At 39.4% G+C, this 144,179-nt stretch overlaps 1 protein-coding gene across 3 annotated transcripts; it reads right to left on the minus strand.

Annotated features, from left to right (window-relative positions):
* Positions 1-15,908: 15,908 nt before the first annotated feature.
* Positions 15,909-84,451, minus strand: pcdh17 (protocadherin 17). 3 transcript variants are annotated; one of them, XM_044030091.1, is made up of 5 exons: positions 83,693-84,451; positions 80,439-83,037; positions 59,175-59,233; positions 58,382-58,554; positions 15,909-17,127 (listed from the first exon to the last, which is right to left on the minus strand). In XM_044030091.1, exons 2-5 carry the CDS (start codon positions 82,722-82,724, stop codon positions 16,430-16,432), a joined length of 3,216 nt encoding a protein of 1,071 aa, XP_043886026.1. In that variant the 5' UTR covers positions 82,725-83,037; positions 83,693-84,451; the 3' UTR covers positions 15,909-16,429. The 3 variants fall into 3 exon arrangements, with proteins under 3 accessions (XP_043886026.1, XP_043886025.1, XP_043886024.1); XM_044030090.1 differs by having other exon boundaries at positions 58,382-58,551; positions 80,229-83,037; XM_044030089.1 differs by having other exon boundaries at positions 80,229-83,037.
* Between the last annotated feature and the right edge of the window lie 59,728 nt (positions 84,452-144,179).

Consider the following 144,179-nt stretch of genomic DNA (forward strand, 5'->3'; position numbering starts at 1 on the left):
TACACAAATGCAGGGTTTTAAAATGTAAAATTGAGCCAAAATGGACAGATTATCTGTTTCTTTCTTCTTCTTTTTTTCTTTTGCATATTTTGTAATTATGAAGAACCTCTTAACTCTCTGGGCTGTTCTTCATATGACCCTGCCACTCATCATCGGGCGTCAGCTTGTGCCCTAGTGAGCATGGACGATGCCATCAGGAATGGACGTGGTCTAGATACCACACAGGCCTCACTGTGCCATGCCAGATGCAGCTTTCCCACCCATGGCACCATCTCAACCTTTTGAATTTTAACGGTTCATGTGCTTTAGGTCAGAGCTGAACCATCTGGCCTCGCAAAGAGGTTTTTGCATGTTAAAAGGCGACAACCAGACAAGAGCAAACATGTATTATTGTTTCTTTGTGCCTGTTTTTTTTTTTTTTCATTTTCTTGCACCATATATTTCTTTCTCTAGTTGCATGTCACATGATCCTTTATGTACCATTTACAGTTTTAAGATATGAGTTTCTGTTACAAACTGTCACCAGTAGACTGTACTGTATTGGAGGTTATTTATATACAGTCTACTCCAGTGACATTTATCCCTTTTGTTAATGGTGAAAACCCCTGTTTGGGTCATATATGTTTCTTGAGGGGCCACTGGCTGCAACTGCAGACTCAACTGTCTGCAAGCAGAAGTCTGTGAAAGTGACTCATGATTTCGCACTTCTATAAAATGCTTTTTGGTGTTGCTATGGTATATGCAAATATGCTCTCTTCTGTTTTCAGTATGACACTAAATTGCAAATGTTCAAGATTAAAAAATGACACTTCACAAACCAAAGCAAATGGTCTATATATAGCACTTTTCTAGTCTTGGTGACCACTCAAAGCTGCTTTACACTACAGTTTTGTCATTCACCCATTCACTCCCACTTTCATATAGAGCATCTATCTTCTATCACTCATCTTTCATACCCATTCACACGCTGCCGACACAAGCCGTCAGGAGCAACGTGGGGTTAAGTGTCTTGCCCAAGGACTACCGTCGCCCTGTGTGTGGCATCATAGTAAGTTACGCCACTTGCACTGGATTGATCTCAGAGCTACCTTGTCACATTTAAGGTGCTGTTGCTCCATAAGCCTTATGCTAATCATATAATTTTACATAAGTATTTCTTTTTAAAACTTAAGCAAATCAGCTAAACAGCAAATTAGGTTTGGAATGTCAGTGCCTTAGCCACTTGCACTTCCATATTAAATAAAAAAATGAATATTTGCATTAGTTCAATTCCCTTCTGCTCTGCCATGGGCTGCCCTCATTCCAACTTGTTGCAATAAATGGTTTAATTATGAGAACAGTGTTCCTGGCTGAACAATTAGTATGACAAACGTTCGTAAACCACACATTGATTCATCCAAACCATGTAACCAATTTTTCTCCCCAAGATCTTTATAAAATGCCTAACTTCTCCCTTTCAGCTCTCAGGGGAAAAAAAAAAAAGAGCTTATTTTCGACAAATGCACAATGCTACTGTTTGTCTGCTCTCACTTTTTGAATGAACATACTGTATATCATAAAATACAGACATGTCTCATTAGTCTCTGTGCAGCTAGCAGCTTGGGAGAAAATTAAATCAATTGCTTTAATCTGTTGATGGGTCACTTGATCAATATATATTGATATATTGATCAGAAAACATCTACAAATGATTTTTCAGAAAAAAAAAAGAGTTGTTCAACCTGAGGGCATATGCTTTGATGCACAGTCTGACACCTTATTATAAACTGGTGTCAGACACAATGCGACAACAGATCTGAGACGTCAATGTCACTGTCCTGCTGACACTCAACTGACACTTAAAAAGAGCGTGTTCACTGGACTGTGATCTGAGCTGTGCTGCCAGCCCCGCCGCCACACAACAAACCCACAGTTACACATGCACTCACACACGCACTCAGTCACGTCACTCTCAGTGATAGTCTGGGTGGTCTGTAGGAAGAGAGACAAAAGGAGGCTGAAGTGCAGTGTATCGGGGGGGAGGGGGGGGGCATTAGAAGGGCATCTCTTGTGTTTTCCATTAAGGTATCGGAGATGAGATGGCAGGTATGTTGGAGCAGATAAGAAAAGAAAGAGACATAAATGGAAATAGAACACTGTTTTTTTTTTTTCTTTTTTCGCGGTAACCTCAGGCTAGCATGATTTCACCGAGAAACCAAATGCTCATCTTGTAGCGGTGGATCAGCGTCACACTGGTTGACAAATAGAATGTTATGTGCTCCATTCTCACTTAATGTTGATTACAGATTTGTCCCAGAAAGACCTCCTCCCCTCTAAAGCCATTGTTGAGCCAATTGAGAGTCCTTAAAGATCCCTTCTTTTTTTTCTTGCAGCTGCTTAAGTAAATGTCAGATAGCATTCAAACAAATCACACAGCCAAACTAGGGAGCCTTTGTGTTATGTGGCACACATCTCTGGGGACGGCCTGTTATTTACACCCTCTCATCCTGTCGAGGTTGGCGCTGTGTGGATGCATCACATTCTCACTTTGTTGCGGATCAGCTTCAAACTGCTTTAACTGTCAGCCATGGCCCTTTAATTCCCCAAAGGCCCATTCTATTTGCACTAGCCATTACCCGAGGAAAGGGCCTCTGTCTGACGCCCAGCTTGTTTAGCAACTCTTTGTTTGTTTTCCCTTTGCTGATTCCCATTCCATTCCTCACTCTTCATTGATGTGGACTGCTTTTTCATTGTGATTTTTTTGATTTTTTTTTCTTCCTGGTGTTTCCATTTGGGGAATAGTCATGGGTGGGTGTGGGGGTTCTAAAGGATGGTCTAATCATATGCAGGCATGCTGTCAGAGTCTCTTAATTGCCTTTGTCAGCCGTGTCTCTGAGTTCAGAGAGGGGCCGTTGATACCCGTGGCTGCGTTCATGGTGGAGATGCATAAACTTTGAAAACAAAGGGAGGGAGACAGTGGCGCACGCACGGCTTTGATCCAAGTGAAAGTTGCCAGCTTCCATTGTTGTGCACAATATATCATGCAAAAGCCTCTAGTTCTTTGAAAAGGTGCCAGCAGACAAATATGTCACAGATTTTCATGGTGGCCTGATGATTGAAGGTCAATGTCTTCGGTCTTTTAAGTGAGGTATTATCCCGGGATAACCTTTTTTCTAAAAGTGCAAACTGTTGAGCAGGTACAACTTGATGGAAACGACAATAGAAAAGGTGTTTGATTTAATGTCCTTGGATAAAATTAGTGCATTTAAAGTTTTGAGTTAAACACAAAGTTTCTCCCCTGTTTATTTTTTTATTTATTTTTTTTTATTTTGTTGCTACTTTAATAGGTTTTAAAAGATTAATGTGGCATAAGGAGTGGTTCAGCTGTATATTTCTTGTAAGGTTGCACATGTATTTTCTTACAACCTTCAGCCACACTGATAATAAATACCAATCACACAGAACTCCTGGCACTGAATCACATACTTGCTCGGAAAAGTCATTTATGTTCTTACTTTTACAAAATAAAGGAAGAAAAAAAAGTCAATACAGCAGATAAAGAGCACAAGCTATTAAGGTAAATTTAATTATCTCGCCCAGTGAAAGGGGGGTGGCGGGGGCAGTGTATATTTTCCACATTTCTGCATTCTACTTTAACTTAAAGAAGAGATTAACGGTCCAATTTGAAACTTTTGGGAGGAATTATGGACAGACATGGAATATACTACCCATATGTGTGTTTGTATCAGTGAATAATTGCTTTAAATACATTTCGTATGAGGGTCACATGGTGTTGTAGTGGTTAGCACTCTTGCCTTGCAGTGAGAAGTTGGAACAAGGGCCTTTCTGCATGGAGTTTGCATGTTCTCCCCGTGTGTGCGTGAGTTTTCTCCAGGTTCTCCGGCTTCCTCCCACAGTCCAAAAACATGCAATGTGGGATTAGGTAAATTGGACACCCTAAATTGACCATAGGTGTGAGAGTTAATGGTTGTTTGTCTCTATGTGTGTGGCCCTGCGAAGGACTGGCAAACTGTCCAGGGTGTACCCCGCCTATCGCCCGATGTAGCTGAGATTGGCACGGTGACCCTCTGGTGGAGGATAAAGCGGTAGATGATGACATTTCGTGTGGTTATAGAGTAAGCATTTTTTTATGTACTTTTATAAACGCTGTCATCTTTCGCCACCTTGTTTCTACAGCTGCCCCACTAATGGTGTTTTGTAGCAGAAGGAAAACAACATATTTCCTGGTATTCAAAGGCCACTGTTGTTCCCAGACGTGCTTGATTAATGCTGGAGTGAGAGGAGTCATCCATTTGTTAAAATCTGCAATTCTTCGGGCTTCTCCTTCTCCAGGGGTCACCACATTTCATTTGGCAGAGATTTTTTACGTCAATACCCTTGGAACCAGCAATGATGGAATCATGTGGCTGGGGAAAATTTAGAGTGCCCAATTAACCAAATTAATGAGAAGCAATGGGGATTGGGTGTCTTGCTGAGAGGTAACCTAGCTCTCCCAGTTACAAGTTTTCCTTATAGCTGATATATATATGTAATTAAGCTAATTTATTAAGAATCAGAGATTTGGATAAACTTGAATGATCAGTGTTAAAATGACATTGTAGTGACGCTCAATTAATGATGGCACAGCTAATTGATATCAGGGCGATCAATTGCACAGCTCTGTCAAAGGAGAGGAGCTCAGTGTTAAGACATTTGTCCCTAAGGTCATATTCTGTTACTGTAATATTGACCTTCCTGTTCAATCCTGACACTCTGGCCCAAATCACCTCCTGTTGTTATCACACGGCCATTTTGGTATCTTGTCTTGTCGTTCAGCTGCTAACGGAAAAGTTAGCAGCAGTCTGGCAGCAGTATAATGCAAAGTAATAAGTAGATTAAAAGTATTGACAAAGTACATGAACTAAGCAATTTATACTGAGCAAACACATTAAAGAGTGTAAGTCAATTTACAAATGAGAAACACTATTATTTTGTGCTTGCTTTATCATATAATCAGCATTTGCAAAGTATGCAAAGTATGAAAATATCAAACAAATGCAACGTTCGGGCATTTCTAATTAAGGAACCTTTGCATTGAGTAATGGACCAGCTAATGCATGTGTAATTAAAAACACATGGTTAATACTCTGCAACATCTAAGACAGTAGCCTTAATGAAGCACTACTTTTGCAAAACAGACTCTGTTTCCAGTTTGTGGAGAAAAACCCCAAGTGTTTTGTTTTGTTTTTGTTTACCAATAACAGCAACATAAAAAAAAGAACAATAAAATAGTCCCTGTAACATTTTGCGAATGGTCCTCTTAGCTCTTGAGTGTCCTACACACCAGACACTGGATATTTATGAATTGATTCAGCAGTGTCAGTCAGACGGCCACACACTTTGCCAGGAGCACTAATCCACGTGATGGAATTCATATGTCTACTTCATATTAAGTTTCCCATGCTGCTTATTGACCTTTTCATCTAGCATTTTCCCCGCACTGGTGTGTGTGCTGGCCCTTTCACAGAGGCTGTCTGGAGCCATTACTATGCTGGTTTCTATTCTGCTTCGGGGTGAGAACACTTAACACAGCGCTTCTCTGGGAGGTGACGGAGAAGCAGGGTTTGGATTTAAAAAAAAAAAACAACAACACCGGCAGTCTGAGGTTTTGCTTGCATAGATTCATACTTTTTTAATGGCTGAATGTAACACAATGTTAAGTTGTGTTAATGTTAAGTAATGTACAGTTTTATTGTCATTCGTGTTTTTTTTTGGAAACAAACAAATAAACGTAAAAGCCAGAATTCTGGGGTGAAAAAAAGTCAGAATTATTATCACAGAATAATAGCTGTGATGTCATAATTTTGACTTTAATCGCATACAGAGAATTCAGGCTGTTTTGTTACTTGTGGCCCTAATCGTTTTCCATAAGTTTATCTTGCAGGCGCATGTACATGCTCTGAATTAAACCATATTGCCAATGATTGGTGGAAAATGCCCATTGTGGACATTCCCAGCACTCGGTCTTATAGCAATGTAGCATTACATCGTGTTTTGTATCATATACCTATTGTGAGTATAGTATCAGCAGCTGACAGTGTGCTCCATTTTGTCTTCAAGTCTTCAAAAAGAAAGAATTTAAATGGTTGCACATTTACACTGAGTATCACAAACCTCTCTGATTGCAGAACATCCACTGTATCATTAGGCATGTGATGTTGTTTGATGTCCTTGCATGAGCCGTTATTTCTTTCTCTTTGTAGGGATTAAAGGAGATTCTCTTTAACGCCTACTCAGGTACCGTGGCCATAGATACCCTTCTGTGTCTTTGCTGTGTTTTTGTTTTGGCAGTGGCATTGAATCAAAGTCGTCATGCATGTGACTTGTATGTGAAGAAATGTTCTGTTGCCGGCACATTGTCGTGTTGTGAGTGTTTTTGCATCATTCACTCCATTTGCAAGAGTCTAGAAATGTCACATTTTAAACAGGTGACATAAATATCTAGGAGTCATAAGAGACACCACCCTATCATGGACACCTCACTTTATTTCTTTATTTCTACACAGTGTGTCACCTTCCTTCGAAGACTAAAATCTTTGAATATCAACTTCCCCCCTCAAACAGATGATTCAGAATCGCTACATTTAAACACAATAATCGGAACAATGTGTTTATCCAACAATCTATCCTGCTCCTGAACCAGAATGAGTGAACGGTTAAATGCCATCAAGTCCATGGACTATGACTATGCTGTATTTGTCTTTGTGTACTGTATGTTTAACTTGTATACTGTTGTTTATTTTGTAATGGAGCATCCTATGAACTGCAAAACAAACTTCAGTATTAACTGACAATATAGTTGTATTATATCAAATGGGAAAACTAGAGTAAAGCTGCTTTGAGTGGTCATCAAGACGAGAAAAGTGCTTTAGACAATAGAAATACAAACCATTCCCCCATATTGTCAGCCTGAATACAACCTTTATGGGGCCCACATTGACATGCTGGCTGGGTACTGTCCCAAAATATCTGTTGGTTTATATTTTATTTTTGGTCCTCACATACTGTGTACATATATATATATATACATTAGATACAATACAATAGACAATAGTCCAGTGAAAATCTGTGCTTTGGTCTGGTGAGTCCAAATTTGCGATCTTTGGTTCCACCCACCGTGTCTTTGTGCGACGCAGATAAGGTGAGCGGATGGTCTCTACATGCGTGGATCTCACCGTGAAGCATGGAGAAGAGGTGTGATGAGTGGTTTGCTGGTGACACAAAATTGAAGGCACACTGAACCAACATGGCTACCACAGCATCCTGCAGCATCATGCCATCCCATCTGGTTTGCGTTTAGCTGGACCATCATTTGTTTTTCAAAAGGAGAATAAAAGAAAAACCATTGAATGAGAAGGTGATAGTTGGTGGTGATAGGTGGTAGTGTGTGTGTCTATATATATATATATATATATGTATATATATATATATATATATATATATATATATATATATATATATATATATATATATATATATATATATATATATATATATATAATATATATATAATATATATATATATATGTAAGACACACACACACTGTGAATATTACATTGACTTACATTAATTTCCTGGAGACTCACTATTACTACTGGCCTAACCCTAACCTTAACCATAACAATTTAATGCCTAGCACTATTGCATCCACAAACACACACCCACCTACACACACGCACACAAAACAACCGTACACAAACATTTCAATTTACGTTTCCTTCTCGAGCACAGCCTGAAACGAGGACCCTTGTCCTTTAACAATGGAATATGATGAAAATCTTCTCTCCTCCTCCTCCTCCTCGCTGAAGAGAACTCTCCATTTGCCTTTTGTAGCCAGCTCAATACAGAACACTACTTGATTAAATCCCATTAGCACAGTTATTTGGATCAAGGACCTTGATTACAATGCAGAAATATGATTTTCCTATCCAGTGCCACCCTGAAATCATTTCTCACAGTTGTGTGATTTCTGTGCATGTGATGGATGTGGTCAAATGCTAATACAGTATGTCATTTCAGGTTGCCTGTTCTGGTTGTATGTCAGGTCAAACCCACCACATGCTTAATGACTATGTTTGAGACTGATTGACGTGTACAAGAACACTGAGCTGTTGTTGGCTTGAAGAAAACAGTATGTTGTAGAATAAAAAAAAAAGCTCTGGGGTCAAATGAGACAGCGCTGCAGGTATCCGCTGCTGTCCTAGAAACTGGGTTTTTAAGAGAGTACCTCTGCCATGTTTTTAATTAATATCTGCCTTGAGGCGATTAGTTAGAAAAAGGAAAAAAAAAGGCTTTGGTGCATACCAATGCCCTGCATATCCAGCATAGGTTAACACACTCCCTCTGCGGTCAAAATGAAATTTAATTTGATCTATTCGTCTGAAAAATAATGAATAATTCCACAAATAATGTATCTTCATGTATTTGAATTTATTTAAACACATAAAACTCTAATATTACTACCGCAGTTCATTTGAAAAATACAGACATGGATTCTTGAGACAGCCACGAAATGCGAAATGACTTTTGTTTTATGATTCTCGTATTTAATCTCTTTAGCAGGGAGAAGAGTGAGTTATTGGAGCAGTTAGGATGATCGTCCTGAAGTGGCATTCACAAAGACTGCATTCTGGAAAAATGAATTCCTTAGTGAGACAGCAGGCTCGCTGATGCATGTAGTCACAAGCGCCTGCTGCCATATGTACTTTTACAATTAACCGTGATGATGGAATAGTTTCCAGAGATAAATGTAATGTTGTGTCATTAGTTTCCACAGTCGGTCTTTTTGTATTGGAAAACACTGTAAAGGGGCGTTAAAAACCCATTCCAATGCACTAATACGTTTATCACCAGACGGCTTTTAAAAGTTTGTTTACTATTCTTGTTGAGGAAACAAACCAATACAGGGAGGTCAACAGTGGATGGTATATTCCGCTCTGTGGGGCATTTAAGAGATGTATTGTATTAGGTCATAAAATTACCGTGATGTGTCAGAGGTTATGGAAGAATGTTGTGAACTACTGGCTTCACTGATAATATATAGTGCTGGTATATTTAGAATAGTGATAAACAATAAGGGAAGCAATCTACTAATATCTAAAGAGTGTATTTATCTCAATTTAACAATATGAACTGTTCCAAGCTGTATGAGTTACATTTATAATTTGTAACAGAATTGTGAACTCTGACCAGCACTATGCTCCCTGCTGCTACACAGTCACATTATCATGCCTTTTTTACTGTGCAAATGATGTGCTCCTTTTTATTGTTATTTTTGAATATTATATGCTTTTTTGTTTGTTTGTTTTTTTTAACCTGCACAAATTCTGAGTCAATGAAATGTAATTGTGTTCTGTTGCACACTGTTTGGTGACAATAAAGACCTAGTCTAATTTGTGTCGAAGATAAAACAGTCATAAATTGAGGAATTCAATTGTGGCCAATTTAATTCAATTTTGATTTGAAAATGATTCAATTTGTTCAGCCCCAATTCAGAGATTAAAGTTTCATTTACACTCTGTTCCTGTTTTAGTTTGGTCTGTTGTGTGAGTTTCTGAAACACAGAGAGCCGCTGGTATGCGTCGGAAATGGTGAACGTTACTGAACCAAAAAAGCCTCACTATCCCACTGAAAAGAGAAATGAGGGTCTGCAATGGCTATATGTATATATATACATATGTATATATATATGTATATATATATACATATATATATACTGTATATATGACTGAACAAGGAGAGGAGGCTGAGGACAGAAGTTTAAATTTGGTTTAGTCCTAGTTATAGTCTTAGAGTCTTAAATGCAGAGTGGACTAAAATCCAATGGGTTTGTATTATTGAAATGTTTCTCTACCCTATCTATCTATTTATTATTAAGATTATAAGATATATTGATATGAAGCAATTTTTTTGTCTTAGCAATCAAATCCAATATTTTGTTTTGTTGTTGTTTTAATTTAAAGACAGTTTAAACATTACACCTGAACTTGTTGCCTTCACCAGGTCAATTGACATTTTTATTTACAATCCAAAATCATCAGCATTGGTGGCTTGTTTCAGTTTACATTTTAAATATAGCAACAGCTGAGCTGATAAAATAGCGTTAGTGTGAGTCTGTACTGAATGTTTGCATGGATTTCTGGATGACTCGCCTCCAAATGTGGCTTCAGGTCTGTTGTGTTTTTTTTTTCCTTTGAGCTCGGCTCCGCATGGCTCACAAAGGGTTTCGTCTCCCGTAGCATTGTACATGACGCTCGACCATGTGTCATCGCTTCTCTTTCTTCCTAACGCCGTCATTTCTGCTCTTTTTCTCTGTCTCTCATTCATACTGTACGTGTTGTTGGGGGATTTAAAATGTATATAATGTTTTTACAGTCTGCCATTGTCATCCTTTCTCATCATGTTATAAATCTACTCTGCCAATGGGTGACTTTTGACAATGCCAAGAAGTGGGCTGAGAGGGCGGGAGAGTTGCAGCTGTGTGAAGTGCTTGGAGAGACGACTTTCATTATGGCTCACACCGTGCTTCAAGCAGTGGAGAGAGAAACACAATGAAGTCTGGGACAACAGCCGCGCACTAATTAGACAAGAAGGTGATAAGAGTGTGAACTAGTGACATTAGCATGGACTAAAAAAAGCCAATGGCAAACATTTGAATGCAGTAGCTGGTGTTTGACCAGAGAGAGGCAGTAGATACGTTGATTTTTTTATAGTACAATTTCAATACTTTACTCTAAACTGTGAAGATGTGCACCTGGATCAACCAATAACATTACTAGATACACGTGTATACACTGGTTTACACCTGAAACAAAGGGATTTAGGGCCATGATTCTCAAACTGTGGTATTTGTATGTACGCAAGCTTTCTTTGGGTGTACTTCAACATCAGAAATACTGTTCTACTGTATATACCAGGGTATGTTGCGTGGAGCTGATGAGTTTTATATAAAATACAATAATTAGATTCACCTTGTATCTCCCTCCATCTTAATCTACTTTCACTATACCAGTGTCTGAAATATACGTGAGGAACAGGAGGATTTGCTTGGCCTATTTACACCACTGTATTTTAAATGGCGATAATCGTGTTACTTCAACATCTCAACATTTTTCTCAGTTTCTGACGTGAAAACTAACCAAATAGGTATGATGTTTATAAAATAAAACAGATAGTTATGCATTTGTATGTATGTATACATGACACACAGTGTAGCACTGGGGATAACTCCTTGATTCCAGCTAAAGGGCAGAGCACAATCTATCTGTGGAAATATATAGAATTTTAGGTGCCAATTTGCCTCAGAGAAAAACTGAAAAAAAACAACAACTAAATAAATAAATAAAAACAGCATGATGAGTAATCTTTTGTTTAGCCAAAATGTGAATTAATGCACTGACGAACCCTTTGCCTGAAGCAACATTTTCAGCCAGTGTGTGTGTGTGTGTGTGCTTAAGTGTGAGATGAGATGCTTGCATACATGCATGTGAAACCGAGTGAAAAAAGCTTATCTCCATTTTTTTTTTTCTTTTAAGCTGGAGCTGTAAAAGTAAACAATGCAATCCTACTCGACAAGGCAAAACTGGCCATTCGGATACCTGAGAGTAAAAAAAAAAAAAAAGATTAGATGTGGGAGGTTTTCTCTCAGGAAATGAGAAATTAAATCAAGTCCATGACTAGCTTATTTCTCGGCTAATTCACACAAAGACAAGAGCAAACGTTATTAGTAATTGCTTTTTTATTTGATCTTTTTTTGTCTTTTCTTTTTTTTTTCTTCAGATAGATCACAATGAACACAGCCTTTAGACAATATAGCAGTTGAAATAATTCATACAAATGAATGTCCCTGGTCATTTTCACCAGATGCCTGTTGTAGCGTGGAGCCCTAAAAGTGATCAGCAGTGTGGGCTTGAGGGGTGGGGGGTTGGGACACAGACAAAACATCAGGTGCTTGTTTTAACTAACCAGAATGGCATGTTATCCGAGTGTGTGCACCTGCATCAGTGTGAGTCAGTGAGTCAGAGAGACCAGAGGCGGTTAGCCACATTCAATGAAGCCCCCGTCTTTAATCACTCGCTAAAAAAAACAACCAACAGTCTCAAGTGGGCAAAAAAATAACCCGCTCCAGATCTGCGTATATAACGCACTGCAACAACAGTGTGTATGATGACGACGGTGGCGGCGTTTAATTAGACGATAATGAGAGGCCTCACGTTGTGTTTCAATCTCCAACTGTAATGTTGACTTCAGCTGCAGCCTCTGCTCTATTAAACAGCAAATAGCCTGAGACAGGGGTGTGGGGTGGGACCATGGCTTTAAAGAACATCTTCCTCCCATCCATCCTTCCTTCCTTCCACTGGAGCCGGCCCATTTCACTGCCTCCATTTGTGAGATGGTGGCCGGGCCAGCAGAAACACCATTAGAGGGGACAGCACTTCCAAATGATGTGCCTTTAGCGGTGACATGTGACCGTCTGAATCTGCATAAATGACTTGACCCAGGGTTGAACTCTTTGCGTGTTGGCAAAATAAAAGAGTTGGAATCAAGGCAACATCCATACTACTACATTTTCATTTGAAAACAATCTGCGTCCAGACATGTGATCTGTGTACATCCTCTTAAAAAACTGTGTATCACATGACCATTCAGGTACGTTGGCCGTTGTGCGCTAAACTGGGAGTTGCTCTTGCACTTGTTTGAGAATCAACAATGGTTATTATTATTGTGCCAACTAGTACATATGTTTAAATATAATATTCTTAAATGAACATTGCCTTCTGTCTCCATCTGTAAAAAGTTGATTTTGGTGAAATGATTTTCATTTGACAGAAGTTGAAGGTTAAATAATTATACTTATTATTATTATTATTTTTTAAATCAGTGTACAATCACTTGATTATATAAACTCTTGTTGGTGTTTTTTTTTTTTCATTACCCCAATATAAGGCTTTTAGGGGCTGGGGCTGCTGCCATTTTGGACCACCATATTTGTACTTTTAAGTATAGTTATAGTATAGCATATTAGTATAATTCTAAGACTAACAATAGCTAATAGCTAGATTTTACACAGTATACCTTTAGACGAAAGTGGAGTAGTATGGATATCACCTAAATCTGCAGTATACAGGCATCAGAAATGAAATAGGAAAAACAGGGGGGGTGTTTGGTGAAATAACAATGGCATGGAAGTTAATTTAAGCACACAAACACTTGATCCAGCATGAAGACTGAGCACAATGGGATAAAAATAAATAATAAAGCATGAGCAAAAGTCCTGGTAGTCCTCTATACCCTCTCTTTCACCCTTCACTTTACCTTTAAGAGGCAATAAGTGTAAATAAAAGGCAGTGTGTTGGTGAAATGCCAGGGTCTGCATCTGTGTTATAGCATTTTTGTTTGGATCACACACCGAATGGCAAATTCTAAGTGTTTTGTACAACATGAATGTCAAGCTTTCTTGATGCATCCAGATCACAAAACAATCTAATTTTAAAATAGCGTGAACAAAAAAAAATTCCCTCCTCCGTCAAATCCTCCAAGATCGTCTCTAAAAACAGCCTCTGCCATCTCCCAGGATAAAAAAGAAAGGGTAAACTGAAACCAATTTTTTTTCCAGACGAAAGAGCAGAGGAGAGGCAGTTACTTTGCTCCTCAGAGATGAGTGTGCAAACAGCTGAAGAGCAAAAGGAAAAAGCAAAGGAATAATGATGTAGAAGGGGAAAAAAACGTGTGTAGAATAAAAACAAAAAACAGCAGAATTACAGGGGAATGTACCTTAGTTAAGAACAGAAATAGCAGAAATAGTCAGATGTGACATGTCTGTGGGAGATAATGTTATATCAGTGTCAAAATCAACTTTTTACAGTAAATACACCAGGTCACTATTCACTGAGTCACTGTCCCCCCTCATGGCTGAATCTTACATAGATTTTAATGATTGTGTGGTCACATTTTCCAAAAAACACTTCTAACCTAACAACCTACGGTTCTGTGTATTTTACTGTCAGGGAATATTAGAAAAAAGCACTTCCCATTATAACTTCAGAGAGTGGCTTAAATGTGCCAATATTTTCAAAAAAATAAATGTCTATCATTTATTTGTTTTTTCCTTTAAGAAAGCCTGAATGTGAAGACACCTGGTTATATAAACCGTCCAAACAGCTAGAGCACATCAAATCCAAAGGATAGAGTTTTCAGAGAAGCTTCTCCGCAAATTATATGAGAATTCGGACACATATTGAGTAGGAGTTTACATACATGAACTACGCGGACTGCTGAAAAAAGAACCTCTTCCGGTCCTTTATAGAAAATGCACATTCTGGTGGACCAGGGCTTCAGAAGCAGTCACAAGCTCCACAGATACAACAAGCTCTCCGCAGAGACAGTAAGGCAGTTTTTATGATCACCAAGGAAACCGTTCGACTTTCTGTATATGGCAGGTATTTTTTTTTTTTTTTCTTTTTTGGACAGAAAGTAAAAAGAAATTGAACACAAAATACACATACTTGTTATTGTTAAAGAAAATAGCTGCCCTGTAAAGATCTGCTCGGTAAAAATATTCAAACTGTTTGTCGTGTGGTTGTTGCTCTTTGTAGTTGGTTTGAATTATATTATTGATCAGCTGGCTCATTAAGCGTTCAACAGTTATTGTATTGGATCCAGCTGCTGGACCTCGGGGTAAAAAGAGGCGACATCTCAAAAGCACTGAAGCTATAGAACTGCAAAGGTGCAGCGTAAAGAGGAAAGGGGAGAAAAAAAAAAAAGACCAACGAAAACCCAAACTAAAGCAAACTCACAGAGTTCGACAGCTACTAAGGCAACTTTTGCCAAATACAATATAAGCCCATGTATATTGCAACACAACTATATATTAATTTAATAAAATACACAATATAGCTTTTGTACACATAACAATTTGGCTCAAATGCACAGAAATTGCAGTAAAATAATAAAAATATGTCAATTTTTTTCCCGATGTAAACACATCTAAACTGGATACATTTACACATATAATGATAGTATGTATAGCGTTAATGTGAAGGGACATTTCTTTATATTTTTGGATACTTTGTCGTCAAAATGATTGGCAGTGTCCTTTTCCAGTACGTCGAGTTTATACCCCACAATTTGACCATAACTCTAGGACACTTTTTTTGCTGAGATTCCTCATTTCTTTTTTTATTCTTTTTCTTAAAAAATGTATAAATATTTAGTTAATTTTTGGACACTATACATGAGTTCGTACATATAGTCATCTATATAATCATATAGATATCTTTTTTCACAGTAGAGGAAAAAATGTCCCTTTTTTATACAACTTGTGATTGCCTTAAGGCGGAGTCACACACGTGATAATTCACTGTACACAAGGGACTAAAAGCTGATGATGTACATGTAATAAGACATTTACACAGATGGCCAGTCGTGTGTGTGTAAGCAATAACGTATATATGTAAGTGTGTGTTTGCGTGTGTGTAAGGGCATCGGCGCATGTGAATAAGTGTATGTGTTAAAGTGTGGTGCACATGTATAAAATTGGTGCGCGCAAGTACACCAGTCAGCAACATGGACGTTTAAATATCGGCGTGAAAGAGACACAACTTACACATGTGGCTACAGATGACGAGTGAAACATGGTTACACTGTTTTTATAATTCTCCTTCAGCAGACCATCAAAGCCCGTTCAACCCCAAGTCCATGACCAACCCTTGTGAACGAACCCCTGATTTACCAATCTCTTCACGTTCAGATACAGGATTCATCACACATTAAACACCTACTGTATATTAATGTCAGAAAAAAGATAAGGTTGCTTTGTGTATTTTGGTCTTTCAATGTCCCAAATAGATTAGAACTCGTTTTTTTTTTCTGTTTCGGTGTCGATTGTCACGTCTGACCATGAGTAGTCCTTTTTTTTTTCAGTCAGTTTCTATGGCCATCACACAAAACAGAAAATCCATCTATGCACACTGAGAAATGTTGGGTTTCACGAGAGACCATGAACAACACACTTATGAGCTGGTGGGCACTTAGATAAGAGCTTGCGAGGTGCCAGAGGCAGAGGCCTCTGCAATTTGCTTAAGAATCCAAAACAACAAAAAAAGAGTTTATAAATTCAGCAGAATTCACGTTTGTAACCAAGTTCTTTTTTTTTTTTGTTGATAGGGATCTCAGCACCAAAACTGGTGACTGACATAATAAATGTTCCAATCATGGGACCAGAGTGGGTACTTTTCAACAACAAATACAGAGGAAAGAGCTCCTGTGGTAAGAGTCATTCAACTTTTTGATTCGTTTTGGTGACAGTTTTGTATGAGAGTTTGTTGGAATAGCCTCCTATTCCTGTCTCTACCTCTCCATTTTGTTCTTTTTTTTTTGCAGTCCTCTGTGTCACTTCCTGAGCGTGCCCGTGGCCTCGCTTCCTCTGCAGTCCTGCAATAGTTTGTCGATGTCTCTCACTACCTGGTCAGCATCCATTCCGTCACGGTTTGCGTCGGGCTCCATCTGCTCCAGTGGACACTCTATTTCGCCCGTCGCCTCTTGGCTGATCCGGGAGCGTGCCTCTGCGAGCACCTTGGCCACTGGGTCTGAGGGAGGCAAGGGCGGGTAGACCCCCTGCTCTCTGCTTTGTTTGGTTGGTGACAGGAACTGACCATCAGGAGGACCATAGTGCCCAGAGCAGGTGGCGGGAGGAGGTTTGCCTTCAGCCCCATCAGCTGGGCTTTTGACTGATGAGCAAGGAGATGTGGTGGAACAACCCTTGGTAGGACTGCTTGAGGCTGACGGTACCTCTTGGAGAAGTGGGCTGAGCGCCCGTTTTGCCTTTAAGTAGGGCTTGACATTGGCGACAAGAATAGTGTGGTCACGTCTCTCTTTTCCAAACGTACAGAATGTCTTCTTGCCATTGGGGTTTACAGTCTCGTAGGTCTCCGTCTCGGGAACAGTTTCCATCCCTGCTGGCACAAACATATTGTTGCGGTAGTCAATGCCCTCTGCCTGGTTTCCTCCAGCGGGGAACTGGGGCATCCAGCAGCGGTCAGAATGACCCAGTACACGGCACTCCTCAGTGCAATTCACACAATCCTCATCTGTGGATGAAAAGAAAGGCAGGGGGGAGATGAAAAAAAAAAAAAGACGTTAGATTTGTGTCAGGGTGCACAGAATATAGTAAAACATCACAGTGAGAAAGAAACATCCTAGCACTACTACAACCTCTTGTTTACACTGAAATTAGTCAGCATGTGTGAGATTTTTAAACAATAAAATCATCATGTTTTTGTCCCACTCCTGTGTCACCCATGCTTGAAATGTGATGTCACAAACACGATGAGCACAAATCGGGTCAGAGGAAAAAGAAAACAACAACGAGATCACTCAGAGAGCGCAGACCTTTGCCGAGTCTCCTTGACGTTTTTACATTTTGATTGATTCTCTGATCAACAGAAGTATCTGTGTAGACATTTACATCTTGAATAAGCAGGAAAGGATCTGTTCAAATCTGATGAGTTTTGACAGAGATAAGATTTTTTACAGTTTACAGTGATATCAGATTGGGATGTGGCGTCATCCGTGGGTAGATTCTTACCTAAATTGAATGGGAACATACTTGGATGACGATCCGTCACAAATAATAATAATGATGATGATGAAAGTGTATCCTGTTAATGTGAGAAAAATTCCCACCACCAGTTAATATAATCTTATTGTGGAGGGGCTGGATGTTGTTGCAAAACAGCAACGGTATTTTTTCATCCAGTGAGTCGTGACTATGTTTGCATCTTTTTTACTCCAGTCACTCATTTCAGCTCAACTGTGATTTTAAGATGCTACTAAAATGAAGCAAGATTAAATAAAAATAGGAATTTATACATCCCAAGTTGTAAAAAGTAAGGTTCTCCAAACACATTCATTGCACCAAAAATGTAGGCAATTAGTGCTGCATCTTGTGTTCCCACTAATACAAACAACATGGACTGCAGTCATTTGACCTGGGAGTGAATGGCGTTTAAACATTGCCACTAGTCAAAAAACAGTCTAAACCTGGAATTAAACAGGTCTTTTGATCAGTGGTAATGGGGTATATTAAATGGTACAGTACAAAGAGTAGGAGCTTAAAGTTTGGGACATACAGCCAAATTAAATGATGTAAAGAAGAAAGAGCCAACTATGGATGTCCCAATCCAAACAAACAAACACCTTTCCAGGGGGATTCGAGGACACCTGCTAGCACTTTCCAAGGCTCTGATCAAGGGGATGGCAGAGCATACAGAATGGATGGAGAGGGAGTGAGAGGAAAAAAACAACAACAGTTGAAAGTTTGGCAAAGGCATAGTGCCGTTATCATACATTCATGTCAGTGGGCTTTGAAGGCCTCCCTCGACAGGCCGAGTGTGCCAAATGGTTTGTGTTTCTCCCCGGTGTGTTTGTGTTGTGGGCTCCTTCTTGTTGTGAGTGCACGTAAGAGTGTGTGTGTGTGTGCAAGTTCCCCTCTTTCATCTCTATTCAGTAGGATGCACACTGGCTGATTACGGCAGTGCTCATGTCTATGTCAAATGGATGCAGAACTTGGGGAAAAAGAAAAAACTAATAAAATAAAAAAAGGGAGCACATTTTCTTCTCCTCTTGGGTGTGAAGAGAAAAACTGGGTAAAAAAAAAAAACTGGAGCATCTGCTTTGCCACAAATGGATTTTTTTTTCTCCATTGGCTGGGTGGGATGAAAGCGAGACAAGCCAAGCAATATCCCAACAGTACATATTGCGCAAACAAAAATGGTACAAATAATTCATTGTTTCTTGTTTTCACTGCCATTATTGACACTGTCGTATGCTGTAAATGGTCAGAACAAAAATAATGACTTAAAAACCCAGATTGTATCAAATCTGAAATTCTGAATGGTCCAGAAAGTGACATTTTTAGCATTAATAAAATGAAAAACCCATACGTATGATACATTTCATAATAACAACAATACATTTTACAATTCCATAGCTTAAGAATAAGTATTTTATATGTACTTTAAGCAAGAGAGGTGAAGAAGAACAGCTCTGCTTCACAAAAACTGAATTAATAAACTAACGAAGAAGAAGGAACCTGAGGAAGAGCTGTGTGAAAAGTGTGTTTACATGCTTTCTGGTACGTAAAAGCCACTGTAGTTCCTTGATGTCACTAATTCTTACACACTGGGCCTTTAAATTAGGCTATGCAGTGTTGGCAGTAGGGCTAAATGAGTATTTATTTTCAAATCTCTCGCTTTATTGGACAGTAACCAGAAATAATGTGAGCTTTGTTTGAACACTGCTGTTTCCAGAAAGCCGCGTGACTGGTTGCGTATTGCAGGAGCATTCACACACAAGCTGCATTTTCCTTAGCATCTGTGAGGCTGAGACGACGCACCGCTGCACACGGACATTAAGAGAAAGAGCCTCACATGCCCAACTGCACACATCGGCATCATGCAATCACAAGCTGACGTACAGGTGTTTTACCCACTTGACCCGTAAATGGGACTCAGTCCACACATGAATGAATTGAGCACCCAAACTGGTCACACCCACTGTCATTCACACGGACAGAAACAACATTTAACGCTTTAAAAGTCTCTATACAGGTCTATACAGTGTTATTAGCTCAGTTCAATGCATATTAATGAAGTGCAGACAGATGTTGGTTACTTTACAGTTGCTCAGGCTGACACAAGGACAAACATCTGAGCCCTCCAGTGTTAGAGAAACAATCGTAAGAGGACCTCTGTAAGTTATTAAGTTTTAATGTGCTTAAAGTGGTGTTGTTATTGAAAAAGCATCACTACGACACTGTCACATCACATTATATAATCTAATATTATTTGACAATTTATACATTGAGGAAAAGCAGAATTCAGACTGAGAAAAAAAAAAATGCAGATGAACTTGAGTTTTTTCAATTACATAAAGTACCAAGCTGTTATCACCACAATTGTGCTGATGCATTTGTTACATAGCCATGAGCAGCCATTGCAAAAACATAATGTTCACTGAGGAACACATATATTCAGCTCAGATGTGCCTTTCAAAGCATTTTTGTTCTTTTTCCGATATCAGATCCGGTGATGGGTAACCATCATATAAACTCATTCTGAAATATTTTTATAATTATTTTGCAAATTCTGGGAGATGCTGTGCCCTGCGTATGCTGTGTGTTTGACTGACATACAGTTATCACTAAGAAAGCATTAACTTTCATGGCACAAAGTTGGTTTTAACGTAAAGCATCTGAGGTAGTAGCCACTTTTGTCATGTTTTTGTTACTAAGCTTGCAACAAGCCAGGGTGGAGGCTACTGTGTAGTAAGGCTTTATCTATTGTTCAGTAGCTGGGAGCTTCCATAGTGAGCTTATCACTGGCCTCACGATACAAAACAGTGTGTTGCCTTCACAAAAGTTATAGATTAAGTTGCAATTTTTGGCAAATTCAGTGAAGACTTTCTTCTTCTTTGGTTTGCCACCCCCGATATATAATGTTGCATTACTTCCTCCTTCATTTTTCCTTTCCTCTCTCTTTTCGCTTCTGGCCTGTTTCCGTCAATACTTCCTCAATGTCTAGCAAACTTTGTTCCTGTGTGTACTTCGTCAGGTGTAACTGTAAATGGAAAACACAGCACTCTGTAGAGTAGAATGAAATAAACAACAGGAGGAAGCTATTAGTTACTGCAGTAGTGTTAGTAGAGCAGGGGTGCCCAAACTTTATTTAATTTATTATTTCCTTTTTTTTTACCCCATTTTTAACAGTAACATTTACATATAAATGCACTGTTTTATAAAAAGAAAAATATTTTCATTTTCACAATTATCATTTTCAAATGCAAATGTAGTCAAATCGAAGACGCACAGGAGTGAATAAAATAAAATAAAATTCTCTTGTCCACGTCCGTTCCTGGCCATAAATAATACATTATACAACCGAAGCTACAGGCCGTACAACATCTCACCGAGGGCCGTGATTGGCCGGACTTTGGCCAATCTGCAGTGAAAAATGGCAAGAAAACGATTATTTCCTTCTTATTTCGTATTTAGAGATGAAGGTGTTTTTTGTTGCATCTCGAAGATGTTGTCACTGTTGTTTGTGCTGACGATGTTATGATATGGTAGGAAACCTTATGTATATATATATGTATATATATATATATATATACATACATATACATATACATATACATATACACATATAGTCACTTGGCAACAATGGGCATTCAAGTAAAGGACAAAGGAAGGAGATGAGGTGACATGGGAGAATGGCTGCAGTGGGAGCAAAAAATCTGGCATGTCCTAATGGATAGTGCTAATTTAAGGACTACCAGGGGAAAGAGATAAAGCAGGCTCCCCTTTGGTTGCTGCCATACTCTTTGGAGTTTTCAACTGGATTAATTTGGACTGCAGAAGAACAATGGGTGGCATGGTTAAGTCCATGGAAAAAGGAAAAAAAAAAAGCACCAGTGTGGAGGACGCCTGCAGGCCTGGTGAAAACTGAATAAATGTGATCACTTAAAGGTCCACCAAGATTTCTCCCTTTGCCCCCAATGGCCGGTCATACTATGGTAGAGACCTCAGAGCACTGAACGGAATTGAGGTGGATGTCACATTTATAAGGAACTACGGAAGGAACTTTTGCTACGTTTTCAGAAGCAGTTGCTTAGTTTGTCTGCTGCCTCTGTGTGTTTTTGAAAATGCACACACAGTGCATGAAAAACATATAATATATATGTATTAAAATTGTCAGAATACAGGGGTGCATTTGCGTTACATGCAGTTTAAGTGTATGGGTTTGACACATAAAAGTAGTTTGTCATGCTATTACTCTCGCATAAAACACTATAAACCGCATTTTGATTATGAATTTTATTGTGTTTGTAATCTAATGTTGTCCAGTAGTATATGTATTTTTTTCTTACTTTCTTTGCTTGTTTCAAATGGTTGTAAAGTGTTAAAAGTGCTATATAAATATATTATTATTATTATTATTATTGTATCTTCTGCCTTTGTGATATTGCCTGTGCGATGCATGAGCATGAATTGGGAAGGGCAACGAGTCTGAAGAAGCACTGAAGGGAGGAAGTGTGTTTATTTTGCTATTGGGTTTAAATATCAACAGTCTTTCACCAAAATTGCTTTTCCTCCAATTTTGATGAAATTTTAAAAGTTCACAGGTTAGACAAACCCGAAAAAGCAATAACACGCAGCAGCCTTTAACAGCAGTCAAATCCAAAGGGTTTTTCATAGACTCCAAAGCAAATGTTGCAGCTTTGGTTCATTTACATATTAGTTTTAAATACCGTGAAGCATCTCTGCTGGTTTGAGGAGCCAAATGATGCAAACCAACACCACACTGCTAATTTCCACTGCAGACACTTGCTTGTTTGCTGTGGTGCAACAGAACTGGGGCAGCTTTATTTATTAAGGGGGTATTAGACAAGTCTATTCATATGAGCTTAAGTTCTGTATTAGTGATGTTTGCATATGCCAAAGCTAGCACCATTAGCACAAGTGGCATTTAGCAATATTTGACTTAGAGCCATGTCTTTTGCGGTTAACCTTCACTTCTGAATATCAATGGTTTAAACTTCCTCAAGAAGACCCTTCATCCTCAGAGATCGCATAAGGAACAAACTTTTTTTAGGACTGCCACAATTTGCGATGGTTTTTAATCATCGAAACAAATGAGAATATTCCTTGCTCCATATAAGAGAGTTGGATGTTGGATGTAATTCCTTCTTGTGAAATTTTCAATGGATATTAACCACTAATTTTAACAAATGTGTGACAAACTGTTCAACCCTCTGTTGCATCTGTTGTTACTGAACAACCAAAACCTGGGAGCTGCTGAGATGACTTCAGTCGCTACACCCTCACTGAATGAATCAGTGTACTCTCTACATTTGAATAAGTTTAGGTATATTTTCATCTCAGCACTATCTAGACGCACCCAGAAAAAAAACATGTCACACAGCAGATGTGCATCCAACTGGCACAACTCATGCACATTTCCATTTCAAATACATTTGAATGGCCCCTTAGGCTTTTTTTTCTTCCTTTTTTTTATTTAAAGCCAACTACTATTGTTTGAATGAGGTCTCTTTTGAAGCATTTCCACAATCATTCCCAACCAAATATGTAAAGACAACATTACTGAGCTGTAAAGCCACCAAATGGATTACATTGTGTGATGCATGGACCTTTACAGCAGAGGCGAGAGTGCTGCTTTAAAGACCACAAACTTTGGGCTAATACAATCTTTCATTGATGTGAACAGGCAGGCAGAGTGGACATGTTTGAGTGCACTTGGCCGGGCTGTCTGTGCTGTGTTGTGGGTCTGCAACCTAGATTTCTGCGAGAGTGCCCTCCTAAGCTGCAGAGATGAGCTTAGCCACTTCACAAATGTTTGAAGAAGCCAAATGAGCTCAGGCAAAGACAGTCTGACATTTCCTGTGTTGAGGCAGTTATCTGAAGAGGAGATAAGGTGAACTGGAAAAGAGGCAGCCACAGTCCAGTTCGAAATGGACTACAATTAACGTGGAGTGGGAGTGAGGCAAATGCACTGGACACAAAGCAACTAAAACAACACGGCAACGCTCTGAGATCAATGATTTGGATGAAAGTGTGTAAATAAATAACACAAACCTGACTGCGCTTTCAGAAACAGAATAAACTATTACTATAATCCATCACCGAGCCACAAGATATGAAGCCTACAAGACTACTGGTTCTCACCGCAGTCTGCTTGCATGCAGTGCATTCCAGACACACACAATTAACTTGGACCCTACGATGTCTTCATGCTCTCAGAGGTGATTGTCCATTCACTGTGTGCATATTAAGGCATAAATAATCCATGCAGACACATCTCCCTCTATTTAGTCGGAGGACACCTGCAATAGATTATTCATGTCTCAGCTGCACGTTCAACCTTGAGGCGTTCTCCTCATATCTATGGCTAACAATATGACATACGAGAGCGGGGGTGACATTCATCTCGCTTTCTCCCTCTGCTCTTCATACCTCCCCCCTCTCTTTTTTTCTTCTGCATGGTTCCACCAGCTGACTGGGATGGGCAACAGAAGCCTCCACCAAGGACAAATTTGACTGCAATGATTTGGCTAGCAGGGGTGTGTTCAATCTCCAGTTTCTCTCGCTGCATGGTTCCAGATATATTACACTCTATAGACCAGCAATGACTGCAATGAAAGCAGTGTTTACTCTCAGTCAATGATACCATATGGTATGATGGCGACGCACTAATAATATGCATTATTCATTTTTTTGTTGAATACATTGCTAAATGAACATTGAGTATGGTAAACCATCAAGAGCAAGAACCACAATATACAATATTTGGTGCTAGAATGACTCAAGTGGATTTGATTACATTGATCTGATGCAATACAAATCTTTGTTTAGTGTAGACATTAATGTTCAATTAAAAATTAGAAGAAGGAAAATCCATTACCGCGTACCTCCAAATGGATGTTGGACTGAAGACCGCAGAATTTCTTTTTTCAATTTATGACAAAGATAATGCACCATAGGTTTACAGTAAAGAACATGAGTCAGTTCAGTACTACAACCGGTTATTGTGACCTAATCTATGGAGAAACATTTTGTGAACTTGGTTATATAAAGTAAAAATCTGTCTGATGCAGCCATGCCCATCCATTTGCTCACTCTGTAGTGTCTTAATGTGCTTCAGCCAAAGAATGTCATCTTAAAAAGGAAGTTAAAATCATTACAGTAATAGAAACAGTGTATGAGAAATTCACAGGGATGGGGGCTTATGACTGCGTGATACAGTAAGGAACTAACAGTGTAGTAGCATCATAACATGAGAAGATGGGACAACAATCGGTTCACATATTGATATATTTGTATCTATAACTTAAGCTTCATGCGTGTTATTCCTGCAAAAATTTGGCCACTCCCATGGTTGCCGTGGCAAACCTGGAGACACTGATCAAATGAAGGGGTTGGAGTCTGTCTGGGTGGAGGCCTGCTGCATGGCTAGTGGGATGACAAAATGTGAAAAAACGTGTTTTTTTACCATAATTCCTGCAAAATTCATCGGATCACAATAAAACTCTGTCTGATCATAACCAGTCAGTGCTTGAGCCCTAAGAGATATAAACGACATTGGATTAAGTAGTGATATGCTACAATTACCCAGCATAAAGCATGACTGAAGTCTCTTAGACATCCAAAGAAAGTGAAGAGGGCAAATTTGGTCCGGTCAGGTTGTTTGAATCTTTGCAGCTGTTGTAGATACTTGACTGGAATCAGCTATTTAATACATAGTTAATTAATTCTATATAACCTTAAGAACTTGTTGAGGCTTCTTTATTTAAAACAGAGCTAGTAGGACTATCGTACTACCTTTGACAGGGTTAATTGCTTCGCTTTTGGGCACAATAGGCAGACAATGAGCGGGATGAACGAGCTCCATAGCTGCGAGTACTCTTAACTGCTTAGAGCACATGAAACAGATATATAATAACAATAATTGCAAAGCTGCTTGAAAGGAAATCCTTTGAGTAAAAGCAAAAAGGACACAGTGTCAAAGATGCATTTACCAACTCGGCAACATATCAAAAACAAGAAGTAGAAAGTGATGCGGTTTCACTGTGGTATTTGTCATCATACACTGTTGTGCCTCCAAAAAGCAGAGTGACAGGAAAGGTTAATAAAAGATCTGTTGATGATTTCCTGAACCAATGACGTACCTTATCTAAAATGTGGGAAAAATAATAAATAAATATATGTAAATAAATAGATGCCTCCATCTAAGTGACTACACAGGGCTTTTTTAGAGGAGGTTAATTCAGAATAAATTATGAATAAATTGAATATATAATTTCAAGGATCAAATTATATTCAGAAGCAGAGTAAGAGCATCTTAAATGTAGTGTGCGCTGACTGATGTGTCTGATGTCATTACAGGACAAGATAAATCCATTGTTCGTTGTCAAGTCTATTATATGTGCAAATGTTAATTTATACCAACTACGTCAAAAAAACAACTCATGGGAAAAAGAAAAGAAGCAAATGATGTGTTCCACACATAAAACGTGTTAGTCTGACTGAAATTTTCCTAAACATACTATGATCATGCAGTTGGGAGTTGAGTTTATATTGCAGTTAAGTTTTGATGATTTCCCAAAAATTATTCACATTTACGAAGCCGAAAAATCAGGGAGCTTGTTTTAATTACTAGCAAAGACGCAAAAAAACCCAACAATTTATCGATTATCAAAAATTAATTTAATATATTATATTTTATAAATATATAATATAATTTTTATTATATTACATATTAATAATTTATTAAATTTGTAATTATTTCTGCTCTAATTCCATATATACATTCAACTGGATCCAAAGGTGCACTATGACCTTGAAATGACATTGACAAATCATACTGCTGCAGTTTCTGACTAATGAGGAGAATGAATTTATGCTCTGGCAGCTTAAAGAATTCAATATTTAAATTGAATAGACGGTACCGTAGAAAGACACAGACTGTCGCTCAACGCGCTAACAAGCTATAGTTGTTTTGGTTGGTGATCTAACGGAACAGCTGGTAAACAACTGACACTAACAAGCTGGAAAAAGGTTCCATAACAAACAGTATAGCCCACTAATTAACACTTTTTCAAATTCTTTGACATTGACAACAGATGTATGTTTTGTAAAAAGTAAACCCAAGTCTTTATTCCACTTAATTTACAGATGCATTTTTCCTGTCGATTGCCAGACTTGGTTGGAAATTTGCAGCAAAGTGAAGGGTGACTGTGGATCAGTGGTAGAGCTGTTGTCTTTCAACTGGGAGATTGTGGGTCCAATTCCCGGCTGTGTTGTCTATATTTAGGAGTAACTTTAAATGTCTTGCTCAAGGACATATTGGCACACAGAGTATCGTAGCTGAGAATTGAACCCACAACCTTCCAGTTGAAAAACAGCTTGTTCTACCACTGATCCATTCCTAGAGGTAGAGATGGTAACTATGGAGTGACAGACTGTGAGTTTCATCTGTGCCACATAGACCCACTAAAATGAGGACAAACAATTGTGTTTACATTGAGAGTAATGTTTCTTTTTTTTACTTTATTAATCTGTTTGAAAATAAAAGTTGGAATTGCAGTGACATCCTCCTGTGACTCTACTTTTGTCATGCACTCCAATCTCGAGGAGGCAGAGTGTCGGGTCTTTATTGTGTAGTTATGTTGGATTTACAAGAACAGAAAACTATTATTGGTATCTCATTTTTCACGCTACCCTTTTTCTAATACTCCTTGAGGAGCATCCTGCGAGTGCAGATGCAACAGAAAAATACACGGCAAAGAGAATTGAAGGGTGGTGATACATACCCATTGGGACACATACACCCGCGCACATAATATCCACCATAGCAACTTTGGTTGATATGATTCACAACCCAGTGTCCACTGTAAAATGTCAAGATGGAATGAGGTTGATATTAAAAAACTCCAATAACACAGAGGTCAAAAGTAAGGAGAAATAGAAGATGGAAAAAATAAATAAATGTATTGATATATGTCTATATATATATGTGTCTATATGTGTCACTGCAACTGTGACAGTGCCTCTACTACAGTCATTGCCAGAGATTAAGGGTAAATTCAGCATTCACAAACTGTGAATTAATGTTCATAACAGTTAATACTATTATCCAGGTTAATTAAGGTATTAATTCAAACAGTATTTACTTGTTTATAAAGCTAATGGTAAAGTCAGTTAACACAGTAATAAATCAATTGTTTACCCGAGAGCTGAATAAGCATTAGTTAACTATAATTAAGCATTTACTCACCATCGTTAACACTCATTAATTGTCCTTATTATAAAGTGGGTCATTTATCGCTTCAAGAAAATTTCACAAATTCATAAGAAGGCTAACTTAGCCTGAATTTTACTTGCGAGTGATTTTGTGAATTGGGTCCATTTTTTAAAAGTGTGTACACTTCCATCTCTTTTGTTCATCTTGTTTGTCTGTTTTCTTTCCTTTCACTTAATTTCCACTTAATTAATCTGGACCACGGTGAGTCATAGATTCAATTAAGAACAGGACGATGCAGGGCTCCTTCAACACAGACTAACAGACAGAAAACAAACCATCCCTGGAATCCCGACTTGTTTTTGCTCCTCTGCACAATTTGATTTCTCAAACTTTCTGTGAGGAGGCTTCCAATATAGTGCATGAAGGATGTGTACCTAAATCTCTGAGTGTAAGAAAAAAAAAAAAAGTGTGCCTGTGTATCGGTGTGTGTCATAAAGCATGCTGTGATTTCCCTAAACACCCTTTTCTCTCTCCAGACGCCTGCCCCTCCTGGCCCTACATGCCCATCCCTTCTCGCTTTATTACCCAGCCCTGTGATTAATGTCCCTCTGTCACACACTGGGCTTCCTGGGGAGGAAGAGAGGGAGAAACTGAGACAGCACTGTGTACACACACAGTTCTGTGCAGTTATTCTTCTTAGGACAGTGCACTGACTTTCATTAATTTGGACAACCGAAACTAACCTTAACCATAACTAGTAACCAGTTAATGTCTAACCCTAACCTTAACTTGATCACAATTCAAATTTTAGTCCGAAACCAGTTCCTTCGAAATTAGCTCATTATGGACTAGGTTTTGGTCTCCGTGAAGACCTGACAAGGTCAGTGTTTATGCCACAAAAGGTCCCAAAGAGGTAACAAATACAAGAACACATACACACACAGTCTGGTTTGCATAATTCAAAGGACATTACATTGACTTAAATACATTGTTTTGTTTGTCCTCACCATAAAATGTAATAATGTACATGATGGGGACTTGATTTTGTCCACATAAGGAAGACAATTGTGTAGCATATTTAGGTCCCTACAACATGAGTAATATGTGGACCACACACACTCTAATGGTGTATTTTGTTGTGTGTTGAAGTTGTGTTGTGCCACCCCAACAAAACAGGAAGAGGACAGGAGGAACGGCAGCTGACAAATAGTCCAGAGCATCTGTGGTGGACCATGACTGCACCTGTTCACCAGGGGGAGCTTGCAGTGTGTGTGTGTGTGTGTGTGTGTGTGTGACACTTTGCTTTTAATCTCCTCACCCACCGTTAGCTAGCCCAGCTGATCCATGCAAGCAACCTCCCCCTCCCCACACACACACACAAACACAGATCCCTCAACACTCACTCCCAGCCAATCAAGGTGACTAAATATTTGAAGTGTGCGGTGTCTCCACTCTGACTGAGGCTAGTGTTTAGTAAATATAAAACAAAATTTCTTCAGCCGCCAGCTTTCCAAACAACATACACTATATAGGTACTGTATATGCTGCTTCCTGCCCACACAAATCAGACACAATCAATATCAAAATCAAATTTGGTCTGTGGCTCCCAATATTTAATAACAAAGTATTTCTGTTTATCTTTCAAATTTTGAATTTCCCCACTTATTACAAATAATGCAATCACACAAAACTACATCTGTAATGTATTTTTTTGTTGTTGTTGTTGTTGCCGTGAATTACGTTCTATCATCATTTCACGTATGGATTGATTCTGCTCATATCCCTTTTCTCCTCCTCATGCGGCAGCGCAGCGCCGGTGAAAATGGGAAACATTACTCAGGTGAATTACTTCATCTGATATTGTTATGATTCTAAACCAGAGTGGTGCTGGGGCAGCAGGTTGCTCTCTCTCTCTCTCTCTCTCTCTCTCTCTCCAGTCTGTTTTGTCAACAGTACTCCAGGAGACTGCAAGGCTACGGTGTTTTCCATGAAACGGCTGTTTTGGTTGTGTAGTCATCACAGTTTGCTGAGGGACGGGCATTTTAAACTGGCTCTGCGGGAAACCAGTCCATGATGTCATTTTAAAAACAGTTAACTGCAGTTTTAAATACACTTATCTGTTGTTTAGAGTACAATTATGAATTCACAGTTCAGTCACAAGTGTGTGTGTGTGTGTGTGCATTGAGGGAATGGTTCTGAATTGCTTTGCGTTGGTGTTTAAGCACAAGGAGAAGGATACTTCTTCCCCAGTGGAATAGCTTTTATCACAGTGGGAGGCAAGGGGATGTGGACACATAGCAGGAAATGCTTGGCAGCATCAGTGGGGGTGCCCGGTGGCTGGTGATTGCAGACACCAAATCAAGGACGTATATCTCAGGATCAAACGCATCCTCTCTTCAGGCATTCCCTACCCCAACTGCAGGCCTCTCCGTCAGCTAATACCTCACTAAGTTGTTCAAAGAGCACCCCAAGGAGAGAGTAGTTATGCATGGAAGAGTGAGAGATAGATGAAAACCCATGAAAAGAAGGAGGAAGATGAGCATAAGCTCATATTCAAACAGGCAAAAAAAAACACAGACCGCACACGCACAAAAGCCTAATCAATGATGAACAAGCAGGACTGTGTGCTGTGGGTGGTGAGAGAGGTCTGTGGGTTGTGGAGATGAGGGCCATGTGGAAAAGCCAGTGTGATGTTTTTCAAAAAGCACTTTCCTTTTTTACATGGAGGAACAATGAGGGCTCTTATGAATACAAAAAAAAAATTGTGTGCAAGTGACCGACCTGGTTACATAAAAGCTGTCACATGTATGTGCATGTTTTGGCACGAGTGCGTACGTGCTTGTCAGTGCACAGTGGAAATGCTCCTGAGTCTACAACTTGAGCTTATTGTTTATTGTTAACTGTCTTCAGTGTTCCTTTAACCCTCCCTCATTCCGCTGTTAATGGTGTAAAGGCCCATTTATACTCCATTACAGTAAACACTGACAGTTCTTCCTTCATGGGAGCTGTCACTGCATTACTCCCGTCCTGCCTTTGGCTGTTCACGAACGCGCCGAGCAATCGTTCACATAGCCGAGAGGCATTATGGGAGTAGCTCTACTGCGTACAACCTGGAAGTCAGACACCTTTTTTCAGATAGCAGGATAGCAGCAGGTTTGTGAAGGTTCTCAGTCAAGTCCACTTGCCTCCAGCTAACTACTGAAGAAAGCATGCGGGTATGTGACAGTGCATGGACAAGAATGTTTTTCCTTCCGTTAAGTGGTGATAAGCAATTGAATTTGCTCAGATGGCTAGTGCGGAGGATGTAAAACACAGGGGTGTTAACATGTGTTGAATATTGTGATAAAGTGTGTGTCATTTCTGCATTATATATATATATATATATATATATACATATATAAATATATCAAAATGAGTGTACTTGCATTAGCCAAAATGTTTCTCACACCCTTTAAATCCACAGACATTTTAATTCAAGGTAACAGACATTTTCCTTTTGGTTGCCTTTCAATCCACTCTACTGTCTCTGCTACAACTTTCAGGGCAAAATGAAATGTCAGGGTCAGCTGTGATGTCTTTTGTTTTATTGACCAATGGATCGTCACTACTCATTGCCGTTTCCAGGACATTCTACTGCCATACCTCTCCCCATGAAGTGCAAACACGGAAAGGGAAAGCAAACAAGACAAGAGTTCCCGCGATCCCACACTGCTTCCCAACATCGTCAAACTAGGTATTTTGTTAAGGTTCAGATTGATTGGACAACTAGCATGATGATGATGATGTTTAATTAAACACATTTAAAAGATACTCCATTTAAGCATCAGCATTTTTGCATTTTTTTTTCTGAGTTTCTGCAACATGCATTTTGACTTGTTCACACTTCGTCCACCGCTATTCACAGTTCCTGCAAGCTATAGCCTGTTGGTGAAGGTCAGCCCTGAGACAACCATATGGAAACACGGACAGGGGGAGGTGGATCTTTCTGTTTCTGTTATCTGTGATGATCGGACTAGACGGGGGAAGAAAAAAAAAACAACTAACTCAACAAACAGGTTGAACAGTAATGAACTCCCATGGGAACCAAGGCCAAACAAGGCAAAACCACAACTGTGACTTGTAATGAATATTCCAAACTGCATGGTTTTTGCAACTCGCCGTAAGTGTTTCTCACTGTCATAACTCGAGACAGAGGAACAGATAATTAACTATTTTCGTATTCTGTATTTAAGGGGGGTGCACTGTTCTCAGACGCACACAAGAAACACTGAAAGATCAGTTAGGGATGATCCTACCAACAGCCACTCAAACAAAACCTTATCATCCATCCCAACCTGTGACTTAAGACCTTGTATAATTCACATTTCCTCTAGCTATAGTTCTCTCTACTCCTCCTTGTTCTCCCACTCCATGAGTGTTTTAACGGTGGGGAAATTGTAGCAGAGCAGCCAAAGGCAAGCTATTAGATATAAATGTCTGAGAAGAACAAGCCATAACATCATCCCTCCTCTGTCGTCAAGCTATTTATACCCATCCACCAATTAACACGGAAAAGCTAGAACCTGGAAGGAAAGGCATATAAATAGTGTATCAGAACACTGACATGCTGGAAAACTGTGTGGTATTATTGTCGTGATACCAACATGCACAATATACAAAATTGCAAGAGATAAGCTAATAAAACTGTTACAGAAATAGTTCCTTGTGCTAGTTTTGTTTGGCCAGTAAAAATTGACCGAGAATGGAGCCAGCAGGTTGATTTTTTCCAGGTGCCCATATGGCCATGTTCACAAGAGTAGGTGGTTGATTGTTTTTTTGCCCTTTGTGTTTTTATTCAAGACTTAGGCCCTGTCTACCCGTAAATGGAACAAAGGTTAATCTTTTTCTTGGTCACTTTGAAAAAAGCCTTTTTCCGTAAACACAGCATCATTTCAGGAAATGTCTTCATCTACACAGAGCTTCCAAAGTGACTCTTTATTACATATGCGGGGACTGTCCATGGTGCTGTAGTAGTGCTACACCAAAAGCAGGGAAGACAATATTGAGCACACACATACGGCATATATGCACTGTGTACATAAAGCGTAGTTCAAATAAAATACAGAATGAAGAAAGCCGCAGTTAGAATGAAGTGAACGGACCAAATAAACAACAAACACAAGAAGATAAGTGGCAAAAAATGCAAATGCAGGAGAGAGGCGGGAATAAAGAAAAACTCGGCAATGCAAGGGTGCTATTTTGAGATTTTCCAACTCAAGGTCCCACTTTCAAAAAAAATGTTTCACGTCTGGATTAAACAGAGATACGATAAAAAATGTTTTTAAAAAAAACTTAAGCGGAACTCTTTTCCATGTGGACAGCCCCTTATGATGGCTTTAAAATCCAAAACACAATACAGTAAACAAACACATACGCACATGGAACAAAACAGCGAGAAATACAGTGTATTATTAATCTTTGTTGTTCTATGAACCTGTGCTGTTTAACATAAAAGTAGGTGTGCATTGTAACTAAAAGAGAACAAAAAAATACCTAGAGACAAATAAAACATTGTAAGAAGTCCCTACATCAGCAATTAAACTGGTTCCCTTAACTTGTATGTAAATCAAGTTATATCTCCATAAATAAAACATGCATTCACAGATGAATAGCTGGACTCCAGAGGGTATATTTAGCTCAAGATAACCGGCAAAGAAAAGGGGAAAAGGCATCTTTAAGAGGCAGTTATAAACAAAACCTCTATGTCGTAAACAAAGGGTGGACACTTGTGACTGTGATCCTGTGTTTTCACTGCTGCAAACGCAGGACAAATATTGGAACATGAAATGATGACACTAACAAAGCAAGTGCAGCTCAGCCAGAGTTTTGTCCCTTTTCTTTTTTTTTTTTTTTTTTTTTTTACAGTGGGATTAGGTGTTGTTGTCTGAGGCAGACACAGCCACGAGGAACAAAGCGAGGCAGGAAGCCACAGGTCAATAGTGTTTTGCTTTACTTTTTACCTGCAGAGAGACACGGAGGGCGGCACAAAGGGTGGCAAGGAGACAAGAGGGGACTTATTAGAAGATGAGGCGAGAAGCGTGGTGAATCAGTGGCTAATCCTCCGTTTCCTCTAAGCCTGTGTAATTAGGACATGGGGGATTGCACCGTGACAGGGGATGCTTTTGGACCGCTTTTTTTTTTTTTTCTCCTCTCTTTTGTTTATTTCTTTCCTCCTTAGCCTGGGTTTAGAGCAGTTTGTGATCTAAATATAGTATGCTCGTGTGTGTGTGTCTTTATTGTTGTGTGTAGCACAGCACGTTCACTCATAAGCAACATAAACAGACACAGCATGTCTACGCTAACTCTACTTCCAACTACTCAGTGTTTGCAGATTTGAGTGAGAGTGTTTTTTTTTTTCTCTTTCTTTGCTGCCTGTGGTCGCTACATGAAACCCTTAGATTGTGTTTGCGAAGAGAATCAAATGGGGCTCTTTCAGTCAAACAACACTTCTTTCCAGACACACCGAATAAAGAATCATATCATGTTTGAAGGCCACTTCAAACATGCCACTTAGGCAGCATCCACACTATGTTTACATTACTCTGCCAAACGCTTCAGAGGATATGTTTTTGCTTAAAAACTGCTGTGTTTAATCTCACATGATATACATTTTCAAATGTGGATGCAGATTATTAGTGGTCATTTTTATCGGAAAACACCACGTTTAAATGAACATAGTGTTGTTGTAGACTTAGGATGGAGCATCGCTTGGACTAGACCAGGAAGTCTGATCAACATCCTTCTGCCTTAATCTACTTCCTCTCCCCAGATGTCAGCGAGGTAACTTGCCTTGGCCTATTTAGAGAGATGGTGAGCGCATGAAATAAAGACAGACAGAGCAAGATGGGGGAGGGGCAGGGAATTCAAAAGAAAAAAAAGGAAATGAAGAAAAAATAAGTACAGTATCTATGAGCCACCAGCTCATTACAGAAATCCAGTTTCAATCCTGAGGAGAAAACTGTTTTAAAACACCCCATTAAAGAAAGAATGAAGGGAAACCTTTTGTTGCTAAATCAAAGAGGGTTGTCTTTTGAAGTTCTTCCCAACACTCTTCTTCAACTGATTTAGTCGCGAAGTAGACCAACTAATCGACTAATTATTGTGAAATAAGTTCACAGGAAGTGATTTGCTTTATATCAAGTGAGACAGGTTGGAATATGATTGAAAGCAAGTGCCCATGAAAAGCTTCAGAAGTGAATAGTATTGCTCAAACAGCAGTTTGACGGAATTAAAGCTTCTAATCCCTGTTCCCTCTTGCTCTGGTGCTGTATACACACTAACACTCCCTCAGTCAGGTCAATGAAGGAAATTGCATCAAAATAATAATATATAATGCACTGCAGCTTCAATTACTCTGCCAATTATTAAACATTTTCATTCTCATGAAGTTAAATTACTGAAACAATTGTTGACCTGTTTCATGGATTTAATATTTTGTTTTTCGCATTATTCCCATGCAAAACATAAAGGTGAACTGTAGTGTGGACACAAAATACTAGATTGGAGATTTTTATTATGAAAGTGTAATATTTTACCAAATAGAAAAAAAAAAATCGGAATCGCCCTGATATCGTAAGACTTTAGAAAGACCCACATTGTCGCAGACATGATGCACTGCGGCACAGTCCTGATAAAACCAACAAGGATAAACACATTAAGACTCGTCGAGGATTCATTCGCGGAATCCACACAACAAGATCCAGCAGACAATCCTGTCGCATTTGCTGAATCAAATCACTTTGTTATAGCCTCTCTCTCGTCCGCCTCTGTATGTGTCTCCTTTTTAAACAAAGGGATTTCAGCATCTCAGGGTGTCATGGCTTTGTGCAAGGAATCATTCCCATGTGTACTGCTTTAGCAGGATTAGAGACAGTGCTCTGTCTCAGCACAGCCATCACTGGAGTACGACAAGACATAATATGACTACTGTACAGCAGCAAAGCCTCTGCTAAGACATCGACAGGACTGTGGTATCAAATGACCGAGATTACTAGTAGCATTGAGCCCTTGTGTGAGGTTAGAAATAAGATACACTGAGTGGGAAGGTGTTATGGCGAGGTAATTCATGGAAATCATGCAAACATGAGGAGAAGGACATTGCACTAAGCCTGCTGCTTATTTGACAGCTATCTGCCTGTAGCAACACCTTCCATAATTCAAACCTAATTCAGTCCAAGACGTGTCCATAACTTGGATGACTTTGCTATGCATTGTGGTGACTCAGGCTTATGAGAAACTTCCATCACTTGAAAAGTGATGGAAATGATGCCAAATGCATTTATTCATGTTAAAATAATGATTTGAAAGTCAAAAAAAAAAAAAACATTCATTGAAAATTCTTGTTTCAGTGAGTGGTAGTTTGAGCCTGGTTTGAAGGATGAAAGAGAAACGTCAATGATGCACACTAATATTCATTTATTTTTGACAGTGCCGCTCAGGAAAACACTATAAGGATCTGATGTGCGTTCCTTCTCTCATTAATTCAGCTAAAAAAAAAACATGATGATTGACCTGATATGGCCCTAGACTGTTAAGAGATATAAACATTTATACAAACAAAGGAATAAAATTTTACATAAAGTGTAAAAAAATATAATATATATATATATATATATATACATATGTATATATATATATATATATATACATGTATATGCTAAAAGAGGACTGGAAATGTGAAGACGCACCATCTGTAGATCTACTCCACATCGCAGCACACCACCTCTTTATCTGTCCTCGAGCACATGTTGCTCATGAACTCTGTGAAAAGTGTACACTTTAGCATGTAGGCATTTGATCAATTGCGCCAATGAACAGCAGTGCGCCTCCCCTAAGGATATTGGCGGCTGTTGAGCGGAGACTAAGTGGAAAGGTGGAGAGAGAGAGGTAGGCTGAGTCGATGGTGTTGGCTTTCTCAGCCCCGGGGCCTAACACACTTAGAGAGCTAACTGACACACTTTGGATGTATTAACCACAGTGAGCTCTGCCAACCTCTGCTACTGAACCTCCTCCTCCTCCTCCTATCGCCGTCTGTCTGTCACCACTATCTCCTCTCCATAGGAAGACTCACGGACTGGCCTTGTGTTTCAGCAACATCACTTTAGCATCGATGTTCCTTTGCGCGTCAGCCAAATTGGTGTTTGCAGTCTAGACACCGGTTGCTTGTGTCTCCGAGTGGATAAACATATGCACGCTCCTCACGCGTCTGTTTAGAAGTATGATCACATTAAAAAGGAAGTGACGGAAATGCAATAACGGTCTATTCGTCTCCCCGTCAGGAGGGATAATCATTTCAAATAGAAATGTGTTTTCCATCTCACTATCTAATTTATACTTTCTTTGCCTCGCCATCTGTTTCACTCCTGAGACTGGTGGGTTATGAGTGCAAGACTTCAAAATAGTCTGGGTTCAAACCCAGGCCACTGCAATGAAAACACAAATAAATAGAAAAAAAAAACAAAAAACATATATAGCCATAAATAAGCCTCAGAGTTGGCACATGAAAAAGAAATATCCAGAAGCTGAAGGGCCCAGCGTTCTCCGTCAAATGTATGCATAAAATGTGAAGGTGAGAGAAGAGAAAAAACAACTCAATCCATGCCGCCTCATTCTATGTGCTGCTTTAAGATTAGGGTCAAAGATTAGAGGGGCTTACATGAGATAAGAATGGGATTAAAAGAGCTCAGAGATGTAAAATTACAGATCAGAGAACTGTTGAAAACACACCTGAGTGGTAAACAAACTCATGACACGGCAGCCACCTGTCATGCTGGACAATCCTGGCAACACGGGGGGGGGGGCAAAAACAATGCAGTGATGACAGAGAGGGAGGTGAATATTATGGAAGCTGCATTCAATATTCCAGAGAGGCATTCGGCACACATCAAAGGCCGCCTCTGCAGTAAGTCTGTTAGATTTGGGATTAATGGACTCCAGAGGGGCCTGGACACACAGACCCACACACACATGCAGGCGTACACACAAACACACACTCGCAAACAGTTATTCACACAAATCCACTTCCACAATTTCGCCTGATAAAATTCATAGCCCTGGCCTAGCAAAGCACTGCAGTGCAGAGTGGTGGACTCTCTATACTGCAGTATGTGCTGCAACATATTGTCAAGCTGTTAGTGATTTCTTAATATTTTAAATGATTTACAACACATGCTTCTAATTCAAATTTCACTTTAACACAGTGCAGGCAATTTCCAGAAAATAAAAAAAAAACGTGTGTCATAGCCATTTAAATCTGAAAAACCATAAAAAATAAATTATTCATGTCATAAAAAATGCCAAAAATAGCATTTGAGATTAGAATTAGGCCTCTGCATATCTGTACAGTAATTTGAAGTTCCCTAAATTAAAAAAATATTGGGGAAACTGATTGTGATGAAAAAGTAACTAAACGTAACTAAGAGTCTTGAGTTTTGTGGACCTTTTGAGATTGAATTTAGCTAATTCTATTTATTTACCGGTTACAAATGGTGATGTTAATAATTTTTTTCTAAGATTGGTTTTCAAATTATCATCAAAATTATCAAAATCCATCTACATGAATGTGACAAAGAAACTAATAAAAAAAATGTTTAGTTAGTGACAAAACAATACATTGATCTCTACCAGAAACAACTCAGTGTAGTATATGTCAAATATTATAGTCAACTATTAGATCAACCATTCCAAAAACTTAAACATGCCACAGTCCATTTTAAATTCCGAAAAGCCTTAAATTAAATGATATATTATATTATTCCATAAATAGGCCAAAAAATAACATTTGGCATTTGAATCAGGCCTCTGCACATAAATGTAACTTATAGTCTTGTGTATATGTTATAGCTACTTGTTGAAATGTACTCAGTAGTGTTCGCAAAGATGTTTACATTTTACAAACAACAAAATAAAAAGGACTATTTCTAAGATTGGGCTACAAAATATCTACTTTTTGATACTCACACTTAGAAACCATTGTTTTAGATAGTTTGGAAGTTCTCTACCGTGCTTGTGAAATTACACAGGGCATGCCTGGACACACACACACACACACACACACACGAGAGCAGGCATGCATACAAACGTGCACCAGGACTGCAACTTGCCTCCGAGCTCCACTGAGTTCATGCAAATTACATTAATGCAAATTCAGGTGGCAGGCTGTGAGCTGTCCTCTGTAGCATTCAGAGAGAAAACACAACACAACAAGGATGGCAACTCACAAGGAATCTATTTTTGTTTTTATCTTGACGGAGAGAAAAGACGCACTAATCCCTAAACCCTGACTGGTTTTCCACCCCAGTAACCAGGCTGCCCCCTCCTTACATCCCCTTGCCCCCTGGGCTAAAAACCACAGGTGCAGGCAAATGCAAAACCACTGGGTGGAAAATGCTCTTTGACAGCATTCTGGTGCGTTTTTGCCATTGGTCAGTGAACAATGAGGGAGTTTCCTGAACCACTTGTCATGCCGATGGAACAGCTGGACTCTAACGCCGCACATGGGTCAGGTTGGGAAGAGACCATGTAGAATGTCACTGTAGAACAGTGGTCGGGAACTGGCAGCCTGTGGGCCAAAACTGGCCCAACAGCATTAATATCCGGCCCGGCAGATGAATTAAATCTGCCATTTTGTACAATATGGACTAGTTTAGATTAGAAGGAAAACAAATCTGGCTTGGTCTGATGACGATATGATATGATGTTGTGGCCGAGTATTCAAATGCTTAGAAAAATATTGGCACAAATGTACTTGCCGACCCCTGTTATAGAATGAGACTCAGCAAAGCTTGAGCTCACTGTAATTTCACAAAAATCACAAAGAGCAAAGATAAAACTCACACACTCAGATGCATTTTCTTCATTTATATGATTTGATTATCGTCCTTCATTCCGTCTAACCATGGTGTTTTAATATCTTACCACTTTGTGTTGTACATTCATTCATTTATGAGTGGAGGTCTTAATTTAGAAGCTAAAGAAAAACAAAGGAACATGGTGGCAATCACCTGTTGTTCGATGTGTCTTGAATTCTCATCTGGTTGCCTGGATACAACAACAGCATGAGTGTTGTCTCCAGTACTGGGTCACTCAGCTGTTGTCAGCCACATGTTTTTTTGTTTTTTTTTTTGCGCAGCAACACAGTGCAGACATGAGTACTGCATGTGCACATGCAAACCCACAACCAGATGAGCTCAAGCAACCCAGACCTGCTCTCATCCACATGATCATCCTGAGCAGCATTATCACAATCTAGGGAACTGGATTATCCCCCGCAGGCTCAAAACTTCATCCTCTTTGATCCCCACTTGGGAGAGGATGAGAAGCAGCATGGGAGACAATCTCCCACAATATCCCACTTGTTAATCAAGACTGATTGTGATCACCTTCAGGGACAGATGGACAACTGTTTTTTTTGTTTGTTTGTTTGTTTTTTTAAACACCATCACAGAATCGACAATATGCTGTCGAGGATACTTCGGGATTTCTTCAACAACAGCGCCGCAACTATGTCAAAATGACAATGACAAATGTCAACAATATATATATAATTTACATACAAGCTACAACAACTTATCAATGAATGCCTATTAATTGATTACTAAATGAATTGGCAACTATTTTGTGTGTTCATTTGAATAATTAGAACAGGTTTTTTTTTCCATTTTTACAGTCTGTGCTTTGTGATGCTATATCATATACATTCAATTTTCTGATATCCGATCCACAGATTTTGATTCTGATTATCATACTGGCTCATCCCTAGTTCCAAACTTGTTACGGCAAAATAATGCACTGGTGGGAAATTTGATGGCGTTTGGACCAGTATACCATCCAGCACTAGTTTATTATGCATTTTTATTTTATGAAGCTTCATTACATAGAGCTGCCAGCAATTTAATCAATATGATAAGTCATGCGGTGGTTCAGAAATATGGGAATCAGTGCTATAACTAGCAGGAGTAACATGTGTAGGTAAATCATCTGAAGGGTTGTCTTCTGCCTTTACAAACACACCTGGGTCCTCCTGTGGTCTGAATTCTTAATGAAGTCGCCGTGTGTAAACCTGAAGATTAGTTGAACCGCATGAATATCCATCACGTTAAACTGTTGACTCCACCAGCCTGCTAAATCTCCCTGATAGATCATTGCTGTGGTTTGAGGTGGGATTGTGAGGTCAGCTGTTAATTGGCTGCTGGTAATTACAGATGCATCTTAAGCCTGCTGACATTGTCCATGGGACTTCGGAGACGTTTGCGTTTTTTCCCACTAACGCGCCACAGAGATTAGCGCAATGTACAGGAAATTACACAACGTGGATTCATGCTCCTCATCATTAGCCTAACCTTTTCCTCTCCTTGTCATAGAGTTTCACATTTGATGTATATAATGTGATTAATAGCTTAAATTACTTCTTGTTTTGTTGTTTTTTTTGCCCTATCTTCATTTGAATGTCGAAACTCAACATTCCTTCCACTCTGCCAGTGGCCAAGAGGGTACTTTCCCCCTATGTTCACCCCCCTGAGAAGGAAGGCAGCACAGGGACAATAACAGCCAACCAATTAAAGCTGTGTTGGCCTCGCAATTCCTCAAGGTATTGCCATGTGACAGTTTAATTAACCAAGCCCCTTATCTTAATTTAGCAGGATCAAAAAGTAACAAACTGAGGTTATCAGGAGAAAAACACTCCCAGTCACCATCGTCACTTACCCACCAAGACACATACTCCTTCTCAATCTCTGTCTGAATATAGCTACAGTCCCATGACACGAGAGTAACATACACATTTGATAGAATTCATAGAGGGTGCGTGTATTAAAATTGGCACTGATATTAGAAAGCACCATTGTGGTGCTAATGTGACTGGGTCACAGGGGAATTTTGTTGGGATGCCAAATATGTTTGCTGGGTTTTATTCAATAATTAAAGAATAACACAATATTGAAGTTGGGATTCAATGCTGTTGGAATGTTGGAATTGACAGGTTTACCTATTCAAAAATAATATTAGGTGCTACAAAAATGGCAGCAAAGCAGTCAGAAATAGCGATGAGACAATATGATATTACTGTGCATAGGTTTTGGGATAATCGTACAGGGAAAACAAATAGATTTTACAGAAGTGACTTGGAAATTCTGTCCAGTTTGCGAATAAACAGTCTTAGTGACTTTAAAATGTTCACACCAAAAATATGACAAGGTTTTGTATAATGTTGTATTATTCTGGTAACACAAGTAATGATTTTGTCACCGTTTATTTAGTGTTGTGTGTGTTTGTAAATCTGAATTTTTTGTGATAGAAGGTGATCGCCCAATTAAACTACCCATTACATGTTGGTAAGAATCAACCCATTAATGATGTCACAAGAAAAGATCAACATTTCAAGAATTCCCATAATAGGCAAAACTGTACAAAATCATACTTCAAAAATCTAATTTGATTGTAAATTGGTATGTGTAAGCAGGACTAGAGTTGTTCCAATCCCAATACAGGTATCGGAAATGCCTCCGATACTGCCGAAAATGTGGGCATCGGTATCTGGAGTACTGGAGTCCATGCACCGATCCGATACCACATAATTTATTAGAGCTCCATTAGCTCTGACACGGTTCTTCTTCGCCGCTCTTGAAACAGTTGCGCTGTGCTGTTTTAGAGGTGTGAAGAATAACTTATCACCCGACACCTGTAGACAAGGAGCTAACGTTAGCTCATCATGTCGGTGGTTTGGCAGTATTTACCAGTTAGCTCCGTTAGCGTTGTTAGCTGCGCTAGCTCCGTTAGCGCGCCTCCAGTCAAACTGGAGCGGCCCGTTTATTAAACGAAAAGAACAGTGCTACAACTAACCAGCGTACCTGTGTCCTGAGTATGTATGCCTCTGTTTTTAAAGTCTAGCGTTACATCAGAGACTCATTTTAACAATCTGGAGTCATGTAAAAATTATGTCACGCGCGTCCTTTCTCGGTCAGTCGTCATGGAAACATGACATGTTGTTTGGACCAGAGTCAAAACAAACGTACAAGCTGAAAATGAAAAAACATATCACTGGTAAAAATAAATGGTGTCCATTTGCTGTATTTGTTCATGTTTTACAGAGGGTTTAACCTGAGTCAAACCTAACCAACAATGATAATCATATCACAGTCATGCAGGCATAGTATGATATATATTTTTTTATAACACACTGGTATCGGTATCGGTACTCTGTATCGGCCGATACCCACAGCACAAGTTTTGGAATCGGTATCAGGAGGGAAAAAATGGTATCGGAACATCTCTAAGCAGGACACGCTACCATTAGACTTTGGCAAATGAAGTCCCATTTAATTGAAGTTCATATGTGTAAATATTGTCATGCATATGGCAATAACTATAAGCAGGTACAGATCCAGTGGATCAAAATGTAAAAAAAAATATCAGGCAACAAAGTGAGCCTTGGCAGAGGCCTGTGCTCTCTGAGTGCTTGTTACATATACTGTATGTTTCAGCTGCAGAGGTCTGGCTATAATGACAATATGTTGATATCCCCATACATGTGACTGGCCTAAGACAGTGTTTACATTGACAGCTTCTTCCTTAGAATTTGAAGTGGTGTCTCAGTAACGGCAGGGAGTCCGGCAAAATGCCACATGTGCCAATCTCCCATGGAGCGAGCCTGCTGTCCCATCCATCTATTCATCCACGCAGCTCTCACTCAGCTGATCACCTCCCAACTGTCAGTTTTTTTAATACCTTTATTCTTTCAATCCAACAAGTCGAGATGAAATGTATTTAATTCTGTCAAGCACTAATGCTTTCGCTCCGCTGCTGTCCTATTTTTCTGACATTTCTGATCACCCCATCCACCGCCTCCACATAACCCACATTCTCTCTCTTTGTTTTAGTGTGTCCTCTTCTTCAAATACTCCATTATCTATAGCACTGCAGGCACTGGATGAAAGGACATTACTAGTTATGGTTGAACAGAGAGGAAGTCCTGATGCCGTGGACAGGCCGGGCCCATTTATCTCTCTGGTTCCTGATGCAGTCTAACATGGGGAAACAATGCCCCAGGGCACAGCAAATATTCATTCACATCAGCCAAGGAAACAAAAAAGAAAAACAGACTGGACAAAGGAACGCTTCACTTCACTTCAGTGATTCTGTGGCCATCGTGCTGATTTTATTGTCTAAGGAGTTTGTTTTCACCATACATTTCATTTTCACAAAGCTGAACAATTGTCAGTTTGTTCCAGCCCGCGTCGAATTGATCAAACAATCTGTCACTTGGTGTTTTCGTAATTAATAATGCTGCTGCATTCAGTGTAGTCTAACTGAGAGCAATAGAAGTCAACACAACAGCATATAGTCTTATTCAAATGTCTGAAAGAAATACAAAGACATAAGAGTGTGACCTAGAAACCATACAGTTGTCACTGTCACGTCACTGTGTCTGAACTCTTTAAGTTTGAATATGTTATTAGCCACATTCCACCCAAATATTTGTGCATAAATAATAGCGTGCAGTAAAGCAACACAAATCTGTCAACCCACTTACACCACTGCGATATTAACAATGCATCAAAGTGAAGTTTACTTTTCAACTTAGTCTCCACTGTGGTTTACATACTTCTTATGTGGTATTTGGATGCTCTTGGTATAGAAGCTCTCACCCCGATAGTCCTCAACGGCAGATATTTCCACTGCATGGACTGCATGACCCGACGCTTATCCTGGGTCAGGAAACAATCAAGAAAACCAGCTGGATCTGCTTCAAAGCGTGCCAAGTTCTCCCTGCGACATGACCAGCCTGATGTGGCACCCACCAAGCACAAACCTTCAACATGCCAAGTCTGTTGTGGAGAATGTTCTCTACTCTTTCATGGGAGATGCTGACAAGATGCTAATTAACGACCAATGCTTTCTTGGGTGGTGGCTGTGGCAGGGAGCTTGGGTCATCATCAAGGCTCTCCTTAACCCTCTTCGATTCACCTCCCCACTATTGCACAGTTGATAAAGTGTCATCCCCTAATGTAGCAAACATGTCCTTTGGTTCAAACCATTTTCTTTTAAGCAAAGTCCTCACTTCAGGTCTGAAGAAGCATTTTTTTCCCCCAGGCATGTACAATGCAAATGACCATTAACTCAGACAGATGTAACATAAAAAACACTCCAGCCAACATCATTTATAAATCAATCAATCAATCTGTCAGACTTCATTTATACAGCACTTTTCATACCAACATAAATTGCAGCACTTTAAGTGTCCCCCCACCCCCTCATAGACAAACACACACACACACACACACGTTCAGACACACACAAAAAAAGCTGTGATCAGCCGAGAGAGCAAAAACAAGTCACTGAAAGCATTGTGTTTCTTACAACAGCACATGCCCTTAAAGTGAGAATACGTGTACAAACGTGTGCGACAGCCTGAGTGCACAGTTATTCATTAATATGAGACGTGTGCCAGCCAGATTGCTCCAGACAATGACTCCAGTTGTGAATGTCTGCGGTGAGATGTAGAAGTACATGGCACAGAGCCGTATGACATATGGAAACCTGTGTGAAATGTGTATGGAACGAGAAAGTCATAACAAGGACACCTGAGCCAGCTGTGTCTTCATTTCCCTCAATATTGTAACTAACAGCACAGAACCTGCAATCAGATCCCAAACCAGAAACCTTGTAAGAGGTTTTTTTTTTCTTTATTGCTTGAATTAAATTGGAAACCAGTGGTGTTTTTGTGGGCACATAAATCACTGCTGGGAGGGATGAGGATGACGGAGTTCATGAATGAAAACTGATAGGGGGGAAGTAAAAAAAAGGGGGCTATCAAAGGGTATGTGAAAGAGTGTGGTTTACGTCTAGAATTGCATTCCAAACACACACACACACACACACGTGCACAAGTGTTCTGCTGTCGATGGACAGAGGACAGATGGCCACAGAGTGGCTCTGGTCCAGGCAGTGACGCTGTTCTGTATCATTATAATCTGCTCTGTAGTATCCTCCCTACTGCTGTGCTGGACAACATGTTTCACCCACTGAGAGAAGACACTCAAACAGCTCCTCTGCTGCTCTGCCACTCTTAAGAGAGGCACAGTGATTATAAAAGCACTTGTTTTAGGAGCACTCCTTTATTAAAAACCCCTTTAAAACCCAGTTCACAAATCGTTCGTTTACAAATCAGTCTTGGAAGGCTCGCAGGAGTTATTTCCATCCGTCAGTCTGTGTATCTCCATCACACACACACACACAGGACACAAACACGAGGGAGCACAGCACGCATTCTCAACATTCAACCTGTTTGTTCTTCTCATAAGCTGAGAAATTGCAGCAGCATCACCTCCACTAGATTAGTACTGCACTAGAACTTCTGTCTCCAAATATAGCAGCATCAAACGGCACGATAACAACCAAAGTGTGTGTATTTTAATCACAAATCTAAATAAACTGTTCAATAGGAGGTTAATACCTTGAGAAAAAAAAAGTAAACATAAGCTGCTTCACCATGGGGCTCAGCTACAGTATGTTAATTAATTTCATTTATAGCACAGACGCCATTTCGACAAGGTTGTTGATCATGTGATTACAAAAAGTACAACTGGGAGCAGAAAACGTGTCTGTCGTGATGATGGAGCTGATAAATATACTTGCGCTCCTCCCTTACGGCTGCTCTAAGGGAATATGAGTCTTACGTGAGGCAGAACAAGTTTGGGTGTGTTTTTTTTTTCTCAGTTAACTTTACACTGGTGTGAAAACATACACTCTGGCTGATAATGTAGGTTACCCAGTGTGTTTACAGCAAGCAAGCCAGTCTGTGTGCATGTAGTAAGTGTAAACATTAATATGCAAACTAATCAAACCACGTCGACTGGGTTTCTGAGCTGTATTACACACAAAAGAGACACTGAAACAAAACCAATCCAAATCCATCGACTGGTGACAAAAGCATCTCTAGCCAATTTTCCATTTTGGCGTTAAAAAAGGGTGTTTAAAGAGATAAGGTTATTTTAGCCCAATGAAATCTTTTTTTTACCCTAAAATAGTAATTTTTTCCCAGTTAAATGTTTCTGAACTATGTTTTCTTAACATTTCACACTTGTTTTACCAGCAAAACAAGTCTTAAAATGGGACTGAATAAAATACCAACAATCTGATAAGTCATTTTTTTTGTTTTATCATGTGAAATACATAACTTCAGACAAAAAATTTTGCATTACTATGGAGTCAGTATGGTGTTCTTCAACACAGTGTTTCGATATTTGTTTTCCCAAACTTTCAGTTAGGATTTAAGTGTGTCTATTGTAAATAAAAAGCATAAAATGAAGTTGTCATCACCTATACGATCTATAAATTTGGCTTTGGATGCTCTATTGTACCTTATACACCCCCACTTAAAAAAAAAAAATCCAACCTATCCCTTTAATGCTTTGAGTATAAAATATTTTTTAGCAGAGAGCTGCGGTGGCACAGATGAACAAAAGAAAATGAACAATAACAATATAAAAGCCATATCACTGAGGTTTTACTGGACCTGGCAGTGGATAAAACTCCAACAATATGGTTGAAAAATGATTAACTTTTAAATCTCCGTGACTCTGGTCTAATCCTTGTATTCAGCGTGCCTACATTTTTTAATGGCCCTTAAGTAACACTCCCACCACATTTAATGTCTCAGTGTGTTTTCAGTGTCTGATCCGGGTGAGCACACTCTTGAATTAATACCCTGTTAAGTTCAAGTTTACAATGGGAAGAAAATTGTAAGAGCAAGTGCACTCATAGTTCCCTTTTCTCTGAGATGAGTCCTCCACCCTTGGAATGATTATAAAATAGAATGCACATTGGGAAATAAGACATATTATACTTGTTGCTTCAATCAACAGGCCATGACTATTCAAACGGAGATACACTCATCAATGTCCTCCAATGCTGTGGTGTGATAGTGTTTGATAGTGTTAGCCTGGCTGAATGAGGATTGGGGGGAGGGGGGTGAGCTGCTGGTTTTAGTGGAAGAAGTTAGACCCTCACGCACACAAAGCACAAGGGGAAGGACATGAGAGTGAACCTCAACCTCCGTCGTGAGCCTCAATCACAACAATGGATTTTAATAAAACTTTGTGTATGAAAGAAAAAAAAAAAGGACTAATCCCTTCAAATCTTCCATAATGAGGGAGAAGAAATCCAAAGACTGTGATCCCCCCTCCCTTAACCCTACACGATTTTAGGCTTTCCATGGGATTCCACTAGCTTAGCCGCTAAATCACTGCTGTGCGATACTGCCATATCCTCTAAGAACAGGGTGAACACATGATCCACATGGACACACACACAAGCAAATCTTATTTGACTTCGAGTGATGCATCCTGGAGAATTCCAGATTGCTCTCGGTTCTCACTTTACCCCCACCACTAGTAAAGGAGCAGGTGATGTGGTCATGAATCAGGCTGAATTAGCCCAGCCGGGGACACGCCACTGGAGAGCCAAGAAGATGAGGAGCAGGGAAAAGATAAAAAGGCTCAAAGACAAATCCTCTCTGCCCAATGTCTCACACAAACAACACAAAGACACATGAGCATCTGGCTGCTGTTTTCAGTTTTTTTTTTATGTCCTTCCTTGTTTTTTTGTTTTTTTTTTTCCATCTCACCTCAAGGCCATACAACAAACAGAGATCATTTAAGGTGGTTCAAGATAAGTTCATGGCAGAAAATGTATCAAGACAAATTAGGACCTGGGTCATACATTGCACATTCTGAGTCTGCATGTACATGGCAACAGTTCCATTTATAGTAAAGTGAGAGTCTGCGTCAGTGTAGCGTTATGTGCATGTGTAATCTATCACACATTCCATTTCAGCGGCGAGATCTCGAGCAATGCTAGCCCGGCGTGTGGCCCTCGTCGTTGTTGACTTTGACACAAAACAGAAGGACGCCACCAACTGAAATGGAAAGTGTTGTGCCAAAGGGAGCATACAGTCCACCTCAGAAATGAGCAGATGACCAAATTTGCACCACGTGGACTTCCGCACATGCAGAAATTATGACCCAGGCCTACAAATGACTTAAAATGAATGAAAATTGATGAATAAAGTGCCAAAAAAAGTGGTGTTCAGCAAACAGTGCATCTCCACTGAAACACTGTTGGCCTGAATGAATCATGTATGCGTCAAATGAAGCCTCCATAGACAAATGAGTCCTCCATATGCTACCTGTTTACAGTAATGTTTGTAAACCAGCTAATTATAATCAAGCTTCTCAGTCTTGGCAGATGTTTGTCCATTAACCTGCAAAGCGATTACTCGTAACACTGTGTGAAAAGAAAAAAAAACAGACATTAACAATGCCTTCACTGCTCTACAGAGTAAGCCCCGATGGAGACTTTGAGGAAGTTTATAGCCTGTACCTAATAAGAGATGTTTAGAAAATGATAAATGTGCTTTGAGCCTTGAAAAACTACACGTTCTTTGCTGCATCGAGAGCCAAAAGGTATCAGGATCAAAATGTTAATGTAAAACAGTTTTTGTGTCAAAATCACAATGAACTTATTACATATTACTTATGTGTGTATATATGTATATATTATACTGTACTTGTCAAATTATGTATTTGTATGTTACATGTTTTTATTTGTATTATTAGTGTATTATTATAGTCATAAATAAATAATATTTATCTAAATCAGAGGTGTCAAACTCAAATGACCTTGGGGCCAATGAGCATCTAGTCTGGTCAAGCGGGGGCCGACATAAAGGAAAAAAAGTTGAAAAAACTAATACTTATGGGCAAAATAAGATATTCATTAAGATATTAGACAGAATTGCAAAGTAAAAGTGTTTGCTTGGATATAAAATGATTCACAATAAAAACATATTTATGATGCACACAAGCAAATAATCACGAGGATAATTGTGATTAAAACAGCTTAAATATACGTCATTTCATGTTGAGTGTATTACATTTAATAAAGCAATGATTACAACCGAATGTCTTATTACTATTATAAAAATACTGCCGGCAAATACATTTAGTCTTATATTCTGTCTCTATTCCATCACCTCGCACAGTAGTGGGCTGGCCACATGTAATCGATCGGAGGGCCTCATGTGGCCCCCGGGCCACCAGTTTGACACATGTGATCTAAATTATTTAATGCAATTAAATGTGTTATAGGTCAAAGTGTCATCTAAATTCTGGGCTTTCTTTGCAATACTATTGACACAAAATTATATTACATTACTTACTGTAGCAACACTGGTGGAATAATGGATATATTTAGTGTACATCATTGACAAATACTAATAGATCTGGTATATAGTGTAGTATATACATAGTAATAGTAACCTTTGTTTTGATACTGATATCAAGATAGTTATTTTTACGCACTCATGCAATAAAGCCCTTTTGATCACATGGCAAAAGGAGTGGTACTGTGTGATGAACATTATATTTTGATACCACAGATTGTATACACAGTTCATAGCTAAGAGGGATCTATTAATGGAAATGAAAAATGGAAACAGTGGCTTTTCTACTGTCACAGCGGCAGCATTTCCAGACTCTCATAGCAACAGTTGCCTTTTTTTTACATTCTATTTAGAGCTTAAGTACTGGTGCTTGTCAATAAAACTCTCAATGGCTCGGGACCAAAATACATCTCCGACTGTCTTATCCCATATGAGCAACTTTAGCCTCTCAGGTCATCACAGAGTGGATAACTGTTCCCCGAGTACAAACTAAACACAGACACACAGACGGTACTTACTGTGCACCAAAGAGCTGGAACAAGCTTCCAAAAGCATGTTAGACTTGGATTAATGTTGAACTCCAGGTTAAAAAAAACATTTTATCATTTTTAGGCAGCCTGTGGCCAAGGGGAAAGGGAACTTGACTTGTAACCGGAGGGTCGCCGGTTCAAATCCCCACCCGGTCAAAAAAAAAAGGGCTGGGGTACCCCTGAGCAAGGTACCCAACCCCCAATGCTCCCCGGGCGCCACTCAGTGTGGCAGCCCACTGCTCCTAATTCTAGGATGGGTCAAAATGCAGAGGAATACTTTCCCTAAGGGGATTAATAAAAATTAACTAACTATTTCTACACTACTTTTGACTTTACCTTAAATATCTGTCTCAAGCAATATTTTGCGGATCCTGTGTTCATACTGCTTTCATTTGATACCACTGCTGAGCAGATTATGTTTTTGGTCGTGTTTCTCTGTTTACCTGTTTCAGATACATGAGTCAAAAAGTGCGAATTGGGATGAAAGTGAGAGTGTGGGTTATGGCCCAAGGACGAAATTAATATATTTTAAGTGGTGGATACAGATCCAGGATGTTTTTTTGAAAATAAATGGGAAACAGACCTAAAGGAATCTATCCCACAATTCATTGTGTACCACTGTTACCGCCACATGTTGGGCTGGGCGGATTGGAGCCAATCCCAGCTGATATGAAAAACTACCTGAGATTAAGACAGATCTGATCTTTTTGACTGGTCCAAAACTATATAGATTTTGGACATGTATTTGTGAAAGAATATGTGGAAAAAATACACATGAATACTCCATTCATTTTGGTGTGGCTTCAGCAGACTCTTCTCTTAGTGGTTGAAATAAAGATATAATTCCCTTCTTTGCTCTAATGCCCAGAGGGCATAATGGTTCTCTCCTTCCAACATACGGTCATTATAGCTCAGACGTTATCCATATTCACCTTGAAAAAAACTCTGATAACGGATTGCTATGCTACCTGGTTCCCCTAATCAACTTAACGGCATAACCGTGTGCGACTTTGTGGAACTGCTGAGGTGGACAATGAAGCATCTCATTGTAATTTGATTTATGGATGTTTGGCTAGAGTTTCAAGTTATGAGTTTGTGTTTATGTTGGCTGTATTGTTTTTTTTAACTGGAAAATAATAATAATAAAAAAGGCTAATTAAAATGACATTATCGTGTAAGGAATTGTACCTCATGTGACTATGTCATTGTACATTTAGGACAAAATCCATCCATTTTCATTCACATATATTGGCATAGTGGGAAATGATGTCACTATTATCACACACGACACTTACTACGAAGCAAGCAACTATCAGCCAATCAGCAGGTAGCTTTCTTAGGCCCATGGACAGAAACGCAAAAAATCTGGGAGTGCAAACGCATAAAATAAAATACAATCGTTTTTGTTTTAGCGTTTAATACATGATGTAAAACTATTAGATCTGCTCTTGTGTATATGTGTTATAAATATCTATATTTACATAAAGTATTGTCTCATAGCCTGTCTATACTGTCCACAACATGCGACTGATGTTACGCCTGTGCCGTCACTTCAGATGGACTGCCCAGTGGCACAGATTCAGAGAAAAGGGCTTCTTTGTCTTTCAAACATTCAGATCTTGCGTTGCTTTGTTCACTTGCTTCTGGGATTCGATTATGCTGCGCCTGAGCTCATTCTTTCTTTGATAACTTGACATTATTTAAAAGAAAAACCTCCAAAAGAGAGCTTACGTAAGTCATGGTTTTGAGACAGAGAAAGTTGCAGAATCATCTGTCAAACCGTGATGGAATAATTGAATGGAATATACAATAAAATGTAAAAGATTACAATATAAATCATTCTTTTTAAACTTGTATTGGTGCATATGTGTTTTGCCTATAAAGGTGCATTTGGTCAGCTATAATATACAGTAAGCTGACAGAAGATAGAAGAAATTGCTGCAAAATACACATGTATTTATTAATTGCAAGGATATCTAACGGTACATACATACTGTATGTCAATGATGAATTCTCAACAGGCTCGTTACGCTGCATTTTGAATACAAATTCAGAAGGACACAAATCACAGTTGTAATATGCATCTGCCTAACCCAATAAAAAAAGGTGCATTTATCTGTCATGAAAAATGAATGATGTTGAATGGAATGCCCTTTCCCAACAGCCAGATAAAGGTTTATTGAAGGCCAGAGACGGCGCAGAGGTTGCCATGGCGACACATGTGAAAGGGCATCTGATCTGCCTTTTGACCAGTCAATTAATTCTGTTAATTTTTTTTTCATCATCAAAGGTTTATGTTCTATTTCAAAATCGACTGCTTGCAAAATGAGATGAAGATATTGTGTGGATAAGTGCAGCAATGCTAGAGTCTTAAGATTAAAGCTGTCACGAGGGCAGAAGAGTGAATATTTAATATAGATTCAGTCTGAAGTAGTTAGTTTGCTTGATCTCCGTGCAGATTGGTGGGATATTAAATCAACAAAAACAATACATGAATTCTTAGTATCCTCATGTTTTCACAGAGTAATAATATAAAGTAACAACCTCTTTGACAAGCCAACCTGCTTTGGCTTGTCTCAATAACACTATGAGGACTTGGCACACCCATTACAAGAAATGGCTTCTTTTTTTGTTTATTGCGCTTATTGTTTTAGTCTACTGTATTTAACTGAAAAAAAACACTAATGATAAGGTTAATAATAGTGATGTTCAATGGCTTGATAGGAACAAATGGATGAGCTTATGAGCTGTAATTGTTCCCACGAGACTAATTTAAGTACAAATGCACTTACTGTAAGACATCCTGTGATGTCATTATGCCAACAGGACTTTTTATATTTCACATGATAAGTCCTTGTGGTATAAAAGATGTCCATAATGTACTAATGTCTGAAATGTCAACTTCATTAGGCTGCAGAGAAAAAAAAATTCCAGTGAGGGGATTAACTAAAAGACTCAAAAGCTCTGACATGGCTGCAAAATCCAACTACACACAAGTTATTTAAATGGACAATAACACTTTCTTTAGGTGTCTTCAAATAAATAATTCACAGACGTCTACTATGCTGTCTCTCTTCACTATATCCAAGCCATCAGATGCCGGTCATCAACATTAGACAGAAGGTAGTTTGATGATCAGTTACTGTAATTAGGACAGGTCAGCAAGTACAGTCTCACCACACTCCTCCTCCTCGTCCATCACCCCTCTCTCTCCATTCCCTCAGACAGTCCCTATCAGTAGTTTGCCATCTCCCCACACCACTGCCGCCTGTCTATTTATGATAGCAGATATGGCACTTGTCTCCGCAGAGGTGCGTGACGCGCTGCCAGCTACTCCGAAAAAAGGGCCAGACAAGCCGGTTATCACTGTGTCTACTGTCTACTGCAGGCCTGTTAAAGCATCAATTAATCTCACTTTAAAAAACAAAAAAAAGCATTTGATACACTCGAGCTTCATTAATACATTGCAACCAATTTCGCAGGCCTAATGAATCAATCTGCCGACTGGTCCCGGGTGCGTAGATTCCCAGATTATGTCGTCTGGAAGGAAACTGTACGGGAGATCAGAGACGAAGATGAATTACACGCATGGAAATAGGGACATGTATGTTTGTGGTGTAATAGAGGAGGGGGTCTCTCAGGGATACTGCATTGGAATTCTGGCAAAGCCTTTGTAAAATTCCTGTTGTGCAACTATAATAGAGGACTATATGAACTTTTTTACCCCTCTTTAGGGGTTGCCACAGCAGATCACATGTTTTTTTCCAGTGATCCACATATTTGATGTGGCAGAGTTTTTATGACAAATGCCCTTTCTGACACAAACCACCCATTTATCCGGGCTTGGAACTGTGTCTAGAACACTGGATGTTGCCCCCAGCTGCTGAGTATCCAACTAATCCAATCAATGGGGAGCGACAAGGATTGCTCAGAGGTACCCCAGCCCTTGACCTGTCAGGATTTGTCGGTTCCCTATCCAAGGGGGCCAAAAAGGACGGCAAATTCAGGTAGAATCACACACTTGAGTCTATAAAGGCAAATGTCTTGGGACGACCTGATTCTGGTCAAAATCACAGGATCAGATAACGGAAAAAGAAAAACCTAAAATACAGTATGATCCAAAAAGCCCCAACCAACATCAGGTGACACAAATGTCTACTATAATGCATTAATCATATAAGCTATGTGGACTTATTAAATGAAAGCAAATCACAAATTAGTATAATTCTGTCAAAAGCGAGTGTGGGACTAATATTGTTATCGGTAGATACTGTGAAGGCTGTGAAATCAGAATCAAATGGTAAAGAGCCATCCCCACTAAGAACTGAAACAGATTTAGTGTTACGGTTTAGGATTAATACATAATAAAAAATAAAAAAATCAGGCCTAATTAATCAATCTGTGAATTTTGGTTTAGTGGACACAAATAAGACACGTTGGAAACATCACAATTTGGAGGTTTTAGTGGATCTACACTTCATGATTTTCTGATATTATATGGATCAAACAAAGAATTGAGAAAATAATCGTCAGATGAATTGATTATGAAAATAACCGTGAATTGTGAGCCTAATAATTGAACTACCCACTTTGTTCACTTGTTGATACAGAGCCAGTGAATCAGGCCGCAGTGTCCTGGCAGGGCGAGCACAGAGAGCTACGCAGAGTAATTGGGAAAGGTTATGCTTGGAGCGGAACACAGGGCTTGAATGTGATGAAGAAGGGATTTGAATTTTTCAAAGACGTGGAAGGACGGACGAGAGCGAGACCTAAGAAGTAGATGTTAAGTGCTGAAAAGAGAGGAAAGTAAACATGCAGGAAAAATTACCCCAGGGACGGTGACCAATGAGACTCTCTCTCTCTTTTTTGAATTTGACAATGAACACACTGTACTTGTGTACTCTTGTGTGCAGAACATGTGTGTACATGCATGAAGATTCCGATAGCAATATCTGATGGCCACGCTAGTAAACCATATCTCTTAATAGCTCATGTTTCAATGTTTCTTCACACCCCCACCGTTTCACACTAAGTCTTATTAATTAGGCATGAAATTGCTTTAATATACTGCCTGTGCAGCATATCCGCTTCAGACACAGGAGCAGATCTCTTTCAAGAGTTTACCAGGTACATGGTGACCAATCATCAGCACAAATGTGCTGCTTTTAAGCACCCACTTGTTAAAAACTGTAATGCATTCACTTAAAAAAAATTAACTCAGTTAATTATTTATTTCAAAAAATGATTTTCTGTTCTGTTTTTTTCTGAATTAATAAGACACTTAGAAGCTTTCATCTGCTCCTTGAGAGCTCGGTGTAATTAAGCAAACATGTCAGACTTGTTTGGTTTAACACTGTTTAACTTTGCTTTTGGTTCGTGACACTGGACCTGAAAATATATTAAAAATAAACACAAATTCAATGTTCCGCGATCAATAATTTGCGTGAGAATATGGTAGTCAAGCCATAAAAGAAGCCGGGAGGGAGCAGGACATGTTTGTTTCCATTAAAATCAAGCTCTCAGTGAAGGAATGAAAGCCTTAAATATGTTGTTAATTTAGGGAAACAGAAAAGTGCATTCATAAATGCAGAGAAATCACTCTGAAATTTAGATAAAAAAGAGCTTTTTAGTTTTTTGTGAATGCCTGTACACTTGGGATCTTTGCAATTTAATAAAGATAACCTGCCAGAGACATTGAGCACGCCTCGCTCCTCATCGCTGCTCTTACAACACCACATGCCTTGGCCTCCTGCCCCTGCCCTCCTCAACCGTTTAGCCTAACCCGCATGTTATGGGCTAAACACAGCCAGCTGCAGGCAGTTAACTGTCTAATCTCACATCAATCGATTCCCCAAACAAGGATAGGTGGAACGGAAGTCATGTAGCAGGGGGGAGGGGTTGACAGCGCAGCATAGGGTGAGAACAAAAGGGAAGGGCAGGAATGAGTGGGAATCAGACACAGAGATATCACAGCTTTTTTTTTTTTCCTCCACCACCACTGGATTGGTGAGTGCGTGACAATCTCTTGTGAAAGCAACATCGATCACAGCACACATCCAAAAAGTCCTCAGTGACTGCTACATCCTAACCTACCCCATTAGCTCCCTTTCTCCTGTGCATTTGGTGTATTAATGTGACTCCTTCCGTCCCCTCATGGACAATTAAATGAGGACGTTTTCAAAAATGAGAAACATATGGAGCTCTTTAATTGGCCAATTCTTCTTGACAACATGTGTGGCTTTTCCCTCATTGCGTAAAACGATGGGAGTCGGGGCGGGTATTTTGCGATCTAGTCAGACATGCATAATGGAGCACAGAGTGTTGAACAAACTGTCATTGTCCTTCCGCAAAAGAGTAAAACAGCCCTTCTGTTCCCTGGATTAATAGCATCATTACAGAGAATCCATGTTCAGTACACAACACCATACTTTGGATGCAGTCAGTGGGTTACGTACATCGCAGTGCAGGCTCTTTTGTTTTTGGAGAATATCTGTGTGGTAATGAGCCCATACGAGGGCTACATCCATACTAATTCCTTTTTGTTTACAAATGCATACATTACGCTCTGGATACACGTCGTCTGGGAGAAGTTTAGAAAAGATTATTGTTTTGTTTTGTTTAAATGTCTTTACTGTACATATTGACTCGCATACATACTTACACATAACTTCAATAAAAGTTTCTCATCGCTGTATAGTTGTGCTCCTCCGCTGTGTCAAATGTGATGACGTCGTCGAACAACTTGCTGACTCGACTTTTGACGGATAAGTCGCTCTGAAAAAGTCAACGCCACGACTGGATTATCAGCTGCAAACATGCAGCGTAAAAAGCACCGAATGCATGCTACTGCTGACTTAGTTTCAGTCTCACCTTGTTTTTGGGTCGAAAAAAGAAATCCCACCTCTCCCTTTACACAGTTGTTGTTTCTCATTAAGCATGATCAGTGAGCCTTAATAGTCACGTGATGTATGTTTTTTTGGTGTGTTAGTATGGATGCTGGTTACTTTAGAGTTAAAACGTTCACATAGATGCTTATCAGTTTCATTTCTTAAATGAAAACATGGCAGTGTGGATATAGCCTGAGGTGCATGGCTGATATAATCTGAATACCTACTGTATATACAGTATAATCCTAGTTTTACTGCATTCCATGACCTTACAGTAACCGTGTGAGGTGGTGAGGGTAAGGAGGACACCAACAACTCACATCCAGGGAGTTATTGTTTAACACATGTCATGTGTAATCTGCCCGACCCACAGTGCTTAGAAAAATTATTCATATTTAATCACCACGCTACGAAGCTACACATCGCCTGCCGCTCACTAAGTCATTTTCCATGTTCCATTATCAAAGTTTCAGAGACGGGTGCTCTGGGAAGGGGGACTAAATGGAGAGGCTGAAGTAGTTGGGCTTATAAAAACATAATGGGCTTGTCTGCTTTGATAAACTGAGGACGTGTATAGAATGCACCCTCCCTCACACCCTCAAACACACACACACACACACATACCCCGCACACATTAAGAGAGGAAAGTGCAGAGAACAAAGTAAGGAAGAATAAAGTAGCCAAGTGTAAGTTGGGATTGTGATTCAGGCATGTCAAGAGCTCGGTCGTTAATGCAAATAACTGCAGCTCGGAAAACAGACTCATGGTCTTTTCATTTCTTTTCAAGTGTGTCAGGCTTTTCCAACATATTTCATTTCCCATGCAGTCAAGTTTTACCAATGAGGGCTCACCTTGTTCCAGAGGCGGCGGTTTCACTCCAGTAGCTTTTAACTTGAGGGCCTCCTTTGCAGACATGTCGCAGCAGGAGCCTTTGTTGGTGTCCTGGTCGCTGTCAGCCTGGTCGCTGTCACCATGACCGCTGTCTCTGAGGCTTGCTCGCTCGGGGTCTTTGAACGTTGAACTACTGAACAAATCACCACAACAAAATAATAGTATAAGTACACAGTGTAGGGTGTTTATCAGACCTGTTATTAACATCCTTTCTCAGTGATCAGATCCCATGTGGAAAGAACTAAGTACAACAGTTCACATCTGGGAATAAAACGCATCCTGGATGTGTTTCTCATGACGACATGACATTGACTCCAGCTTCCTCTGCCCTGTATTCAAATAAACACAAACACATTCTGGAGCATTCGGACCTGGACTTAGAGCAATCTGCACGACGTATCACTCAGAACGGATGTTAATACCAAGTATAAGCATGGTTGTACAGTATTACGACATCACAGACCTTTCCTGAATGCTCAGATACAGTTTATTTACAATGTGATGAAATACTTCTTTTTTTTTTAAAGTGGCCAAAGGGTTTTGTGTGTGACTATATTCTAAGTAATATGGCAAACAAGTCCAGTGCCCACTTTTCAACCCTAATTAAATGCACATGCCCTTCCTCTCTGTGTCACAACTTGGTGTAATTATTTGTCGGCGTAGTTAATGTTGGTAATGTATTGCGTTGGTTCTATTGGAGAAAAGAAAACAAAGGTCTGAGATGTGGTGACGGTTATGGATCCAAACACTTACCTTTGAACAAACTGTTGTCTGCTACCCATATAATTAGGCTCAGTGGGGAAATTGTCCGTCTGTGGAGAGGAGAGAGAGAAAACAAAATTTGTTGTTGGCTCTACAGAAATGAATCCTGCAGTGAAACAAGATCTGGTGAGATATGATTAATTGGAGGTTGGAGGGTGTCGGGGTATCAGAGAGAGGTAGAGGCAAGCAGAACACTCGGAGGACGCAGTTTCTATATTGTGTAGGTTTGGATTTCATTAAGAAGCAGGCTAATTACCCATTCAAATGGAACATGGAGCGCTGCACATCAAAACTGTCAGACATCCTGTAATCAATAACCACGAGAGTCAAGTAAACATCTAGTAACCACACCACTGCAAGAGATGCACTACATGTAATATAAAATTTACTATTTACTCCCTGGTGCTCAATGATTTTTTCTTGTTTTTTTTTTTAAAATTCAAGTGAAAATGAGGCTTCTTCTGTTTGTGTCAAACTATGGCGCGCTATTTGTTACGGTGTAACTCGATCTTACACTGGAGGCTTCATGGTATGTGGTTGAGTGAAAAAAAGAGACACACACAAATGTCACATTCTCACAGGTCAAAGGACCAATTTCATCTTCTTTTAAAGCAGTTGTTTTGATAAATAGGAACGTGTTTAATCAGCATTCAATCCCATGTCAAATGGTCACGTGGCTTTTTTACCGACTTCTGCTGGAACGCAAGACCCAGGTGAATGTGCCCATTTCTTTTCCGTCTGCTTCATTTTTGGCAGCAATGCTAATTCCTGCATCAAGTTCTGTGGAACATTAGGTAACATTCCTCTTCCGGCTGTTAGCCTAGGAGCTAGCAAGGAATGATTTTAGTGAGCCGTAGTTTTAACAACCCTGGAAATTGCTCAATATTTGTTTTTTTTATTTATTTATCTAACTTAATTGCATTGGCACCTTAAAACCGTTCCGAGTTTGAACGATGATGCAGAAGTGAAAAAATAAATAAACGAAAACAGGGCAGAACAACCCCTGGCAATAAGAATTGAATTAGCAGGTTCACTGAGGTTCAAGAATCCCAGTTATACCCACTTACTTTAGCGTGAGAGGGTCTAAAGGAAAATCTTGCATATTCACACACAGGATGACAAAATACACTAGTATAATAAATCACTTCTACAAATCCTATACTTCATGAACTGTATAATCACTCTGCGATCCTCAGCAAATGCATGCAGCAGTGTATTACAGACCGGATCAATCACATTGGCACGACGAGAAGTGTCTCTCTCCAGGACCGTTTCCCTCCTATTAATTATATCCAACAATAGTGAAGGATTTTTTTCAAACATGGGGATTGATATTAAAAGGTCATGAAGATTCAAACAGGCTCTCTAGCGCTTACAGAAATACATGTTAAGTTCAGCATCGATGAAAAAAAGTCATAACAAAGGGCAATTACATGTATGGACTACACAGTAAGAACACAGGCAGAATGTCAAGAGGTGGGCTGAGAGCTGAGTGTGGGAGAGGAGGTGGGAGGGGGAGAATGGAGCAGTCAGGGGGCGTGGTCTGATAGTGAAATCTGACACCGATGAGGGACAACAAGCCTCGTTCTGATCAGACAAGCGTGACAAAAAGAGTGTACCAAAACATGCCAATCCCAAAAATCTAATATAGGAGAGATAGAAACGAGAAATAACTTACATACTGCGTTAGTAGTCTTCAACATATTCATCATAGTACACAATTCATTTCCCTATGTAGCACACAACTGTCTGCCTTCAACTGTGAGCAGTGAAATGTCATGTTTAGTGGGTAATGCTTCCTCATGCTCAGGCTTTTCACATGCACAGCTTGACTCATAGTCAATATAGTACTTCAATGTCATCTGTGCCCTGTGGTGGCTCGGGTGTGTGAAGGTCAGACAAGCCACCGCAGTACTTTGACGTTCAATGCTTTTGCCAGCACCTTTATCTCCACCTAAACATTCAACTCCCCATTCAGCCTTCACCAAGATTAAAAGGAACCACCCACAGAATACTGTATATCAAAGACTGTATTCTGACCACAGAGTACGAAAAGAATGAATTTTTTAAATCGTTTGGCATTGAGATGGTAACAGCTTGAGTTTTTCAAAGAGGAAAAAAAAGATATGAGAGGAAGGGGTGGGAGTCTTGATATTGATGTACCCCTTGAATGCTTTTATGACCAGGGACTCATCCTTGGACACATCTTTCAATCAACTCGGCTGTGTTAGCATTGAATCTAATCTGGATGAAAGGAGAGTAGCATATCCACACAGCATACACTTTTTTAATGTGCCACAATAGGGAGATGCATCTTTTGTCATGACTTGTCATGATCATTGTCTTCATCGTCTTTTTTGACAAAAACAAGCGTATGCCACTAACCGGAGTGGAAAGTGTTGTGCTACTGGGAGCATGTGTGGTCTAAATGCAAGGTCTTCACTGTCTCATGAAGTGGAAGTGCTCTTGCTCATCTGTAAATGCACCACTGCACATGGGTGCATGACAACATTTAACCTATGCAAGAACCATAACTCCTTTTTGTAGCCTCAAGATTTGCAATGTCACCGGCTCCATGTTGAGGTTTTGCAAATGTAAATTCAAATAAGTCACCTGCAAAGAGGCTCCTACTGGACAATAGCTGTCAAACACACTGGTGTCCAATTGATGTGCTGAACATATAAAAAAAATATTATTATTATTGTTATGAATCAAGAAAAAAAGTGTTGCCATAGACCTTCCTTCAAAAGAAATCTGCAACCAGGAGCCACCCCTGGTGGCTTATCAATATATTTTTATTTTTTATATGCAGTCTATTGGACGCAGGCCTTTATTGAATATAACCACTGAATCGATAAAGCTGCATTTGTAGCTTTTTATCTTTTTTTATAACCAAAATGAGAGTAAAAAAAATGTCATACTTAAATGTCCTATTTACTATATATCTCTCTCCAAGCCAATAAAAAGCACATTATCCTACTTCATAGCAACCTCTTTCCTGCCAATTAGAATCAAGGCTGGTCTTTAGCCTTCATCTCTTCCTGTCTGTCTATGCCGCCCAGCCCTCTCACTACAATGGGCCACTTTCCAATGAATGGATCAATAATGGGCCAATATGAGCTGCTTTGTACTTAGCCAGTCGGAGCCCACAATGAATACAGGCTAATTTGAGACAGAGTGATAAGTACTGGCTCAATGTCCACTATATTTATTATAATTATTACTAGACGCTGTATTCTATGGTACATTCATTCATTCATTTAGCAGCAAAACAAGATTTTCGGATCAGAGACTTTTGCTTCTTCCTTTATAATTTTCCCTTGTGGAGCTTTTTCAAATCAACTGAACCAAACTGCAGCATCTGTATATCTGGCATTGTATTTTTTTTTTTTTTTTTTCATTGAAAGAGCGACTTGCTTTTTTGTGCTAAAAAATGAGGTGTTGACTTAAAAGTTCCGGAGCATCATTGAAGCTATTGAACACAAGATGAATCCAGGGGGGTCGGGGTCAAGTTTTGTGTAGATTTTTGCAGGGGCCAGTTTGGTTGTGAATGAGAATTGCAAAGGCATGTTTTTGAACCGTGTTGAAGGATGTCTTGAATCTAGTCCACCCAGCATGGCCACAAAGGTCAGAGCGATACCGGAGTAAAGTGAGGCTGAGTGAGTGCCAAAAGTTGCATTCTATTCTGTATTCCCATTGAGGCCCCGGTACTGACCGCGGAGACAGCAGGCCGATTGAGACAAATGGGAAGAGCATATTGGAGCTCTATTCTGCTCTCAGGTCTTGTTGGTGCATTTTGGGATTTTTACAGGGTGTGTGTGTGTGTGTGTGTATCTACATGTGTGTTTGAGATTTTAGATGGGGTTGGCGAACAAGGACAAATTGCAGCTTCTCTTTCACACCTGGTTGGACGGATCGCTTTTATTCACAGAAACACAGAGTACACGCCCTCCCTCTACCTGACTAGGTATGATACATGCGTTTGTCCTTTACTGTCTTCCAAAAACACACACACAGCACTCAGCATTGGGGATATATGCCTGCAAGTGTGTGAATGTGTGTGTTTCATCATGTCAGAGGGTGTGAGCTGCTCCAAAATCCGCCGTAACCTTGTCAGTACAAGCCAAAAAGATCACAACTGCAATTTTTAATTTGAAAAACCTCGCTTCTGTAGTGTATCTATGTGTGTGTGTGTGTGTGTGTGTGTGTGTGTGTGTGTGTGTGTGTGATGTTACCGCCAAGGGAGCTCAGGTTTATTATTCTTGGAAAACTGTCAAAGTTGCTCATGGAACAGCCAAATATGAAGAGAAATTTAGGTTAGATGAAAGACAAAATGTGGGGGGTGCAGCAAAAGCTGGAATTTAATATAAAACTGAAAAAACTGAGCGGATGATAAAATAAGTGAGGCAGAGAAATGCAACAATAATTAGACTGCATTGATTAGCCAGTGGCTGACAAGCAATTGTAAGTGATCAAATCTAATTAGCCGCTGCTATACGTCTTCCTGGAGATAACATACCAATCAATCAATGGGCTTAAGTGAACTTAAAGCCATCACTGTCCACTGCCTTCTCAGTATCTTCCAAATAATTTAGAAGAGGTCGAGTCCAAATGAAATTTAGACAAGTAAGAAAGTGCTGCTGATGCAGGTAAATGGAGATGAAACCAGGTCTCGTCCACACACGGACAGCTCGCTAATGATTCTGGAGTGTACTTAAGGAGACTTTAAAAGAAGTCATCTCAGACGTTTGTTTGAAAGACGACGTTAGATTTCCAGCTGACACAGCTCTTTTCTTTTGCACAGACTGTAGGTAGGTTATGCAGTTATCATATGCAGTCAGACTATTTGCAGTACAGAGAATTACCAGTGAGGGAACATTCACACCTGGTCTGCTGGATTATTCATCTGAACTGCACAGCTTCTGCTATGCTCCTTCAGCTCTGCCAGTGTCAGTGGGAGATCTTACAGTCTGTGCGTTTCCTTTTTGCTTTCTTTCACAAAGTGACAACAGGATATATGGCACTGCAAGCCTGTTCTTCCAAATAAATTCAATAAAAAAATGCTGGCTTTTATTCCTCCAGCTCCAAACACATGCTAAACCCCGACCTTAAACCATGATGCAAAAAGTATTCATCAACATTTATTCGTGAATTAAATTGTAAATAAAATTGTATTGCAAAAAAAAGGGGCGATAGAAATACATTTGTTTCCCTGCTCCTGTTAGTATTGAGTTCACATGCAGTACTGACCGATTTCATGTGCTATTTGCAGGGCAGACCATAACAGATAAAGCCTTGCAGGAGAGATTTGTGCTACAGGATTTGCTATAGTGAATCACCTGGATGAGCTCTGTCGATTTTCCTCAACAGCACAATGTTTGTCCCAGGATGATATGAGTCACACTGAGCTGACACTGCATGTGACTTATATTTAAAGTTCGAGGTTTGTTTGATATAACATGGTGAAAACCTTACACAAACAGATTTGATGTATGCACAACTAAACGGTCGTTCACATGCAGCGTCTGCAAGCAAAGCAGTTTCACTGAATGAATTAACACGATTAAGAAGAAGAACTAAGATTCAAATAAAAGCCAAGACAATGGATTAGCAGCACCGCATTTTACCCTCGCAACAGCTTTGCAGCTCGATGAGTTGTGTGGAAAAAAAAGTCAGTGCATCCTCTCCTTCACCAACTGATTCAGGAGCTTCATCGATTTATAGATGCAAGAAATGTTAATTGCATAACTGTCCAGCGGTTCGCTTGACAGCCTTCAAACTTGGCAGGTGACTTACTCAGGGTGCAGCGCTGATATTAACGGTGTTTGGATAAGAAAATGCAAGGAACGTCTGTATGTCAGTGACCATTCAAACACACAAAAACATGCATGTATTGAACAGGCACTGCACTAGTTTGAATGAGGGAACATTCATGGCTTATTTCAGAGTGAACAAAGGCCACTTTGACCTTCTTTGGTCCAAGTATGAAAAGATGTTTAAAGTGCTTTGAAAAAGCTTTTTTTTTTTTCCTATTATGACACGAACACACCTAGACCAACATTGTGTCGCAATGCCATCACTCATTTATGCACATGTCTTAAGTTATAGTAACGTGCTTGCCCTTAAAGCATATCTAAACCCCATCTTCCAAGGCTAAGTCAGTAAGTAAGTGGGCTGAGAGCTGAGTGAGAAGAGGAGGACGGAGGGAGAGTGGGGAGCAGTGCAGGGGGCGGTATCTGCTAGTGAAAACTGACAGTGGTTAGACAAGCCTCTCAATTACTCACCCAGACTTCCAGCTGCATTTATAAAAGGGGGAGGAGTCTGGGACAACAAGCCTCACGCTGATGAGAGAAGAAGGTGACAACAGCTTCAGTTCCAGTGACGTTAGCAAGGACTAAGGAAGGACACGTCCCCATCAATATTTGGAGAAAGCTAGATTGTCCCTTCTAATATTAGAGACAGGACAAGTGTATTATGTGTGCGCAATGCTGTGAGAGGAGACGAGAGGGAAAGTGAACATCAGTGAACGCATTACAGCGGAGCAGGTGAGGTGCTGGTCTGACAACATAGTGGGGACTTTTTAGGGCAGTCAGTCCTAAAAAGACCTTAAGCACACAGGTATATCTTTTTGACTTATGTAAATCACCATAAAAAACGAACAAACTACGTAATCGGCCAACATGATCACAAGCCCGGCCCTTCAGGGCCCGAGGAAGGTGGCGGAAAATCCAGTTTCAGGCTCAGACAGAGATTCTAAACTACAGCCAAGGGATTTTTTTTTAAAATGTCTGCAGGCTAATACCTTAACAGGGTAATACCTTAATTCTATACCTATAACATGTGCTTTGAAATAGTTTGTACTGTTTGGGTCCCCCAAATCAAATTTAGCTAAGGGTCCCATAAAGTCTTGGGCCGGTGCTGACTGTAGTTATTAATCGTTTGTCCCAGCCTGAAATGTCACTAATTTGAAATAGAGATTACAATATTTTATTCCATTTTTTTTTTCTTTTTCTTGGCTGATTTTTCCCATCCAACAGATTAGTAATAACAAATGATCAGCAAAATTAAAACATGTACAATCTAATCGTATTTAAATAAACTTCAATACTGCAAATCTAATACGAGCCCAGCTGAATACAGTCGCCCACATCTACGTGTGTTAGTGTCACCACTGCCTTGAAATAGAGGGGTTTTTTTTGTTTGTTTTTGATTCATAAAATAAATAGTTTATCACAAAGCGGGTGAGTCAGACAGCTCTAACCCAACTCAATGGTTTCATCTTGTTAATCATGGCCTGGAATAATTTAAAATTCATTAGAACTGCATTCTTTTTTTAAAATTTTTTTGTACTCATGTCCATTTGATGGGAACAGGGGGCTTTTTTGTCCCTCATTACACAGCGCTGAGTAGCACTTTGAAGGCTTTTATGTGCAGTTGTATAATCCACATGGCCTTTTCCTTGCACATTCACTAAACCAGCAAAGACACAATATTCATAATTAATATGCAGCCACTCATAATTATTGCCTATTATCTTTGGTTGACCATTCACTGTCATTACTGATGTCTGTTAGGTCAGGCTTCATCACCACAGACGAGACAACAACACTACTTCAAAGTCAGGCTGCAACAATACATTTCTTTGCTCCATATAACAAATAAATCATTTAAAGTGAATCATTTTGGTTTGTTGACCAAACAAGACATTTGAGAACATCGTGATCTTGACGTTTGGGAAACACTGATCAATATTTTCTGACATACTTTGGACCAAACAAGGGAAAATAAGCGCCAGATGAATTGATTATAAAACTAATCTTTAGTTGCAGTCCTCACTTGGATGAAAACATTATAGAGAGTTTGTTGTATGTAGGACTGCAACGAATAATCAGTTGCTAAATTAATCACCAATTATTTTGATACTTGATGAATCAGTTTGAGTGTTGTTGTTGTTGTCTGCTCCATATAACAAAGAGATAATTAAAAGTGAGTCATTTTGCTTTGTGGACAAAACAAGACATTTGAGAACATCATAATTTTGAGGCTTTGGGAAACAGCAATCGATCATTTCTGAGATTCTGTGGACCAAACAATTACTGGATTAATTCAGAAGTAATCGATTGGTGAATCAAGTCTAAAAATAATCATTATGCAGAGAGTTTGTTCTATGAAAGCAACAAATGTTCGACTATTAATCGATTGATAAATTGTCAACTGTTTTAATAGTAGATGAATCAGTTTGAGTGTTATTTTAATAATCATTAAGTTATCAGAGTTTTTCAGCTTGTTTATTTGCTCCATATCACAAAGAAATCAAGTGATCAGTATTTTCTGACATTTTAAGTACTTGATTAATCAGGAAATGAATCGTTAGTTGCAGTCCTACTTCAAAACAGACTTTCCTTCAACCAGCATGGTTTCTATCACTTCATTATTTTTTTCTGTCTGTCTGGAAATACTGCTTTAATGAGTTTAATAAGTGTTCTCAAACACAAGGAGCATGGATATTGCTGCATTTGACTTGAGTAACAGAGTAACAGTGAGGATTTTTCAATATCTCCAAGTGGTTCTTTTTGTGTCGCGCACGTTCATCCTCTGTAATAATGTTTGTCATTTAATCTTGGAGACTCAATGATGTTAAAAGACCATGAAAAGAAAACTCTGAGGGGGAGAGAGAGAGAGCGAGAGAGAAAAATCAACTGCAAGTTTGAGGGATGGTCAACAAAGCGTTGTTAGACTCTGTTCTTATGCCTGTCATTATCATCTAGAGGCTCAATTCAGGTAGAAAATGAATAAATAAAAACTCTCCTGAGAGGGTGCACATCATTGAACTTGAACACAAGCACAAACAGATCTTACAGTATGTCCTTTTTTATGGAGCATAAAAATGAAATGATGGGCAAAATCAAATCCTGCATTTACAAAATGACTCCCGATAATAAACACAAAGTAATACAGAATAATCTGTTTACCACAAATTTTACATAATACATTTAATAACCTGTTTTTTCGTTGTTGTTTTTGGATGTGTGCAGTTGATTTGTTAATGGGATGATTAATCTGTTATTCTATGAATCACCCTGTATATGATGTTGACCAACATTCCCTTGAGTAAACATTACAAAGAGCCGACAACACTGGAAACACAACTGAGGCAAGTCAGCACGTATTTTGTTTTTGCTAAATACAGTCGAGGTAAATCAAACCAATTTGACTGTGACCCATTTTATGATGCAATTGTTGCCTGAAATCACATTAGGTAAATTAAACGAGTTTTACATTTGTCAGTTTTTCATTTTCAACGAGAGAACAGTGGTTACATGGAAACAAGACTTACTACTAAATGTGTGTTTTGGATTTGCATGCAATCATTGGGGATGGCACTTTATTATCCCATGTTAGGAGTGGGATATATGTATATATATAGAGAGAGATATCATATCATGATATAGGTATCTGAGATGTATTTTCCTGGTTTAAAAGGCTGTTGAGTTATATAAATATATTGATTAAAAAATACATGGACTCAGCAAAATGATATTTAAAAAAAAAAAAAAGTTGTTTTCATTTTAAGCCAAATTATTTGTGTTGTAGCAGAGATTGACCATATTTATAGTCAATTTAATTGTTTATTAACACGTGTAAAAATCCTTCATTTAACATTCGAAAGACAAAGAAATAAAGCAGGTATTATCTGAAATGAGTTAATAAATGGCAAACATTTTATTTTAGAGTGTATCTACAGTGTATTGTCACTCTACTTTGAGAAGCACAAACAAAATAAAACTTGTGCAGCTTTATATCCCTATACATTTTGTATATTATATTATATTATATATTATTGATAGGCTATATTGCCCAGACTTACACAAATATTGCAGTATAATGAGGCAGTGGCACTGGCCTTCACTTCACCAAAAATATCATTAAACAGGACATTTTTAAATCAATGGAAAAAGAACATCTGGCCAGAACAGAGTGTGACTGCACCTTACTTTGGAAAAAGCATCTGAAAAGGTCAAAAAGCACTCCTTTCTCAAAAATTCAGCCTTTGTGTTATGAAATTGTTATCTTCAATATTACTTTTTTTTGTATTTAGGATTCACACAACACTCATTCACATACAGTACATTCAGGCTACACTGACAAAAAAAAAGTAATTCAGTATCAGGGGCTGTCACAAAATCGGTCTCCAGAGTGAGAAAATCTCAAAACGCTACACTTTGTGTTTTCGTGTACACAATCCATATGCTACTTTGGGAAAACAATGATGTCATAATCCCACCATGCCTGTGCTTCAATTTGTTGTCACTCACCTTCACCGTCGCCTTCCTGCTTCTTGTGTTTGGAGATTATTTCGTCTGTTGCCTTTATAATAACTATTATTTTCTTTCCTTAGTCACCCTGACCTGATTCTTCATTCTGTCTCACTCTCTGTGATTGTATTCACTGTATGAAGAGATTTTTCTGAAATGATGCTGTGTTTACAGAAAACTTTTTCAAATGACAAAGAAAAACACTGTTTGTTGCATTTCCTTGTGGATAGGGCCTCAGTTGCCATCAGAGAATAATGCTTTGAAAAGGAAGGGGGGAGCATGGGGCGACACAAGAATGTGCAATCGGCCTGCTATGAACACAGTCCACATCTGTGGCAGTTTAGCCCCTAGGGTAAATGGAGCTAGTGGCATATGTATATGTATATATATATATATATATATATATATATATATATCCAACACCCAAAAGCCCCTAACACAGCAGTTTGCCATATCTCCTAAAATAGCAGTGTTGTTTTCCCCTCCCTACTTGAGACACTTTGTGATGACACCTTCACCCAGCTGGTCTAGGTAGGTGTATGTACAGCGGGGAGCAGTCTGATTATTGAAAAAAAATAAAAATAAATACTTAGATGTCACAGACAGGATTAAATTGGAATTTACTTGATGTTAAATTATACATACACATTTGAGACCATGGGGAAATGAGTAAAAAACAAAAGAGGGCGTGGTAAAACCTGCGTTGTAACACATTGCTCGATCAACTGAATACTGAAAGTACAGATACCCAACATAATGTGCCACTGGGTCATTCCGTTCCATACGCCTAAACCAATAAACTGGTTGAACATCACATCACAAAATCAAAAAAAGGATTTTGATTTCTGTTTCTCTCCTTGGGTTCCAGTGAAATATTTTGTATTACTAAATGCTAATTGAAGTAAATATTTTATTTTATTTTTTTTTTAATAATGCATTAAGGTGCCATTATATGAACGTAATCAAATAAAAAAATGAAGTACGTAAAGATTCCCACCCCTTTATGTGATCCTGGAGTGTAAGCCTCTACTCATTCAGCACTTTTTCATCAGCAGCGACAACAGGTTTGACACTGAAGTCTCGCGTCAGCGCTGACCTCCTCTCACCCTCATTAGTCCAAAGACAACTCGGCCCAGAATCAAAAGCTACAGTACAGACGTAACAGAGGTGAAGTCAGGCACAAACACAGCCACACATAACAAGCACCCAGTTGTGCTATTCTTATAAAGCGAGAAGCCTGCAAACGAGACTTTTACAACAATACTTCAGACAACATGGTTACATCAGCCAACGGGTTGGTTCAGTCTGGATTTTTCCTCCATGACATTGTTTTAAAACTGGGAAGAACCATTAAAAACTGACGCTGCATCATGATTTTACTGTATATTAAAAATGTGGGAAGGACTTTACATGACATTACAACAATAATATGTGGTGATGATTATGCGACGCAGAGGAAATACAGTCTCTATGATCAAGTAACAGATTGGTAATAGCAATGGAATAATGTATAATAGAGTATCTGAGACTTCCTCAGGGCACCAGTGTGTGCAGTTTTTTGACATTTGTTTTTGATAAGAAATACCAGAAATATTTGGTTCAATAGCAAATTAATCATTTAGCAACTAAACAGGCACATATAGAACAGGTACGGCACTAATAATGAAGATTTTGAAATGCTGATGGGTGGATTTTGTTACATTTAGACAAAAGCAACTGTTCCCGGTTGTTATTTAAAGCTAAGCTATGAAAAAAACTGTTCAGATTAGTGGAGAGAGGCATCAATCAAGAAAGCAAATAGGGGTAATTTCCATGTCAAGTTTCATAAATAAACATTTCCCTCTGTTTGAGCTACAATGTCTTTATGAATCGAAGGGATTTACGAAAAAAAAACAATTACCTCAGGATGGAACAAAAACAATCAAATAAACTGCAATACAAAAATGCATTCATAAAATAAGCAGAGCCAAAGTCTGTATCCTTCAGAGTGTGGAGTCGTATCTAAATAAGTATGCTCATCATTTACCGAGCCAGCATTTCACTTAGGTGCTTGAAGCATTCAATGATACAAATGAAATGCAGGCAATTAGTTTCCAGGCAGCTAAAAGCACAAATGTTTACTGTGGTTTAAATGATATTATTAAACCCTCTCATCTAGTACAAGAATCGGATTTGACTAAGGAAACTGGGATTTAAGTGAATACTTGCTGAAACAAAGAAACCACAAAATGTTTTTTTTTTAAAAAAAACAGACTCCAAGAGCTTGTGGATAAAATGCCAGGACAGAATGATTCCATTTCAGTTAATGAAGGACGAGCTGATGTGCAGATGAGAGGATTTTAAATACTTCTCCAGAAGCTCAGAGCAAAAGCCAACAGACACAGACATACACACATCTGATACCAATACATGCATACAATGCACATATGGGGTTCTGCCTCTCTACAGCTCCACACACACAGCAGATGGACTATGTATAGTTTCACTCCAAGGTGACCTATCCACGGTATATGTATCAGGTCAGTGGTGGTGATGAGGTAAATGCATGAAGGAGGGGCTGGGGAAAAGGAGGAATGGAAGACAGGGAGGATACCGTCCATTGAGAAAAGGCTTTAGGCTAATGCTCTGTTGTCAAAGTGTTGGAGGCCAGTTCTTCACAGTCTCTTTTAAGTGCATCTTTGGTGCATTAAGAATCTGTCAGAGCAGCTTTAGCATGAATCAGCTGGCCCGCGGATGAAACAATCGCACATAATCTCGCGCTCCAAACCCTGCTGACCTTCTTCTCTTCAAATGCAGAGATAAACCTCAGTCGGTTAAAGACACAGACACACACACACACACGCAAGTGCCTGGATCAGGTAATTATAATTTAGCTGACCCCACCCCCCACTGTAGTATATCTCAGCAGTCCCTCCCACAGCAACACCCATGTCCCTCAACACCTGGGACTACAACGACAGCATGTCAACATGACCTCAAAGAGGACACATTTCAGACAGTGTGTGTGTGTGTGTTCCAATCTGGAAATAACGGTGAGAAGAGAGGAGAGGAAAACGGAGAAGAGAGGAGGGCAGAATACACACGTTCTATTCATCATCTCAGCAGCGTTGAGAGTGTATAAATAGCGAGATCGGCTCCGAGTTATCATTGAGCCAGCGCTTCCATCGCGGCGCTTCATTTATTAAGACTGTGCACAGATCAATACAGCAGACATATACACTCGGTACTGTTGAAAAGATAATCTCATCATTATGAATTTGGCTTGGGTCGTCAGTAACATGAGCAATTGCAATGCTTATCTGAGATGACAAGAGCGGCGAGAAAGACAGGGAATCTGAAAAGGGGAAGACAGTCAGAGCAAGAATTGGGGAAGTGTGGCAAAAGAGAGAAGGAAAGAGAGAAGTAACACTAGACAACGCTCAGGGAGTGATACATAACAAAATACAGTGCTTCAGCACCAAACACCGCATAAATCAATAAGATACGAAGCAAACCAGCAATTGATCTGAATGTTACAGGGGCCCAGAATTATTTCACTCTAAGACAGAAACCCAGTGAGGGTCCAATTGAGTACATCTGTAGGAAAAAAAAAAAGGAAAAAGATGAGACTGGCCAAATACACCATTTTCAATATGCCATTAGTACACAGCGTTGCTCCAGCTACCCTGAAGAGCAGACACGGTGAAAAACGTTTGACGACAAATCTTGTGTGCCCGCCATTTAGTGGGCCTTTTGTTTAGGCAATAACGTCCCAGAGTGCCGACTCATTTCTCCTCTGTTGCCACAAACATACAACGGCCAAGGCAAAAACACGGTGGATGTCGATTCCCTTCAGACACACACAGGGCTTTAGATGAGGGTGTCGGACTTCAAATACAGTGGAAGTGAGAGCAGAGGAGGCAGTGGGATGTCTGCTGGCAGAGACCTGGACCTTCTCGGGCTTCATCCACACAACTACTTTTTTCATTTCATAATATAGGATTTTTTTTTTAGACGAACAACGTCAAACTGAATCTGAAAGTAAATGTTTAAAAGGAGCTTTTTGTTAACCGCCGATCGGTAAGTTGCAGCAGATAAGAACCAATAAGTCCTACATCATTCCCAAAGTGTATCTGCTGTCACATCTGTACATATACTACAGAGACCCTCACAGATTTCCAACAAAAGTAAATAAGATATGTAACCAAAATCAAAATTGCAAAGCAAAGATCCAACTACGGAACAACAACTGTGGTTGAAGAATACGTGTGAAGACAACCATTTTGCAGCAGCTTGATTTGACATGTAGTTGGGTGAAATTAGAGAAAATGCCATGGCATTCAGGTGGTATGTACCTCCGATCAATTAATCGCATTACTGATGAAGCTGAAGAGGTGCTGAACTGTGGCAGGCAAGGACGAGGGGAGAGAAAGAGAGAGAGAGATATTCAGGGAGCAGGGGATAAATCACTCCTCTTATACTAATGAGATAGAAGGTGAGAGCAGATTCACATAACTCACTGTTGGTACTACAGCACATGTCTGGGGGCAGTGGAGGAAGATGTGGCGGGAAATAAAAGCTCTTTAGGTTGGGTCGGTGCCAAAACACAACAGAGTGAGTTCCACTTTGTTTGACTTTGAAAGTGTTTGATTTACAGCGAAGAGACCCAGCTGCTGCCAGCTGAAAGAATGCATCAGTGAGGCTGTCTACGGGCCTTATATATGCAGCCTACTGTTGGTGTGCAGCTCAGTGTGCATTACTGTGAGGTCACTCTTATCTGTATCTATCTATTGCTGCAGCTCGAGCCCCCCGCTGATCTAAATGTTAAGTCTAAAGACCCCAGGAGGGATCTGAGGATACTCAAGGGGCGAGCAGCCCCCTCAGGGAAGCCCAATTCAATCTAAGGGAACCAGCAAGACCGGCGCTTCAGAGCACAGCTGGGTGGTAGCCCAGGTGCATGCGTGCCCGTGCATGTACACACACAGGCACAGTGGCTGAATCATAGATTCCTCCACTGAGAAGGCTATGTTTTGTTCTCTTGTTTTTGTGACCTCTGTTGATTCTACATTGGCCCCATGTGCGTGAGTTGTTTGAGCGCAATGTCAGCAGCTCACAGAAGTGAATATAATATCAGAATCTACTGAGAGCATGCACAGATTTTGGTTTGTTTGTTTTGCCACAATATATCTTTTCCTTTATGAAAGAGCGTGCACTGACGTAGCTGATATTAAAAAAGGGAAGATAAATTATATTGTCAGGAAGAACACATTGGCATTCATTTGTGTGCTTGCAATGTGACAGAAATACGTGCAACCCACAGCATCAACAAGGTCAGAAAAACAAGACATGCTGTCACACAAGAAAGCCGCCGCTATAAACAAACAAACAAAAAGCAATAGCATTCATACTGTGGGTGCCTCATGCTAAATTTTGAAGTCTGACAGGAATGGATCTGAAACCCCTGAAAATGCAAGTCTGTCTTTGAAAGGTAAAACAATCACAATGACAAAAAAGATGGGAAAATACAATATTCTAAAGCTCTAGTGTCAGAAAATTAGGCAGAGGAGATGTTAAAGTCCACTTTTCGCTTGTGGCCAAGATCATATTTACTGCGTCCATGTGGCCACAGACATCCATGTGACGTAACTTTCACACCCATTTCTTCAGTTTTAATTGATTTATTTGTTAAATGGCGCAAAGAAAACCAAAGAATATGCACATTGATGAAGATGAAACACTCAAACCGATTAATCGATAACAAAATAGTTGACAATTAATTCAGTAATTGATTAATCGCTGGTTGAAACCCAAACATGTGCATGACTTTGCATGGTTAGAACATTAAACTGATCCAAACCCTTGTTTTAGAAGGAATGGAACTGCAGCCACATGTAAATGTATGGAAATTTGAAGCAACTCTCCAAATGTGAAAAGAATGACCCAAGTCTGTCTCTGTCTTACTCTCTCGCTCTTATACATTCACTATCACACAATGAGACAAGAGTGGATGTCCACAGTCTTATTATCACATCCCTGTCATCTCTAATAGTCTGCTTCCTATTGAACAGAGCAAATTGGTTTAATGTGTCCGGCTTATCTGGCCATCACTGAGGTTAACTTGTGTTCTCATATCCTGTCTCTTTCTCCACACTCACAAAACACAAATTCCTTTGTTGCCATGCCACAGTTACAGCCTGTGTTCGTACGCATGCACAGCAGCTGGCTGAAAGGATTTCGAGTGGCTAACACAAGAACAGTACTGACTTTAGTCTTCTATCCATCCATCTACTTACGTTTACAATTGGGCAATATGTTGCAGTTATAAATTAGAGCGGGGAATTGTCTGAGCCTTGTCATATTCAATTATTTAGATTTTTTTCAGAATGGACAATAAATAAATCATGTACTTTCACAGTTGTATCTATTCTAATCCAATTTTCAGCACATGTACTGAATGTCAAGGACAATTCTATAAGGATATTGGAAGTATGTGGAGTATAGTTGACTCACTGTCTTTCTCTCTAACACGTCTCAAACAGTGTTGGCTGTTGAGAAAAATAGACTTTATGAGACACTACACTACTTTTTCCCCGACATGATCACAAATTTAGTGTTAATTAGCTTATTTTCAGAAAACAAGCAATTCCTGTTTCCCACTTCCCCACCTGCCTTCTCGTGTTCACAAACCTCTGATTGTGACATACTCCGTTTTCCACTGATTTGTTAAATGTTATGATTTATTAATGGAGGAAGATGCAAATATCACTGCCATTTGGTGCAGTGCAACAGCCTCGAAACAGACCAACACATCAGATTTTGAAACAACGCCCCAGCCCCCCGAAACACAACCACAGCGATATTAGTAATAGCAGCTAATAAAAGAAACATTTAATGACAAAACTGCTATGTTTTTCATTATAAAGTGTTCAAATAAATTACAGTCGCTCCCTTGAGCAACTTTCCATGGTCTGACTTCACCTCCTCTCCGTTCTATCATATGAGCTTTGGGGAGAAGAAGGAAAAATAAAACTGCCTATTAATAATTCAGAATTTCGGTGTGTAATATTATGTACAGTAGCAGCAGGTTTATTTGAGGAAATATGAAGATGCACCCTAAGGCAAGCTGACTGTTGTTTTTTATGTACTGGCAAGCTCAAATAAAACAAATCTGGTCTAGTGGACCATAAGAACTCAACCGAGGGACAAAAGTACATATATTACACATGGCTTCTTGAACTGTGTCTCATATAAACAACTGTTTGTGCACCGTTTTAGCCACTGAGCTGCTCAATCCCATCTGTGAGCGGGCTTCAATGCATGCAGGTTTACCAAACTCATTTCACAGAAAGCTCCAGAGGAAAGTTATCTAAAGATGAAGGGAGAGAAATGAAATAAAGAGTGCTTTTCTATTCATTGCCTCAGTGACCAGTGAAGTGTGGGAGCAATTTCAATACAATATAACAGCACAGATTTGATACGACTTTGATAAGACTCATTTTGTGGAGTAGGAGCCTTAAAAGCAGCCCCAGCACAGCTACATATGCATCTATGGGTTTGTGTGCACGAGAGCACCCGTCTGTTCATTGGAGGAAGGGTGTTTCAAGGTTCGGACAAATGCAAGATTGTCACGCTCATAAAAAACAGGGGCTCTGTCACAGAGCCTGCCAGCTAAAGGCTTAAATCACATGCCTAGAATACTCAATGACGCTACACCCACACGCACGCACACACAGATACATACAATCTCCTTAAATTATGCAGCGTAAGACCATTCCTGGAAGCATCCACTTACAACATCTGCTTCAGCTACATTGTTCGCATGCATATATGCTCAACCTAAAAAAAATCTTCTGTGTTGTAAATATCACAGTCACATCTCTTAACTGCTTTTTTTTCCCCCCTCTCGCAGCATTTCAATACATTTGATAAACCATTCAAACACCTTAGGAAATCCACCAAGGGCAAATTTTAAATACCATGGATTTAGTGCTTCCTTGGTCAGTTCACTTATTGTTATTCAAAACAACAGTGGTGGGATGTTGTCAGGCAGGCACTCACAGAAAAATATTCCATATTTCACTGGTTGGGTGTTAATGTCCAACACTTACATATTAAAACAGTATAATTCAAGTGACAAGCGACTATGTGAAATCAGCAGAGACAGACCACCGTGTCCCTTTTCTCCTTGACACCATCATCTCAGTGCCACACTAGAAAAGGCAGAATGCTGCCACCTAAAGGCAGCCTTAATAGCCTTTCAGATTCCCCTCTGTACCACCTGCACCTTATTAACATGGATGATGTCTCACGGAGACAGGGTTTATTTTAATTGGGGTTTTAACAGCGATTCAAATTAAAACACACAAAAAACACATCAAAACAAAGCAATATGATGCACTGCTGGCCTTTTAAAAGTAATGATACTGGAGTCTTTCAGTGTTAAGTAACAATGTTGACTCAAACAGGTAGAAAAAAAAAGCAGCAGAGAACGTATGCACTACCGCGTAGGTTGTTTTGTACAGCACCACAGCTGCTGAATCCAAACATAATGTGGGACAAAATCCTAGAATGTATTCAAGGCAGAGTGGGCGCAGGCTCAATCTTTTGAGCGAATTACTGAAATCCCTTCTTCCTGGGCATTGAGGAATTGTGCAGCAGATTGGTTTTAACCTTGATTCCACACTAAGTAATTCCCTTCAACGCCTTAAGCGGAATTAGGCATCATTACGTTTCATCCATCTCTTTATCCCGGGAATTCTCTTTACAAATGAAATGAAACTCTCCACTGGGCTGTATGCTTGCAAGGTGGTGACAATGATAAGGCCAGCAGAGCACGACTGATATGCTTGTATTATTCTCCCCTATACCAGCAACAGACCAAGCCCAGTCTGTCTGCCGGTGCACCACTATAAAACATCATTAGAAGCCAGTAGCAGTGTGGAAAAAGACTGGGAGTTGCAGGCAGCAACAGTAGCGCCACTCTGTGCAGATGAAGACAGCAGCACAGAGGTTCCCCCTTCTGAAAGTAAATGAGCAAGAACCATGCTTCCCCTACTTTATCCATTGCTTTACTTATTTTTCCCATTCAACCTGTCTCTCCCAGTGGGAACAGTAGTGACAGATGGGCTCACAGGCCTTGGGATCGATGGAGGGGGAATTCTGTCTTTGTTTCCTGACATTTTTCCCATAGCCACTCTCCTCTGACTCAGATTACTTACTGTCCACACGAGTGCAGAGAGGGGAGGCAGAGATGAGGGAGGAAACTGATATGCTTCTGTACAGCTTCTGAAGAAACTTAATGCCTCAGGCCATCTCCCCCTACACAGGTTTCTGTTGAATAATACAATAGAGCACCCTGCACGCCTGATGCGTCGAGGGGACCCTTCTGTAAACAAGACACTAAGGAATGCTGTTGCTGCTTGTTTTCCTTTTGACTGTCGGAAGTGCGAGAGAGAGGAGCACAGGACAGATGTGCAACAACCTCACAGAGTCTAATTCATCATCTCTACATTAGCAGAGAAACAGTCTGCATAATGGATCTGCAATTATTCCATCCCTCTGATTAGGAAGCCTTAACGGTCTTTGTGCTGACCCTTGCCCTATGCAGCTGGCTCATAATAGAAATGGGGCAGAGACCGAGGGTGGGAACAACAGGCAGTGGCCTTCCTTTCCTGGTGGGAACACATCACTTCTGATCACAGTCATTGTCACATCCACAGCCAGTGCAAATAGTAGGATAGGAAAGAAAGCAGGGAGCCTAATAGTTATGCTCCAACCACATGCAAATGACAAGATCCTGCAATTGTACCAAACAGTATTAGGCCATTTGCAAAAAGTAATAATAATGAATCTTATCAAGGGCTCTATTGTTTCTACAAAACCACGGAAGGAATGCAAAACAGTTTGTTAACAATAGATTTGGTTCAGTTGTTGCTACTACGTTGCTTCAACTACCCATTATCCCGGGGACTACTATACCACTATCTTAAGCAGGTCTTAATCTTCATCTGACACGACAGACTTTTAAGGCCAAATACACAGAGAAGTTATCATGTTAGAAGCTTATATACTCAAGTACTCCATATTAAGTAGACACAAAATAAGTTGAGTCTGCTTATCTCTAGGTATTAGAATCCATAGAATTAACCACAAAGTGCTACAGATTAGGATGACCACTGTGATATTAATAACCGTGGCTTCTAACAGGCAAAAAAGCTCCGGTCATTGGAGTAATTTTACTGTTATTATATTTGCTACTATGTACAGGTACATTAATATATAAATCAGGTATCTGTTGTATATCTGCCTAGATAATCTAGTTAGAATTACATTCTGCAGATGTCTGTGAGATAATTGGATCGTTTTAAAAAGGAGCTGCCTAAAATCCAGCCACAGGCTAAAATAATTCTTCCACAGCAATTAAACGACATTGATTGAGTGATTTATGAAAAACCTTCTACAGGGAAAGTGATTTCAAAAGCTTGTCGTGACATATTTCAAACATCAATGATTTGTGTCACTGGCAGTGTTCAATGAGAACACCAAAATGACTGTTTAATCCTTCTAATGCTCACCCCCTCCCTTTCTTCTTTTCTCTGTGTGCTCCTGGGCCTCTCTGTCTCTGCCTGTCCTTGTCTTCTTTTTGTCTTTCATTTTTGAATGAACGGGGCAGATGTCGATATAGGGAATGGGAGTTATCTGAAGATAGTGACGTGAAAACGGTGAAGGTGAGGACAGCAAGTTCTCTTACCTGTATGATGGACATGCGGTTAGTAGGTGTGTCTGTAGTGCTGGTGACTGGGCCTGTGAAGCTGGTGTGGCATCCCACGTGGCCTTGGGGCACGCTGAGGTTATTGGCAGTGGGCTTGAGGTACATGACCTCTGACCGTGGTGAGCTGAGTGGCAGGCGTGTCTGGTAGTCAAAGTACATGGGAGAGGTGGCCAAGGAAGGGCTGCTTACCACATTCATCACATTCATGGCATCCCGCTCCTCCACCTCGCTCTGCACCAGCATGATGTCGTTCTTGTTAATCTTCTTCTTCTTGCCTTTTCCCAGCTGAGGGTGCGAGTACTCTGCAATGCGACAGTTATAGGTTCGGATCTCCTTGTTTTCCCGCTTGCACTTGATCGCTATGGTCACCATGGCAGCCAGAAGCATGATGGATATGATGCTTAGAGTAACAATAAGAGGCAGGGACATGTCCCAGTTCTGATTGTCCTTTGTGTGAGGCAGTCCATCAGGTGGACGTCCATTGGAAGCCTTGACAATGAGTCTGGCGGCGGCGGTGAGAGTTGGCTTGCCGTGGTCTGATACACGGATGATCAGCTCCACCATGGGGTTCACATCATCCCAAAACGGGTGTGCTGTTCGCACCTCCCCAGTCACTGGATCGATCTCAAAGAGGTGGTCCTCATTGCCATCTGAGATCTCATAAGTGAGCCTCCCACTCTCACCGTAGTCATTATCCACAGCCCTCACTGTGGTGACAATGTAGCCAACACCGACATTACGCGGCACATGGATTTCAGCAGTGTCATTTAGGAGTAAGGGCAGAACTATAACAGGGATGTTGTCATTGACGTCCAGAACGCTGATGCGCACTGTCGCGTTGCTCTCCAGGTGTGGAGATCCCGCATCTTTTGCAAGAACCTTAAAGTCGAAATACTTGATTTGTTCATAGTTAAAAGATCTCACGGCATAGATGGCTCCATTAGCCGCATTCACATTAACATAGGTGTTGACGTCTCCTCCACTCACATTGGAGTTCACTATGCTGTAGTACACCGTCCCATTCTGGCCAAGATCTGGGTCGTGTGCCAGAACTGAACCAAGGTACTCGCCGGGTATGTTATTTTCAGGTATCTGAAGAAGATAAACTGCCTTTGTGAAGTGAGGAACATTATCATTCTCATCTAGAATTTTTACAGTAAAGGATTTGGTAGAGTTTAGAGGAGGAATGCCATTATCCTTGGCCACAATTGTGACATTGTACTCATCCTGAACCTCTCTATCCAAGGGCCTGTCCGTCACCACTGTATAGAAGTTATCATAGTTCTCCTCAAGTTTAAAGGGAACATTACCCAGCACTCTGCATTGAAGCTGCCCATTCCTGCCTGAGTCCTTGTCTGTGACACGCACCAGAGCAATGACAGTGCCTGGAGGTGCTGCCTCACTGATGGCTCCCTGTCTCACAGACACAAAGCCTATAGATGGCCAGTTATCATTCCTGTCAAGCACTTTAACTGTGACTTTACAATGGCCCGGGATTGGATTGGGACCTAGATCCTTTGCCTGCACGTCAATCTCAATAACTGGGCTCTCTTCGTAGTCAATTTCACCCTGAATCTTTATGACCCCTGTTCTCGAATCTATGGAGAAGAGCTCACGGATTCTCTCTGGGGCATAGCCACTAAAAGAATAGACTACTTGTCCATTGTTTCCCTCATCAGGATCTGTAGCATTTAAATCGATAAGGACTTTCCCAGGTGGCGAATTTTCAGGTATTTCCACAACATATGAGGGCTGATCAAACACAGGGCTGTTATCATTGGAATCAATAACTTTAACATTTATCTGCATGGTACCTGATCGAGGATATTCCCCTCCATCAGTGGCTGACAAAATTAAAGTGTGATGGCTTCGCTCTTCTCTGTCCAATGGTCGTTGAATAACTAATTCAGGGAATTTTGTCCCATCCCCACGGGACTTTACCTCCAAGGAAAAGAGGTTGTAGTCATCACGGGTTATTTGATAGGTTTTCAGGCTATTTTCTCCTACATCTGGGTCATGTGCACTGGTCAAGGGAAAGCGTGTCCCTGGCACAGCATTTTCTGAAATGTCAATATCAATCTGATCAGAGGGGAAAATGGGCGAGTTGTCATTAATGTCCTGAATATCTATTTTGATCATGCAGATCTCTTTGTCATTGGCGAACACCTCCATGGAGAGCTGGCACTTGGGGTTTCTCTTACACAATGTTTCCCTGTCAATGCGCTGCTTTGTGTACAGCAGTCCACTTTGGGGATCCACGTCAATGAGATGTGGGGCTGAGTTCTCCAGCACCCTGAAGTTGGCTTTCTTACCCTGTCCTCCCTGCCCAGTCTGTTCAAGTCCAAGTCTGGCATCTTTGGCAATGTTTCCAATCACTGTCCCCGGACCCTGTTCTTCTGGGACAGAGTAATTCAAGTTTTTCAACGTCAGGGCTTGAGCCCATAAAAGGAGGAAAAAGAAAATAGAAAGATACATCCCTACTCTGTAAAAACTGCTGTGGGCTAAGATTGCGTTGCGTTTATGCTTCCTTTGACCTGTTGATATGATGTTCAAATTTGGTATTTCTATTAGTCAGGACCAAAAAAAGAGTTCTGTTCATCATGAGAGACCTTGGCATTTGTCTTTGAAGATTGTCTTTGCTGTGTGTCGCTCTTCCTCTGCCTGCTCGAGCAATCTGTGGTGCTGAGGACCCTAATTTATATTCAGCGGAGTGCCCAGACTCATCTGAGCAGTAATCGCGATCCAGTCTCCAAACAGAATAGTCATTGTAAGCATTCGCTCATACCACCTAAGAAAGGAAACAGAAAAAGAATAGATATATTTGTTATATATCCGCCTGTCACCTGGTCACATGAATAAAAACTGAGCCACATTGGTGAGTCTGCTGGGGAGAAATCAGATCCACCGCTGAGCCAAAAAAGAAACTGGGCTCATGTGTAATTCATCTCCACAATTATGGGGGAAGCTTGTCAATTAGTTAACCTTGGGAAGACACTGGATGCAGCCCTGGTGCAGTACATGGGGAAATAATGACTGCCCTTGTAGCTTATTTACTACGTGTATTATTACAGACACAAACATGCATTTTTTTCATCTATCTCTAATGTGCAATTCACGAGCCGGCCCTGACCTGATAATGGCTCCCTTTCACACACATTATGAGAATGCTGACTGTGAAGTGTAAAGCAACTTTAATAGTATGGCAACATCATAGGAGGGCGTTTAACCGATGGCTATATTGCGATGACTATTTGAATAAGTGTGAATAAAATTAGTTTTAGCATAATCTGGATATTGAAATAACAAAAATAAACTAGAGACATGAGCTGCCAACATCTCGGCACAGCCGTCTCCCTGCAACATTTCTGGAAGAAGCTGTTGCACTCGAATTAACAGGTGATGGATTGTGAAAATACAGAAAAACAGAAATCACATAAACTTACCCGGATAAACTGTTGCAATAGTCCAAGAATTAAATAAAGCAGTGATGAATAAAAAAAAAAGAAGAGAAAACAGTCAGTTCCAGCAGGGTTCAAGGAGAGTTTCATTCCCTATACAGGTTCCACCCGTATCCTCCTTCCACTCTGCGCGCAGGAGCAGGAAAAATCCACAGGCTTTCGCTTGCTTGATGCACACACAGGCTACAGTGCAGCGCAGTCAAAATTGAAAAAAAAGTGTTCGAGAAAAGTATGACTGTAATGTCAATGAGCTGGAGTCAGAGCTCTCCGCTGTGTGATTAGGATGCAGCGGCTCGCCTTCAGCCTGCCTGCCTGCAGTGACTCACCGTTCTTCAGCGAGGAAAAACTGTAGGAGCAAAAAAAAAAAAAAACACTATATAAAGAGGGAGAAAATCAAAAGAATGAAAATAAAGGGAAAAAATCCATACATGTGAACAACGGTTAATCCAGACTGTGTGTCTTTAGGAAAAAAACATGCCAATCAGTGCCAAACATCGCTGAGTGACTGTTTCCAGTAGAATGTCCTTGTCCGCTGTCCCCGTCAAAGTCCACATACACACATTTACACACACACACAGACACAATGCTCAGCAACAACAACGTTGCATTCTGGCACAAGTGTCTCTGTAGCTGTCAGATGTAAATACATTCAGAAAAATAGAAAATATTTGTTGATCACGCACTGTCAGTTGCTCCTCAGTATTTACCGCACGTCTCACACCGCGCGCGCCCCGAGCTCATTGAGCGCTTCCTCTCACTGACTGAACTCCGGACACCGCATGGTGCATTAAACATAGTCGCTGCTCCTCTGGCAGCCAATCAATTTGAAGAGGCGGGGAGAGAAGGAGGGGATTCAAAAGCCGCTCTCCGGACGCAGGCTTGGAGATGATTGGTGGCTCGTGCGCAGTTCGAATAACCCCCCACACACACACACACACACACACACACCTCACCACCAACCGCTGGAGCATGGGTGCTTTTTTTCAAATATCACACTCCATGGTTGTTTACCTCCAAAAAAACGGAAAACGAGCGTTGAATGTGGGCACAAGATGCGCAGGGTTCAGGAAGGGTTCAAAAAAAAATCGGTTAGGTCATTTATCAAAGGCCAGACAAACGAATTATATATATGTATATGTATATGTATATATATATATATATATATATATATATATATATATATATATATATATATATATATATATATATATATATGGATAGATATATATTTGATATATACACATATAGATATATATGTTATAAATGTGTGTCTTTAATATGGGCGGAGGTTGAGGAAGGGTTTTGATGGGTCTCACATGTTTTTGTTTTTTTTATCACATTATTTGTATTGCTATAGTTTATGTAAATAGGTGTATTTTTTTTTCTTTTTTGAATGGGGTTTGTACAATTTTATATGAGAAGCGTATACAACACAAGAAAAAAAATAATTGACTCCCCTTATCCATATAAGGTGTGTGTATATATATATATATATATATATATATATATATATATATATATATATATATATATATAGACACTAGAAACAAACACAAGACACTTGCGAGGACTTGGACCAGCGCAACCCTCTGATTATAAGCCCAGTTTCTTTACACTCGTCCACGGGCTGTCCTCTCAGTAATGATACAATGATAATAACAATGACAACAGTATTTAGCTTTAATCTTGATTCATAATTAGTCTTGCTTATTTACATGATAAACATGATACAATTAACAAAATGAAATGCATAGAAAGCAAAAATAACAATATATAAATAATGGCAAAATAATGTCTGGAAGGGGGTAAGATGAAGGAACTAGAAGCACAGCTTCAGCACACAGTACTGGACAGGATTATTTCACAAAGTACACCATAGATGACTGAAAACCTATCGATCTATTTACAAAAAAAGATATGTATTGAAGTGATTTAAATGACAAAAAAAAGAACAAATAGTGCTGTGTGAACTTTGAGGAAAGGATCTGTTTTGTCTTATGTGATTGAAAATATAAAATACCATAGTACTTTCTATGTTCTTTTTATTTTAAACAAGAAGGCAAAGAAATCATTCTTATGCACATTTTTTTTTTTATTATATAGCTTTTATCACTATGATATGACTTATTCCATAGCTATATAAAAACACACACACTTCATGAATCTTTTTACTTTGTCATTAAGTGAGTTTCCATCACATATTCAGTTTGGGCATAAAACAATCCCAAAAAGTTTGCATGATGGAGGAAGGTGGAAAAGTTGGCAAATTGATAAAAGGTATATGTAGATTCAGCAAATAAAGAATTGCGTTTAGAAATCACGTGCATTGGAAAGTCAGCTTCTGCAATTTGCTGCACCGAGAGAATGAGGACTGATGAACAAACATTACTTGACTTGGTCAAAGTCCACATTAATTGAAAAAATGTTTGTGTCCACTTTGTACATACATTCATCATATGCATTTTTAGCCAAACTGTGGCTGAACACAAACCCAAAATCAACATAAATCAAATTTCCAGGTTCTCCCACAGTTCAAAACCATGCAGAGGTTCATTGGACGGTGTCTCTCTAGCTGTCACATATAAATAAATTCAAAAATAAAAATGTCTGCTGCACTAAACTGACCACATGTGTGAATGTGAGAGTGAATAGTTTTTTGTCTGTGTGTTGGCCATGGTGATGCAGTGCTGTTGCAGAAATATTATGCCAAGCATCAATAAAATAATGCTTTATTCGCATAATCATACATTATCATACAATCACAGAAACAAACTGACCAAACATTCTCCAACCACAAGAAGAAGAAGACCATGAAGATAAATGACAGTGAATGTAAGTGCAAGAGAAGAGGTGGGACTATAACATCATTGTTTTCCCATAGTACTATATTGCTGGGTGGCATTTTGAGAATTTTCCACTCTGGGATCCGTTTTCAAAATTGCATTTCAGTGCTCCCAAAACCCCAGTTCAGTGTGGATGAAAATCCGATAAGGTCAAAAAGCTTTAGCGGATTCACATGTACTCTGTTTTTGTCTTTTTCCAGAGAAATGTGAATGCTCTTACTGGTGAGACATGTACATTACATTACATTACATTACATTACATGTCATTTAGCAGACGCTTTTATCCAAAGCGACTTACAAAAGTGCATTTAAACATTTGGGTACAAATAAGAGCTAGAAGTAAGTAAGAGCTTCAAGTAGAACAAACTATGAAGTGCTAGTCATAAGTGCAATACAATTTTTTTTTTTTTGTCGTCTTAGTCGAGGTAGAGTCGGAAGAAATGTGTTTTTAGTCGGCGTCGGAAGATGTGGAGGCTTTCAGCTGTCCGGATGTCGATGGGGAGATCGTTCCACCATTTGGGAGCGAGGACAGTGAACAGTCTCGAGTTCTGCGAGTGCCTCTGTGATCCTCTCAGTGAGGGAGCAGCAAGCCGGTTTGTCGATGCAGAGCGGAGTGGGCGGGCTGGGGTGTAGGTTTTGATCATGTCCTGGATGTAGGCTGGACCGGATCCGTTTGTAGCATGGAACGCAAGCACTAGAGTCTTGAAGCGGATGCGAGCAGCTACAGGAAGCCAGTGAAGGGAGCGGAGGAGCGGTGTAGTGTGGGGAGCGGAGGAGCGGTGTAGTGTTACATAATGTAATCCACACTACACATTATGTGTACATTAATGTACATAATGTACACATAATGTACACCATTATGTGTTCATTCTTAGTATTTGTAGCCTAATTGATCGACTCCTTGAACAAAGAAACAGGGACTTGAAGAAGCAAATATTCCTACACTAATAAATAGGATGCAGCCACTAAACATGATGTCCATTGTGACAGTGACATCATCAAGTTATACCTTCTTATCCTCCTTCTGAATTTTTGCACCCCCTAATAACTAACCCACTGAACTGAATCACTGAACAGCAGTAGACAGAAACACACAAATAAGCACAGGTTTCCTTTTTCTTTTTCAGTTTATATTTTGTGATACATTCTAATGGAAACCGACTGAATGGAGCGGCAGTTTTGTCAGCGTGTTTGCCCTTCATTTGGTATTGCTTTTTCAATGTGTCAGCTCTGTTCAGTTTAATCTTGTAGTCCATCCATGTATAAACATTGGCCTCAACCTGTTTGACTTTGACACTGACCTTTCTCTGACAAGAGGGAATGACAAGAGTGTCAGAATCCCGCGTTAGTCAGGTGGCGACTGAGGCTCATTATTAAACGGCAGGTTTGATGTACTAATATCAAGATGCTGATAACTGATGAAGGTAAATGTCACATCCCTGTGTGCATCTGCATACTGTGTGTGTGTGTGTGTGTGTTCTTGTATTTGTTACCTCTATGGGACCTTTTCTGAAATAAAAGGTCAAATCGAAAGACTCCTCGGTTGCCTCCATGTTGGATGTATACAAAAGCCGGTCCAAGTCGCTTCTCTGCTGTCATTGCTGTAAGCCCACCTCTAGTCCATTAAAGGGGTTTGTGTTTGGTTGCCTTTTTTTTTAGGAAATTGACCAAAAAGACTTCCTGGACGGACGTTTTTGCAGAGCAAACTCAAATCGCTGGCAGACTTGGCAGAGTTCACCCAGGTGACACTGGAACCATAGTTCAACCCTCAGTGCGCTTTGTCAGCGGTTTACCCATTCACTTGTGAGTAACTGCACCTGCTCCTAACGCTCCTAAAACATACAGAAAGTCTCTGCCACTTAAGTTAAAATTCATAAAGATGAGGAAATTGTAAAACTTCAAACAAAATTGTGAAAACTAAAGCTTGTAGACCAGTATATTGGCACTTTTCCATTAGAAAGTTTGAGCAAAACTCGACTAGTCTCTACTCCATTTGGTGTCAGTGACGTCTTTTTCCATGAAGTCATAGTATCTCCTCAACATGAGAGCATTTTGCTGAATTTTACTTGATTTGAACCACATTTGGAAACACTTGGTGACTTTTTTTGATCATTCTTATTTGGTCTTATTTGTTTGCTGGTTAGTAACACATTTTTCTATGGGGTGAGTAAATCAGATGATACATTTTTAAATGCTTTACAGGGACGTTAAAAGGATAGCGGTGCAACACTGTGTGTTTAAATGTGCTTATTTTATGTGGGTATTTCCAGAATTACAAGACACATTGCTGAGTACCAATAAACCAGATCTGTTTTTGATTTTTGATTTTCCAAATGTGGTTAGCAGCATGTCTGGAAAATAATTACAAGATAATTCCCTCTGTTTTGTCGAATGATCCAGTTAATCCATTCTTTTCCCCCAACAACAATGTTGCCACCACAGATTTTTTTTTTAATTATTTACCCAAATAACACATTTGTTTGTTTGTTTGTTTCACTCTCCAACTATGAAATGTGACACACTGAGCTTAAACAATGCCTGCAAAATCACCTGCCTTCATGAAATGTCACCAGTGCTGCCAGAGATAAACCCAGCCATTAGCAGCTTTCTTCATTAGCCCAATTAAATGGCCCTCAGGAAATGCACTGACAGAAAGCGTATTTGGAATGGGCTGCTGGTGAACAACAGCTGCATTAAAACACTATTTCGTAAATTAAATTTCAATCTAATGGCAATGGCCTTTCTTCAGGTGGTAATAAGAAAGAGGAGGCCTCTTCGTGCCTATACTATTTAACCCATTTTTCCCTCCCTTTCTTCCTCTTGTTGATTTCACGACTTCTTCCCTTGAGTAATAAAAGATGTTAGACGCTTCCATCTAAACAAAATATAAGGCGAGACGACGTGTGGAGGACGTGAGAGGTTTTTGATCTACAATTTCTGTCAAACTAAAGCAGAGCTGATTTCAACATTTGGAGTGCCTCTCAAGATGTAAATGTCATCTCTTTTTCCCAACTTGCCCCTTTGTCGCTTACATACTTTTTTCATGTTTTCATCTGAATCTTTGTCTCTTATTTTTTTCCCAATACATGCATATATATATATACATATATATATATATATATATATATATATATATATATTCATCTATATGTATCATATATAGATATATATGATACATATAGATGTATATATATATAATATTTTATCTGTTTGTACACAACAGACAATAAATCATATACTTAAGTAACAAAAACAACCTCCGTCCCAGAAAACACAGAGACACATACAAACAAATAATAATAATCTTAGATATAAATCATCTATTGAGGTACGTCTGGACAATATCAATAAATCCAAATATCTTGACATTCAGACCTTTGATAAACATTTGTGACCTTTGTGGATACAAATATTAATCAGGTGCACGCAAACATTTGAACAGCCAAAATATTATTAAATTATGACAACGCAGTATTCAATTAAGAAAAGGATAAAAAACATTTGTGCCTTAACACAAAAAAATGTAAAATCAAAATGATGTTATTGTGTTATATAATATAACACTAATGCTTAATAATATATACAAAGACAATACAGGAAGCTGTCTCTTCTCTGTTATAAAGTAAGACTAAGAAGCCAACCTTCCATAGATGGTCCTTTATCACTTATCAAGTTCCTGGCAGCCAATATAAGAATATTATATCATCTTTTAGTAGTTGTTAACTGATATTTGTACTTCTATTACGTAAAATCAAAAACACTGGATTCATTTTTTTTTTCCATTCGATCATTCATATTTATACACTCATCCATACATACAGCAAACACTATGTGCATCGCATTTTCTATCACACCTATCCATACCCATGCACATGCTGCCGGCACAGCCGTCAGGAGCAATGTGGGGTTAAGTGTCTTGCCCAAGGACACATTGGCATGTAGACTAGAGGAATCGAACAGCCAAACATCCAGTTGATAGATGACACGCTCTATCACTGAAACTAACATTCAAGACATATAGGAGAATGTGAGGTGTTGAAAGAATGTCTGTGATATACATCCTATGTATAATTGTATATTGCATTGAGTGGATATGGTTGTTTGTCTCTGGCCCCGTGATGGACTGGCGACCTGGTGTATCCTGCCTTTCGCCTTATCTCAGCTGAGATTGCCACAACAACCCTCTTGTAGATGTTTTTACAAATATCGTTCCATGTCTCTATTCATCTATGGTCAGTGACAGTTCTTTTCTTTTCTCCCCCACTCCCCGAATCCATAGAAGATGTACCAATCATCACCTACTATGGTAAACTAAGATTTTTTCTGGTTGTTGAAACTTTATTTTCCCAATAGTAGAACTTGCACGCTGATCTATAAGAGTGGTATTTTTAGCAATGTTTTGTCATATCTGTAGAATACAGACTCTGTTGGAAGGAGAAAGGCCATGTTGCATGCCACTGTTGTCTTTAATTGCTGTAATTCGGTAGCACAGAAAATCTGGTTGCTAACACACTGTCTTTACCTTTGACAGATTGAGAGAGGAACACATGATATTTCAACACCTATACCTCCTTTATTCTTGAAAGACCTTTACATCAGTTCCATCACACATATGTATGATGCAGCCTGGGTGTAGTATAAGCTACTGTATTATCATCTCTGTCGAACTGTATATGACACTCTTCAGTTAGTTCAACCCTCTATATAACCCCATATACCCAAAGTTCAGGGTGTTACAGCAACAGCGCCTAGAATCTAAAGCCAAACCACAAAACGGAAACACACCGAGATAAAATTAACTTTCAGTTTTACAATGCTTTGTGTTTTCACACACTTTGTTGCTTGCTTATTGGATTATTTTCTCTTGCCGTCTGTTTTAATGCCACAATTTCCCAGTTGTACATAAAGTTTTCTTTGTGCTTCAGATGAATTTCTTTGAATCAAGTGTTGGGGAAAAAAAGAAATCTGCACATCAGATAATTTTGGATAACTGTGCAACACTTTGAATCAGCCGCTCTTCAAATACCAATGTTCTTACCAATGGAAGTAGTTAGTGCGAAAACCAGCACAAGCATTTACTCTGATTCACAGATCTTAAAAGTGTAGTGTGTTACTTTTAAATATAGACAAATGAAAGTGATTTTGTTTTAGGTCAGCTGCAACACTGTGCTAAGTGAGGTGTCTTCAAACAGGTTGGAGTATGACTGAAAACAGCCTCAGCAAATCCAAGAACAATGCCAAACTGTAGTTCACATCAAAAACAAACATTCCTGCAAATGTGTGATAATCTACAAGATTTAGTAATTTAACGATCGTGAACCGAATTACAACCCGAGTCGTAGCAGGTCAGTGACACGGAGTCTGCGCTGTAGTCATGCAGGAAGTACTGAAAGGTCCGGTGAACAAATGATTCAGTACACTGAAAACAGTGCAAAAAAAAGTGTTCTTCTTTTGCCTTGCAGCAAGAAGACCTGGGTTCGAGCCCCAGTTGGACCTTTCTGCATGGAGTTTGTATGTTCTCCCCGTGTGTGCGTGGGTTTTCTCCGGGTTCTCCGGCTTCCTCCCACAGTCCAAAAACATGCAATGTGGGGATTAGGTAAATTAGACACTCTAAATTGACCATAGGTGTGAGAGGGAATGGTTGTTTGTCTCTATGTGTGTGTGGCCCTGTGATGAACTGGCGAACCGTCCAGGGCAGGGGTGTCAAACTCATTTTTGTTCAGGGGCCACATACAGCACAATTTTATCTCAAGTGGGCCGGACCAGTAAAAATAGTAAAATAATAGCATAATAACCTATGAACAACAACAACTCTTTTTTTCTCCTTTGTTTTACATTTAATGAAGGATATTCTTACAAAAACATGACATTTCTTGAGAAATATAAGTGCAATTTCAACAATATTGTGCCTAAATGTACTATTTACACATCACACTGGATCTAAAATGGCACAGACATTTAGTCACAGGTATCTGGAAGAGAAAAATATTATATTTGATATTACGTTTAGATAGTGTGAAATTTTAACAAATTCATCCTGTGGGCCGGATTGGACCCTCCGGCGGGCCGGATCTGGCCCCCGGGCCGTATGTTTGATACCCCTGGTCCAGGGTGTACCCCGCCTATTGGCCGATTGTAGTTGAGATTGGCACAGCACCCCCCGCGAGCCTCTGGGGGAGGATAAAGTGGTAGATGATGACTGACTGACTGACATTCTGAGTGGATACATTTCGAAGCTAGTTTTATGTATTCTAGCCAAGAAAAAATGTTATGAAAATACTAGTCAGGCGGTTTATTTTGTGTAACTTTTATTTTCTTTTTATATACACACTGCAAAAAATGATTTTCATGAAAGTGAAGACTCATTTTAAGAAAACGTTTTTTTTACATCACAGCATTTCTTTCCTTGGGATAGGTACAATTTTCTTAAATGTTGGCCAGTTTTCATAGGTGATGCATTAGCTCCCTGTCTGTGGTCAAGTAGCATCAGAGAAGTTGTTTATCCCGGGTCAAAGATGTAGCTACTTTGGGATAAGACTCTTACTTTTACTGGCAGATGATGAATACATGGGCACTTGACTGGATCTTGAGAGTCTTGGGATTAATTTCTTCCCACTGGCACAGAACATTAGACATTAGTGCCTTAGTCTCTGCTAATGTTAACTTAGCGTGGCTGCCGGCGTCTCATGCAGCACACATTCAACTGCACCCTCTCTGTCGCTCAACCACTTATTCAGTGTACACCTACACACACACACAAATTGCAATATTCTTTTGTTCTCTGTGTTACATAAGCTTTGCAAAGTTAATACATTGCAACGTGAGCTTAGAAGAGCTTAGGGCTCTCTCTTTTGTTTTTTTGTGTTTCCCTCATCTGCCACAGTGAGGCACCTGGGCATGAGAGTGGCATGATACCAATAACGATATCGCAAAAATTGAGTATCTACTGATACAACACATTTGTGCTATCCATTTCATGTTATTTCAAAGACATAATTCTCCAACTGTGTAACAAATATTCTTCTCCCATAAAGAAGAAATAAACAGCCCACAACATGACTCAGCTAAAATGTTGTTTTTTATTATTTTTTTATGCTTTTCAGTCTGTGCATAGTAAAGCATGCAATATCTAGGATATTTGGATTTAATCGGATATTACGGATTGGATATTTTTATCTGTCGGATATCCAATCCATAATATTTACAAATGTCATTAGGCCTGTGTTATAAAATGTAAAAAAAAAACAAAAAAACAACAGGATTCTGGGCTTTTATTGAAGGTAAACAGTGTTTATTTTATAGATTTTGCTTATTCAGATTGTTTTATTGAAAATGAGTGCCTACTTGAAACAAAGAATTGTATCGCATCATATCTAATTGCATCGAAAATAACCGAATACAATCTAACTGAATCGTTCTGTACATACTAAATCATGCTCTAAAAGTTGCATAACCTATGTATTTGTGTATTTTTAAATCTTAATTATTTCAGCGCTGTGTGCACTTTGCTGCCTGACTGAAGCATATAATCTCAGCGGGCCTACATATTGGCTAACATCATAATCATAGCTTTGCTGTGCTCTCTGTAGCATACCGAATGTATAAGAATAAGATGTAACCACTGTGTTTTGGTTGAACTGCACTGTTGAGGAAAAAGCATGTTTGTGCATGATTCAATTTGATGGGGGCGATTTTGCCATCAAGGTTTTGGAAAACAGTGAAGAAGGCGCTGACACCTGGTTAGTTCATTTTGAGTTATTTATTTGGATTAACTTAAAGCCAAGAAGAACAGTGGCAGCATCAAGCATTGATGCTACCTTAAGCTCTGAAGGTCAGTCCTCAAAGACGACACCTATATTCACCTATCTAATGACCTTTAACCTACATTTCATCAGGAGGACATGAAAGCTATCTGGAATAATATATTCTCTGTTCAGTTCAATCATTATGTTTAGATTTACTTCAGGCTCTGATTGGCTTTTTGGCAAGAATTGACCATAATCATTTTCTCTTTGACCTTGGAATGGCTTAGTCTGTATAATGACAACTTCTCCTAAAACAAGACTTCAGCAGGGGCTTTATGTTTATAATAAATAATGTTTAATAACACAAACCACTGACCTAGGGTTATGGTTTTCCCTCACACATGACCATGCATCAGACATCTGATGACTCTCTGTGGCTCTTCCTCAGGGTCCACTCAGGGTTTTGTGCTTTTGTGTAGTTTTTCCTCACTTGATGTGAGAGTCTAAGGACAGAGGGTGTCACTTGCTGTACAGACTGTTAAACCCCTTCAAGGCAAACTATGTTTGTGATGTTTGTGATGTGACTTGACAGTCAAATTGTAAAAAGTACACTCTTAGTCACGTTAGCCGGAAACAATGTGCTGTGAGTCACTTCAGTCTGGTAGTGATTTGCTGTTCAGGACTTCACAATGCCACTTTGTCTTTGCATAAAAAATGCTTCCTACAAGTCTTTTAATTTAAGTCAGACGATGGTCCAAGTCAGTTAACAAACGTTCCTGTTTAGATAGCGTGACAATGCATGTTGAACACGCCTCACTGTCAGTCTGAGAGACATTTAATAGGGATAAATAGTTTGAGCAGTGGGGATCTATATTTTCACAATGCAGCCTCTCTCTTTGTCTTTTGTCTTTCAGCTATTATTGCTTTCTTGAATGTGCCACCGTGTTGATTTCTCACTGCAGGTAATATATGTTTCCCTCATAGAGTTTATTCAACAGGCTGATGTGTTTCATGATCAAGCAAAACCCGCCTCTGTTTGGAAGCCTCTTTCTGTTTATTAGCTTGTATGTTTGTGTTGGCGCCTTCCAATCAATGCTCACTGTGTAGCTGATTCCGCATCAGCACAGTCTTCACTGCTGGACTCTGAGCCTTAAGTGATTTGAGCAGGTGGAGAGCATGAACTGGATTACCTGAGTGAACATATTCATTTTTAATTTTATTTTATTAGAGTTAATTTGCTTGAAGAATTTTTTTTTTTTTTTTTTTTTTGTTAGGCACATTTTTCCTTTCTGACAAGTAAATTGCCTGTTCTTCTGGTTGCCTTGAATAGGTGTCAGTGAGTCAGAGTGCTCTTAGTGTAACATTGTTCTCTGATAGGACATGAGCGAGAGATGAATTGCAATCATCTCCTATAGATTCTTAGCATCACCTAGTGCTCATAAAGAGCCACATCACATTTAGCCCACTGTGACTGGACACAGGAGACTGATGAGAGGCATGAACAGACCTACAGTATTGTGTGTTTTTCACCTTGAAGGACGAATAATCACCTCTCCTCACAAAGAAATGTCCATAGCACTTTTGGGCCATGTAGCTTACATCTAGTGGAAAGCAGTTTGGCATTTTAAAGTTTAATTAAGCTTAAGTGTTAAAAATGTACAATATATTAAGATTAAGACACCTTTTAACTGATTAGTACATCATGCACTATTCTTTTTATACATTTTCTTAAATAAACAAGTGCACGCACCACATTTTGTAATATATGCAACATGTAAAAAAGGTCAAATTGTATTATGTATTGTGATCAGGCGTTTTACTATCACTATCACTATCACTGTACACAAATAACACATTTAAATTCTAATTGTAATACAATGGCTGAATTGCACAGTGTGACACAAGCGATTGCTTGTTTCGGAACGACCTATAGTTGTCATGGTAAAATGAGGCACATCAGATTATATAATCACATCTGACTATTTTACTGCCATTTCTGTAACACCTAATATTATCTTGAAAGTGTGAACCAGATATTCCCAAGGCATATGTTTGATAAATTAATCACAGTTTCATTTTATGCAACAAACTGGATATAAAAGGCTGGAAAAAATAGTTCAAATGTCTACATGAGTGCACAACGCTTGTGAACGAATGACTTCTGCAGAAGAAAAGAACAATTTCCACCTTCGCCCATCATTTGAATATTAATATATGAGAGATTAATTAAAAGGCAACAAAGAGAAGTGTTTATTAGGAGGCAACATGCTTAATGAAGTGACAGAGGAGGCTCACTCAGGCAACACAGCACACACAACAGCTTGTTATCAACATTTCTTTTTTTTCTTTGCCTATTAAGTTTGAAATGACAAAAATACTGTTATCTGCTATTTGTTTTCAAACTAAATTAATTGCACACTGTATGGTCAGGGTATTGTTTTCAACATTGTTAAGCCCATGGCAAAATAATTACATAACATCTGACATAACAATGAAGATTTTAAGCGATATTTCCACTTTAAAAATGAACAATGCAACAGGTATAGGGAAGAGTTTATGCCAAATGGTGGCTACATTACTACTCAAATCCGCAACTTTACAGTCATGCCGGCAAATGGCATTATGTCTTCAGGGGCAACTGTAGCTCAGCGGTAGAACAAGTTGTCTTTCAACTTGAAGGTTGTCGGCAGTGTGTGAATGGGTATGAAAGAGAAGTGATAGAAAGCCTGCTGCACATGCTGAATGAATGGGTGAATAACAAAAACTGTAGTGTAAAGCAACTTTGAGTGGTCATCAAGACTAGAAAAGTGGGAATGTTCATCCCAAAAATGAATGAAGGGCTTCACCCTAGTATCTCAGACTGACCAATAGTATTTTTCTGTACTCTGCGAGCATACTATGTGCAAAACCTCTCCACAGTTCCATCTAATTAATCCAATTATACGTTAAAATACAGAAATAATAAGAGCATGGACTACTTTACATCAAAATAGGTCAAGTGATTTCCTACAGAGGAGATAGAATCATATGGGTCACCGCATTATTTCTGGAGAATCAGAAAGAACAAGTGTTGTAAGAATGTTGAAACTTACCCCACTGATTTTATATAGGTGACCCAGTAGAGCGTCTATATTTGACTTACATTGCTTTTACTGTATGTGAAGGGAGTGGATTTCTATCTCCTACTTCCATCATTTTACGTCTTATCTCACTTTATCTGGACTTTCTCTGGAAATAGTTTTTGCTGCCAGCTTTGTGTCTGTGTTAGCTACTAATGTCTGCAAACCAGATCAAAGGCAGATGAGCAGGAAACCAGAACATCCATTTTAGGTCCTATACCCTTTTTAATCTTTACATACTGCCTCTTGGTGATGTCATCAGGAGACAGGGCATTGATTTCCACAGCTACCCTGATGACACACAGGTTTACATTGCCTTCTTCAGCTCACCCACAAAATGGAAGTCTTAATATTGGTACTGGAGCCCACTATATTTTGATGCAGATATCAAATTTGACACACATCAGAACTATTACTTATCACCTTCAGAACATTACCATGCAACAATGCGAACAATGTATATTTCCCAGAGAAAATATTATTTTTCTAAATATTTCCAACATGTGGTCAACTCAGCAATGGTCTTCCAAATATTGAGAAATCACAACGCTGCCCATTGCAAATAATAATAATTTGTGGCAGGCTGTAAACTGAGAGGCACAACGCTGCCCTCCACAGCTCTTTTTTTAATTACCACCATTGTTCTAAAGGATGTCTTTCATGTTGTATAGGAATGCATAATATCCGTATCAGCCAATATTGGTATTACATAATAATAATGGTGATGATATATGTATGATGATAATAGCCTCAAAACTGGATCTGGATCCTTCAACCTGCAAGATGAGGGCACAGAGAGAGAGAAAGAGGAAAGGAAAGGAAGGAAAGACACAAACTAGGGAAAGAAAGAACAAGGTTAATGACATATAATAAAGTCATATTCATACCCTGAGTGTGAGAGAGTGAGTGTGTATGCACCACAGGAAATTCCCCCAGCAGTATAGGTCTATAGCAGCACAACTCAGAGATGGCTAGAGATTCTCCCTCTATCAGCGTTACCCTGTTCCTGACGCAACCCTCCCATTTATCCACTGGGAGTACACTGAATGTGGCCCCCCACATGGATGACATGAATTTAGAGTGTCCAATTAACAATGAGCAATGGTGATGGGGTACCTTGCTCAGTGGTACCCAAGCCCTTGACCTAGTGGGGACTCAAACCAGCAGCAACCCTTTGGTTACAACCCAAGTTGCCTTTCTGCTCGGCCAAAGACTGCCCATGAAAACCCTCACAATTAATTGTACCAATTCAGTACAAGCATGAGTTAAATTTTCATTTTGAAAACTGTATGGGAAATGTCCTTATTTGGTCTTTGGCTTGACTTGGACTCAACTAGGCCAGCGCAGTTTGTCTTGTCTGAGGCGATTTTTCCTCTGGGGAAGGTTATATTCTCAGCTGAGTGTCTCTGTCTCTTCCACTTTATCTCTCCTCCCCCCCCCACTCCTCAGCTGCAATCTCCTTTCTCTCTGTGCCACACCACACCAGCCACACCTCCTTCCATCTTGCATGTCTCCTTCCCTCTGCATGCCCTCTGTCTCCGTTGCCCTGTTGTGAACAGGTGTATCTGTCTCTCTCCTGATGAGTTTATTACTCTGAAGTGTCTCGGTGCTCCCCGCGGACCCCCTGCCTCCTAATACGCTTAGCCCTTGCAGCTTATGTCAGTCAGAGTGGGTGGTCTGATAACGCTCCACTTGATCAAGCCATCAACATCAAGGTCCATCTGGTCCGCAGTCACTTTGGTCAGCCTGTCACGGAGTAGACAGACAGACACACAAAAGACCCACACAGAGTAACCTTCTCCCACCCATTAACAGTGATGGCAGTGACGGCTGCAGGATGACCACTGTGACCAACTTCCAGACCTGGGATACTTTTTCTTTCTCTCAGCAAACATGGATGGAGATTAATTCAGAGTGACTCAGCCTGGGTCCTTCAAGTCGCTGTGTTCTCAAGAGGAATCAAGAAGTCCATTAAATATACTTTGGTCCACGTTCTGCAGCTATTCACAATGTGTCACCAGGCGTAAAGCTTTAATACGCATTAACTCATGGACGACTCTCATGTCCGTGGAGGAAACGAGACACTTCTCATTCACTTTGAATGGAGCGGTGTCAAGTGTTGCTGAACTCCCTTGTTTTTCTTGCTTTGCCTGCATCAAGTTGAGACGTGTTCAACTTTCCAAGTGCAGACACTGGCTAATCAAATCATGTTATACAAATTACCAACTGGTGCTAGCCAATCAAATCAAATTTGACCTCAAATTCAAACCATCCTTTTTACTTTATCTTTGGCTGGGGATCAATGGGGGGTTGGGTGTCTTGCTCAGGGAAACCTCAGTCTTTGCCCCATTCCAGGATTTTGAACCAGCAACCAACCCAATTCCTTTCCTCTTGGCCCTTCCCATACATTGGCCTAAAGAGAGCTCTCAGATGTGGATGTTCTCCCCATTGCTGATTGAAACTTTATGGCCAACAAAGCAACTCTTGCTTCACAGTAAGCCAAGGCAGACACTGTTATGCTAACCTCCAATAGCTGCCTCTAAGGCCTGGTTCACACTGGATGCATTGTGGCTGTGTTTATATTTCAGCAGTCATGTCAACAAACGAGAGTGTTCACACTGCACGTGTGAGACCCACAGTGTTCTCGTCTATTTTTCCACGTGTGCTCATGTTTCTCAGCAGAAATAATATGAGAATGTCAATGATGTTGACTTTGTAGCAGCAATATGACATAAAACTGCTCCTTTAAAGTAACTTTAGTGACTAGGCTAAACAGAAAACAATTTATTTGATACCAGACAGAACAACTTTAGCCAGCACTGCCAAGCAGAAACGCAATGTGTATGTGAATTTGCATGCAGTCAAAGCTGTAAAAAATGAATATAGTACAAAAGGTAACATTTTGCAATAGTCTAATTTAGAGAAAAGATTGTGTCCAACTGTGGTTTTAAAGATGGAAAGGAAATAAAAAAAAATTAAGTTAGTTTTTATTAATCCCCTTAGGGAAAGTATTCCTCTGCATTTTGACCCATCCTTGAATTAGGATGGGTCAAAATCCTAAATCATTAGGATTTTTTTTGGCCGGGTGGGGATTTGAACCGGAGACCTTCTGGCTACAAGTCAAGTTCCCTTTCCACTTGGCAACGGGCTGCCCAATAATTGATAACTAATAACAAGCAATAATTGAACAACTTGGGTACAAGAGACAGACTGAGGATTTATTCAACTTGTGAGGGTTCTGGCAGTGGAACGCTGAGGGCAAAGAGGCAGTGAAAGTGTGCAGTGGGAGACAAAGAAAGCTGTGTGAGTGAGAAGAGCTGGCAATGATCATGGCATGCAAGCAGCCAGGTAAATTATTACTATTAAGCGATCAACCTGACTCCCATTTTTGATACCTTTTGCATAATGTGTTCCAATGTTTCCTTTACATTTTACATGAGGACCCACCTTTTAAAGAAGGCAAAACAAACTGTCCAAGCCAAATTCAAAATATACAGTAAATCATGATGAACTTTGAAACATGCAATAACATTTGTTATTTTAATAGTGATTGCTGCTCTGTGTTCTACTGTTGTGAATTGAATGGGGAATGGATTACTTCAGACTTACACCCTGGGACGGATTAGAAGCCAGTGGGCCCCTTGGCACAGGCAATTTTTTTCCAGCCTTTTACTTAGGATATATTATATCCTAAGTAAAAGGCTGGAAGAAATCTGCAAATGTAAATGTAGTGAAAACTCTTTGGAAATACCTGGCATAGTCCATGGCATGTTGGCCTTTAAAAGCATCAATACAGTAGTTTCTGTGAGATTAAAGCAAGACATTAATTGCTATAATCCAGGCACCAGGATCCTTCTCAGCCTCCACTGTTTATGTGCAGAACAGTGTATAAATAACAGCAAGCTAACACATGTAGTGAGTAATCCACTGAGACTTCACGCTCAGGCGAATCGGAGTGGGAGGGTGTGGGGGGTAAAGTTTCTTGCTTCCTATCAACCTCCCACCCTCTACCTCCATCCGGTCTCCTGTGCCGTCTTCCTCACTCTTACCTCTCTCCAGCTGCCACGTGCAATCACAACTCGCCCCGTCCCCCACACATGCACGCACACCTTCCCACCAGGAGATATCAAAGACAGTTGAATGCAAAACAAAGACTCCAACCCAACCCCACCGAGCGGGGCAGTAAACCCATGCTTAGATGTGCATCACACACCTGATTCCCTCAGAGCTGATGCAAGTGTTTGTAGACTCAGAAAGCCTTGAAGTTTTTTTTTTCTTCTTTTGCATATGGGTTGTGTTCATCATGAGTACATGTACAAAGCAGCAGGAGGCATGCGGCCCCAGATCCCCGCCCCCTGACTCTGGAGTGCCTACAGGTGTTGCTCACAATGAGGGTGAACATGCAAAGAACGCAGACTGAGGCGCCGACATTTATAACGTTTCCCACAAACATCATAGTTATTTAAGGGGTATTATTTGTCATAGCCAAGGCTGCTTTTACACTTCTGTAAGATGAATGGACTGGGGACTATACTACCTCATTTATTGTGATGTTTTGTAATTTAATTTACACCGTTTACATTATCCATTTTCATTGTTTTTGTATACAGTATATGTCTGGTTGTGAATTATAACAATGCAGAGGATAAACAGTAGTGAATTTGTCTTTTTGAATGAACATGCTTGATACGTACTGTATGTTAAACTCCAAAGGGTTTTAAAGCATTATGAACATACACCCATGTGCCAGTCTGGCTGTAGGAATACGGAGGGAAACACATTACCACCATCTAGTGGTCTGATGAACCTTTCTGTTCCACAACAGGATAACACAAGTTTTTTTTTGTTTTTTTTCTTTTTTTTTTCTCTGTCTGTCTGTCTGTACATTATAACACACATTTGTCTTGGTTTAATTGGAACTATAGCTGTGATTAAAAACTAGTGATTAGAAAGTGTTTTGAATGATGGATCCATATTTATAATGAACTCCCAACGTTTTTTTTCTTTACCTGGCTGACAACATCAGTGCTACATGTTGTGGAAGATAATCAGCCAATTTAGGAACACGCACCTCCAAACCATCTAAATCAAAGGTGTCAAACTCAGGGCCTGCGGGTCACATTCAACCCCTCCTATCGATTACATGCAGCACCTCCACTTAATATCATGTAATGAAAACATGGGGGACTTCCTGTTCCTTAGTGTGGCGAGGGCACAACTGACAGTGAGGAGATAGAATATATACATTTTAGACATTTTAGAATATTACACTAAATATGTTTGTTGGTAATAGTTTATTATTATTATTAATAATGTTATGTGCGGCGGCTTGCAGCTTCTCTCTGTCCTCTCCCTCTCTACCTCTCCCTCCCCTCTAAACTCACCTGTGTTTAATTTCAGTGGTTGCAATCCCTGTTCTGTGAGTGGAGAGGGAGAAAGTGCCATCGAGGGGAGGGGAGTTGAGAAGGAGGACTAAAGAGAGAACGGGCCGGAGAATGTGCAGCCAGCTGGGGGACTTCTTGTTTTTCCCGTCCTCCCTCCATAGATGATTTTGCAACCGCAGAAATCATCTACGATTAAATTTTTCTCCTCAGTTGTCTTTTCACATTTCAGTATCCTATTATTAGGTTAATTTATTTCATTTAAATTCAATTTTCTTTTTCATTTTGGGGACACGCTGGGTCCTACGGTCCATTGCTGGGCTGGCCCAGACACTACCAACCTTCTAATTATTTTTGCTCCAACCCTTTGCTTTCATTGTCCCTTTAATTTAAAGGGGAACAATATTTTTAAATATCACCAGATATGTTTGTGTCCAATGATAAGTGGATTTGAAGTGCATGAGTTGCAGTCTACAACTGAAACTCATGCAGTCTACAACTGCAACTTGGTAAGTTTAATATCACTTTTTAACATGTTTAAATTTGCATTAACTTAAAATAATAATAATAAAAAAAATCATGTCTATGAGCATGTAAAGAAGTATATTTGATCATTTTAACACTTATTTTGGCATTATTTGTATTTTCAAACTGTGTTGTTTTGTTTGTTGCCTCAGGGCAACGCTGCACAGTTAGGGCACTTTTGTTCAGGCAATTTCATTATACAGTGCGGATATGTTCTTAGTTGCAAAATAATAACAATCATGTTTTTAACGTTACCATCTGTTAACAATTACAGGAGATGGATGCAACAATGTTTTATGGGTGGAAGGAGATAACCCTAACCCTAAGGAGAATGATCTGGGAGTTAGGGCCATTCCCTCAGACAGTGAGCTTGAGAGTGACATTGACAGTGGAGAGAGTGAGGAAGAGTGGATCCCTACATCAGGTTTGAGACACTGTTAGTTAGTTGCAGGGTCAGTCAAGGGTCAGCACAGCGATTTTGTCTGTGAACGTGTGTGTGTGCGTGTCAGTGGATTAAGAGTGTTATAGGACACATTTGAATTTTTTTTTGTAAAAAAAATATTTTTTATATACATTTTATATACATATACAGTACATATACACATGTGTATATATAAACTTGTAAAGTGTTTTACAGTTGTCCTCATGTTATCATAAATATGGTTTTAGAAGTACAGTATATAATAATACATCATTGCGATAGATTTCAGTTTGACTCCCCTGAAATAAAATACATTTTTTTATATACATTCTGATATTGTGATTTGAAGGGGTTGTGTCTCTCATTTAGTAGCATCCATGTTTGTACTTGGACAATGCTTATATGAGGATAATGTCAAATAAATGTCTACACTGTGAGGATATTGCATCTAAGCAGGATGTTTATTAAAAATACAAAAAAATACTAGCATTTTCATGTTAATCAAGTTTCAAGTTAATCATTTACACTTTTTAACCCTGTATTTAAATTCAGTCATCCAAAAAATTAAGCTGACAAGTTGCATATACAGTATAACTATGACCAGCTTGGTATAATACTGATAAATTGACCGGATTCACATTTTTATAATGTTAGTAGTTAGTACTTTTGATGAGGCCACTGACTGTTAAGTAATAAGTGGCAATACAATTTTAACAGGCCACTCAAGTGGTTCCCAAACGCTGGGTCGGAGACCCATGGATGGGTCTTGGGAGATCTATTTTGGGTCCCCATATTTTTGCTGCATATTTACACATTTTGTACAGTATATGATTAAAAGAGCATGCATGCAATACATTTTTAATTAATTTACCAAACAAAACATTATTCTTTGTTAATTCACAGTGTGGAGTAAAGAATTGTGGAGAAACACTGAAAACATGTTATTCACGATTTGTTTAAGGTCTGTCTAAAAATATTGCTTGATGATGCACAGGAGCCATCTTTAGTATAACACCCTCTCAAATGGTGTAATGATATAAAAACTGTTAGTGCACTTTATTAGCAGTTTACCATTCACTGTGATTGACCGCCTGATTCCTTTGGTTTGCTAGCTAGCTGAGTTGTCTTTGTCTTGAAAATGTGTCTTACCTTCCTGTCACTATTCCCTACTGAATTTTTATATAAGGTCTGCTTTTTTTGTCAATGCATTAACTTTTCACATGTCATAAATATGCATACTCAATAAAAGAAGTCTTAGTCAACACCAGAAAAAAACAATGGGCAGTCTCAAAATGATCACTATATTTGTTTTGATATTTTTCTATTACATTAAAATAATTAAATTTTTTGAGTTGAATTGAGTTTCTGTTCCCTAGTTGTTGTCATGACTGAACTCAATCATTGGTTCAAATCAATAGGTTGTTAATTGATATTGCAGCAACTGAAAAGAAATGGAAATTCAATGGGAGGGGAATGTGGCAAAGTTGAATGGAAATTATCTAATTTGTGGGTAATTTCTAGAACTGGAAATCATTTAAAACTTTTTTTTTTATTGATCACCTGCTGCATTGGTTTATTAAGGTTTTATTTTTTAAACATTTTAAGATGTTTGCGCTTTTTCCAATTGCTCAGGATTTCACAAGTTCATAAATTCAAATCAATAAGTTGTAAATTGATATTGCAGCAGCTGTACTGACAAAGAATGTAAATTCAATGGGAGGAAATTGTTGCAAGGTTTATTGAAAATGATCTTATCTGTGGGTTATTACGTGACCTACATGTCGGTAGATTTTTGTCAATACATATTTTTTTTTTACATGCTGCAATTGGTTTTACACCATTTACACAATGTTTATGTCCATTTTGATTTTGCAGTTTTTTGTTCAGAAAGTCAAAATTGTATTAAAACAAACAAGAAAATATCATCAATCATATTTAAAATACATCTTCACTCCTTTGTCACACTTTACCAAACGTTCAAATGCGATCCTTTTCTCTGCTTCTGTCTGTTCCCATGGTCTGCCAGACAGTTCCTTAGCAACTGAAAACACATTATCCCTCAACAGCATCATTCCCTCATACTCCCTCCGCAACCACAACATCTCCCGTTTTCCCAGGTCTCCTGCAAAAGTGGCAAGAAAATAAGTCTCCTTGATGTTGAGTGGTGTTGCAGGCAGCACCGTGACTGCCTTGCCGTTACAGAACAAAGCACAAGGAAGTGAGCATGTGTTCCTCCTATTAACACTACCACCTACAATCACTAGTACTTCTCATTAAGAGGCTATTCCCATTAGTGTGAGTCAGTGAGTCTCTAACCTCACTACTTAGTCTGAAACAATCATTTTGCCTTCACTCCTTTCCACTTTTCGAATTGATATTCATGAAATCAGACTAAGAAGTCCTAAACAAAGAAATAAAACATGGTCTTGTTTAAAAAAAAAACAAAACCCATACACATGAAAAAAAAACATTTGGTTCGACCCAGAAAATCAATATAAAAAGCATCTCTGTTTTGAATTAACCTCGGGTTGATTCAGATAATGAGCATGAGGTGAAGTTAAGGAGCCTTTTGTATGGAAGATTTCCTGCTTTCTTAAATCAAAGATGCTGCAGATGACTTTAAGCACAAATGAAGAAATACTCACAATACAGATGGTCTTAAAAGCAAAAGGCAGAAACCCCAATTTGGTGCCAAAAAATATTGCAAATTGTCAAGTGCAAAAAACACTGACAGTAGTAGTACATAAGTAAAATGTTACTGTTTGATGGTGATGGAGAACACCATGTGATGGACAGGTTGACTGATGAGATCAGGCAGGAGTGTCAGTGGACTATGTTGTTTGCAGATTATATTGTAATCTGAGGGACAAGTGGAAGAGAGTCTGGAGGGGTGGACGTATGCACTGGAGAGAAGAGGAATTAAGGTTAGTAGGTGCAAGACAGAATACCTGTGTGTGAATGACAGTGAGACGGGTGGTGGAGATGCAATGAGTAGAGATAGAGAAGTTGTATGAGTTTAAATACCTGGGGTCAACCATCCGAAGCAATGGACATTGCACGACAGAGATGAAGAAAAGAGTGCAGGCAGGATGGAGTGGGTGGAGACGAGTGTCAGAGGTGATATGTGACAGAAGGATGGTGAAAGGGAAGGTCTACAGGATGGTAGTGAGACCTGTTATGATGTGTGGCACTGTCTAAAATACAGGACGCTAAGCTGGAGGTGGCAGAGCTGAAGATGCTGAGATGTGATCAGAATGGAGAGGATTGGAAATGAGCATATTTGAGGGACAGGTCGACTCGAACAGTTTGGAGATAAAGTAAGCGAGGCAGGGTTGAGATGGTTTAGTCACGTGCAGAGAAGGGGTGGTGATTATATGGACGGAGGAAAACCACAGGGAAGGTTCATGGACGTTGTGAAAGAAGACATGAGGACAGGTGACATAACAGAAGAGGAGACAAGGTAGTGGACAAGATGGAGACAGATGATCCACTGTGGCGACACCTAAAGGAAGAACTGTTACTGCTATAAATCTAAACTAAAGAAACAGTCAATTCACACTCTGCCACATGTTCCGCTTATATATTGTATGTGTTTAAACCATTACAATCACTGCATTAAACTTATTGTATTACGACGGAATATTAGGGCCACATTGAGAAAAAAAATAAATAAAAAATTCACAGACTTCGAGAATAAAGTCGTACGAGATAAAAGATGGAAATTTCCGAGAATAAAATTGTACATTTATGAGAATGAAGTCTTAATTTATGAGAATAAAGTCGTGATATTCTAACCTGTTGTTTTAGAAGAGCTGCGGACTTGGAGGAAATTGTTGCTTTTGTGGAGAGGGAAATAGCTGGAACTGGTCGACTGCAGGGATATCGGTGGATCATCAGCGGGCCATTCAGAGGGGTTTTGTGGTTTCTTTAGTTTATCATATGAATCCATATGCCATAAGGCGTTGGGGCCTCTGCTCAACCTCGACTCCTTCTGGATCCATAATTATCAGTTGGATTGTTACTTGAGAAACCACAAAACGCCTCTGAATGGCCCGCTCATACTTTGCTCCCATGACCTATTTCCCCCTCCACAAAAGCAGCAATTTACTCCGCGGAAAAGATACATTTTCTTGCATATACTTTTTAAAGTCCTGATACTTATGACAATGTGATGCAGATGTGCCAAAAGATTAAGTATCTCCTTGTTTGTGAAACCTAACTACAATTCCACGAAATGCTCCACGGCCCTAATTTCAACAACTCTCCTCTTCTAAAACAACAGGTTAGAATATTACGACTTTATTCTCATAAATTAAGACTTTAATCTTGTAAATTTAGGACTTTATTCTCGTAAATTTACCACTTTAAGATCATACATTTACAACTTTATTCTCGTAAATATAATCACAAGATGATAAAATTCTCGAAATGTATTTATGTATTTTACTTTTTAACAAATTGGGAAGGTGCCATTTCATGGCTTAATCTCATGTATTATTACAACTATTATAACTATGTTACTGACTATTGGAAGTTAGGGAAAAATTAATCTGACCTACAAGGTCAGTCAGTTTAACTCCTGAGTTTAACTCATACAATGTGTGTGTTTAATGTTTAGCCTAAGCATATCTGGTGTAACCTTTTTTAGAGTATTGTGTATATAAAATAACTTTGTAAGTACTGGAAAATAATAAAGGATGAATAATGAAAAGTAATTAATTAGTAAAGTAATGAAAATAACAAATTGGTGTGAGCCTTTAAGGTTATCACAGGACCACAATACCACATTCCTCTCCCTTAAGCATACATTTCCTGTTGTGCTTAGAAGTGATTTCTTTGATAAACGTTTGATAAATCTCAGATATTAATCTAAAATAAAATAAAATAAACCCCCGTTCTAATAACATGTTAACAAAGACATACAATACAGTATACAACTACCATTAAGGCACCCAATCTGGTAAAGAATAACACAGAGGCATCTCAATAAATGAGCACACCTGGCCCCAGCTCACAATACCGCAACAATAGTGTAGAAAATGAGGAAGGTAGCACTACACCGGCATTGCTTTGTCATGCATAAACGGTTCAATACAAGCGCAAACTCAATAACCCAATCTAAACTGAATATGATAGGAATAAAAACAGGAGTGCAGGGTAAACTGGGACTCTGGCTGATTTATAGCTGCTCCTCTTATAACGAGAGTCCAGGTGTTAGGACGGTGGTAATCCCTGTCTCTCTATCTGCCAGAAGCAGAGCTCTGCTGCAAAGATAGCATCTATAGATTCTGATGGATTATTGTTATACCTTTAACTGCTGTTATTAAGTTCTGTGCCTGCATTGCTTAATGACTAATTTTCTTATACAGTTTGTTTGCTTTATCCATAGTCTTACCAAAAACTATAATTATAGACTGTCACTGGTGAACATGTTTAGATTTTTTAAAACATAGAGATAGAATGTTGTAAAAATGTGCTTATTCTATACTTTTATGCTGCTGTTCAACAGTATTCAGCTAAAAAATATGGCATTTTCTTCTCTTAATCCAGTGCTGGGAACCAGCCTGAAACACATGGGCCATATGCAAGTACTGTATGTACTTGCACACTTGGGAAGTATGACTGGAGTACATACTCACCAAGTACGGGAGTACAGAAGTATGATCATTACAACTGGAACAATTGCGTACTTCCTTGTTCTACTGTTTGAATGGCGGGTGGCACCAAGTGCTTAAGCCCCACCGACAGTTGATAAATTAACATGTAAAATACTATTAATAAATGCATTTATATATTTGTTGTTATTATTTTCATATTTTAAATATTAACTTAATTTATTATTATTATTTATTTTATTTTTTTTTAAACAGACATATTACAGCAGTGTAGAGTAGTAAATATTTTATATATATATGTACATACTACTATATATACTACATATATATGTACACGTACATATACAATGAGTGCAACAGTTCAACTTTCATATAAATCTAAGATTCAAAGTTAAAATAAATAATATATTAATAATACACAAACTTTCAAACTGTCATGTCAAAACTTTTCCATTGCAAACAAAATAATGCTGGTACTACTGCCAGTGGAGACACATTGAACAACATATTTCAGTCACTTAACAAAATACTCAGTTATGAAAATCTATGCCTGCTCAAATTTACAATACATTTTCTTACTTAAAACTGTTTTAGGTTTTGTGTAAACCAGAGTAAAAAAGTGTCCTTTTTAGAGTTTTAGTGTTTACCTTGAGTACAATAAGTTGGACATCTTGTTCCAAAACACAATAAACACAAACCTAGCAAAAAACAGAGATCACATCAGTTCCATTCTTTGTGTTAACTTCTCTTGTAAGACATTCATAGAAGCACACATTTAAACAATAAATAAATAACTGCTTCTTTTTTCTTTCCTTTTTAAAATTTCCCTGTGTTAGATATACACACAGGTGTATCTGACAGTAAATAGACTGTCATATCACCTGGGTTCAAACAACTATGACTCCAAAACTGCCTTTCATGGACGTACATGTTTAAAAACAACACAGAGACATGAATTAAAAGGAATCAAAAACTGCAGATGTCTGTGTAAAATGTAAGCCACAGCAACATCAATGACTGATGTTGAATACATTTTTTAAATGTGAAATGTATAGCATTAAAAATGCACACCTCTTGACAAATTACACTAGTAATATAATGTACCGTTGCAGCTATTTGCTCCATTGCTGGGAGTATTTATCAAGTCATACTTGGATATTTTGGATATTTCAAACCTGATTATTTCTTTATGAACCTGATTTATGATTAATTGCATTAAAGTACTTGCCAACATTGAGCACTGAGTAATACCATTACAGCTAAAATAAATAAATAAATGACTTGCCTCACTTTAACTGTGAACAAAAGACAATGTTAGATACTATTTCTTGATATGTTAAACAACTTAGACGATAGCTTCTAAAAATTTTAGATGAGCAAAAGTATCGGAACACATAGAGTTGAATTAGATTGAAATGAATCATTTTTAATATTTAGTCGCAATTTATTTGCTGTGCATTGTGTTTGTTGGGTGCAGCAGTTTCAGAGTAGTTAAATGAGTACACGGGAGCAGCGTCAGACCCGATATGGACAGGGGCCACGCCGTTGTCGAGTGGTTAGCACTCTTGCCTTTGCCAGTTGGAACAAGGGCCTTTTTTATTGGTTATCTATATAGCTAACCAATATACTACTTTGAGAAAATGATGATGTCATAGTCCCACCTCCCTCTTACTCTTGCATTCACTGTCACTTATCTTCATCATTGTTTGATAGCAGATTGTTTGGTCTATTCTCTTTATGATGAATTTTATTTTTGTTCCCTCATCACCCTGACTGTCTTCATTCAGTCTCTTTGTCTTCTATTGTGTGCACTGTAATGTCTAATAGTTCGATTAGCTCAGAATGTACGCTTAGTCGGAACGGAGTTGGACTTGGCGTACTTAGCTCAGATTTTAGTCGACTAAAACTTGACGTCAAAAAGACTATGAATGGGACTAAAACTAATAAAAACTAAAATGACAGTTGACAATAAGCCTAGACTACAACTAAAATCAAAATGGGACGCCAAAAACAACACTAATGTACGTGTAACACATGTAATGTATGTGCATTGTGATGAGTGAAGTGTGTGTGCATGAGGAGCTCCTGCAGAGAGAGAAACTGCCCCGGTCTGGTTTTAACCTAATAAAGACCAATCAGCTTAGATGACCAGCAAGACAACTGAAGAGGTTATCTGAAATGTATATGAGCTTCCTTTTAGAGTCAGAAGGAAAAATTATTATTATTTTCTTTTTTTAAACAACCTTCACTACAGTAGACATTTCATTGCAAGGACAATAATCTTCCGATCTCGCATGCTAATTGGTTGAGATGCAACCCCCTCATCACGTACAAGTTTGTGTTTCTTTGCACCCCACTTGAGTATGAGTTGCACTCTTAAGAAAGCTCACATTAACATCTTCCCATGGAGCCCATGCAGGCTCAGACATCCTGGTCATTAGCATGCAGCACTCACACTCTCCTCCCTGTGCTCAAACTGACTGACAAATATACACAGGAAGTCATTTTCTATTGGCACAACATTGTGTGCAGATTTACTTCGTGACACTTCTGTGACTCTGTCTTCAGGCAGGCTGTAGCACTCCGAGCCATTAGCTGGGGCAGTTTTAATTAACTACTCCAGTTCCCTGCATTAGAGAGGCTACATTTCACACAGTATAGCTCATTGGTGTGAATTCAACCTACAAACCCCCACTTCCATGCTTTAACTTACAAACCTAATTGTATTTTGCAAATATATATAGAAAAAATATGACAGCTGCAATACTCTCAAAACAAGTTAGGGTTTCACATGTCATGGTATTCCACAAGTAGTAGGTTAACTGGTGACTGACGAATGTGTGGAAATTGGGCCTACATCAGAGTCTTTGTAAGCGATAATTGGTCATGGTTTTGTGCCACAGAATTTGCAGTAAGTTCATAAACATTGTTTCTTTGTGCAAGATAGAAAAACAAATTAGGGGTTTCAACATCTACTGTTAATATAGTCAGAGGGAATCTCAGTGCGTAAAGACCATGAGAATCCCTTATGCTGCCATGATGGACATAGTCACGTGGGCTCTAGAGTACTTTTGTAATTTTTATTACAAACTTAAAAAAGTGTCACAACTTGACTGGAATTGCCGTTTGCAGTTTCCAGGATAATATGTTGTCATTGACTATTTCTGCAAACCACAGGGTTGTGTTTTATGCTATGCAATGCTAAAGTTTTGGAAACTAAATTTACGTTATTTACACGTTCCTAGGCATGCAGTGAGGTAGTCTTTGTGGCACTTTTGCTGTTTTTAGGAAATGAGGGAGATGATGACCATATTCTGTATGAAACAATGTTAAGTTTGACATAAATACACACATTATTTTGATGTACACCACATAATAACCTGTATTCAGGTTTAGACACAGGACAACCAACCATCCTCTCAGAAAAGTATCTCATCATAACAAATTAGGGCTGGGCAAATTATTCAACACATCAGGATATCGTTAACACACTCACACTTGGCCTCAGATTTGGATGACGCTTCTGTCTTTATTAAAAAGGTTTGCATGTGAGGATATTAGCATGTTTTCTTTATTGGTTAATGCATTAAGTTCATTGGGCAGAGCTGTTATTCAAAGCATGAAACACATATGGGCTGCTGTAGAAAATGCTGGCGCATGATTTTGCCTAAAGTTAATATAAAATGTGTATTCCAACAAGCATTACAATATCAGCCCTCATGCTGGACAAGAAGGTACAAACGAGTGTACCAGTGATGTGGCCTAAGAAGGTCAATGGCAAAATTTGAATGCAGTAGCTGGTGTTAAAGTGATTTTCATCACAACATGTATAATTTCAACAGTTTGTACTTTTAACTGTGAAGATTTGCACCTGGATCACCAAACAAACATTACTAGGTACCCATATACATATATATATATATATATATATTACATACATATATTATATATAGAAATATATAATCCATATGGGCTTAAAGTGCAGACTCTCAGCTGTAATTTGAGAGTATTTACATCCAAGTTAAAAGGGTTTACGAATTACAGCTCTTTAATACGTAGCCGCCTCTTTTTCAAGGGACCAAAAGTAATTGGACAATTGACTCAGAAGGCTGCATGGGCTCTTCCCTCGTTAACCTGTCATCAATTAAGCAGTTTAAAGGTCTGGAGTTGATTCCAGGTGTGGGGGTTGCATTTGGAAGCTGTTGCTGTGAACACACAACATGTGGTCAAAGGAGCTCTCAATGGAGGTGAAACAGACCATTCTCAGTCTGAAAAACAAGAAGAAATCCATCAGAGAGATAGTAGAATTGTTAGGAGTGGCCAAATCAACAGTTTGGTACATTCTGAGAAAAAAAGAGTGCACTGGTGAGCTTGGGAACTCAAAAAGGCCTGGACAACCACGGAAGACAACAGTGGTCGATGATCGCAGAATGAAGAATCTGCTTCATTACCTCGTTTATGAAACCCTAAAGTTTCAGAACAAACAGTTCAGCCACTGCTGAAAAAATAGGGTTTTATTGTTTACCTCGGCTCTGTGAAGCGGATCGGCACTTCCGTAATTTGATGTCGTCATCAGAAATCCTCACCACTCCTCTCACCACCGTAGCTGGTGCGGCACTAGTCCGGGCACATCCGATTGCGTACATTCAACCACAGAAGAAGAAGAACTACTCTCGTTGTAGCTGCTGAGATGCAGAGCATCCACTGTGCCAGAGGTGGAGCTGTATATCTGAGAGCTGGCCTATCTATTTTGTCACTTCCAGGTACCTAGCCAATCACAGGACAGTGGGAAAGCTCTCGTTGGCTGGCCAAACACAACACAGTCCACGTTCTGGGGGTGTGATTTTGGTCTGAAACAGCACGGCTGACGAGAGCGTCAGTGAGGAGATATTTTGATCGGCTTGTTTGCAGCGATTAGGAGGTTTTTAATCATGAACACAAGTTAATATATGTAAGTAGACCTCCATAACTAACATATATGTGTGATAAAGCGTTCAATGTCACCTAATAAGCAGGTTTTTTTTAAGTTAAATAAAGTTGTGTTTTTTTTTTATTACGAGTTTAGTAATTTAAAAGTGCCTGCTGTTAGCATACAGCAGCAGAGAGACAACCAGCATTGAACACCTTTTGCTGAGACATTGTTCTGTTTTGAGAGGCATGAAAACAACATAACAACTGGTACATTGGTGCTTTGACATGTTTACACTTAGTATTGGTCACAGCCGGCACGTTTACATGCAGTTTAATCGAGCTAAGGCTGTAGTCCGCAATCGGACAACTTGCCGAGTCCTAGCATACATGCGGAGGAGAAGATGGATTTATTGGCTCGTGTAAGTCTGACTCTGCTTCCGTAGCTGGGACTGTATCTCTCTACAAGCGGTGAGATGGAATGTGACCTGGCTTGTGCTATGGTTCTGTATGTTTGCACCTGTTGTACATCAGTTCAGAAGTGGGTCTTCCGGCAACATTACTGCAGTTTATACGCCATCTCCTCCTACTACCGGAAATTTTGAGTAAAGACAGAAGAGAGAGACCAGGAGCAGATATATAACAGTTGTATCAGGGTATGTTTACACAGGACATTTCTGAATCAGTTATGTGTATTGTACTACAATGTCATTTAAAGCAGCAGCCTGTTGATAAAAAAAAGAAAATATATATATACCTAAAATAAATTTAATTATAGCATAATAATAATTACAATGATACTACTAATGATGATAATACACAGTACATTTGTTGTAGAAACACTGAAAGAGTCATTGAACTTTGATATTGCGTATTTAACACTGCAAAATTGTAGTAACCTCTGGATCTGGATCCTGCAGTCTGCAAAGGACAGAGAGGGGGGGCAAGAAGGAAAGGCACAAACAAATGAGATAAAGAACAAGGTTAATGACATGTAATACATTTAAATTCATACATCGAATGTGAGTGTGCGTGTACCACACAGAGCTGGTTCCACAGGAGTGGAGGCTGATAATTGAAGGCTCTGCCTCCCATTCTACTCTTACAGAACAGAATATGTGAACCACAAGTAAGCCTGAATTTTGGGACAAAAGTAATCTATTGGGATGATATGGTAAAAATAGGTCCTTGAGGTATAAAGGGGCTTGATCATTAAGTGCTTTGTACGTGAGGAGGAGGATTTTAAATTGAATTCAGAACTGTACAGGGAGCCAGTGTAGAGAAGCTAACACTGGAATGATATGGTCTCTCTTTCCAGTTTCTGTCAGAACTTGTGCTGCAGCATTTTGAAGGTGTAACAGAAATCTAATCTAGATGTAACAAAAGCATGAACTAGTTTTTCAGCATCCTTTAAGGATGTTTCTAATTTTCATTATGTTCCGCAGGTGGAAGAAGGCTGTTCTGAAAACTAGCTTAATGTGTAAATCAAATGAAATATCCTGGTCCAGTTCCAGCCATGGTGATACATCTAAAGTGACAATGTGGTGAAAAGGTTTTTCTCCAAGGTGTTTAGTGCCGAGTATAATGACCTCAGTTATGTCTGAGTTTACTTCATGTCTCTGAGACATTCCTGGAATTTCTTTATTATTAGTATTTATTTCATTCTGCCTCATTGATAAATATAGCTGTGTGTCATCTGCATAAAAACAGTAGTGTATGTTGTGTTTTCTAATAATGGTAAATGGCCTGTATTTATATAGGACTTTTCTAGTCTTAATGACAACTCAAAGCTTCTTTACACTACAGTTTTGCCATTCACCCATTCACATAGGGCATTTTTGTGCAGCACATTTTTCTATCACACATCTTTCATAAACCTTAATATGCTGCGGAGTGTCTTGCCCAAGAACACATCGGCATGTAGACTACTGGAGCCAGAACTCGAGCCCACAACCTTCAAGTTGAAAGATGACTCACTCTAGTACTGAGCTACCGTCACCCTTAAAGGAAGCACATGCAAGGTAAAGTATAGGCCCAAGCACCAAGCCCTGTGGAACTCCACAATTAACTTTTGTTTGCAGTGGGGCATTATCATTAACATAACCAAACTGGAATCTATCAGATAGGCATGATTTAAACCAGCAGGGGGCAATACTACAGATCCCAAGAGTCTGCTCCAGTCTCTGTAATAGAATGTCATGATCAATGGTGTCAAATTCAGCACCAAGATCTAACAGGGCTGGCATAGAGATGAGAGAATTATCTGAGGCCAAGAGAAGGCCGTTAAGAACTTTAACTAGTGCTGTTTCTGTGCTATGATGTAATGTAAATCCTCACTGGAAATCCTCTAACAGGCTGTTACTGCGCAGATATTCACATAACTGGTTTGCAACATAGTGCAACATAATTGACATGAATATTTATTTGTGTCAATTTTACCTGGAAGAACATGCAGGCAGGCACCACTACCACTACCTACAGTACCAACAACCCCCCTCCCTCCCCAAACATTCCTCAAATTAATTCACTGAGCTGGTGCATGACCTGAATCACAACACTGTACAAGGTGCCTTTATTAAACAGCTTGTTACTCAGTCAAAACAATTAGGGCTGTGCATTACTGGAGTGGTATCCTGGCAACTGGGTATGGCAATGCAGAAATAGAAAGAGACAGAGCAAAAAGAGGGCCTGTGCATTCACTGTCATGACAGATTCTTTATTTATATTTCACTACATGGCTGTTGATCTACTGACTTATTTTGTATTGATCATGTCTGCAATAAGGACGCTGCAAGCAGAGTCACAATTGTGAGTCCGGCCCACAGGCTCCAGATGGAGGCAAGCAGAGCTACAGGGACTTGATGCAGAAGATAATTTTGACAGTGGCTGGAGGGCTTTTCACGACTGTTATTTAGTATTCCCACCTCATACAGTCATAAGTGCAGTGGCATGTGCAATCCCTACTTCATTTTATCCCTCTTTCTCTCTGTCTCTCTCTCTCATACACACACACAGCCTCAAACCCGTGGTGACACTCCACCTATCATCTTGTGTGCTTTCCAGGTGAAGAGATTGGTTTCTTTTTGATGTGGAGTGTGCCCCTGACAATCAAAAAAACACAATTAGACCACACACTTTGCTCTACCATTTTTCAGTTTGTTTTCCAGCTACAGGTGTAGAAAACACATGTGTTTGTAAATTACTAAAAAAATAGACATGTGTGATCTGACCCTCAGAAATTATCATATCTTTTCTAGAAACAAACTGACCAGTGGAAACATTTTCTTTCAATACATTAGTCATAGAAATACATTATAACAGACATATATACAATAATCACTAATAAAACTGTAGTGTGTAACTTCAAACAAACAAATGTCATATTTGTCACATTGAAACCATTGTTCACACAATGCCGAACGCAATGACTGAATGTGTTTCTACATATAGCAGTGTTAAGATCTCATGTCCTCTGGCAACATTCCCATGGCTCATTCTGTGACAAGACAGATGGAAGCAACAGCAACATTGCACTTGTAAAATGAGACAACAGCAAACAGCAAACCAGACGGATGTAGATCGCTGGCTACACAAGCTATGCACTCTATCAACTTGAACCATAGGTGTTTATGACTCTATATCCATGGTGGTACCATGGTGCATTCACACACTCACACTCAGGGTATGAATGAATTTATTGTATGTCATTAACCTTATTCTTTCCCTCCCGAGTTTGTGCCTTTCCTGCCTGTCCTCTCTCACTCTCTCTCTCTGTCCTCACCTTGGAGGCTGCAGGATCCAGATCCAGTTTCAAAGCTGATTTTGAATCACAACATTGTGAAAATATGAAATACTTTTCTACTGTATGTACCAGGGTATTGAGATCATAGTGGAGCTGAGGGATGTAGAAAAGGAAACAAATAACAAAATAATAATAATTAGAGTCACCTTTTCTCTCCTTCCATCTTAGTTTAATTTCACTATACCAGTGTCTGAAGTATGTGAGGAAGAGGGGGATGATTTATTGGGAACAAATCTGCCTCGTAACTGTACACCACTGTATTTTAACGCTGGTGATAATGTTGTTACTTCAAGAGCTCAATATTTTCTCAGGTGGTACTTGGTATGAAACATTTGCGAACCACTGCTGTATGTAATTTATTAAAATATAAGCACCCAAAAAATTCAAGCATATGAAAATTCTCTCTGTTTTCCTTTGGGGCCACACGTTTGGTGTTGTGGTTAGCCCTCTTGCCTTTGCAGCAAGAAGGTCTGGGCAGAGTTCTGGGTACCCAAGACTAGGCTGTGTCACAGGTGAAAAAATATACATAATAAAATTACGGGTCGAGTATCAGGTGAAAATGAACTAACCATGAAAAAAAAAATATTTGTATTTCAAAATAAAACAAAATTTAAGATTCAAAAACTCTACATTTAAACCACCAAAACAAGAGGAAAAGGAGGACGTGGCACAATTAGCCGTGAAGTTTGTGTGCTGGGGGGACATTATATCATTCAGACTGTGTGTGGCGATGGTTTTAATGTCTACTGATTTCTCAGAGGCCTTGATATATTTAGTGAGAGCACATGGAGTGTTCTTTTACTTTTGCATTTTGTATTTTATTCTCCGCCGTGCTTAATTAAAATTGACATTTTGTATATATGCGAGTAAAAACGAAGTGCATCATTATGAGAGCAAGTGTGTTTTTAATCGGGTTGGGTCGCAGGTCTTTTATTTACGGGTGGGTGCAGAATCACATTGGACATAATAGCGGTTAGGGGTTCTGTTACGGAGCTTCGCAGGTATGGATGGGTGCAGGTTTTAAAAAATGGGCCCGTGCAGGACTCTGGACGCAGGTTTGTGGAACAAGGGCCTTTTTGCATGGAGTTTTGCATGGAGTTTGCATGTTCTCCCCATGTGTGACATGTGTGATTTTCTACATATTCTCCAGTTTTCTCCCACAGTCCAAAAACATGCAGATTTTGGAATGAGGCAAACTGGAAACTCTAAATTGACCATAGGTGTGAGTGTGGGAGTTAATGGTTGTTTGACTGGACTGCCGACCTGTCCATTGTGTACAATGCCTTTCGGCCTGTGTCAGCTGGGATGAGTGCCTCTCGCAACCCTCATGTAGAGGATAAAGCAGTAGAAGATGGATGGATGGTGTTTTCCTTTTGTGGGTGCAGTATAAGTGTGTGTGTGTTGTCATACTCCAGGTAAGAGGTTATGTGACTTTTTGTCCCTTATATTGTGTTTCGTCAGCTTCTTTATGCTTATATTTTAACACTTTCTTTGTATATGTTGACTCATTTGGTTAGTGTCATTTGTTCAGGGACTCTTGCGTTGTGACTGGAGGTTTTGGTTTCCTTTCTTCACTTCTTTACAGATGTAAAATCACAAAGACACAATGCAAATGTGAGACACAACAAGTTACACCCAAAGGAATTTTAATGACATCTTGAAAACAAACAGATGACCGAGAAATTAAATTACTTTGGAAATTGTTTCATTTAAATAAGTTGTCTTAAAATAGTGACAAAACAAAGTTTTATCACCTTTGGAAATTGTGTGAAAAATACTGAAGAGAAACTAAGCATTAATGATATGGAAATAGAATTCTTGGTGTTCTACTTGATCCACAAAAGATGCTTGAAATCACATGCAAATTATGTAAAAAGCAAAATGTCAAATTGAATTGCAGTACTATACAAGACTAAAGACCACTTAAAGCAACATGCATTAAATAGTTCACATTGTTCCATTGTTGTTTCATAATTACCTTACTTCCTGGAAATAATGGAAGACATATAATACATCATACACTTTAATGTTTTACACTGCATAGAGCAAAACATCAATAAATCACATTATAGAGACCATCAAATGACCTGTGTATAAAATTACAGGGTTTGAAATTGAATGATTTAACTGGTAACAAAATTGGCCAAATTATGTATAGTCAACAAACTGTTAAGTAACTTTAAATTATATTATAAATGTGTTTGTAAAACAAGACAGTAAAAGCTTAAAGGGTTGTTAAAGGAATATTACTTGATTGATATTTATTGAAAATGGAGATTGTAAGAACTGTAAAATGTGGTGACCTGTAATTAATCATGGGACTGTGTGGCATTTATGTCTGGGGGTGTTAGAGTGATGATTGTAATAAGGGTATAAGCGTCATAAGCTCAGCTTCTGCCTCTACACCTTTTTGGTCATTTTGTCATGGATACTGGATATGTGACTTGCATCTTGTTCTGTCTTCTGTTGTGAGATGACTTAACCAATGTAAACTAAACATTTTTTTTTTTATTCATTTCATGAATAATTGTAAGCAAATGTTCAAGCATACTCATTAGGCTAAAAAGAAAATGTTAGTTCACCGTGATCACGGTGAACAAACAGCATGATGATGGCACCCCTCATCAAATGCATGCCAAACAACATTATTTGGCCATTATTGAGATTATTCTTGTGTCCTGACCTTTTCCAAAGGGTTAAAATAGATTAAATTTATATTAGGAGGTTAATGGACAATGTCTTTATTGCTAAACTAAATGAAAACACATTAAAAAAGACACCCACAGATGTAATGGTGCACAGGCACTCAACATGTGCACGCACATACACATATCCACATGCATTCACATGCGGCTTTTAGATCCACTTCATTAACCCCAGCAGGTTTTAAAGTGGCAGTTTAGGATGACTTGTCACTCACTTTGCTGCCCCCACCTTGCTACACTCAGGGCTGCACGGGCCAGTGATGACAGGAGCACACAATGCTAACAGCTATGCAGGACATAAGGTGACATTGACACAGTCGTTGCACCAGCGCTGGTACTTCCGTGACGTCAGCGTCCTTCCACAGAGAGCACACAGGATGTGAGCTATAGCTGAGTCATGTGATTGGCCATCCCCTATCTCTACTTGTCAGAATCTCTGCCGTAGCGCTATATCATATACTGAGAGGGAGAAGGAGGGTTGATGCATGGGAGCTGTGCTTGACAGAAAGAGACACCAGAAGACAGAGAGACAGAGAGGCAAGAGTGCAGTTGTCTGGTTGCGGCACTTGGAACAGAGAACTGAGGCTTCATCAGTCATGAAGCATCCATAAAGCATGCAGAGATAAGGTTAAACAGCATTTAAAGCACATGGTTATAAATGGCTGACCATGACCTTAAAGTCTCAAGAGAATAAAGGGGGGGGACACACGAAGAAAAAGAAATGAGAAACAAAAAGCTGAATAAATGAATATAAAATGATACAAGAAAGGGATGAAAATGTGTGATGTAAAAGGATTTCAGAGACATATACAGTGTTCAGAGTGAGGTGCAGCGATAAAGCAAGTGTCAACTTGATGATATTCTATTGAGAGAGGTTAATAGAGAGCATGAGGAAAAAAGAGTAGGTAAATGAAAAGCCAGATGACTGTACTGCATGTTTGAATTGTTGTTACACTTCTTCTCCACACAATGTGTTATGTAATATTTTTATAAGACACACATTTGATAGAATGTCACCTCTTGACCGTATGCAAATGAAAAAATTTGCAGTACATGAATTCATCAGAATTTCATTATTGTAATATTGACAAAATTCACAATATGGGAATGATTTGCACAAAGGAATAGATCAATGTAATTGTGTGACTGGGTTATATACTGTAGATGCAAGTGCGATTCCTTAAGTACAATCTTGAAAACTGGTCACATGGGTGACAGTGGTAGAGGAAGTTCAACTTCAACTGGATGGTTGTGAGTTTGGTACTTTTCTAACCTTGATTACCATTCAAAGCAGCTTTACACTAAAGTTTTCACCCATTCACAACCATTAACTCACTCAGTGCACATCCCCATTCACAGCCATCAGGTTCAACGTGGGGTTAAGTGTCCAAGTTATCGATATATAGACCAGCTGAGCCAGGAATCGAACCCACAACCTTTCAAATTAATACTGAAAATGTCCAAATTATATGATCAAGTTAAGGATTATCATACCTTATCTTAATGTGTGCATACAGTGAGGGTTTTATTTGTTTTCTGCTGTATTAATACTCCCCCATCATCCATGAATGGTTCAGCATTCCAGTATGCTACTTTTCCCTGATTCCTACCTGTAGCTGCAGTTGCAGCATTAAAGCAATGTCAGATCTAATTGAGTTGCAAAGCTGTTTTCACAAACAGTTACCGTTGGGGGGGGGTGGGGGGGTGAAGGCTGAGCTGCTACTGCGCTTGTCAATAAAACCCTATTAAAATGAACACATCATAATTACAGCCTCTATTATCCTTCAAGATCTAGGACAGCAAGGCTGTTCATAATTGACAGACTAACTACCCCATATGTGCATGGCCAATAGAAATAATTGTCCTTGTGTGTAGCAGTGACATGCTAACAGAATCATATCAGAGTTTGTGAATGGCACAATCAATTTCAAGGTGCTCCCAACCGATGTAATCCTACTGGCAATTATTAGCTGTGTCCACAGAACTCTGCAGTTATTAGCGCATCACTGTTAAGATGTTACTGCTGGTAAAATTAAATTTGTTCATTCATTTAAAGTTAACTAAACCTCTAAACCATGTTTTCAGGTGACAACCAGTGCATATGGGTATCTAGTAGGAATGACAGGATATCACTCTTTTGTGTGCGATAGCGATACTGATAACACAACGCCGAGTATCTACTGATACCGATATCAGTCCAATACAGTCATTTTAGACCTTTTAAGCTATGAAGTTGTTAGAATGATCCAACTGTGTAACAATGACTCTGCTCCGATAAAGAAGAAATAAATGGCCCGTAATATGACTATTCTAAAAGGCCAAGTTTGTTGAGTTTTTCTTGCGTGGCAAGGCCCTGAAAACTGCGCTCAAAGATTATAGAAAAAAGAAATCATCAGGGTGAATACAATAGGTTCACCAGTCTGTGCTCAGGCCCTAATAATAAATAATAGCACAAATAAAAGGAGGTAAATATCAGAAACAACTAACAAAGAAGACTTTGAATGACGTAATTAATTTTAACTAAAGTAATTTGAAAAGAAACAATTTTTTTTTTTTTTTAAATGAAGAGGCAACCAGTTTATAACAACAATTAAGCGTGCCGTAAGGACACTTCAAAATAAATTAAACAAGTTAAGTATAATATATATTAATAGAACATAATAATATTGTATTAATAATATAATAATATAATAACACATAACACAGCAGGAAGTCTATATAGTCAGAAAACAGCAACACTTTTTTAGGTTGTTGATGGAAAAGACGACAAATTTGACACACTTTAGCTATAATACTGGGACTGGTGACCTGACCGGGGTGTACCCCGCCTTTCACTCTATGTCAGCTGGGACTGGGTCCTGCCCACTGTGACCCTCATCAACAGGATAAAGCAGTAATGAATAAAATAAATGGCCATTTGACAAACAAGCATCGGTAGACTCTTTCAGATACGGCCTTCACTGCAGTCTCGCCAGATAATACACTTTTTTTGCAACAACTAGTAACAACTTAGAAAAACTACAATACCACACCGGATTTAGCTAGACCGCAAACAAAACAACAGGCACGTTGCCCACACTTGTTTGGGCTTGAGTAGAAGGCTAACGTTACGTTTTGAGTGGACGGCGAGCGCTGTGCGCTTCTCCATCGCCAAGCGGACTCTCCGTATCCAACACAGCCTGGATCATTTCTTGATGCACTCCACACATCCAAGTAATGGTGTATGGCAGACCCCTGAACTGTGGTAATGCCACATTTCTGGTGGAAATACGCCTCGCCTCCCCACAGCACAGTATAAATAGCGTTTCCACTAGCCTAGTACCTGGTCAGACGAGGTTCCAAGCGTGCTTAAAAGTAGGTACTATGCGATGATTGGTCAGACTTCTGGCCGCTGAGTCCCGTCACAGGAAGAGACCTCCCACACACAAATCAAGCCAAACTACACAGTTCGGCTTGACCACAGTTTCACTAAGCTGTGCAGTGATGACTCCGCCCACGTTAAGTAGGTACTTTTTTGTAGTGGAGATGCAACCTAATCGCGCCGTGTCGTACCGAGGCGAGGCGAGTAGAGCCGGTGGAAATGCGTTATAAGGAGACCGCCGAAGACCACTAGCTCCTTTAGCTCGGATTAGCTCATTACGGTAACAACACATTAATCCACGGCACTCCGTTTGCAATAAAAAAAAAATATTTGCACAAAACAAGCCAATCCACTTTTCTATGTTGATAAGAGCATTACAATTCGAAAAAAATAATGCGACAAAAATAAATCAAGGAACATTTAGAATAGATAAAAATGTGCGATTAATTGCGATTAAATATTTTAATCGTTTGACAGCACTTGTGAGAGCCACTCAAAGTAATTTTGTAGCGTTAAGTTTAGTATATGTAGTGAAGTATGTGTAATACATTGTTAATATATTCAAGTTTATTTGTGAGTGTGAAACTGATTTGTGTTGGATAAAAGCATGTTATATTTGAACTTTACGACAGTTAGGGGAGGTTTTAAGGCAGTTTGGTCACGTGGGCAGTAATGTGAGGATATGGAGGATTTTGCACGTGTGGATGTATATAAGTTTTTGACCGTCCGTTTGTGCATATAAAACTGAATAAGGAAGCAAGCAATGGTCGTAATTTGGACTGCAATATTCTGGTACTGGACCAGACCTTTGTTTTCTTGGTTTTTGTCTTCAAATAAATCGACGTAAACGTTTACCTGCCTCCTGTGGAATACTTGTGAGTAACATTGGGTTTCTCAAAAATAAATAATCGGACACGAGTCAGAAACAAAACCACTGCAAAATAAGTGGCCGTAGGAACTTGGACTGTGGTATAAACGGCCACTACAGCACTACAGTTGTGAGCTTTGACACCGTTTTAAATTGTATTAAAATCTGCAGACATGAAAATGGATGTGTTCTTTTTATTCCAGCTCCTAAAGGAATTAACAGTCCTCACGATGACGGGGAAAATTAATCTTTGATTAATACTTGGGATAGTATTACAGGCACAGATGTAGGTATCTCCTTTCTAATCTCTGCTTCTGATGTGTTACTCTCCTCACGTTTTCCCTTGTGTGGACCCAATAGCATGAAACGGCAAGATGGATTGTCCACTGTTTGAGGATAGATTGTTTTGGAAGCCAGCAGTGAAATTGGGACAATGTCCTGCATAAGTTACATACATAGATCAGAAGTTGCAGTTTGCCAAAAAGATGTGGTCCAATCCCTGTCCATGCTCTCGCTTCCAGAAAAGATTAGATAATGGTTCCTTGATATTGAATTTCCCCCCCCTGGCTTCACACAAAATCTTAGTTTTATCTTGAGACACTGTCCTTCTACACCACATATTTTTCTTGTTGGATTGCTGCTGTTCATCATCCCTCACACTGACCGAGCCTGTGACTTCTGTGTGTTTCTGAAGCCAAATGAGGTTCCAGTCGTTTGCCTTGGAGCTCACATTTCCTAGAAATACTGTGAAATGTAGCAAGAAGCAAATACATGTTTTACTATATATATATTTATATATATATATACATATACATATATGTGCACACTGTACATCAGACCTTGTATATTGAAACCTGATTTGGTGGACAGCCAAACTTGAGTAAACATGACTCATTAATAGTATTTCATCAATAATAACTTAATCACTCTCAAAGGCCTTTCAGCAGCTCTGTTCTGTGCATCCCACACATTTTTTTATTTTTTTTTGTTCTGTATTCCTTTTTCCTATTTCACCCCCGCAAGCCATTCATCAGTGTGAATGTACTGTATTATACTATGCTGACGGTGAACACTCACAAAAATTGCATCGGTACATGATTATAGTGAATTCCTGAATTGCACATGTAGGCGATTTATTTGCTCCAAGACTATGTTTGTTTTTAATACATCACCAATCGAAATATTTGAGGTATACCTGTTTCCTGGAGGTGAAGGGAGACACACTATTAAGCATTTTGAAAAAAACAAACAACAGTAGAGTCTTTTTACCATAAATAAACTATTAAATACTTAATTCTTCAAGCTGACTGTGCATTCCGTTTGTAGTGGAAACTTGGAATTTCCGAGGTAAGGAACATCTCCTGAACTTCTGATCTCCTGAACTGAAACTTCACCAATCCCAACATGGGATTCCAAGAATGCTGCCACAATACAACTGCTATTTTTAGCTGTTGTCTTTTTCTGTGCACTGGTTTCTTCTATTATTTCTGGGTCTGAACTGTAACTGGGGAACATGCAACATGCAGCGTGGCCAGTTTGAGTCCAGTTGCAATAGTAATTAGAACATAGTAGTAGAACATTTTCTTTAACCCATTTTCATCCTTATGATAAAGAAAAAAACTGCAAAAAAGTTATTCCGCCACCGCTACGCCTTTCATCAGAAGAGACAGATGATGCAGGTGCACACAGGTCAGCTGCTGGAGTCAACGGCACACTGAGGTCTTCACCATCTCCTCCCTCTTCCTCCCTCCTTCTGCTGTGTTTCCACAACACAATCAGTGACGGTAATGGATCATTACATGGAGTAATTCAGTGAGCTGTGTCTGCTTAGTCTGTGCGTATTGTGTGTCGAACTGGATCATGACGTGTGACACTGACAAAGGTATAGATTGTTGAGATGTGGATAAGTCACATCTAAACATCAATGCACTGCCAGTTTTTTTTAAGCATCAATATTAATATGGGACATTGAGTTCCTTATCACAAATTAAATTCATTCTGATCGCGCACTTTTCCTTTTGCTGCAGCATTTACCATTAATCTTCAGGAACAAGGCGTCAGTTTTATAAATGTGAGAGTTTCTTAAATTTTGTGAATACGCCATCTTTCTGTTTCACGATATGCGCCTCCAAGAGCTGTGGTTCAGTGGCAGAGGGGGTGGTCCAGACTGAAGATTGGGGATTTGATCCCCAGCTCCTCTGAAACACATGCTGATGTCATTTGGGCGAGACACTCCGCCTCTCCTGGCAGCTGTGCTGTCCTCGTGCGAATGGGCGTAATGGATGTGTGATAGAAAAAAAATTAAAATAAATCACTCCATACAGATGCATTGTATGAATGTGTGTGAATGGGTTAATGGCAAACCTAGTTCAAAGCACTTGGAGTGGTCATCAAGATGAGAAAAGCACAACATAATGTAAATAGAAGCCCCTGTTTATTTAATTGAGAATGATGACGTGGAAAAACAACTTTTCAGCAGACAAGGTGATGTTGTACTATGTTATGCGTATATGTTTCCCATAATGATGCAATTATCACTTAATTAGTGAAGAGAAATTACAGAAATCACCAGTGGTGCTAAAAATATGAAAACCTTAATTTTTATCAGCTATTTTGTGCTAGTTTCACGCAATGGAAAATACTGTAGTTTATTCTCGTCAGTCTCTTAAAATGATTGTTTTCAACATTGTGTACCGACTTGTAAAGTAAAGACAGAGTATGTGCGTGTGTTTGTGAGTGTGTACATAGTTTAGTTCGGGGTGGCCGACTGATGGAACCTCATCAGCTGAGTGATAATCTAATTACTGCTGCAGACTAAGATGGATGGAGTCCCTCAGCAAAACACACATCTTTGTGGGATTTAATTTGCGCTGTAAAAGCTACACAAATAATTTAGGGCCTCGCAAGAGATATGAATTTTGATGCATGTATATTAGTTATCGCAGCTCTCAAATGGGCTCTGCTCCATAATTCACACTGTGCCTATGCTTGTCGTGACAAACTACGAGTCTGTCGAAAACAAACCGCGAGACAAATGGAGTGGCGTCAGCACAGGTTCTGATTAAAAGCAAACGAGAGGGACATTAAGAGAATTATTGAAGTGTGGTGATGGAGGTGAAGTCTGCCATTGGCAGATACACCCCACCCCCACCTCGACTTCTTGTGTTTAGTCAAAGTTAATTTGTTATCCAACTTCTTTTGTATTTAAAAAGGATTAAACCAATTTCACAATGACTGAAGGAGATGGAGGCAAAATCGTATTTGTATGGCAGGTTGCATGAATGCCTCATTTCTGATTTTAGAGATGCATAGAATATATAATGGTTTTCTTCAAGGTCTTTCTTCAGTGTTTCCATAACATGTGACCCCTGGAAGGAGAAATGTACGTCTGTTTTTTCGTTTTTTTTTACCCTCAAGATTTCAGTTGCCAAATTACAGTCTGTCAGCTGAAGGCCTCAACAATCTAATAATTTGATTTTTTTTTTTTTAATAAATTGTAACCCAGCGAGGTCATTTTAATCAATCTTTGTAATTACAAATTACAAATCGTTGCCTGCCAAGGGAGCTTTGTGACATGGCTGCTGTAGATGCTTCCAAGGCATTGGATCAGTTCCTGAAAAAGGGATGCTTTAGAACAGTTTTGAGGCTTGTAATTTATGGACATCACTTCCCAGGTCCTTTGCTCTGATTAATTCAATTAGATGTGGCTTAAATGAGAATGCTGCTATCTTGTAATACTCTGATATGATAGTTTTCTGGTATGAAATAAGAAGAAAGCTGAAATATACTATTCATACTGTATAATAGCTCACAAATACTATATCTACTATATCAAATATCTATCAATTAAAAATAGAAATTACTTTGTGTTGTATTCATTAGACAAATATATGGAAAGCTACATTCTGTGATACCTGGATGTTAAAAATTCCAGAAGCAAAACTCTGAAGCAATTAAACAAAACAAGTTCAAATTCAATGGCTCAAATTGTTCAGCACTAAATTAGCCACAGCTTACAATTACACTGCATTCCATTTACATTGGAATATACAGCCATTCATTTAAAGTAGTTTTCAGTTTTTTTACTACTATAAATTACATTACATTATGAAAACAATGAATGGGTTCAATGAGTGGGTTTATAATGTTGTTCTCTCATTTGTTATTTCTCATTTATGTTGCGTATGTTGTACGTTATGTTATTGATATTATTCTGCAGTATCTGTTACTTTTGATGTTGAAAAAGGATTAAATAAACAGTATATTTAAAGAAAACAAATGGAACACAGCATTAATAGTGTGTATTAATACTTGTGTCTGGACACAAGAAAGGATTTCTGTACTCGATATCGATCAGGTGTAATCCTATTTCCTATGAGTAGACAATAGAAGGAGTAAATACAGTTCTGTACATTTGGTTGGAGGTAGACCCTATAACAAGCTTGAGTGGTTTGCAGCCATGAGCTTCTGTCCATATAATTTGCAGCTTGCCCCACTGTGTCACTGTATCAGACAAGCAAAAACAATGAAAACAAGCATGGTGTGGGCTTCAGTGTGAATTGTAGACAGTGACCAAGCTGCACATGCAGACACACAAGAATTCAGATTCCAGATTACGTTAGAGACATTTATCTGATGCTAAGCAACAAGGGGGAAAAACAATATGCCACAAGAGGAACTGCACAAATTGTCACCACAAACAGGTTAGTAAACTGGTGAGACATACAAAGGTCAGTTGAGTGTGGGAGTGCCTGCAGAACTCAAGACCAACAGAAATTCATCTTCCAGCTGATTTTCAGTGCACACACTTACTGTGTCAGTCTGCAACAGCAGCTGTTATTTCTCCAAGAGCCTACAACACTTTTTTCCTGCAGTTTTTTTTTCTTTTCTTTTCTTTTTGTATACATCCCTGTATAGTTTTACCTTCACTGATCAACTGTATTCTCCGAGTGTCTTGTTTACAGGCTCAGAGAATATGAATCTGCTGCATAGACAACTGCTTATCGCTGTCCTTTGCATATCCACAGCTCACCGCCCCACCCCCACCCCCCCGTCTCTGTGTTGACAGAAGCCCATTTTAGATGGAGTGTCCTTTTGCGTCACGTACCTTTCTCATCAGTGAGAACGAGTTTTTCTTTTTTTTCTTTTTCTTTTTTTTTCCCCACATATCCTACAAGGCCCTCTCAACCTCAGATTTATTGTCAGTGTGGAGGCTGAAGTTGACTGCTTCGTCTTTGTGATATATTCTCACTGATGCCCTGACATTTTGGAGTGTAGAGATGAGCTTTTACCATCAATAAAACACACCTCTGTTGGTGTAGACATACTGTAGAGGTCGATGAGGGTGTGAAAAAATGTTGTTTTGAGATTTAAGCAAAGATGTAGTGGGGAGACATCATTTAAATGGGGATGACAGTAACAGTATTCCTTCCCCTTTCCCTCCTTTGTGATTTACACTATTTATTGTGTTCTTTCCACAGTTAGTTCAACCTTAATATCTTTCTGTACATCTGTCCTCTTATTTGTGTCCATTTGATGGCTATGTCCTTCACCTTGCTTTCATCTGGGGACCAAATCAATAGAAGGTGAGCTGGGCCAAGCGTCATGCTTGATGATAATGATTTCCTCCCCCTTTTGGATTTTGGTTGCATATGCAAGCAATCAAATACATGTATATGTTTCAATGCCATTCCTAGGTCATGTTGGTCTTATTTTCCACCAACCCACTGACCATATGGCATTGTTTTTAAGAACCAGACCCAAATATGTGTGAAGAGCATTTTTTAATGAATAAACCCATATATATATATATATATATATATATATATATACTGTCATTTCACATAGGTGCAATATCTCAAGTGCACTCCTGGTTTACACATGAACATGGAAGTTTACTATGTTGTATCTTAACTAGCTTTTGCTGCCATGACACTATGAATTAGTTACATACATTTACATGTTATGATTAATTTATTAATCATATCTCTTTGAATTGTCCGACTTACCTATTCAAGAAAATATCAGGAAATGGCAGTAAAGGTAGTCGGGAAAATGCTTTATTATACACACATTTACTCTTGTCAGTGTGTTAAGCACCCAGCTTGCTGCCTGTTTAGAGGGTGAGACAGAAGAACCAGAACATGATTTATGTATTGTTATTATGCGAACAGGGACGCAGAGAAAACGTGTTATAGCCTTGTGAAAGAAGCCCCAACTGCAACAATCCATAACATGTTAACTGTGTGCTATAGTTTGAATATTTTCATGTGACAGGAGCAGTCAGATTGTCTTTGGCTCAGGCTCAATATTTTCTTAACAAATTCTCAATAAATTCTCAAGCAACAGAGTTGGTCGTCTTCTAAGCCCTAGTCTACATGCTGATGTGTCCCTAGGCAAGACACTCCCACGATGGCAGCATATTGCACATGTGCAGTGTGAATGGGTGTGGCCAATTACCTTTACATGACCACTTAAAAAACCCAAACTATTCCTTTAAAGCCAGTGCAAATACTATATTTATGTTTTTTTTTTTTTTTTTTTATGGGGGCGCTACATGTTCATGTGTAAAAAAATCTATAAATTCATATAACTTTAAAACTGTAATTCAGATATGTTAGATATGTTAGATACAGATATGTCTGTAAATTGTTTGTTACATCATGCACACATTTGCTTTTGTCACAATTGATATTGCAATTTGGGTCATGATATTTTTTTAAAAAGTATGTGCCCATATAGAAAGTTTGGGAAACACTGGTGCTGAGCATCAACAATGGTCTTTCAAGGAAACGTAAGAGAATGGCAAGGGTAGGTTGATGATTGACTGATATCATCAGTGCACAGAATTCACTGATTACACTGCCGTTGAAATGAAGAGCAATATAAAGCTGATTGATGTTGGAAGCTGAGTTGGGAGATGGCTTTGTGGTTAATCCAGAGCAGTCACCCATTTCTCCAGCTCCACTCCCTCCAAGCGTATGTTCTCGTTCAGCCACTTTGGCTTGTGACTCCAAGTCACAGGATCTGTCTGGTTATGTCAACAAATTCCGTTCTAGGCTACGCCATGTCGCCGTAGTTTCATAAAACTGCTAAACACCAGATTTGGAACCAGGTGATGACATTTTGCGAGTATTCAGGAGCAACACAAACATTTGGTCTTTTTCTCCACACGTGATTTTTCACGGTTTACTGATTCGAAGCGTGCGGTTTTAGGCCGTTTGCTGACACCTCGTCCGTTTCTGTTTTCAGATGTGCCAAGTCCTTGTGTGTGAATAACTTTTTTTTCACTCCCGTTATTCACCCTCTTAGGGTGGGGGTGTTGTGTGTGGCTGCATGCAGCTACTCTTTTTCCTCTCCCTCCACTCTCTTTCCTCTCACCTGTGTTTCGGTTCTGTGATTACAATCCCTGCGCTGTGAGTGGAGAGGGAGAAAGCGTCACCATGGGGAGGGATGTTCAAACGGAGGACAGAGAATGGAGCGAGAGAATGGGCAGTCAGCTAGGGGACCTTTTGTTTTTTCCGTCCTTCCACTGTAGATGATTTTGGTGACTTAAGAAAATGATTATTTTCTCCTCAGTTGTCCTTTCAAGTTTTATTTGATTGGACGTTACTGGCAGTCCTGTTTTCGGGTTTTATTTATTGCATCTATTTTTCTTTTGGGGACGCGCCCATTGCTGCTGGCCCAGACGCTACCTGCCTTATTATTTTTGCCGGGATCCCTGAAATTACAACATTTTGTTTAATAAATCGAAACTATTATTGAGATAACGTTGTGGCGTCCGTTATGTTCGGTCTCCTACTGAGCCATGCTTCATCCTTAAAAGGAGGCCATCTGTTACAACACTGATTACTGACCTTTTGCTGGCATCCTATGGTGTTCCTGTGACATGTGACTCTCATCCCATAACGGAAAAAAAATAAACAAGGATGAACATTTACTGCTTAGTGCATTAAAATAATCAAATATAAAATGAAATAATACATCATTTATAATCAATTCACCACAGCAAAAAAAAATCGATGTGTAGTTTTAGTTGACATTTTTTGATCACAATATTTATTTTAGAGATGAGACATGAAAAGACAGAGCTACTGGAGAGGGGAAGAAAAAAAGCGCATCAGAGACATGTCAGATGGATAAAAAAAGTCACCATTTTGTCATAGTTCACAGATTTAAAAGAAGCCCTTGTTACTTGAGAGAAAAAGCCACGAGACCAGTGTTGGCCAATTTTTAAAACAGAACTGAAAACATTGTCAACATACAATTTTCATTAACTTAAAGGCTTTTGTTTTCTCTTAGTGTTTTACTCCTGCTGTGGGGAAAAATGAAATAAAATAACCAAGATGAATGAGAACTGAGATTGCACTAAATGTGTTTATTTTGATTGTATTATTTGAAAGCCAGCCCACACACTTAAACTTAACCTGTTGGCAAAGTAACAGTGTTTTCTTTTTACTCTGAAATAACAGACTAACATCTGAAGGATTCAGGCAGGGCTGTACAAAACCCCAGTATTTAATAAAAACAAAATATCTGCTTTGGAATAAGTTTTGTGCTTTTCTTCAGCAAAAATGTTAGAGCAAATTTCAGTGTTCTGCAGTCAAAGTATGGGACATATTTCAGGGGTTCAAATATATTCATTTAAATCATGAAACAATTGCTGACATGAGCTTAGACAAAATAATTCATGCAATCAGATGCCAATCTTTAATTAGCTCTTGTAAATAGCAGCAAACTTGTTTTTCACAGATATTTTGAACATATATGATTTCAATATGAGAAAAGTGATTATCTGTGCTTGGGAACAGCCCTTGACCTTTCCTGGGTTTTGAATCAGTGACCCTTCGGTCACAAGCCCACTTCCACTTCCCTTCCACTTGTACATGGGCTGCGCCAAATAGTCAGAAAACATTTCAAAGGTTCACTTTGTCCAACAAGACTCAGAGCTTGAAATCAATCACAGAGAGCTGATCAGGTTCAATCAGCACTCACTTAATCCATCTATAAAAATATGGTACCTTTTGGAAATCATATCTCAAGTACTAAGCACGGGTCAGCTGACTCATAACTCAACTGCATGGCCTTTTCCAAAATATACAGAGAAATTGATTTTTTTGGCAGCAAATGTAGTTACAGATCATGAAGAAAAGTCAAGTGAGTTGGGAATTTCTCTACAGAGTCAAGGTTTTTTTAAACAACCACAGTTATTTCACAGCATTGATATGTAGATGTCATCATATCCAGACTCTGGTCAAACATTTGAAGTTGGAGGCATTCATTCAATCATTGTCAATCACTTGATCCTCAGCATGAGGGTCATGGGTCACTTTCACCGGAGAAAGGCCCTCATTCAGACAAGGTCGCAAACCTGGGTCTTTTTTTTAACACAAGGCAAGAGTGCTACTCACTATACTGCTGTGCGGCCTGACAAGTACATCACACTGCTGCCATGACAAAACATTTTTAAAAAATGTTGTCAAGATTTTCTCCCTGCACTTTAGTTTGACCTGATCACTCCTTGTAGGAGGAGCACTTCAAGGTGTAAAAAAAATAATGTCTTCTTGTCAGTAGGTGGTGCTGTTACTGTCAGTCAATATTGACATATGGGGTGGGGTGGCTCAGTGGTACCCTGTGTGCGAAAGACATCATGATCGCATGTTTGACTCTGATTGTACTTAATTCCATTGTAAGTCGCTTTGGATAAAAGCGTCTGCTAAATGACATGTAATGTAATAACATACAAGTGTCCTCAGTCTGGGAATTTAATCAAACACATTTGAGGCACATTGAGCAATGTATACAGAAGTTAAAGCCAAAGAAGAAGGCATGTCATTTTCTGTTTTTTCTGTTATCATAGTGGACACTGGAAGCTCATTTCAGGCCCAGTTATTTAAATTCTGCAAACCAACAACAAGGAATCACAAGACTTTTGTGAAACTGAATTGATATAAGAGTGTTTTTTATTTACAGTGTATAAGTACCAAAGAAAATGGGCTATATCACCGAGCAAAGAAGTCTACAGACTTCCCTCGCAAAATCCACACAGGACTGTGGCAGAAAAGGGTCCGTTCTGGTGTATGTAACTGCAGCGCTGTCAATGAAAAACTGGTTGCCTTTCAGACAGTTTCGTCCAATCATCATGCAGAAGCCCAGTGTCCCTACCTCGCCACTGCTCCATTGACTCCAGAGAAGCTGAGCTTCACTGGAAGTGATGTTTTTGCCACATCACCGTTGAGCTCACCGCAGTGAAAAATCCTAGTCTGTGCCATCCTATAGAGAACAGTTGAAGCCAAGCTTCCAGTGGTTTTAATGCAGAGGCTGCTACGGGAATACGGAAATCACGTAAGACGGTCCGTCATCTGTGATAAACAGCTGATTATGTACAAAGTACATATGTGTTCTAATGCGAGCTTCCCTTGCTGCCTTTGAGCAATTGCCAATTTGCTACACGTAGGACAAATGGGTGCCTTTGGAAGGGGCTGTTGAACCATTTTCAGAATATGCTCTGAACTTTGGGCAGAGTATCATCAAGCCCTCACAAATGTGATAATTAATGTATTGTAATATAATGTAAATTGGGAAAGGGGTGCCCGTTCCTAATAAACATGGGTTGAAAGTGAGTAGTAACATTACTTAAATAACATTCGGTTTGAGTTATAGCATCAGTGTAACTTTGTTCAGGTGTAAACCAGTTTAAATGGGCATCTAGTAATGTTGATTTAGTTGCCCATAGGTAAATAAATGGATGTACTTTATTGATGCCAGATTTAGTTACAGCAGCATTAACATAACATAACAAAGAATATACTCAGAAAAAGGTAGACAAGAATAAAAGAAAATAATACAATTCAAAATACTGTAGATATACAAAAAAATTACAACATTTACATGTATAATTTATATTGTATATATGGCGGTATATATTCAAAAATATAAACATGAAATCATCAATTGAATGCCGGGAAAACTCTGAATGATAGTATAATGTAGAGTTTATCAGTGTAAAAAATAAGCAGTACAGTAGAACAGTAGAAGGATCCGGATTTAAATGGGTTACAAGCCAAAAAAAAAACAAAAAAACAAGCTGATAAGAAGGTAAAATCTTTCCCTTTTTGTTTTTCTGTAATACAGTGGGTGTGAGTGGTAACCTGGATTACGGTTTGCAACATTCAATTAATAGTGTGCCAAAGGTTTTTAGAGCAACTGTGAGTGGAACTATATTCCTGGTATAAATGTATTCATGATGGCAACCATGCATCTCAGCTGGCTCAGCAACAAGAACCTCAGTTTATGTTCCTTTCTTTTGGTTCTTTCTCTTCAGATGCCTGCAAAATGACCTGCACCAAAGACCATGCATCTACAAAGAGTATATGCTGAACATTTTTAAACAGTTTATCTTCAAAAGTTTAACATTTTAAAAAACTGTCACATGGTAGGCCTATTTTAATTTTCAATGTGTGCATGTGTCTGAAAGGCTGAGGAAGTAGGAGTTGCCACAGAAGATGGAGAAAGTGTGAACATGAGCAGCCGGCCATGGCAGACTTTCAAAGTGGTGCTGATCCTCCCCCACATGGTGCCAGAACGTTCCTCATTTCCAGACCTAATTGAAAATAAACAGATCCGTGGGACTGGAGTGTAAATCTGATGGGCTAGAAAAGTCCACTTGCATTGATAACGTTTAATCTTAGTATACCCTGGATCTGCAGGAAGAATAATTAACCCAATTAGACTTGAGCAAAGACAGAAAAGTGAGCTTGAGCCGCACTCGTGCCAGTCAAGCTGACAGTTCTTATTTACTCTGATCAGCAACAGCATTAGAGCCTTTCTATGTTGGAGAATTACAAGTCGTATATTTAATCACATGAGTGTAAATGAGTTTACGAGAATATACAGTATGGTTGCACAGGTACTAAATATAGACATTATCTGTCACACGTAAAGGTTGTGGATGATTTGCCATGCATGTAATATGAAAAACTTGAATTAAAAAACAACCACTACCACTGTAATTAAATGTCTACTACAGCAACTCCCTGATTAGATTAGAGTATAGTGAGAGTTAGCCTCGGAGGCTTAGTTTCACAGTGTGAACGAACTTCGGGGAACTATATGGTGTTTGTGCACATGTGCTAATCATCTTGGATGAAATAAAATTCACAATATTAGTGTAGAACTGATTATTCTGAGCTGAGTTAAAGGCGACATAGACTGGAAGCTCCAATTAATGCTTTGTTTGTGTGTGTATCTGTGTCATTACCTCGTTTATGAAACCCTAAAGTTTCAGAACAAACAGTTCAGCCACTGCTGGGCTCTGCGAAGCGGATCGGCACTTCCTTAATTTGATGTCGTAATCAGAAATCCTCACCACTCCGTAACGCCTCCTGGTGCGGGCACTACTCCGGGCACATCCGGTTGCGTACATTCAACCGCAGAAGAAGAAGGGCTACTCTCGTTGTAGCTGCTGAGATGCAGAGCATCCACCGTGCCAGAGGGGGAGCTGTGTATCTGAGAGCTGGCCTATCTATTACGTCACTTCCAGGTACCTGGCCAATCACAGGACAGTGGGAAAGCTCTCGTTGGCTGGCCAATCACAACACAGTCCACGTTCTGGGGGTGTGGTTTTGGTCTGAAACAGCACGGCTGACGAGAGCGTCAGTGAGGAGATATTTTGATCGGCTCGTTTGCAGCGATTAGGAGGTTTTTAATCATGAAAACAAGTTAATATATGTAAGTAGACCTCCATAACTAACATATATGTGTGATACACACATTCTATGTCACCTTTAAATCTGGGCTGACTTCCTGTTGACGCAAAATACGGCACCAAACCACAGAGTAACCAACCCTGTACTGACACCTATTGGTATGATTAAATACTGTCTTCAAGTCAAGTCTCAACTGTTTGGGTGACTTAAAGTGTGACTTGAATCCGAGTCTCAGACTCGAGTCCCCTTCTTTGGGGTGTACTACTTAACATGCGTGTGCATCAGCCACAACTAGTTGCGTTCAAGTATTGAATTTGTGGGTTTCATTCCGAGTAGTTAACGTACTGACGGGTAAGACACTTGGAATCGGAATGAATCGATGTATTGTTGCAGTACTAGTAGTGCGTATTGGTTGTTGTACCATCTAAGTCACAGTTGCAGAAGAAACTCGCCGGTTTATTTTCTGAGCTGTCATGTTATTCTTGAAGGCAATCGGTCAAGCTGTGCTTATCAACACGTTCTAATAACGATGACCCAAATGACTGTTATGTGAGAGTTGACTCAAACCACGGAGAATTACTATTTCCCTCAGCCGCACCGACTTGCAGAATCTTTTGGTCCGTTGTTTTCGCTTAACAACCTGCAATTTTACCTTTTTACTTCATTCTCGCCACGTTAATCACCATCATTTTCAGCCTGCAGTTGACGCCTCCTTTCTGTGAAAAAAAGCAATGGATAAATCGAGTGTGCACTGCCAGCCCAAATGACAACCTTAGCAAATAACACTGCTTGGTTACTTCAGAGTAGACATAAACCTCTGTGTCAGAGCCACAGACTGTGAGAACCAACCATTCACCCCAAACCTCCTCCTGTTGGAATGTAGCAGCGTCACAATGCTATGTCCATCTTTCTTGCAAAGGAAACTTGCCATTTAAAACAATTGCATAGATAAGCAATGCTCTATGTTTTCCCAGTGATGTCATCTTGATTATATGAGCACCCTCCCCTCACAACAGCTTATGCCTTATAGCTCACATTTTCTCAAGCTATTATTTGTGATGTAAAAGCGTCTGATGGAGTGGGGTGGTTAATAAAATGTTTGCAATACCTGCAGGAACTGAGACCTGATTAAATTTTAATGACTGTACCTTCACTAAGGCTTTTTCATGACCTCTCCTGAAGAATTTTAAAAAGGGAGTGACCTTCCCCTGAGCAAATACATTTTAATGACACAATAAATGTTGAAATAGTATCATAGGCCATGGCGCGCTTTGCCATTAGGGCTGTTTGATCAATCTGCTTAGGCTGTGTGAGTTGCTTAATGTATAACCAACATGTTTTTTTTTGTTTTTTTTTATCTTGTCCCTTGTCATGCTTAAAATGTATTTACTTTATTTGCAAAGACTTTTATTCTTAAACAAATTTGACCTATTTGTCTTTATGAATGGATGAATAAAGTACAAGGGTGGATGGCAACAGGCTTTCCACTTACTATTCTTCCTTTTTTCAGGTTACCATTATAATTTTAAGCTTCAGACTTTATACGTTATCTTTTCTTTTCTAATATTCTGTTGGATTTGACAGGATTTGTTTGGTGTTATTGACATTCCATGACTGATAGTTTTGACTAGGTGTATTTCAATAACAGCCCTGAGATGTGTACAATATTGTTCTGCATGCATTTGTATAAATAATGTTTTGTGTGGGTTCTACTTTGCATTTTAATGCACTGATTTGGATTTGAAACTTTTACAGTTTCTCATCCTTGATTCAGACTGGCTAATATGCCCCAGTTGTTTCCTGTTTGCTTGGAAAGATCATTGTTGAATGATTGAAGCTGTATTACAATACAATTACCATACACAAGAAATGGATTAAACACAGGATCCAACTGATATAATCCAGGATTAATGACAAAACCACTTGTGATAAAGGTGCAGTTTCTAAAATGATCATGCAAATAATTTAAAAACAGTCACCAAGGGAGTTTTCCTCTCGATCCCTCAAAATCAACTTAAACTCCCCCACAGAGTTCAGTTCTGACAATTTCAGATCAGTCTGTAAATTATTCCATGTTAAAGGAGCAGCACATTTAAAAGCCTTTTTTCCATGTTCTCTTCTCACTCTCAGTACCATCATCTTAAGATCAGAGTCGGAGAGTCGTAGCCTGCCAAAAACGGCATTACCACACTGATTCAGGATTTGTTTTCCTAACAACCAGTCAGGTTCTGGGCCAAATAATAGAGAAAGTCACTCGAGTGAAGCAAGAACGCTACCTCATTAAGGCGGTGTCCCAGGGAAAACAGGGGACATGGACCCGGTGGGTGGACACCATCCACAGGTTCCTTACCTGGAAGGTCATCTGGCAAGCCCCACAGGCACGGCTCAGCTTCACGGTGAGGGCAGCTCATGACCCTTCCTTGCCCACAAAACCTATCACTGTGGTTTAGGAGTGAAGACAAGTGCCCCCTATGTAGCAAAAACAACGCAGGCCTCAAACATCCTGTCAACATGTGGAGTGGCACATGTAGAGCTCCTGGAGAAATGCAAGGTAGCCACAAACACCTCAACACCAAGTGTTTCCTTCATCCAACAGGGAGAAAGCTAGCAGAAGCCATTAGCTGGCTCGCTGCTGACCCCTGGAATGGCGTGGTAGATGTGCTTTGACCTCTGCAGGAAACTCTGTGACCAGACATTGTGATGTGGGCCACAGCTGCTAACCGGTCCTCATTATTGAGTTGACTGTTCCCTGGGAGGAGGGCATATTAGCGCACACAAGCTAAAACAGCTCAAGTACTCGGACCTGGCAGCAGACTGCAAAGAGGCAGGTTGGGCAGCATCCATCCACCAAGTGGAGATTAGGTGCAGGGGATTTTGTGGGACGGTGAGGTAATCCAGCTCCTGTGGGCGACAGGAACAACAGGCGCAAGTCTGCAGAGGGCTGTCAGGGAGCATATGGAGTCAGACACCCCAATAGTGTCAGATGCAGGGGGTGGCAGGGAGATGCCCCTATGTAGCCACTTGGCCCTCCACTTGGCCCTCCACCCAGAGATGTACTGGCTAGGGGGCAAAATATCAGTGAAAGGTGGCACCAGCTGAAGACCCTGCATTTGACCCAATGTGCACTGGAGGAGGAGTGACAGGCAGAAGGCCAAGCAGGAAATACCACCTAGAACCTGTATATTGTATTGACAATTGTTTAACTTGCACGATTGAGGATCATGTAATGACGCTGGGACAACTGAACATAACATATGCTCAGTTTTGACTTTAGGTGAAGGTGAAGATCCAGAACTTAGCAGGTGTGGGCTTCCAAAAAAAATGTCCCTGTACAGAACTCTGCCCTCAACCCTTAGATGCTTTAACTCTCTGTTGTTTCTTGTTAATAAGTTAATCAGAATAACCCACGTGGTTGCTATATCTTTTTTTTTATTAAGTCACTGAATCTCTTCATTTTTATTTCATGATAGAGGTTATAAAATATGCAGACCAAAACTCAAGAGATGCCACAGATTCTGCTGCTTTTGAAGAGCGTCCAAACATGATGTGCTCGTGCCCAACAGAACAGTCACTCAGAAAAAACTCTTGAAAACGAGACTTACAGAGGTTATCATGGCTGTGCTGTGAGTAATTGATGAGGCTCACGCCATCTGACGGTAAATTATTCATTTTTCTATTTGTTTTGCCATATTTTAGAAGAGATGAATGATTCATTATTCTGTATGGTTTTGTAAGACTGTGAGTGGATTACGCAATTTACTCACACAAGTTTGGTGAGTGACCACATTCCTGACAACCCAGGAAAAATAATTTTTTGGATGAATTACAATTTTATGTAAAATCCTCAGAAAAGATTGATGATAAAATAACGACACTGAAAACATTAGGTTTGGAATTACTTCTGACAACATATTGGTTTCTCTTTAAAGCACCGCCTCGGGCTTCTCCCTAACTCTCTCTTGTATCTACTGATCCCATTCCCGCTGTCTCATCTTTGAGGATGTGAGTTGAGTGGGCAAAGGTCCACATGCAGCATGTTGTGTTTTCCTCCACCATGTTTTTCCTGCTCGCCCTCTTTCATCACTATTATCATGGTAAATAATGCAATAAATTCTTTCTTGATATAACCCCTTGCCCTCTCTCTGCTTGTCTCCATTTTTCCTCTGACACGGAGTTTGCAGATAAAGAAGCGACCTGAGCTAATGCTCACCTACAAAGATGTACCTCTCCTCTCTTGGACCTCGCCATTTCATAAATTTTGAAGCAACTCTTTTACACAGTCCCACTCAAATTAATGCAGCCCACATACTGTAGTGGACTGATACTATAGTACCAACCATGATAACAATGATGAATGTGTTCACTCACATCTACTCACTGACTGAGTGCACTGATAATTGCTTGTTGCTGAAACTGCCCTTTCCGATACAACTGACAAAGAGCACCTGGTCTTAGACAAATAAAAACGTAGAGTGGAAACAAGGATTTAAAATGCATCATATGCACTCTAAGAAACACCCATCTTGTGTTCTGCATAATTTCATAATGTTTGTAATAACCCCAACATACATTTCATGCTAAATTATAAGAAAAGCACATATCCAATGCTACATAAATGGGCTGCATTTGGTATGCAATGATATACTCAATCGAGTTCATCAACCAACAGGAAGAAATCGCAACAAATCACAGTAATGCAACAAATTGCATTAACATGCACCTGGGTATATCCAGGGTGTGAAAAGTAAGCAGTTGCCCGAGGCAAGGTGACAATCTGCTACAGATTTTGAGGTGTTTCAGTTTTTATTTTAATTTCTTTGCATCCCATACAACCCCCGCTTATGTGGGATGCAAGAAATTGAAATAAAATCTAAAAGCACCTCATCTCTAGCAAATTGTAATATTTCCTAAAATAATACATTCAACAATCATAATGTTTACTTCACCCATTTACTAGCAGCCCCTTCGTTTTCATCGGTAAAGTACTAATATTTCAAGCTCATCTTAGTCAAATCTAGTTCTATTCAAATGAAAATGTAATGACATTAAGTTCCAACACCTTCTTCCTTTGTGTTAGGGAACTATGGAGATTTTTCTTTGTTTGCATCATAAGGTTTCGCTTCAAAGCATGAAATACGCACACTTGTTTGTCCATTTGGGCTGCCGTAAAACTAGGCCCTTGCTTAAGTACAGGACTTTTCAAATGAATGGTGATGAGAATAAACTGCACAAAATCGCAAATGATTTGGAGCTTATTTTTGATGCATCCTCACTATCCACATTGTTGGGGCCTAAGCCTGTGCCTGTAATGGCTTGTAAAGGTCTATATTAAGACAGAAAGCCTGATATGAGTTTTAAACAAAGGCTGCACCCCCCTCATTTGGTAACACTCCTTGTTTTATGACTAGAGGTGACTAGGGGCGGTTTCCATAAATCTCATTGGCTATCTCTGTTTTATAGTCCCTCCACTTGAAACCTTATAAAACCAGAACTGCTTCCCTCCAAAGACACAGAGGATCAGCAGCTGTCCACTGTGAGCCCAACAACAGCCCGTCCATGCTCTGGGACTCCAACGAACTGGACCAGACCCAAGGACAGCCCGCACACCTTGGTATCAGCTTACAGTAATGGCGTATTTTCGCTCTACTCGACGCAGTAGGTTGCATCACCACAACAAAAAAAGTACCTACTCACTGCACGGCTGCGTGAAACTGTGGTGACTTTGATTTATATGCGTCACCTAAAAATAGTACCTGGTATCATTGGTACTATTATACCGGCCCTCTTATGATTGGTCACTTTCAGTGTTATCACACCCACAAATAACTTATTGTATTTGATTGACAGCTATGACTACAATGGCGGCAACTAAACAATTGCACAGGCAAGAAATCATATAGCATGTAGCAAATCATTGAAGCATGTATGTTTTATTAAGTAACATTGTATATTGTTAGTGTAAAGAATAGGAGCAGATTTCAATTGCGAGCATGCGCGTGACTACAGCGTGCATAAAACAGGGGCAGTGTGCACGCATGGTGGCTGCACTGCTCGCACACAGCTTACTTGTTTCTCACTCCCAACTGCTCGCAGTTGTTTAATATGCACGTGAGGGACCTATATTGCGCGTGCATTGTTAATATCTGCACATGTGCAGTAATGTTACTTGCTCGTGAGCATGTTTTACTGCTCTCACGACTTTTGACATAAATCTGACGCCATATTTCTTTAAGACAATATTGTTTCTATTCTGTTTTAAATAACAAGCTCCAGCTCCCCGTAACCCTGATGTGAGACTCAAGTGGTAGACAATGTTTTTCTTCGGGAGTCACCTGTATGCAACGGGGGGCAAGCACGTGAACCCACAAAGGCGAGGTGCAGAGGATGTATTGGTCACTCCCTCTGCAGAGCCTACATCAAGCTGGGCACCACAGGCTCAAGCTTAAGCGCAAGGCCATCATGCTGGTCAACA

The sequence above is a fragment of the Solea senegalensis genome, linkage group LG7, assembly GCF_019176455.1.
Source record: "Solea senegalensis isolate Sse05_10M linkage group LG7, IFAPA_SoseM_1, whole genome shotgun sequence".
Taxonomy (NCBI): Eukaryota; Metazoa; Chordata; class Actinopteri; order Pleuronectiformes; family Soleidae; genus Solea; species Solea senegalensis.

What these genes read in the sequence shown, in the direction of transcription:
- pcdh17 (XM_044030089.1), bottom strand. Translation starts at nt 82,724, where the DNA reads ATGTATCTTTCTATTTTCTTTTTCCTCCTTTTATGGGCTCAAGCCCTG. An exon ending in ACCGCATGTCCATCATACAG is followed by an intron (nt 59,234 to 80,228) that starts GTAAGAGAACTT and finishes TCCTCTCCACAG; the next exon opens with ACGGACAATTTCCCCACTGA. An exon ending in AGACAACAGTTTGTTCAAAG is followed by an intron (nt 58,555 to 59,174) that starts GTAAGTGTTTGG and finishes TGATTTGTTCAG; the next exon opens with TAGTTCAACGTTCAAAGACC.